This window comes from Carettochelys insculpta, chromosome 17 (assembly GCF_033958435.1).
Source record: "Carettochelys insculpta isolate YL-2023 chromosome 17, ASM3395843v1, whole genome shotgun sequence".
Lineage (NCBI taxonomy): Eukaryota > Metazoa > Chordata > Testudines > Carettochelyidae > Carettochelys > Carettochelys insculpta.
This window is the reverse complement of record NC_134153.1, coordinates 19,338,607-19,446,550: the sequence shown is the minus strand read 5'-3', so window position 1 is coordinate 19,446,550 and position 107,944 is coordinate 19,338,607. Positions and strand designations below refer to the sequence as shown.

The window sequence follows — 107,944 nt, the reverse complement described above, 5'->3', positions numbered from 1 at the left end:
GGGTGCTATTTTGACGTTGTGCTGGCTACTTCGAAGTAGCCGGCTAGTGTACATGCACCCAACATGTTGTGTGCTTAATTTGATAGTAGGAGCACAAGTAGGTGGCACTGGTAGCATAAGACTGAAGGCTGGGTAGGGACCGCCACTCAGGTATACTGCTAATTTATTTAATGTTATTGGGTCTGGAGTAAGAAACTGGAGGCAGATAACTATTTATTAAGATGCTTTAATAATTCAATTGCAAGTAAATCAGAGCTGAAATGTTCTCTTTATAGGAGGGACTGGGACAGACCCATTTTCAGGCTATTCTACCTGTCAAGCTGTTTACCAAGATCATTAATGCCCAGATGCTGACAGAATTTATACACATGCTTAAATTCAAGAATGCGAGCTAACCCACTAGAGTCAATGAGATCAGTTACATATACAAAATTAAACACGCCTGCCTTAGAAAGATTAGGACTGACATTAACAGAATAAAGATCAAGTGGGTGGGGTAATATCTTTTAGTAGGTCAATTTCTGTTGGTGGAAGAGACAAACTTTCAAGCTACACCGAACTCTTCTTCAGATCTGAAAGAAATAGGTATTGGTTACTGATGACTCTTAGGGCTCGTCTACATGTCCAGGAAAACGGACCCATTCGGGGTTGATCTTCTGGAGTTTGATTTTGCGCACTTGGTAAAAACACATGAAATCAAACTGTCTGGGGTCAGAAGTCAACCCTCCTTGATGAAGACAGTCATGTAAGTTGATTTCCGATATGTCGATTCTAGCTACTCAATTGCTGCAGCTAGAATTGTGGATCTAAAATTGACTTTCTGGCCTACTGTAGACCTGGTCTTACATCACATACTTCCCAAGCATTGTTTGAGGACGAGTCTACACTAGGAGGCAAAGTCGGACTAAGTTATGCAACTCCATTTACATGAATAGCATAGCTGGAGCTGACGTAACTTAGTCTGACAACGGGAATGCAAGCAGCGGCCAAGTTAGCATGTCCCTACTAGGTTCGCTAAGTTGACCCTGGAAGATGGATCTCTGGAGCTTCGATCTATTGGCAAACGTAGACAAGCCCTGAGAGCTGACATTTTTGCAGCTGCTATGAATGTCACATTCCCAATCAAAAGAGACAAATGTTCACCTTCAAAGTAATTTAGGAGGTGAATAATAGGTCAAGATATTAAGAGTTTGTCTCTGAGCTTTTCACAAGGTTGAGGTGCTTTCTCTGAGTATGTCTACACAGAGATAAACAAAAACTTGTGGCAGCAACTCTACAGACTCAGGCTTCAAGTAACTACTTATCTCGGGTTCACAGCCTGAGCTGAATATTTACATGTCTATTTTTGGCATCTGGAGACCCCTGTGGCGGGGGTCACTGTGACAGGGATTTCTTGCAACGAAGACATACCAATACCATCTGGCTCTGCCCCTCTCTGAATAGGGATAATTTATCTCTACCAGAAGCGATGTAGCATGGGTCTCATAAAAGGCCTCAGAGGAGCAAACTCCCTGGTCTCTGGATCACACCAGATGGCAAATACTTTCAAACATTTTCCAAGGGAAAACACTCCAGGCTCTCCAAGATAGTAGATAAAGGAAAGACAGTGGTTATCTTTTACAGGTTGAACTTCTCTCGGGTCTGGCACCCTTGGGACACTGATGCAGAACAAGAGAATTCACCAAACCACAGGAGGTCAATATTATATAGCAGCACTACCCACACTTCCACTCCTTACTGGGCTCTTAAAATTCATTTAGGGGTAAATTGCAGCTAAATAATAGCACAAAACACCAAGAGCCAGGATTGGTGACTGTAAACAAGCTTTTCAGGACCACGGGGAACTTGTTCACAGCATGATAAGTGGTTGTCCAGTTAACTAAAATCATGCCAGATTACAGATGTTGCCAGACAAGAGAGTGCCAAAATGTACTTGGATTTTCAGAAAACATTTAACAAAGTCCCTTAGAAAAAGCTGTAAAATAAAATAATTGTCATGGCATGAGAAGCAATGTACTGTCATGGATTTGAAATTGGCTAACAGGAAACAAAGAATAGGAAAAGATATAAATTTTCAATATGGCAAAAGCTTAACTGTGGAGTGCCAGATGGTTCTGTAGCAAAAGTGTTCTTTACGATATTTATTAATGATCTCGGAAAGGGAGTGAACAGTAAGGTAACTAAAAGTGACACAAAATTCATTAGGTTAGTAAAGCCTATGAAAGATTGTGAGGAACTTCAGAAGGACCTAACACAGCTATATGAATGGGCAACACAGTATTAGATGACACTGTCAATTCATGCAAACCAACACACACTGAAAGTAAAAATGTTTACCATCTTAGGTGCACCTCTAGATTTTAAATTAACAACTTAGAAAAAAGACTGGAGGTGAAATTCTGGCTTCACTGAAGTCAATGGCAAAACTTCCATTTACTTCAATAGTATCAAGATTTCAACATACAGTGTAAGTACAAGCTTAATGGAAATCTTTGCTTTTTAAGCCATGGAAGTCAAAACAAGCAAAATGTTGAAGTGTGTAAAACTGTGATTAAAAATAATCAAATCAATGTTAAAATGCTATTATAAAAATAAATTATATGACTTCACCTAAAATGTGCTCAGTTCCTGTCAACCTAGCTAAATATATATGCACAGTGCTTTTTTTTGTTAAGAAATAAAAAAAAAAGGAGGAGCTGGTAGTCACCTGGTCCTCAGCTAGCTCCCCTGTCCACCCTCAGCCAGTCCGATGGATGGGGATGACAAGGTGCCAGTACTCAGTACCAGCAAGTACTGGCACAAAAAAATCCACTACCTATATACAGCAAAAATAGAAACAGTCCAAACATAGGCAATTAAAATTATTAGAGAGATGGAAAAATTTCCATATGAAGAGAGATGAAAACATTGGAAGGGTTTGTTTAAAGAGCGGATGAATAAGAGGGGATGTGATAGAGGTAAATGATATAATGAACTAAATAGGTATGATACATCAAGCACTCTTATTTACCTTTTCATAATATAAGACCAACAAGCTATTCCAGAGGAAACTGGAGAAAAGAATATTTTAATAAAATGCATAATTAAGTTGTAGAACTCACTGCCACAAGTTATCACGGAGATGAAGAATAGAATTAGAATATTAGAATAGAATTCAAAAATATTAAAGATTTGTAAGGATAATAAGAACATTCACTGTTACATTAGATAAGATTTTTTAAAAATATTGTACAGTAAACCCTCGATTTAACGGACCCTGATATAACAGACTTCAGAAATAACAGACGCTGTCTGTCAGCCCCCTACCTCCCCACCTAAATAAATGCCAGAAACTCACCAAAGCCGCTGCCAGGGCCGAAGGAGCTGCTGGTGCAGCTGGGACCGCTGGGGCTGGAGGGGCCACCATCGCAGCTGGGGCCACACTCTACCTTTGCGCTGGTGGCTCAGAGCTGCACTGCTGAGAGCTGCAGGAGGTGGAAGGAGCCAGGCCACCATTCAGCTCCTCTCCTGGTAATTGAGAGAGGGAGATGGAGGTGTGAGGGGAAGAATGGGGCAAGAGGAGGGAAGGGAAAGTGGGGGCAGAGGACAGGAGTGAGTGATGGGCTAGGAAGGTTCGTGCATCATCATCATACAGTATAACCATTTGGATATAACGGACTTTCGGCATAAATGGACACCCCTTCCACCCACTAGTTTGTTAAACAGAGGGTTTACTGTATAAAGTCTTCATGGCATAGATTACACATGAACTTTTATAGCTGTCTTAACATCCTCCTTTGAAGCATTGGGTTTTGGCTAGTGACGCAGGCAGGCTGTTAGACTAAATGTACCACTCGTCTGAACTGATCCGGTAATTCCCGTATTTCAATAAGCCTTTCACTTCCTCCATGGAGTAAAGTATAAACTTGTCCAGCAAACAAACGATTTACGTTCGTTTCTTTCTTCCTTCACTCTAATTATAGGAAAGTGGTTTTATTTAATTAGAAAGGCAAAGAACTAGACTCTTTAAGACCCCCACATCTTGTCGCTGTGAGATCGTTCACTTCTAGAGCAAGGAATTAAACATAGGGTAGTGGGGGAAATGTTGGCATGAGTCTTCTATTCAGCTATTGGCAGCACTTCACTTCCCATATCAGAATATTCTCAAACTATGGGGGAATTGGAATCCACTCCCAAATTTCACAGCTCAGGCCTGTCTTTAGATATAACTATGTTCCACCACCCCTTGCATTGATGTGAATTCATTTTTTCATCTTTTCTCTTTAATGATGACATTATATTCTTTATTTGTGTAACTAAACTCTCCAGCTGCCACACACAAGGTATAGGGTGAAGACTAGCGGCTAGCAATAAAGATGATCTCAAACTTAGGATGTGGCCTGCAATACATGAACATTTAAGAGCTGTGTCATTTAGCTCTTCAGATGGAAAGAATTATTAAAGTTCAGCTTCCTCTTACCTTGTATGGCATGCTGCTCCCACTGATCGGAGATGGTTAACCTAGACCTGGGAGCTTTAGTTTAATTTCTAGTAACTTTCATTTTGTGGTTTTTTAGCATTTAGTGCAAGTTGACAGCGGCTGGACTGAAAAAACACAGCCAGGAAATGTCTACATTCAAATATTTGTATTTGAATTTAAAAACCAAAACATTTCTGGTAATACTAGCTTTGTTTTGTTTTGGTTTGGTTTGGTTTGTTTTTTTGTTTTTTAAATAACCCCTGAGTTCAATTTCACTGCCACAAAATGGCTCTAAAGCAGTTATTAGACAGCCTCCAGAAGATCACTGTAGCATAGATGGATCCTCCACAGGTTTACACAACAGCTTCTATTATTATTGTTATACTGTAGTAGTAGTATTGCATTGATGACTAAGAGCCCCAGCCATATACCAGGGCCCCATTGTTCTACATGTTGTACAAACCCAGAACATATCACTCTTCCTTTTGCATCCAATATTAGGGAAGTGCCAAGGGTGAAGGGAAATGGCTGGGCCTCCCTTAAATTCAACAGATCTCAATCTTTGGTTACTTGGCACAAGTTAGAAAAGTCTCCAGGTGAACAGCTGGTCCAGAACTGGAGGAGTACAAAAGCGACTTCAATCCACTATTGCACAATTCCTCCTTTGCATAGCCCAAGGTTTAGATTCCTGACATTATGACACAAACTTGCTAATTCTACCCTTCTGAGAATTTCTCCCTGCTATTCATTTCTTTATTTTTTTTCCTTTTCATGATTTATTGACATGACTGAAGTTGAGAAATAAATGATTTTTATGCAATGATAAATGCTCACAGAAGAAGTTCACTTCTGGCTTTTTGACATACAAGTCTAGTTAAAAGTAGTGCTGCACTGTTTTAGCATCTCCCTTAGCTAAGGAAACTATGGAATGTAAATGAGGAAAATAAATATATTCAGGACGCCAAGATAATGTATCCAGGTACCTTACAGAACTAGCATGATAATACCAGGATCTAGGCAGTAAAGTTCCTCAGACCATGAAGTAAGACTCAAGGCAGTAGCATCAGACTCAAAAAGTAGTAACTCTAACTTGTAACCAAGAACAAAGTTTAACTGAATAAAGTTGGTTCTAGATATAAAATAACCTATGTGTAATTCACATCTGGGATCAAGTGTAATTATAGCACTGCTTTAGTAGCTGCAGCAGAAAAGGGGAACAGAAGATGTGGGAAGATATATTCATTCTTATGTCATAATCCCTCCAAGTTCTTATTAGAATGCCTCTCAAATAATGTGCACATCAAATGGTTACTTCCAAACATTATTTGTGTGCTAATACAGTTGTGTGATGGGCACTGAGAGTTTGGGCACTGAAGTCAATTGAAGCATTGTCACTTACTTCAATAGGCACAGGATGAGAACTGGAAGGCTAAAATTTCAAAGGGTGCTCAGTTCTGTCTCTTATTCCGTGTAAACTGTGGGAGCAAATGACAGATTTCAGACTTCAGTTGTTCTCAAACAGCAGTGCCCCTGGGCATGCACAAAGAAGCCGTACAAGGGTTCAACAACTCATCTAGATGTTTGCCTAGATTTAAAATAGACTATATAAAAACCACTGGCTGAGTCAGTAGAAACTCAGATTTCACACAATTACTTCTTTATATTGCTCTGCCTGTCAGGTGTGGCCAAGTTTATTGACCTTCCATGCCCAAAGCGATGATCTTCAGAAGTTCAAGAGCTGGGTATGCTTTTTGGTGCTTGGGGCTCCAGCCCCACAGGAAGCGCCAGTCAGGGCTCATGACTTCCATCGTCTAGAGTCGGGGGTAGAGAGCTTCAGGACTCAGTGCTCCAGCCCTGTGTGAGTAGCTGGTCAGGACTTCTGCCTCATGGGAGGAAGGAGGTGGGATTCAGGGCTCCAGACCCTCAGGCAGGGGCCTGCCAGGGCTTGAGACGCTGCCCTGAGGGGAATGGGCTGCTGGGGCTCCAGTTCCATAAGGCAGGAAGTTTCAGGGATTTAGTCTCACAGGAAGGAAGGCTGAGGTCTTTAGACCCAAACGGCATCCCTGCTGGAGCTCAGAACTGCAGGCCCTGGCAAGTGCCTTCTACAGAGCAGAAGCCCCTAGCTCTACGACCTTGGTGCAGGGCTGAAGCCTTGAGCACTGGGCAGAAAATGGGAATGGTGTGGGGGAATCCACGAGCCACAAATTCACTCTAAAAGTGCTGCATGCAGCTTGCAAGATGCAATTTGGCCACCCCTGCTATCTATTACATATTTGAGAGTGTTTGTTTGTCTGTCTGTCTGTTCAAGAACTCCTCCTAAATGGTAAGAGCTCAGACCATCAGTTTTGCAGCCTCTTAGCATAAAGTAAAGCAAGGTAAGAGCTTGGTTGTGCCAGGAAAATAGGGTGTGCCTGGAATAGGACTGATTCTCAGAAAACCATGCAGAAAGAGACAGGATGACCAGGCACCCCTTAGGGAGGGCAAGGGGGCCAAACTATGCCCGCTCCCCCAATACCTTGCTCGCTCTTCCACTTCATCAGAAAGCGGGGAAAGTACACAGTTTGTTGCATTTCTCACTCTGGCTGGGGGGCATAGGGGGCACACAAACTTGGACTTGCCCCTACCAGGGGACATACAGCTCTCCCCGCCGGCTGTGCCTGCTGGAGTTGCAGCAGTCATGGAGAGGCACATCTCACCTGGCCCCAAGCTGTTGTTGTGAGAGGGTTGGGGTAGTCCTCTCTTCCCCATGGCAGACTGTGTACTGAACACCTCATCTCCTTCCCCAGCCCAAAGCAATGATGTACATTTACATTTTATTTTAAAAAATTAATTGAGTTATGGACCTGAGCAACAGTGGGTAAATCTTCTAGTATAGTATACCCTGAAATATAAGTACAATGTTTTTAGTCTAATTGATTTATTTGATAGTGATATGGCAAAATAAGAAAATAAACAATTTTTTCAGTAATACAGGTTGAATCTCTCTCATCTGCACTCTTGAGACCTGACCGGTGCTGGAGGAGAGAACTTGCCAGATGATGGGTGGTCGATATTGTCAAGCAGCATTACCAACAATTCCACTGCTGACTGGGCTCTTAGAAGACACTTAGGGGTAAATTACAGCTGAACAGCCACACAGAACACTGAGACCCAGGACTGGTGGCTGTAAAAAAACTGTATGGGACCACAGAAAACTTGGCCATGCCCATGATAAGTGCTCATTTAATGAAAATCATGACAGCTTACACATATTGTTGGAAGAAAGAGTTCTAGAACAGAGAGGTTCAACCTGTAGTGTGCTGTGACACTACTGTATTTTTTGTATTTTGTATGTCTGATTTTTAAGCAAGTTGTTTTTAAGTGAAGTGAAGCTTAAAGAGTGCACACAACAAATTAGACCCTTAAAAGGGGTACAGTAGTCTGGAAAAGTTGAGAGCCATTGTTCTGTCTCTCTGAGTTGCAGGCACAAATAGCGTCTTCGCTCACCTATCTGGTAATTATTACATTTGATCATTTACAGACAAACTTTATTGTGCCTGAAACTGACTGAGATGCAAACTTTCTGGCTTCTTGAAATGTGGGGCCCACACACCATACATTGTCCATTTATCCTCCATTGATACCAAGGGAAATTTCACAACGTAGCAAGAAAACCCAGGATCTTACCCCTACTTGTTAATTTATTATCATCCTCTTTTTCAGACATCTACTACCATCCCATCACCCTCCCCCCTGCACACATCCAGGCTCTCATCAAGTCCTATCACTCTACCCAACTTTTTACTTCAAAATCTGCTGCTTGCTATCAAGCTGTCCTGCTAAAATTTAAACTCAGTTCTTAGTCATATCTTGAATCTGCTACTCTAATACCTTCCTCAGTCTCTTCTGCTACTTTGAGTCACATTCTAAAGACACAAATGTAATGCAGACCGACCTATGCTAATTATTACTGGAGTGCTCCTAGAACTAGATAGGCCTTCACAGGACTAGGAGGACACATGCACCACTAATTAGGAGGCTAATCCAGGCATACTCGCCTCTGTGAAAGAAAGCATTGAGTTAGGTGTGGGAGGAAGGAGCAGCCAAAACAAAGAACTGGGTGGAGCTTGGAAATGGAAAAGGGTGTGGGGAAAGATACTCAGGACTTGTCTAGTGCTCCTCACCATTAAAGAGCTCTACAAATATAAGCACCTGTATCTACATTACACCCTGCAATCCAGCTATTATTATTTCATTGCATAGATGAACAGCATGAGACACAGTGATGTGCCCATAGCGAGTAACCATCAGTGCAGGGATTAGAGATCAGGTGTTTCTTGTTTCCAGTGCAGTGCTCACTCCAAGATGACAAGCTATCTGTACATACTAGCACTGCATTTGATACAAGTTGTAGTACACAATCAGAGCACAATCCTATTGGTTTCAAACAGAAAGATTAGGCCCAATAGCACACTTTCATTTATTCAGATGAGGCAAGCAGCATATGGGTCAGGCAATGGCTCACACTTCCAGACAAAATACATTTGTCCACTTCCCCCCACACCTTCTAAGATAACTCCAGGGACTCACCTGCATTACAAACTACAGGATTCCACTGTATCATCTCAAATGACGAAACTATTTTTAAAGGATAGTGGCATAAAAGAAATACTTGAACTCAGTAACTCATTACTTTGGGTTTCCTTTGTCTTGAAAACAAAGACATGGAATTTTTTCCACATGTCAAGTTTTAAATAACTTCATCATGAAGCCTCTACGGGTTCCATGTCAGTCCTAAAACTGGATGAAGGAGGAGGGTTAGTCAGATGTGTAGTGATGTGCTGACTGCAAAACAACAATATGAATGAAATCTGATGCCAGTACAAATAAATGATAAAAGATGCCGGCTTGGACATCGCCCAAATAAACAAGGTCCGTGATACCAATCAAGCGACCAGGGTTGAGTCAGTAAGTTGCCTACAGAAAGAAAATTACAATGCAGACACGTACGATCAATTGGAATGTGGAATGTCCGAACACTGTGGGCAACTGGAAAATCAGAGCTGCTTTAGAAGGAGATGGAGAGATACCAATGCAATATACTTAGACTGGCAGAGATGCATTGGACAGCACTGGGAGAGATGTACAGTTGTGAAGTCATTTGGTCAGGGAATGAAACGAAGCATGAGGCAGGGATCAGATTCCTTTTTAGCAAAAGAGCTAGAGAAGAATTGCTAAGATACAAACCCGTAAGTGCAAGAATGGTGGTAGTGAGATTCAAAGCAAAACCGTTCAACATCTCAGTCATTCAGGTGTATGCACCCACATCAGAGAGTACGTAGGAAGAGACAGAGCTATTCTACAAAGACACGACAAAGACACTGGAGGAGAGACCAAAGAGATATGTTGATCATCGAAGGAGATTGGAACATTAATGTCGGAAAAGATAATGAAGGTTGAGGGAGAGTCACGGGAAGGTTTGGATATGGAGAAAGAAACGAACAAGGCAAGAAAATATTAGAGTTTGCTATGGAGCACGAGATGGTGATCTGCAACATGAGGTTCCAACAAAAGGACTGTAGGAAGTGCACATGGTGATCGAATAATGGGAAGTCCAAGAACATGATAGATATTATTTTAATAAGAAGATAGGTAACATCAATACAGCAGTGCCAAACTTTCCAAGGAGCGGGTACAGACTCAGACCACAGTCTAGTGACCACAAACATCAAGATGAAACTCAAGAGAAAGTGTAAGACACTCTTGAAGAAAAGAAGACACACAGTGAGGCTAGGCAAGGAAGATATCGGGAATGCGTACAGAGTAGCACTCGAAGAGAAGATTAGGAATGAGGCCACAGAGAAAGACCTAGATCAGAGAGTTGAAGGGATAGCTATGGCGATAGAAGAATGTGCTACTATGAGCAGACTATTCTGGAAGAGAAGATCAATAAGAAGTGGATTATGCAGGAGACACTGAAGTTGGTCCAAGAGAAGAGAGTGTTGAAAATCAAAAGGGATGTTGCCAAGAGGGCAGAACAACAATATAGAGTGAAATGCAACAAGCAGCCAGAAAAGATGAAGAGAAATGGTTCAAGGAGCAGTGTGAACATATAGAGAGGTATTACAGTGAATGTAATATCTGGGAGGTACATAAAATGATTAGGAATATTAATAGGAAGTGACAGCCGAAGCAGATGTTGATCAAAGACGAGAACATAGGTGTTCATGAACAAGGAGAACATTGTGCAGCAATGGACGAGATATTGCACTGATATATACAAAGCACACGGTTGGACCTGAGTGTCTCAGAGAGACTGATTGAAGAATGGAAAGAGATATCTCTGCTGAGCATCGAGAGTGAGACCCATATTTCGAAGGAGAAAGAGCAGTGAAACAACTAAAGAACAACAAGAGCCCAGGAAATGATAAGATCATGGGAGAGATGATTAAATATGGAGGACAAAGTATGATTTAGGAAATACACCAACTATGTAATATAGCATGGAAAAAAGGGAAGGCACCTAAGGAGTGGACAAGATCCGTGCTAGTAACAATACACAAGAAAGGAAGTGCATTGGAGCACAAGAACTACAGACCAATTGTCCTAACGCGTCATCAAGGCAAGGTGCTGATGATGACACCGGTGGAGAGACTAAGATCAGAGATATAAGAACATCTAGTGGACAAGCAAGCAGGGTTCAGGAAATACAGAAGTACCATACAATAGATATAGGTACTAAGATTGATAGCAGAGAAAACTCAATGAAAGAACAAGAACATCTACGTTTGCTTAATTGATTTTCAGAAGGCATTTGACAGTATAGAGCAGAAAGTGACTTGGGCGGTGATGGAGTTGTATGGAGTGGATATAGCAGACTGATACGGTTGTTGAAAGATAACAAAGACAATGCAGAGGCAGTGGTGAGAATGTGTGGAGAGTTGCAAAGTTGGTTTAGAATGAGTATGAGTAGAGGTATGAGACAAGGAGGTCCAATATTGCTGAGTATCTTCATCACTCATCTAGAGAGAGTGATGGACAAGATCAAGGAAGAGACAGAAGGGATATCTGTGCATGGGATAAGAACTAACAACTTGAGATTCATGGGTGATATAGTTATCATTGAGGAAGATGAGGAGAAGCTAGCAAAAATGGTGCCGGTGCTAAACAAGGAAGCAATCAGTCCCTAATCAGTCCCTACTCATTATGAACATTGATAAAATAAAAGCAATGGTATATGGAGATAAGGAAATAGGAAGGAAGATCAGTATGGATGGGATTGAAGAAGAGAACGTAGAGAAGTTCACGTATCTGGGGCATAACATAACGTGTGATCTATACTGTAAGAAGGAAATAGCGATTAGAATAGCAAAAGCAAGAATGAGTTTAAAGGCAATGGATAACATCTGGAAAAGCAAAGTGATTAGCTTAGGAATGAAGCTGAGTGTCTTGAAAATGTGTGTATTCAGCAGCATGTTATATGGATGTGAGACATAGGTGATAATGAAAGAGTCGAAGAGAAGAATATTGGCGTTCGAAAGGACTTGTTATAGAAAAACCCTAAGAATAGGATGGATGCAGAAGGTCACCAACAAAGAATTACATAGGAAAATACAGCTGAAAGAGAACCTACTGCAGCAGGTGATACAACAGAAGTTACAGCTATTTGGGCATATCTGCAGAATGAATGACAAATGAAAAATCAGGGAAGTCCCTGATACTCGACGTAATGGATGGTTCGAATTGAGAGGTAGACCTCAGAGAAAATGGGTAGATGATACAGTAGATTGGTGCCAAGCTAGTCTACAGAACTAGGACACTCTGCCCTGGACCAGGAAATATGAAGGAAATAGTAAGAGAGGCATCAGACACGAACCGGCACTGAGCCCATGGTTGATGATGGTGATGATGATGATGATGAAGTTTTAACTCTTGAGTCTATTTTTATGGCCTAGTAACAAATACTGAAATATGACGGTTTTACCACAGAAATAGTATCAAGCTGGCACCGGTATAAAAACACAAAAAAAAAAGCTCCTGCCTGGATAAACATGAAATAGAAAAATAGAGTCCAAATCCATCCTCCTAATTAACTCCACAAGTGGGCTGAAGTATTAAAAGGATTAAATTTGTTTGTCATAAAATATCTGAACCCTTCCAAATATATGGGTGTCAGTTAAACAGCAATCACTCTGCTAGGCTTTCCACACAGGAATGTGCATGATAGATTTCAAGCACCAAGTTCAAGAAAAGAGAAGTTACTCACTTGTGTGGTAACGATGGTTCTTCGAGATGCGTCCCCGTGGGTGCTCCACATTAGGTGACGGGCTCACCCCGGCACCGCAGATTGGAAATTTCCAGCTGTGTCTTGTCGGGTCACGCATGCGCCAATGCGCATCGGTCCTTTGTGCGCTTTCGGTCACATACGCGATCCGATCCACGCCAGTTCCTCGATCAACCGCCCCGGATGCTCCTGAAAGACACAAAGCAGAACTCCAAAGCGGGGAGGAACGGGTGGGTAATGGAGCACCCACAGGGACACATCTCGAAGAACCATCGTTACCACACAAGTGAGTAACTTCTCTTTCTTCTTCAAGTGGTCCCCGTGGATGCTCCACATTAGGTGACTACCCAGCAGTGACCCCAAAAATGGAGGTGGGTACCAGATTTATGTGCAGCTTGCCCTTGAAAGGACTGCTGTCGACAGACACGTATCCTCATCCAACACCCGGTGCATCACATAGTGCTTGGCGAAGGTGTCGTAGGATGACCATGTTGCCGCTCTGCAGATGTCCTTTAATGCGACTCCTTTGAAGAAGGCTGTCGACGTCGCCATTGCTCTAGTGGAGTGAGCCCTGCGCGGAGCTAGGAGAGGGGTCTTACAGAGCTCGTAGCACAGTTTTATGCAGGATACAATGTCGTTTGAAATCCTTTGTGAGAATAGGCCTTCCCCTTTTGATCTGGGTGCAATGGACACCAGGCGTCTGTCTGTTTTTCAGAAGGGCTTAGTTCTGTCTATGTAAGAAGCCAACACCCTCCTCACATCGAGTAAATGCAGCCGCGCTTCCTTACTAGAGGTATGTGGTTTCGGATAAAATGAAGGTAAAACTATTGGTTCATTAATGTGGAACTCTGAGGCAATCTTGGGGATGAAGGCCAGATGTAATCGTAAAATCACCGCCTCTTTTGAAAAGATCGTAGAGGGTGGTGTTGCCATTATTGCTGCCAGTTCGCTCACCCTGCGGGCTGATGTAATTGCGAGAAGAAAAGTTGTTTTTATGGTAAGCAACCAGAGGCGTACCGTGGCCAATGGTTCAAAGGGGGTCTAGACAGTGTGTCTAGGACCAAGTCCAAGCTCCATGAAGGCGATAGCGGTTTCCGCGGGGGGTATAGGTTTGCCAGCCCCTTTAGGAACCGTGTGGTAATGGGATGGGCGAATATGGTTGGCCCCTCCTCTATATGTTGGAACGCTGATGTGGCCGCAAGGTGGACCTTTAATGACAATAAAGAGAGTCCGCCCTGTTTCAGCTCCAGTAAGTACTCTAGGATTGTGGGAATGGAAACGTCCAGAGGAGCCAACTGCTTGGACAAACACCAGGATATAAAATGTGTCCAGTTATGAGCATAAGTCTTCCTGGTAGAGGCCGATTGACTGCACTCTAGGACTTCTTTTACTCCTTCTGAGCATGTTGTCTCTAAGGCACTAAGCCATGGATTAGCCATGCTTGTAGGCGGAGCATTCGAGGATGGGGGTGCGCTATGGTCCCCGGACTCTGTGTGAGAAGGTCCGGCACTATCGGGAGGGGGAATGGTGGGCAGCATGACATGTGTAGGAGCAAGGGAAACCATTGCTGTCGATCCCATGTTGGGGCTGTAAGTATTATTCGCACCTTCTCCTTTTTGGCTTTCTCTAAGACTTTGTGAATGAGCTTTGTGGGAGGAAAAGCGTGCAACAGGGGACCTTCCCATGAAAGCATGAAGGCGTCCCCCAAAGAACCTCGCCCAATGCCCCCTCTGGAACAACACTGCGGGCATTTTTTGTTGGTGTAGGCAGCAAACAAGTTGATCTGGGGAAACCCCCATCTGTGAAATACTTCGCGGAGCAGGTCTGAGCGGATTTGCCACTCGCGTGTGAGAGCAAGGCGTCTGCTTAGTTGGTCCGCTTTCATGTTATGGACACCTGGCAAATATGAAGCTTTGAGCGTTATGTTGTTCGCAATGCACCAATTCCACAATTGGACCGCCTCTGTGCATAGCGCACGAGATCTGGCCCCGCCCTGACGATTGATATAGAACATTGTGGAGGTGTTGTTGGTATTGACTCCGACTACTTTGCCCCGCAGGTATTTTCGAAAGTGCCTGCATGCGTTGAACACTGCTCTGAGTTCCAACACGTTTATGTGCATTGCCGTCTCTGCGGAGGACCATTGCCCCTGTGTCACTTTGTTGTGCATGTGCGCTCCCCATCCTATGTGGGATGTGTCCATCGTGAGAAAAACCGCAATTTGTGGTTGGTGCAATGGCACCCCTAGAAGTAAGTTCTTGGGGTCTGTCCACCATGTCAGTGACTTTCGCACCTCTGTTGTGGGCGATACCACTTTGTGGACGGTATGAATCATTGGCCTGTAAACGCTTGCTAGCCAGTGCTGTAGGCCTCGCATATGTAGCCTGGCATTCTGCACCACAAACGTGGTGGCTGCCATGTGCCCCAGGAGCTGTAGGCAGGTTAGGATTGGCACTGTGGGGCTGTACGTTATCGCCTGCACCAGGGATTCGATGGTGCGAAAACGGCCATCGGGCAGATATACCCTTGATGTAGTAGAGTCTAGGCATGCCCCATGAACTCTATGTTTTGTGTGTGCTCCGTCGTCGATTTTTGGAAATTGATGACTAGGCCCAGTGATAGGAAGGTCCTTGTAGTGATGTCGATCATGCGCAGGACATCTGCCCTTGAGACCCCTTTCAGGAGGCAGTCGTCCAGATATGGAAAAATGAACACACCCTGGCGGTGTAGGTAAGCTGATACTACCACAAGCATCTTGGTAAAGACCTGGGGCACTGAAGAAAGACCGAAGGGGAGGACTCTGTATTGGAAGTGCTCCATACCCACTTTGAAGCGAAGAAAGCGCCTGTGTGCCGGGTGGATTGTTATATGGAAATATGCATCTTGTAAGTCAAGGGCTGCGAACCAATCTCCAGAGTCCAGTGCCGTGACTATGGAGGCAACTGTAGTCATCTTGAAGCGTTGTTTGCACAAGTACCGATTGAGAGCCCGTAAGTCCAGGATTAGCCTCCAGCTCCCTGTTTTTTACCTCTGTTAGACAAGTATTGGGAGTAGAAGCCTTTCCCTTGGAATTCTTCCGGGACTCTCTCCACCGCCCCTATAAATGTGAGGTGGACTACCTCTTGCTTCAACCTTGTCTCATGAGAGGGGTCCCTGGGGAGGGACTGGGTAGGGGGTTCTGGTGGCGGCAGGGATCAGAAAGGGATGGTGTATCCCTGGGCTATAATTTCCAGCACCCACTTGTCTGTCGTGATGCTTTGCCATTGAGGATAAAATGGTTTGAGTCACTGGTGGAACATATGCTGTGATTGGCAGTGAGGGATGGTCTTGGTATTGCAGTCCTCAACATGACTGTCAAACTTGCTGTCTTGGGGCTTGCCCCAGTGGTGTACTCCCTTGTTGGGGACACCGCCTGGATGCCCTATGTTGCTGTTGGTGGTGCCCTTGATCATAACCCTGCTGATACTGCGAGCGCTGGGGTCGGTATGCATAATGCCTTTGTTGAGGGTAAAATTTCTTTCTCCTGCATGGTGGGGGGTGTACATCCCCAGTGTTCTAAGTGTGGCCCTGGAATCCTTACTGGAATGTAGGACCGAATCAGTGGAGTCAGCGAACAGTTTCTCCTTATCAAATGGGAGGTCTACAATTTTCGTTTGCAGGTCCTTGGGGATGCCAGATGCCTGGAGCCATGACTCCCTACGCATCACCACTGCTGTGGCTGTGGAGCGTGCTGCTGTATCTGCTACGTCTAGGGCGATCTGTACGCCTGTTCGTGAAGCTGCATAGCCCTCCTGAACTACTGCCTTCAAGACCAGTTTCTTATCATCCGGGAGGAAGTCCATAAGGGAGGTAAGTCTAGTATAGTTGTCAAAGTTATGATTTGACAGGTGGGGAGCGTAGTTAACCATTCTCAACAATAACGTGAAGGAGGAGTAAACCTTCCTTCCAAATAAGTCCAGTTTCCTTGTGTCCTTGTTGGACCCCACAGACTTGTATTGTGGTGCCTTAGATCTGTGCTGCGAAGATTCGACTACTAGGGAATTTGGTTGGGGGTGGTTAAACAGGAATTCCATACCCTTGGATGGTACAAAGTACTCCTTATCCGCCCTTTTGTTTGTAGGTGGGATGAAAACAGGGGTCTGCCACATATTTGTGGCTGCTTCCATAATGGCTTCATCTAGTGGGACGGCTATTTTAGATGATGCTGGGGGCCTCAGCTTTTTGAGGAGTTTGTGATGTTTCTCCTGCACCTCCGCAATTTGTATGTCCTGAGTGTGCGCCACCCTCTTGAAAAGCTCTTGAAATTGTTTGAGGTCGTCAGGGGGAGAGAGATCCTCGGGGACAACCGCCTCACCTGGGGAGGACGAAGAGGCATCACTGTGATAAATCTCCTCTGGTTCCTCAGCCCCCTCGTGTGCTCATTCCCTTGAGGGTTCTCGGGGGAGGTCCAACAACTCTGGGCCCATCCCCACTGGAGAGTCCTGTGTTCTTTTTGAAGGGGGAGGAGGGATGTAGGTATGCACTGAAGGTTGAGGCGGGGATCTGCCCCTCGATCTTGAGCCTCGATGCTGATAATGTCCGCCATGATATGAGCGGCCGTAACAGCAGGGGCAGGGTCCCAGTGATGGAGATCTAGACCAAGACCGATGTCTGTATGTATAGTGCCGAGAGGAGCATGACTGCCTTGATGATGTTGAAATCAGCGGGGATGCTCTGTAGAAGTACTCATGAGGTTCCATTGTGGAGACCGGTGAAGGATGTCTGAGCCAGGGAGACGGTGGTTGAAGAAAAGGAGATGGAGGTCTGAGGAAAGCTGTTGGTGTTGCTGCCTGTTGTGGCATACCCATCTCAGAAGGAGAGCTAGGAGACAGTGGCATTCCAAGAATGTCAGAGGATGGACTATGGTGCTGGGTTTTGGATATTGCTTTGCACAGCCCATGCATTTGAAAGGTCGGTGCTGTCATCTCCGGTGCTGGGGACCTCAGTGCAGCTGTCGGTGCTGTGCCCGGTGCTGCTGCATGCGGTTCCATCAGAATAGCTTCCTCCGGCACCATTGGGTCCCGTGCTGGGAACTCCGGTTCCGGCGCTGTTGGTGCCGCAAGACTCAGTGCCGTGGCCTCCGGTGCCTGCCATGTCAGCGCCTGCAGAGTTCTCGGTGCTGACTGTTTACTGGTTGGGGACCCAGGCACTACTCCATGTTGTGCAGCCTTTCCGCTGCTTTGAGCAGCCAGCAGTTCTTGGCCTTGTGCCTCGCTCGTCCTGCTCACAGGTACCACCGGCAAGGATCGAGCTGGGGAAAGCCTCTCTTTCTTATGCATAGAGGAGGTTAAGGAGGTAGCCTTCCTCTTATGTGGCCCCAAGGGTCCTTCCTTCTGGGGCTTCTCCGACGGCTCAGGCTGGAGGGCCTTGTCAAACAGTATCACTTTTAATCTCATTTCCCTGTCCTTTCTTGCTCTGGTCGTTAGTTTAGAGCAGTGAGGACATTTCTGGGGAACATGGGCCTCTCCCAGACAGCAAATGCATTTGTTATGGCCATCAGAGGCAGGCATGGCCTTGCGGCACAACTTGCATTTCTTAAACCCTGGCGAAGACATCTCTTCCAGGGTGCTTAACTCCCTTCAATGTTAAGTAAGGTAGTTAACAGCTATTAACAGCTACAAGCGGATAACGTTTACAGTCTCTAAGATAGCAAACCACTTGAGGCGGCTGCCTCCTTTCCTCCCCTTTCTTCTCTCTTTTTTTTAAAAAAAAAAACTATACACAAGAAAACAACTTTAACAGTCTTAGAAAAGCAAGAGAAAACTAGTAACTATATTAAAACGAATTTATCTGTCTCAGGCGTTGCAGACGGAGTGGATTCCGTCTGCAGCTGCTGGCGGTTGAGAGGAACTGGGGTGGACCGGATCGTGCATGTGACCGAAAGCGCGCAAAGGACCAACGCGCACCAGCGCATGCGTGACCTGACGAGACACAGCTGGAAATTTCCGATCTGTGGCGCCGGGGCGAGCCCGTCACCTAATGTGGAGCACCCACGGAGACCACTCGAAGAAGAATAAGTGTTTGATTACCTATTAGCACTGAGAACTGTATTATACACAGAACCAGTGTTTGAGAACAATAGGCAGAAATATTTGTGCGTATGATCACTAAATCCAGGGCTCAGTTTGATCCAGCCACAACAGGGCCATTTTTGTCTGCTTTTCTATGAACACTGCACAGCATTTGCAGGTGGGCAGGCAGGGAAGTGGGGAAGGGTTTCTTCTGTTTGTGTGAACACAGGTACTTGTGAATCATCAAGGGTGCATCTACACTAGCCAGCTACTTCGAAGTAGCCAGCACAACGTCAAAATAGCATGCGTCGTGTCTACACACACTGCGTGCTACTTCGACGTTAGGTGGTGAGACATCGAAATCGCTATGCCCATCCGAAGATGTGAACAGTGCCCTACTTTGACGTTCAGTGTCGAAGTAGGGCGTGTGTAGACGATCTGTGTCCCACTACGTCGAAATAGCGGGGTCCTCCATGGCGGCCATCAGCTGAAGGGTTTAGAGATGCTCTGTCCAGCCCCTGCAGGGCTCTATGGTCACCGCGTGCAGCAGCCCTTAGCCCAGGGCTTCTGGCTGCAGCTGGGGGTCCATGCTGCGTGCACAGGGTCTGCAACTGGTTGTCGGCTCTGTGGATCTTGTGCTGTGCAGGGCAAGTGTGTCTGGGAGGGGCCCTTTAAGGGAGTGGCTTGGGGCTTTGCTGGCCCCTTATTTCGACGGGGAACACTTGTGTGTGTGGACGCTCCACATTTCCTTCCGGGGCGGCTCCTTTCGATGTTCCCTATCGCTACTTCAACATGGAACGTCAACGGCACCAGCCCTGGAGGATGTGTAGACGATACACGTCAAAGTAGCCTATTTCGATGTCCTTACTTCGAAATAGGCTACTTTGACATAGTGTGCTAATGTAGACGTAGCCCAAGAGTATCAAAATGCCAGAGGATGGAGACCAAGGGATGGATCACTCAATGGTTACCCTGGTCCATTCTTTACCTCTGAAGCATCTGGCACCAGGCAGTGTTAAAAGACAGGATGCTGGGCTAGATGATTTATTAGACAGACCCAATATGGATGTTCTTACATTAGGAGCCAGAACTCCAGGTTGTCTTACAATTTCAAAGGTTTGTCTACACAGTTATTTTTAGAGCATTAGTGTGAACCCACAAGTCAAAGTGTTTTGATCTCGGCTATGAAGGTCATTGCCATTGATCATGTAGGTCTACCCTCTGGGTCCTAAGCAATGGTTTGTAGAACTGGGGCTTTAGTGGAAACAGCACTGTCTACACAAGTATATTCTGAGTAGTGGCACAAACCTAGGTTCACTGCTGTGGACTGTGTAGACATACGCATTGACTTTAATGGCATTTAAACACAGGTTTAGAGATTAAGAATGCTGAATATGGGCTACTACAGATCCAACCTACACTAAAATCTAGGTGAAAAATCCACATCCCTGACTGACATTCAAACTGACCTAACTCCTGGTGCAGGCAGCACTAGATTAATGGGAGAATTCTGTGAACCTAGCTAGTATGTCTCAGGAAGGTATATTGCCTTTGCAGAAAGGAGAACCCCTCCCATCACTGTAGGTACTATCGACGCTGGAGCACTATCCCTGTCCCTGCAGCCTTTTAAACACAGAAAAGCACCAAGGGTCATTTTTGGTTCTCTCTCTTCTACATTTAATTTCTGCCTAATTCCCAGCAGTTAGTACCATTAGCATTTTTTACTTTTACTTTTTTTCCAGAAGGAAGGTTTTACTTGCTCTTTCTGGAATTAGGAAATCCTGCTTATTTTCCTGCTTTGCTTGGTATTGTTCATATTAGTGGGGTGAGAGGAGGGAGGGTTCTTGCTGTTCTATAAATAGCCAATCCCAAAGTCTTTGCAGGCAAAAGTATGACTGAGAGTGGAAAAGGTGATGTCAAACTAGAAAGACCTTTGCCCTGCTCTGAGCACAGCTGCTACAGCTGCATCTATTTCAGATGATTTATTCCTCATCTGGACAACAACGTTTCAGAGCCCAGAGTTATTGCCATTAATGATTTACTTGGCTACACTAAGGTTTTGGAGACGTGCTGTGTAATATTTTTTTGCAAGGAAGTGTCACTATGAAGGAAGTTAATTGCTTCTAATGTGGATGGTGATGAGAATGTTTTCAAAAAGCTATTTGCATACATTTGCTAGGACATAAAATGTGTAACTCCATCCAAAGCTGCATGCTTAGGCAGACTGAGTTCGTTTAAATGGATTAGTCACCTTCACAGTATCCATCTGAAAAATTAACAACTAGAAGTTTCCCAGCATGAAACATGACTAAAGACAGACCCATTTTACATGTAAAATAAAATAATAACTTACTTAGACTACCAAGCCATAAACGATATATACAAACCATTAGCTGCTTACAGCTTCACAGCCCTCACTCTGCTGTATAGTAATGCCATTCTGAATTTTATAACAATGGGAATAAAGCCAAAGTTCTCTTATTTCAAAAGCTTAGGCTTCACCCACTTGAGCCAGAGAAACTTTATTATCTAGTATATCAGTACAGGGCCTGTGACACACAGCTGATCAGTTCTGATTCCTTCCAGCAGAGTGAGAAAAAGGAAGTGTGAACATTCTCTCTCTCTCTCTCTGGATACATACACATAGCGCAGCAAGCCAGGGAACTGTCAGTCCCGCATATTAGGGTGTCTGTTTTCCAGGTGTCAGTGCCATGCTAACAGGAACCTTAGTGCTCCCCTGGGGAAAGAGTACCTTGAGTGTGAGCCTCATGAATAAAAACTGTGCAGTAGCCAAACGGATCAGTAAAGATGCTCACGGGAATAAGGGGACTTCAAAGTAGGCGGGGTCCTTTCGAAAAGGAGCTCCGTCTGGATGAGCCGCGCGGCGGCGAGGCGCATCAATTTCGAAGCGCCGTGGCGGCCCGCATGCTAATGAAGCGCTGAATATGCATTTCAGCGCTTCATTAGTAAACTTCGAAATGGCCATTTGCGTGGCCATTTCGAAGTTTGGGGCACGTGTAGACATGGCCTTTAAGGGGCTTATTCATAACTCTGCCACTGACTTGTTGTGTCACCCTGTATAAGTTACCTGATCTCATTTTACCCATTAGTAACAATGCTCCAGGGGCAATGTAATCCAGTGGCTGGGGCACAGGCCTGAAAGGCAGACATGGGTTCTAAAAACTAGCTGCAGGCTATTACCTGGGGCTCCTAAGTTCTACTGTAACGTCTAAATTTATTATTAATTATTGGTATTTGCACTGGAAATAGAGGACCTGAGCCTGTGAAATCCCTCAGTGGGTCAATTAGACTTGTCCTCCAACTGAAGACAGGAAAAGGCTAGGAAAGATACGGATTATGCAGCATTCCATCAGATGCCTGCCAATGAATGCTTCCCTCTACTGCCCACTTTTAATGAATGAGCCTGAATTCTGAAGAGAATCAGTGGGGATTCATGCTTCATGGCCCACTGTCCTTGGCCAGTCTGCTGGGTCTGCCAGACAGAGTGTGATATCACAGTATCCCTGAACAATGTCCCCTTTCTGCTCCCTTTGGCTTTCTGTTGGGCAGGTCTGCATCTTTATTATTTTATGAGTACGAACAGTCATAAAATATTGATTCAGCAGCTGGTACATCTTGACCAACACTACCCACAGTCCTTATGATGTGAATTATTTACACCTATAACTACCCAGTATAAACTCAGGATTTATCACTTTAAAATATAAAAACATTTAATGAAATGAATACACACAATTGTACTCCAAATTATCTACCAATTTCCAAGTAACTAATAAAAAGGCAGCAGGAGAGGCACACACAGATCTCTCTAAATATATTTTATTAAGACTATATATATTAAAAAGATATAAAAATAAATCTGTTCAATGAAGGGTTTAAAACAATTGTCAGTAGTTTCTCAGTCATCCTGTGAGACTCTTCCCCATCTGCCAGAAAGAAATAAAGCAAGTACATGACATGGCTGTCTCCTCCCTTCCTGTCTTTCAGTGGCTTGCATAGCCTTCCTCTCTATAATTAATGCTTATCCTGAGTTTGCTAGCAAAGGTCATTTGTCATCACATCACTCAATGTACAATGAGTTATCTCCTTCTCAAGCCCACACTGAGGTACCAGGGGGAAATAAAACAAGGAACTACAAGCACATGATCTTCTGATAAATAGACTAGCTCCTATCAGCTAATTGGCATCCACCCTGTCTGGCATAGGTGACAGCATTTTAAGAGCAGCTGTGGGACTGATCCTGAGGGATGCTGAAAACGTTTCAAGGGAACTGAGCTCCTCTGAGGCACAGGCATTGATCAACAGAAGGATGGATGCTGGAGCACTGCTGGCATAATCTACTATTTATATATATGAGCTTTCTATCTGTCTGTCTGTCTGCCTGTTCAAGAGCTCCTCCTAAACCGTAAGAGCTAGGACACCAACATTTGGTATGCATCTTCCTTTTATCGTAACTTAAAGCAAGGAAAGGGTTTGGCTGTGCCAGGCAAAAGGGATGCACTTGGAATGGGATTGTTTCTCATAAAACCACACAGAAAAGAGACAGAATCAGCAAGCAGGTGAAAAGGGCTGGCTGGGGGCACCCCCTCCACCCTCTGTCCAGTACTGCCCCAACTCTGAGCCTTCCACCCCACAGGGGACAGTAAGGAGAGTGGGAATGCTGCAGCACCCCATCTCCCAATTTGTATGGGGATGTTGTTGGCTGTTCCCCTTTGTCAGGAAGTGAGGGGAATGCGCACAATTTCCTGCATTCTTCACTCTGGCTGGGAAGCACAGGGGGCAGATGAATCTGGACTGGACCCAGCCATGGGACATGCACCCCACCTCTGGCTGTGAGCTGCAGTGGCCACGGAGATGTGTTTCCCACCCAGCCCCAAAGTGCTGCAGTGAGATACAGCTGGGGTAGTCCTCTCCTCTTTGGGCAGCCTGCATGCTGATCCCCTCACCCCCTGCCCCAGATCAATGATTTTAATGAACCATGTACATTTTCATTTTATTTTTCCAAAAACAAAAATTAATCAAGTGAAGGACCTGAGCAAAGCTGGGTAAATCTTCTAGTCCGTCTATGAACTCACAGACATGCAAACAAGAGACATGGACCACCTGAGGCCCCTTTAGGTTCTGATGGTCTGTTTCATCTTTAGAACACACATCTGATTTTTTCCAGCAAAGTGGGCTAGCATCCCTTTTTGTACACGCAGCTTAAATAGCCAGCATGTATAAAAGTGGGCACCTCTAATCAAAAGCTGTCTTGAGGTCAGTGAAAATTTATCCCTGTCTTATCTTCACTCAAAAAAAGTAATTCCTTCCACTAATTTTTTTCCAGATGCAGATTTCAGATAACATGGTAAAAAAAACATCTGAGAAACACCTTAGATAGAAAGGACCAACTTCAGCTATTAGTTTCAGCAATATAAGCATATCTCAGGCTCTTCTAATTGTTAGTATATTTATCTGAACAACACCATTGCTGTGGCCACACTTGGCCAAAATTTCGAAAGGGCCGTGCTAATGGCCAAATTGGAGGATACTAATGAGGTGCTGAAATGAATATTCAGCACCTTATTAGCATGCTGTTGGCCGCAGCACTTAGGAAGTGCCGAGTTTCACTCACTTGTGGCTCAGCTACATGGGGGTCCTTTTCGAAAGGACCCCGCAGACTTCAAAATCTATTTGTTCCTATCAGCTGAGAGCTGACAGCTGAGACTTGATAGCAATAAGGGGATTTTGAAGTCTGCAGGGTTGGCAGCATGAGTATTCATTTCAGTGCTTCATTAGTATCCTCCGATTTAGCAATTAGCATGGCCGTTTCGAAATTTTGGCCAAGTGTGGCCACAGCCCATGTGAGGTAGGAAAGTACTGTTATCTCCATTTTACAGATGGGGAATTGAGCCATGGAAAGGCCAAGAGACTTAGCCCAGGTCACACAGCAAACTTTTGGAATTGCAAGGAAGATTTCTTCCAGCTTCCTAAGCCCAAGGGTATTACCCTCACCACTGGACAATCCTTTCTTTCTTCCAAACTAAATCTACAATAGCTCTGTTGACTGCAGCTAGTTACCTCCACATTTACACTGATATAACTGAGAGCAGAACTTACCCTATACTTGGAAATTAGTTATTTCTCCCAAGGATGCAGTGCATAGTTATAGAGAGTCAGTTATTCATGTGTCTGCTCTTAATGTGTCATATCGTTATTTATTTAGGCTTCTCACATTATTCAAGAAATAAGACTATGATCTGTACTCCCTCATCACTGTGGATGAGTTTTAAACAATTATGAAATTTCTGGTTTCTTTTAAAAGAAACATTGCAACATACACATTGGCCAGCAGATGCTCATTTGACACACACACAAAAAAAAACCCCATAAATGAAAAGTCTGCAAAAAGTCCTCCTGCAAAAAACTATCAGTTTGCGTTTTGTCAGTTCTCTCAGAGCACGAGGATCCCATCTGTGAAATTATACCAGGCTAATATTTGATTCAGTTACTATCAATGTCAATGATAGTTTGTTTTTTGTTTCCTGTAGCGATGTCTCCAAGTCAAAATATCAAGCAATGTGTACATTCCCCTTATGAATAGGAACAGAGAGGTAGCCGTGTTAGTGTGTACTCCAACAAAACGAAGCAGCAGAAATGTAGCACCTTAAAGACTAACAAAATGATTTATTCAGTGATGAGCTTTTGTGGGACAGACCCACTTCTTCAGATCAATTTCATTTCCAATACAGACTGACATTTATAAGTACAGAGGACCAAAAAGAAAAAAAATTGCAACAAAAATTGCCAAATCAAATAGGATAGAAGGAAAGGGACATGTCTACACTAGCCCCAAACTTCAAAATGGCCACGCAAATGGCCATTTCGAAGTTTACTAATGAAGCACTGAAATGCATATTCAGCGTTTCATTAGCATGCGGGCAGCCGCGGCACTTTGAAATTGACACGGCTCGTCCCGACGGGGCTCCTTTTTGAAAGGACCCCGCCTACTTCGAAGTCCCCTTATTCCCATCAGCTGATAAGGGGACTTTGAAGTAGGTGGGGTCCTTTCAAAAAGGAGCCCTGTCGGGACGAGCCGCGCGGCGGCGAGGCGCGTCAATTTCGAAGTGCCGCGGCTGCCCGCATGCTAATGAAGCGCTGAATATGCATTTCAGTGCTTCATTAGTAAACTTCAAAATGGCCATTTGCGTGGCCATTTCGAAGTTTGGGGCTAGTGTAGACGTAGCCAAGGACTGATAGGTGGGGGGATATTAATTGTCCGGTCTGAAATAATTAGAAGCATCAAAGAAAGGGAAGCAGTCTTTGTAATGAATGAGGTAATTAATGTTTCTGTTCATACCATGTGTTAGTGTGTTGAATTTGAATATGTACTCAGAAATCTCACGCTCTAATCTGTTGTTAAATTCTCTGTGATGGAGGACACTAAGGATTCCCCTTATGACTCAAGGACAGGAAATGAGAGCTGTTTTCCTTTCATGATCATGGAGCATTCTGTAGTTTGTAATCTTATGTAGGTTGGGTCCTGGCTGTCTGAGAGATGCACCAATGAGATCACCTAACATAAGAACAGCCATACTGGGTCAGACCAAAGGTCCATCAAGCCCAGTAGCCTGTCTGCCAACAGTGGCCAGTGCCAGGTGCCCCAGAGGGGGTGGACCAAAGACAGTGATCAACTGATTTGTCTCCTGCCATCCATCTCCAGCCACTGACAATCAGAGGCCAGGGACCCCACTCCTACACTTGGCTAATAGCCTTTTATGGACCTAACCTCCATGAATTTCTCTAGCTCTTTCTTAAATTCTATTATAGTCCTAGCCTTCACAGTCTCCTCTGGCAAGGAGCTCCACAGGTTAACTATGTGCTGAGCGAAGAAGAACTTTCTTTTATTACGATAAGAAGTCTTGTGGCACCTTATAGACTAACAGATATTTTGGATCATAAGCTTTCATGGGCAAAGACCTGCTTGTTTTAAACCTGCTACCCATTAATTTCATTTGGTGTCCTCTAGTTCTTGCATTATGGGCACAAGTAAATAACTTCGCCTTATTCACCCTCTCCACACCTGTCATAATTTTATACACCTCTATCATGTCACCCCCCTCAGTCTCCTCTTTTCTAAACTGAAAAGTTCCAATCTTTTTAGCCTCTCCTCATACGGGACCTGTTCCAAGCCCCAGATCATTTTAGTTGCCCTTTTCTGAACCTTTTCCAGTGTCAGGATATCTTTTTTTTTAGGTGAGGAGAGTACATCTGATTCTTGAACAAACAGACGAACAGACAGACAGACATTCTCAAATATATAATACATACTGAAATTTAAGAAAAATATTTATATTCCAAGTGTTTTATTTTATAATTAGATGGCAAAAAAGAGAAAGTAAACAATTTTTCAATAATAATGTGCTGTGACACTGTTGTATTTTTATATCTAATATTGTACACGTTGTTTTTAAGTGAGGTGAAACTTGAGGGCATGCCAGACGAATCAGCCTCCTGAAAGGGATTCAGTAGTCTAGAAAGGTTCTGAGCCACTGGACTAGTTCAGACCAGTCAGGAAATATAATACATCCCACTCCCCACACCACCAAAAAGCACTATTAAATAGTAAACTCCAGCTACCATGGCTAGGCCCAAGAGTCTGTTCTTTTGTGGCAGGCAGCTCATGTGGCAGGGAGGGAAAAGTGGCAAAAATGGATGTAAGATACCCTTTTTTTCACAACAGTCCAAGAGCGATGACTGAAGGATGCTTTATGTGGGCCAGCTGCCTGTGATTCCCAAGGACCATTCCAGAAGCTGAGAACCATCAGGGCACACAACAGCCCTAGACATGTCCCCTTTTCTTTGGGTGTGCTTACGGCATGTGGTTCTGAGGAGCGTAACATATAAACCCTAATGGCGACTCTAAGGCTTTGTCTAAACTACAGGGCCTTTAGCAGCACGGCAGCATGAGAGCGCTCCTGCCGACAAAGTGCTATTCACACGAGCACTTGGTGTCAGCTGTCACAATATCATTTTAATGCCTCTGAACAACCAAAGTATTGTCGTTCAGTTGGCAGGGTAACATAATCTATCTATTCCACTGATGATATGCAGCAGCATTAGGGAAGTATGGTACCTCATAGCCACCCAAGTAAATTGTACAGGAAGAGTTGTGATTTATTTTGATGCATTAGAGTAACACTCACAAGCATGTGTATAGACAATGTGAATATGAAAGTGTCTAAACAACGCTAGAACATTAAGTCATAGAATCATACAATACTATGACTGGAAGGGACCTTGAGAGGTCATCAAGTCCAGCCCCTGCCCTCATGGCAGGACCAAGTACTGTCTAGACCATCCCTGATAGACATTTATTTAACCTGTTCTTAAATATCTCCAGAGATGGAGATTCCACAACCTCCCTAGGCAATTTATTCCAGTGTTTGACCACCCTGACAGTTAAGAACTTTTTCCTAATGTCCAACCTAAACCTCCCTTACTGCAGTTTAAGCCCATTGCTTCTTGTTCTATCCTCAGAGGCCAAGAAGAACAAGTTTTCTCCCTCCTCCTTATGACACCTTTTTAGATACTTGAAAACCACTATCATGTCCCCCTTAATCTTCTTTTTTCCAAACTAAACAAGCCCACTTCTTTCAGCCTTTCTTCATAGGTCATGTTCTCTAGACCTTTGATCATTCTTGTTGCTCTTTTCTGGACCCTTTCCAATTTCTCCACATCTTTCTTGAAATGTGGTGCCCAGAACGGGACACAGTACTCCAACTGAGGCCTAACCAGGGCAGAGGAGAGCAGAAGAATGACTCCTCGTGTCTTGTTCACAACACACCTGTTAATGCATCCCAGAATCATGTTTGCTTTTTTTGCAACAGCATCACACTGTTGACTCATATTTAATTTGTGGTCCACTATAACCCCCAGATCCCTTTCTGCCATACTCCTTCCTAGACAGTCGCTTCCCATTCTGTATGTGTGAAACTGATTGTTCCTTCCTAAATGGAGCACTTTGCATTTGTCTTTATTAAACTTCATCCTGTTTACCTCAGACCATTTCTCCAGTTTGTCCAGATCATTTTGAATTTTGACCCTATCCTTCAAAGCAGTTGCAACCCCTCCTAGCTTGGTGTCATCTGCAAACTTAACAAGCATACTTTTTTATGCCAATATGTAAATTGTTGATGAAGATATTGAACAGAACTGGTCCCAAAACAGACTCCTGCAGAACCCCACTTGTTATGCCTTTCCAGCAGGATTGAGAACCATTAATAGCTACTCTCTGAGTAAGGTCATCCAGTCAGTTTTGCACCCACTTTATAGTAGGCCCATCTAAGTTGTATTTGCCTGGTTTATTGATAAGAATATCACGCGAGACTCTATGAAATGCCTTACTAAGGCATTTAAGACATTACTGAGGCTGATCAAAGGCAATCAAGGGAACAAAGGTCAGGAACTCAGTCCCAACTGCCAGAGAAACTGAAACCACCCACCTGAAATGAGAATCGCAATTCAAAATTCAAACAGCCAAGTACACTCACTCACCCCAAAAGCTAATGTTCTCACCCGGTAGCCTCTTCAGCAGCAGGATCACTTGCTCTCCCTCTTAAACTCCCCTGTCTGCAGCCCCCTGTCCGCTTCGCTTCCCTGGTCGCTCTACCTCTCAATTACATTAAACATTACTCAAAAACATTACTGGATTGTGTGTGAATAGTGACTATATACATGGTCCTGTTCATCTTTACAGACATTTGGATATTGTGGATGTGAAATCACAGTTGGGTGTTGCAGCTTTTTTGATGACTGTAAACATCCATTCTGGACAAACAGATTTCACCTCACTTGAATGGACACCAATCAGATATTAGGAATCTGAATCCACATAAACTCATCAGTGAGCATTTCAATGAAGCAGGCCATAGCACTCAAGACCTGAAAACCAGCAGTCTAAAACAATGAGACTTTAACACCAGATTACAAAGGGAAACATCTGAACTGGAGTTCATTCTCAAGTTCAACATTTTACCCCTTGGGCTCAACAAAGATACCAATTACCTTACGCATTACATGGATAGTTTCCCCATCTTTCATGTTTGTAGTGATCTCAGGCAAACCACTTAACTTAATAGACACTTGCAGTAAGTAATTTTCTTACCCCGCTATCCCCCCACTCCTTCTGCCTCTAATGCTTACAGACCCAGGTCCTCAGCAGAAGGGATTGAACATGCAAGTATAGGGGCTAAAGCTCTGTGCTCTACTGCATGAGCAAAAGGCCAGTAAGGCTATAAAGCAGATACTTCAGTCTCCCTAGTATGTGGTCTCTGTGTCTCTGGGGTTACATCTCCTATGTAGCTGACTCTTCAGTTTTCATTTAATTTTCTACTATCTGTTAAATTCTCATCATGTCAGTTTACTTTTATCAGAATTTTCCAGATTTGAAGAAGTGGGTCTGTCCCACGAAAGCTCATCAGCTAATAAATTATTTTGTTAGTCTTTAAAGGGCTACAGAACTGCCTTTTTGTTTTCTAATACAGTCTGTCTTTTCCAGGTCATCCATCATACACAGGCACAAAGTCCTGACATTCCAACTTTCAAGCCTAAAATTATGGGTTGTTTTTTTCATTTTGCCTCGTACTGAATTTGTGGTCTGCTTTTGAATGTTATCCTAGTCTCACGTACCCAATGAGGCAGGCAGACCATGGCAGGTCAGAATCCTATTGAATTTTCCCGCTGACAGAAGATACACCTAGCGGTGGGCGCTACACACAACCATTTTCATGATGCACTCATACTGGAATGTGGCAGGTCCATAAATTCTCTGCAGGAGCTAAGAGACTTACAATGGAATAAAATGGAACAGCTATCAATATTTTAGTATTTCTATGGGCCCCATCACTGTAGTATCTCACCTTTTTACAATCTTCAACGTTTTAATGTTTTATCCTCACAACACCAAAGTACTCTCATCTGTTTTACAGACATAGAACTGTGGAGAGATACTGAAGCTAAAAGATACAGGTCACACAGGAAGTGTGTGGCAGAGCAGAGAATTGAAACTGCATTTCACAAGTTCTGGGCTTATTCCCTTACCCTTCAGTTGTCCTCTCTTTTTCCTTGGGCACAATTTGGTGATTTTTGATCAATTAATGAAATTTTCATCCAAGCATGTTTTGACACTGGTTTTCAGACACAGTATTCTGATTAAGGTTAGTATGACACAATGATATTTAGAGTCCTCTTGATTTAGCAACAGGATGACAGAACCAATGTGTGGCAACATGAAAATATTTCAAAATGATGGGCTTGCCCCACTTCAGCGACTAAACACGGAGACTGTATCAGTGGTACAGTACTTCTGATGCAGTCACTACCGCAGAACCTCACCACGTTTTGCAATTAAAATGACACTTGGCCTCCCTTCCAACCATGCAGAGTTTCAGTATCACTGAATCCAAACACTACACTATGCTGCTGTAGTGTCTCACACAGAAGACCAGCTTCAAAAACTGCTGGATCAGTTCTCCAAAGCGTGCAAGGACTTTGGGTTTACCATCAGCCTAAAGAAGACAAACGTACTCGATCAGGATGTTGCTGAATCCCCATCAATCAGCATTGACAGCTATACGTTAGAAGTTGTCCACGAGTTCGTTTACCTCGGGTCCACCATCACTGACACCCCGTCGTTGGACACTGAGCTAAACAGGAGGATCAGAAAAGCGGCCACAACTCTGTCCAGACTCAGCAAGAGAGTGTGGAATAATAACAAGCTGTACACTCACACCAAAATGCAAGTCTACAGAGCCTGCATCCTCAGCACCCTCCTTTATGGCAGCGAGACTTGGACCCTGTATGCCCGCCAGGAAAAGAGGCTGAACGTCTTCCACTTGCGCTGCCTCAGGCACATCCTTGGAATATCATGGAAGGACAGAGTGACCAACACCGCCGTCCTCGAGCAAGCTGGAATCCCAACCATGCACACCCTCCTCAGGCAGCGTCGACTCCACTGGCTTGGCCACGTCCACAGGATGAATGATGGAAGGATTCCAAAAGACATCCTGTATGGTGAGCTAGCCTCTGGCAAAAGACCTCCCGGACGCCCCCAGCTGCATTACAAAGATGTCTGCAAGAGAGACCTCAGAGAGGTAGACATCGAGCTGGACAACTGGGAAGAACTAGCAGACGACCGCAGCAGATGGAGGCAGGGGTTACACAAGGGCCTTCAGAAGGGCGAGATGAGAATCAGACAGCTAGCAGAAGAGAAGCGAGCGCACAGAAAGCACAATAAGGACTTGCCAGACACCCACCACATCTGCAAGAGATGCAGAAGGACTGTCACTCTCGTGTGGGTCTTCATAGTCACAATAGACGCTGTAAATGAAGTCCTCAATTGAAACGTTAAAGGGTGCGATCCATAGTCTGTGCAGACTGAAGGATGCCTACTACTACTGAATCCAAACACAGCATAATGCCCCCTGGCAAGGCTGGGGGGGTGCGGTTTATGCAGCAAAATAAGATTTGGACGTGGTGTGAGGACACAGCACGCTGGCAGGACTGCACGCAATCACCCCATCAGCTGACAGCCTTGCTTGCCAGCACTTGCCATTACATGGTGAGTCTGAAACGATTTTGTGTTTTGTTACAGCGCCAGCTCCTGCAAGCATGAGATTACACTCCATGCTTGACTGCCACTGTGAAGAGCTGCCCTTCCCCGCAGCGCCCTTTGCCTGCTGTGAAGCAAGTGCTGGACTCAGCAGTGTGTACGAGCGTGCAGGGGGGCTGCAAACAGTCTTCTACGGGTCGGGGATGAGGGTGTTGAGAACCATTGTAGCAACTGGAAACGCTGTATATATAATGGAAACCACCTATGCCGCCGTCTCACGCCCTGGATGGCAGTAACTGTCACCCCAAGGACTGGTATGAAAGCTCAGGAACCGGGGGGGGGGGGGGGGGGGGGGCTGGTGACGACAAGATAACACAGCACGATGCCATGGCAACCGCAAGGGGCTACAGCTCGAAGCCATAGCAACCACATGACGACCCCACCCACTAGCATGACCCGACAGCCGTGTCATTTCTCGAGGAGGGCGGTGGTTCTCTGACGGGACTTACTGTTTCCACGCATCATGTGACACCACCACCCCGGCTCAAGTGAGAGGTTCCCATACCTTTCCCCTGCCCGTTAAACCTAAACCGCCTCTCGGACGCAATGCTCCCGCTTCCCTCAATTTCTCTCGCCATAGAGCTGCCCAGAGCGCCGCCGCCGCCGGAAGTAGGCGGTGCGCGGCACAGAGCGCGGCGGAGACTCAGGCGGAAGGGGCGGGGAGAACGGCGCGATGGCGGAAGTGGAGTGAGTTGATTGTTTGTAGGGCGCTGCGGGGCGGAGGGAGAGTTCGCAGAGCTCGGGGAACAGTCCGTCTCCTCTCGGGGCCGCCCCCGAGACCGGGCGGGGATATGAGGCGCAAGATCGAGTCCCTCGTTTCAGGCCCCGTCGCTGGGGGGAGGGAGATTGACAGTTCCATTACCTGGGCTCATGCACCGAGTGCACAACTGAGCGCCCCCCATCAATGGGCCCAGGCCTCGCTGCGGGTCTCCTTGGCAAACGGGGCCACGCGGCCTTGTCGCCAGGCCTTCCCGTGTAATGGGTCAGCGGTGTCCTCTTAGCGCAGCCTCTGTGATCCCCCTGTGAAAGGGGACTGTCAGCTCCCACGACCCCATTAGTACAGGCATAACGAGTCCCTCCCCAGCACTCTTGCCAGGACGCGCAAAATAACCCAGAGGCGCTTGTGCGAGGCTCATATGAGCCTGTCAGGACCTGCCCTTCCCTTGAGTTGTGAGCCAGTCTGCTCCACTAGATGTGTTTGTCTTACAGTTGAGGTTTGGAAAGCCCTGTATCTGACCAGTTAAATGATGGCCGTGCAATGCTGGTACAGAGCATAGCAGAGGGATTTATCTTTAAAGGTGGGAAGGAGTGAGTGAGTACTCCTAAGGAAATCATAATATGCCATTATTGGTGTGGATTCAGGGCATTTAAGGAGCATCCTAATTTTAACATGGCGACAAGGCAAAGAATGTTCATCATATATCCTGATACAGTATTTGATGTATATGTGATGGTTCCATCAGAATGCTGCCACTTGCTTGGTACAGCAGTATGTAAATGTAACATCATGACAACTCCATGGAGGTGTCTTATTTATGTCACCATAGATTTGTTCTAATGGACAAACTAAACAAAATGAGTCCCCACCTAACTGCACATCTTCCATTCATCTTTGTGTAAAACCCTAGCTCATACAGTTAGTGAAAACAATAAATCGGTGAGCCCGAAATCCTAGTACTTGTATATGGGCCCATTTCTTTAAGACAGATGCACGTGATAATCAGTAATTCTGCTACTTACATAATTTGAAGGTGATGTGTTTTGTTATTAATCTTCATTCAGTAGTTTTGTGCTTCTTCTTGTCTTCCCTTTCCTGCAATATCCAGTTTTTGTAAAGTCTAATCCTGTTCTGTTTTGCCCAACAGGTTCTCAAATGCCACCCATGAAGTCCTCAATGTCACCCTCCACACCACATTGTCTGCTACTGCTAAACTGGTGGTTCCTACACCTGCCAAACCTATCCTTCCAGTACAGACTGGAGTCCAAGCTCAGCAAGAGGAGCAATCTAGTGGCATGACTATATTCTTTAGTCTCCTTGTATTAGGTGAATGCTGAACTACAAAATTTCTTACTGTTCACTGTTGAGTACATCTGAAACATTAGTACGATGCATAAGTTGTGGGGATACAAAACTTTTTTTTTTGTTAAGATGCTGTATTTCTCCTGCAAACCTCTGAACGCGAAAGCTTGTCATATAGAGCCAGATTTTTGGAAAAGTTAGGTGTGTATTTACATGTGTGAAAAATTAAGGTGGATCTGGGTGTTTGTGGAATAATCTCCTGAAGGAATGAGGCACCCTCACAGACCTCACCACCTTCTGCTCCAAGTGCCAGGCATGTTTGTTTGATCTTGTATTCTCTAACATAAACACATAGCAACGTGTGTGTCCAACTTTGTCCTACCAAAACAAACAAATGCTCAGTCTCTTCCTTAGAGAGAGGATAGGGGATGAGAGAACACATGATAGACATTAGAAGGCGCTCAACTGTGGTGAGAAGTACCGTGTAAGAACCTGCGTAAAATTTGCATACATAGTTACCTCACTTGTACGTGAATCAGGTAACTGTAATTGGCGCGATTACCCATTGATATTATATACTTTCCAAACTTGAACACTAATTGTGATAGTAACAGAGAGGAAGCCGTGCTAGTCTATACACTATCAAAACAAAAAGCAGTTGTCTGAAGAAGTGGGTCTGTCCCATGAAAACTCACCTAATAAACTATTTTGCTAGTCTTTAAAGTGCTACTTGACTGCTTTTTGTTTTACTAATTGTGATAATTGCACAAGTATTTTGCACATGCAGTTGCACAGTCAACTTTTCTGAAAATCTTTGCCATTAGTAAGGCTGTCTGTTTAAAACTTTTTGATAAGTATTATTAATTGATATGTGTTTAATGTAAATTATAAAGTGGTCAAACTTGTAACAACACCGTTTCAGTAGAGCATTTAAGGGGTTTATCCTACTTTTGCTATATTAAATACAAGAAACTGGGGATACTGAAGAACTGAACAAGTAATATTACGTACCTCCTCAGAGAGGATCTTTTAGGTGGTCACTGTTTGCAATGTTGATATTTGGCTGGGTAGGTTCCTATGAAAGCTCAAAATTCAGGAAGCCCAAAAGTGACACTGTTTAGTCCCTGCTCCCAGGTTTCTGCTGCCTACTTATCTATTAAGACTAACTCTGGATTAACTTCACTACGTTGTTTGTCCAAAAGGACCTATTTTGTAATGCTTCTGTGTATTTTACACAGCATCCTAGTAGATAAACATGATCCACCGGCTCCCCTCACCTGTGTTATGGACCATTAATCTGTTTTGCAATCCATAAAAATAGTTAAAGCACTTTCTCGTCAATCTCTCAAGTGCTTCATCCATGTCCAGGAAAAAGGGCGCAGCCAGAGAAGATTAAATTGGGTCAATTATTAACTGGACAGACTGTTGCCAAACTACCAAATAACTCTGGAATTAGATGGGCAGCCAACCTGCTGATTATTGTAATATCTGTACTGGAAGGAGTCCATTCTCTAAGTCTACAGTTGTATCACAGGATTTCTTTATTGCCAGGAGAAACAGAATAGAAATAATAAGGTGCTGGCATTTGGCTTTGCTAAACCTAAATATGGTGGTAGTAGTAAGACTTTACATTACAGAGCACTATATAAACATTAATTTATTGTACAGATTCTCTTGTGAGATGGATATTATTTCCATTTTATAGCTATGAAAACAGATATAGAAGCTAATCGATTTGCCCAGGGCCAACACTTTTCCACATTCTAGCTAGTATTACTGTATACATCAGGATCTTATGCTTATTTTTTTTAGCCCGTAGTGCCTGTCATTTTTTAGTGTGCTCCATTTGAAGTGCCTAGCAATAGGAGTGTAATAATGTGCACATTTCTGAGTGCAGTGGCATGGCTTCCATTTCTGAACATTATATAGGGAAAGTTCTTTTCAGTGAAACAAAGGACAAAAATGACACACTCAGCTCATGCTTTCTGTACATGAAAATCGTTATTATCAATGAGGCCATACTTCAAAGGACTAGCATATAAAATAATCTACAGGTTGAATTTCTCTAATCCAGAACTCTCTTGTCCAGCAAAATCCATAATCTGGCATAATTTTAGTTAGCCTGGAGACCACTTATGAGTGTGACCAAGTTTCCCGTGGTCCCATAAAGGTTGTTTACAGCCACCAGTCCTGGGTCTCAGGGGTCTGTGCTGTTATTTAGTTGCAGTTTGCCCCAAATGTCCTCTAAAAGCCCAGTAAGCCATGGAGGTGTTGGTAACATACTAGAAAATACTGAAACCCCCCTTCGTTCAACGAATTCTTTTGCCCAGCACCAGTCAGTTCTTAAAACAGCTGGATGAGAATCTGATTGAAAACCACGCTCAGCTCTTGGTCAGAAACACATTAGCATAAGAGACTGGCTGCTTAGACTGTTGCAGGGTAGTGAGGGTGAGCTACTAAAGCTTAACATTAGTAAGAGAAGCTTATTTGGTTGTGGAATCAGAAACCAGTTTTGTTGCAGTCTAGTTGCAGGAGCCTTCTGGAGGTTGGAAATTGAATTAGTGTAAGCCCCTCCCCCATGATTATTTGGCACAGTTAGGTAAGTGGAATGAAGAGAGCCATAGTAATTATGTTTCTGCTTTATCACTATTAGCTTTATCAAATGTCAAATCGTTTAAAGGCACACTGTCCATAATTGGATCCAACCTGTGTTAATTGTTAGTGTTTATGTGTGTATGTTCCCTTTCCCCTTTGACCAATTCAGCTTTTAATTCTTTTAACTTGTTTCTCAGAATCATTGAAATATTTGAACAGTCTATAATCTGAATACTTTCAGATGTATTTTAATCTATTAAGAAGGTTGCAGAGTTTGTATTTGTGGAATGTTATTAAGAATGTATTTTTCTGTCATACCAGTTATGTATTTTAATACTACTTTATTGCTTCTCCACAGCTATCTGCATCATATTGGTGCATTTACTGATAAAATACAGACTGCATTTCTTGCCAGAGAGTGTGGCTGTTGTTTCTTTAGGTGAGTATTTCTGTGACCATGCTTTTACTGTTTTTAATGAAAACTTGGTTCATGTTCTTCTGTTATATTTTTAGATAAAAATAGAGGTTACGAACACAGGTGCCCTCTTGACTGGTGTGACAGTGCCTAAAATACTGTGTTCACTTTTGGGCTGTTGCTGGAAAGATGTATGTATACCGGACGTAGTGTGTAAGATTATTAAACCATTAAAATTATTAAACTCTTCCTCAAACCTGACTCCTTAAGCCCAATTTAAAATCTCAGCCTTTCTGTCTCTCCACTTGTATTTATGTGTTTCCCCCACTTTAACCACTAGACACCCATGCCCTCCCAGTGCTGGGGAGAGAAAATGGGAATCCCGGCTACCAGCCCTCCCACCCTCTAACCTACTAGGCCCCACCCCTAGAGCAGCAAGAGAACATGTCATTGTATCTTCTTTTGTTGTGAAGATAATGGTCCATGTGGTCACTTCAGACAGTTCCACTGATATCTACATCAGCCACAGGTGGCACTTGGGTATCATGGGCTTCACCAGGGGAATTGATTCTTGAGCTAGAAGTAGTCTTCCCTGAATTTACTTGAAATAATGACAGTATTGAGACATTACTGTGTTCTGGGCAGATTGGCATAGCAGTAGCCAGGTCTGACAGTGTCAGTCATCAATCCTATACCCTATAGGGGTTGGGCAGAATGACCTAATAGTGCCTTGCAGTGTTGTAGCTTTGTGGGACCTAGAATATTAGAGAGAGGAGATGGGTGAGCTTGTCCTGAAGAGGATCTCTGTGTAGATCAAATCTTGTCTCTTTCACAACAGAAGTTAATCCTATCTATTCTATATTTGAAGAGTTAGCCTGCCTGCCTGCCTGTCTGTTCAAGAACTCCTCTTAAACAGTAAGAGTTAGGACCACCAAATTCAGTATACAGCTTCCTCTTATCATGACTTAAAACAATGCAAGGCTTTGGTTGTGCCTAGAAAATGGTCTGTACCTGCAATGGGATTGCGACTCATAAAACCATACAGAAACGAGACAAAATCACTGACAGGTAAAAGGAGCTGGCTGCGGGTGCATGCCGCCCCTGTCTGGGACTGCCCCAACCCTAAGCCTCCCATCCCAGTCTCCTTTGGGCGGGGGCGTGAGGCTTTGCTAGCTGTTCCCCTTGGTCAGGGAGCAAAGAGAAAGTACAGTTTGCTGCATTCATCGTGCTGGCTAGGGAGCACAGAGGGGCAGACAAACCTGGTCCTGCCCTACCGAGGGGACAAGCACCTTTTCACCAGCTGTGCCCACTGGAGCTGCAGTGGCCATGGAGAAGTCCTCCTCACCTGACGGCAAGCTGTTGCAGTGAGAGAGGGCTGGGGTAGTCTCTCTTCCTGGGGCAGCCTGTGCACTGATCCCCTCATGCCCAGCCCCACCCCAGAGCAATGATTTCAACGGAAAAAAAAAGAATTGAATTAAGGACTTGAGCAATGCCAGATGAATCTTCTAGTAAAAGATATTGACTCGCCCCTGTTGTTTCTGTAATAGTAGTTCACTATTTCTGATATCTCTGGGACAGATTTTCAAAAGAGCCTTATTCCCACTTAGGCATGTAAATGAAGTGACTAGATTTTCAAAAGTGCTTAGCACTCAGCAGCTCCCATTGCTCTTCATCAAGTGATGAGTCTGCTAAATCAGTCAGTAATCAAAAAGAAAAAAAGTGTCCTCATCCAGTGCTAGTGCTGACGTTATAGAATCTTAGGGTCAAATTTTCAAAAGTGTTGAGCTCTGCCCTGAGAGCTCAAACGGAATTGCTGGATGCTGAGCACCTCTGAAAATGTGGCCCTGGGATTCTGTAATTTTAATACTAGAGCTGGGTCCTGGTTCCATTTTCCTTTTTCAATTATTCCTGACTGACTTGTCCTGGCTGGCTGATTGGGAACATGAAGAATGCTACTCTGTCTTTCAAAAGTTAAAATCAGGAATGGAAGGAAATCTGGACTCGGAGGTCAAACAAAGTTTAAAAGGATAAACTGGCCACTAGGGCCAAATGGCAGGATGTGCTTAGTAAGCCATATTTCTGTTCAGTGTGCTTTATTTTACTGTCCAGATTTTGAGACCCTGATTCAAAGAGGCACTTAAAGATGTGCGTAAGACCACCTCTAGACAGTAAAGCACTTCAGTATGGGATTAAGTCCCACTGAGTTGGAAGGTGGACTTATGAAGTGTAATTCTCTGCAAAAACAGGATGCAGTTAGGAAGAGGAGAATAATTTTCCAATTTCCTCTCCCTCATGCAGCCTCATTAGCCTTGGGCAAGATAAAGTGGTGACTCCTGCTACCATGAATCTTATCATCTCCCTTTATGATGTTAGTTTGTGTTTGTCTATACAGCAGCCTTATTTCAAATTAAACTTTTCCAGAGTAGCTTATTTCAAAATAATGCTGCTATGCACAATAATACATTTCAGAAGAACACTTAGCTATTTCAAAATTCAGTCTGTACATAAATAGACTCTATTTGGAAACAGAGCCGTTGGACATACTATGGCTTATTTTGAAATATACTCTATTTCCTGCCTTAACAGCATCAATTTTGAAATAGCTATTTTGAAATAGATACTATTTCTCTTAGAATGAGATTTACCAATTTCAAAATAAGCATCCACTTTATTGTAATTATTTCAAATTATTTCAAAATTATTTCAAAATAAACGGTTGTGTTAGTTTTTTCAAAATAACAGTTCTTATTTCAAAATAATTGTGTTGTGTAGATCTGCCCTTGAACTGCAGAAGAGCTTTGGTATATGTGATTTAACTTTCTCTGAGAATATAAGTTTCACTGGGAGCCTGAAAGATTGCCTGGATTGCTATATGCTTAACTGTCCCTATTGTGCCACCACAAGGGTTCTTTCTGTGACTTGAGATAAGAGAATGTCACTCTAAATTCAGGTCAAGCTACTAGCCACTTTCTAGTGAGTTTGAAAGGTTCATGAGCCTGATTCTGCTCTTAAAATGTTGTAGATTGTATGACTACTGATTTCAGTGCAGTTATTCTGGATTCTCAAATCTGTAAATGCGAAGAGTATCCTGACTCTAGTAGACGCTAGAGGTCCCTGTCACTGAAATATAGCATTTTATGGCATAGGTAACCTGAGGCTGCAGCTTTCCAGCTGTCTCTGTAACTGCTTACCATAGTCTTTGTGCAGTGGTGATATTTTTGCTTCAGTCACTTGTGGCAATCACACTGTCAGTCTAAAAATACACTCTAAAGGAAAAGATCCTTAGTTATAATACTAAACTGTAAGTGTATTGGTTTCACACCTAGTGACAGAGAGAGAGCCCTGTAAGTCTGTATTCTATCAAAACCGAAAAGGAGCCATGTAGCACTTTAAAGACTAACAAAATCATTTATTAGGTGATGAACTTTTGTGGGACAGAAGTGGGTCTGTCCCATGAAAGCTCATCACCTAATAAATGATTTTGTTAGTCTTTAAAGTGCTACATGACTGTTTTTAGTTTTAGGTTCATACCTAGTGCACAAGTAGTTCTCATCTTTATCCTGGACTTCTGCTTGCAGCGTTTTCTGTTAGGGTTTCTTCATATGTAGGTTAACGTTGTTTTCATACATATTCTTGAAGCTCTCCCAATCAGATTACCGTGTGCAAGGAAACAAAGCCCTCCAGTGCTTGCAAAACCTTGGGGCTTTCATGGGAGTATGAATGTTGCAACCGTCTGGGTATCGTGTCAAAAGGATCCCAAATTCAAAGCTGTTTTTAAGGGAAAAGGAAATCAGATTTTCTCCTCCCCAAGCATGAGACTTCCTGCAGTTGCTTTTTAGTTCACACAGTACTTGATTCATGGCACATTGCATTGCCCACAGCAAGATCCATATCAGGAAGCCCTTTAGCTTAAAGGGACATTCACCTGAAAAATCATATTTGGGCACAGTCTCGAACTGAGAACAGTTCATAGATTGATGGAAAGTACTTCTTTGATCATCACCTCTGATATATAGATAGATTTTTAGATCAGCAATTCTCAACCAGAAGTCTGGAGCTCCCTGGGAGTCTGCTTTCAGGGGCCCACCAAAATAAACCCAGGGCTGGCATTAGACTTGTAAGAACACAGGGTAGAAAGCCTGAGCCCTGCTGCCCAGGGCTAAAAGCGGAAGCCCAAGCAATTTAGCTTTGCAGGGCCACCTGTGGCGTTGAGCCCTGGGGAATTGCCCTGCTTGATACTTTTTAATGCTGACTCTGGTTTTAATTGACTGGATAAGCAGAAAATAGCAGTTGTGGTACAGATGGACTGTGGAATTTTTATAGTGCTTGGGGAAGGTGGGGAGCTCAGAAAGAAAAAGGCTGAGAATCCCTGCCGTAGGTCAGTGGTTCTCAAAGCCTGGTCAGTGGACTTGTAGTGCCAGTCCCTGACATCTCCTTCACAGAGTTTAGGAAGGCAGCAAGCCGGTTCTTGGTATCAAAAAGGTTGAGGACCACTATTCTAGAAGACCAAGCTTTCCGCTGTGCCTTGCTTTACTTCAGCAAGAGGCATGTTATGTGTTTGTCTAATTTGGACTATAAGGTCTTTGGGTAGGCAAGTATCTTTTCATTTTCTGTAAAATGCTGTACCTATTTACAAAAATCTGTTTGTTTTTCCATTACTTGCTGAAAAGATTTAGGGAAATAATGCACACACTTGAGCGTGAACTTGTTGTTTTGCTTCAACTGCAGTAAAACCAAAGGAAAATATGGTACATGATGGCGTTAGAAAAGCAGCTGACAGGAAACAGGGAAACATCAAATGTTAACCATGATCCCTTAGGGCAATTTTCTTTTTACAGCAAGCATCATCATGAGACTTAATAGTGCTTCGTTGTGACATTATGAAATGACATTAGAATGATGGCATTTAGTGCATTTAAGCAAGTAAATTTGCCTAATCTCTATTTCCTGAATGTGTTGCATTTTCTGTGCTGCTTGAAGAGGCATGTGTGGGCCAAATTCTGCCTTTAATTACTTTACTGAAGTCTGTTGACGTATTGGAGGTTTTTACAGTAGAATTTGGCCCAGCATGTGCTGTGTTCCTTCAGAAAAGGGGTTACTTTGTTATCAAGGCAAATATGTGAATAAAAGTCATTGTTAGAGAGGGACACTGCCAGAATATTTCCTTTTTGTTTTCCGTATCAGGGCTTCAGTTTAGTGTTTAGTCTGTTGGAAGGACAGAAGAGGTTATCACCATCCCTCTTTCCTGTACCACTTACACAAGCTCAGATGAAAGGATATCCGTTCCTTTTGGCTCCCAATCCAGTTAAATGTCACTGTGATTTAGATGAAGTCAGATATAATCTCTACCCTGAAACGTAGCAATTCACTGATTGCACCTTCTGGTTTGGTTTTGGACACGGTGTCTTTTGGCTCATTCCATAGATTCTGCCCCAAGGGCTTCCCAAGCACCAGAGTTACAGTGATGTGAGAAACTAAGTCAGTGTTGTTTTGCTATTTCTTTGTGGGAACATGGCGCAGGAGTAGCAGAGGTGCTTGCTCTCGCTCTCACTCTTGTTCTCTCTCTTTCTCCTCCACTTCTCCAGAGCATTCCCAGCTGCAGTGAAGAATTGTGACTAGGTCACTGTGGTCATTACTGCTGCTCTTAGCATAAGCCTAGTAGAAGCTACAATGAAACTTTCTAAGATCTCTAACTAGGCATCTACCTACAGCAGGCTGCCAATCTAAGGTATGCAACTTCAGCTATGTCAGGGGGTTTGCAACCTGTGGCTCCGGAGCCACATGTGGCTCTTTAAGGACTTCTATGTGGCTCCTGATTCTGTAATTGCAAAGTAAAAACAAAAAAACCCCTCATTATTATTTTTATAAATGATGAACATGTAAAAGCCCAACAATGAATAACTCATACCCCCCCAGTGTTCTCCAGAGAGAGAGAAGATTGGGAGTGAAAGTCAGGAAGACAGTGGTACAAACACACACGTAAAGTGCGAGGAAACAGAATATGTAAAAATTTGTGAATGTCCTGCAGTGAACATGTGTTGCATTACAAATCATTGTGTGCACACTGTGCTTGAAATAGGGGTTACAAAAAGGATGGTTTGATGTTATTTATTAAGTACTGTACTGTATTTGTATGCATTGGGCTCTTGAATTACTAAGTTTTTTACTGAACTGGAAAAAATGGCTCTTTTTGCTGTTTTGGTTGCTGAACCCAGACCTATGTGAATAACACAGCTGAAGTCAATATACTTTGATCTACTTAGCACAGTGTCTTCACCAGAACAAGAAGCAGAATGGAGAGTTTCAGTTGTCGATGTAATACAATGAAGTACCAGAGTTGACTGGAGAGCAGTTGGCAGCCAGTTTATCCCATCTATACTAGATGTGATATATTGACCCATGCTGGATTGAATTCTGCCCCTTGATTTGGTGGCTAGTTTAGGCTTGCCCTGAGGCTGTTCCTGCCACTGAGGATTGGTAATAGCGGGTGGTGGTGGCGGCGGCGGCAAAGGCATCTAAAGATGTTTCTGAATTGGATGGCATATAAGATTACCACGCAGTGCTCTCTTGTCTCTGCATGGTCCCTGGGAGGAGCCCCCTTGAGTGTGACAACTTTTCTCGGTGTTCACACCCATTCTCAGGCATTAAGCCCTGGGCTCCACTACATCCTGGAAATGCACATCTCTGAGCTGCCAGCACACCTGTCTTTCACCGGGAGCCTTCTCAGGGAGTCCACTTGCTCGCTGGACTCCCAGACCACCCACACCCAGAGGGAACAATGCAATACCGATCTCTAGACTGCCGTGGCTTTCAGCGTTTGTGCATCTGATGAAGCGGGTCTTTGGCCACGAAAGTTTATGCTCCAAAATATCCATTAGTCTGTAAGGTGCCACAGGACTTCTCGTTGTTTTTGAAGATACAGACTAACATGGCTACCTCTCTGATACTTGAAACGAGCACAGGAAGTTTTCAGGGTCCTTGAGCCTTGCAGTTAGCAGCACAATCCAGCTAGCTCTGTCCTAGTTCCAAGGGACTCAGGCTGCTCTATATCCCCAACCTGAAGCCTCCTCCTTCCAGTCAATCATCTTAGAGGGAAGATAAGTCCCTTTCTCCATCCAGGGTCTGTGGTCCCAGGCAAACAAGTCACCTAGGCTGTTTTCTTCCATCCCTTGTTTCTCCCACTGGCTGATTGATACCCGATGATCAGCTTGGTTCCTCTTTCCTCAGTCCTTTGTCCTCCTATGGGCCAGAATTGTCTAACTTCCAACTGGAAGGTGGAGCGGGCCTCTCAGTCATCAGTAGCTAGGGTATCCAATCTCCAGGTTTTTGTCCAGGATTCCAACTGCTTGGTGAGGCCACATCTGGTTCTCTGCAGCAACACACACCCTCTCCCACCACCTTGTTAAGCTTGCAGCACACAGGGAAACAGACACGCACAGGATTCATGCAAAGCACTCAGAAAATTCCCCACTTTGTCAAGAAGACAATACATTCAATGCTGTTTTTGAATGTAAACAACTACCTGGCTGCGGTCTGCCCGTATCTAGACCTGGACTAAGCATGTTTAGTTGCACTGAAGTAAATAGGGTTTGAGCCCCTTACTTCAGGGCTGAATTTGGCCTTAATCTTTATAGAGTCATCTGTGTTTAGTTTACTGTCGGAATCACATTTTTGCTCTTGTCAGCTCTGCAGAGGGGTTACAGCTTCTGCTCCATCAACAAAATTGCTGTAGTAAAGAGTCCTTATTACTGGTGATGATATATACAGCTGGAAGAGCACAGCTACATTTTCAAGTATGCCTGTAGCACCAGAAGTTAGATATAAGCAAACATGCTGTGGCAGTCACTGAGAGAGAATTAATAGCACAGTAGAACAGTTGTTTTTTGATCACTTTTCTGCTTGTTCATCTTCTTATGTGTTAGTTCCTTTTGCTTTTAGCAATTTCTAGCCATGCTTTTCTTATGGAGGGGCAGGAGATGAGTGTATTCTCTGGACCAGATTCTAACCTTCCTCACAGAGATGAACATCCCAAGTAACTCCATTGAAGTGAATGGAGTTACTCTGGTGCAACAGCAATGGGAGGAGTCGGGCTGTTTGCTTACCATTGAACAGTAACTCATTTCTTAAGACAATAAAGATTATTTTCAACAAGGAGCTGGATATAAAGTGAACAGAGGAATGGCTTTTGGCTCTTCTGATTATTAACTTTCCAGTTTGCACTTTGACAGAGTTGTTGAGTAATAACATAGTAAGAAGTCTGCTCTATAAAACGGCAGCCATTAAACTAACCTCTAAGGAAGAGCAGTTTTAGTGTCCACTAAAAAACAAGGTGGCTTACCTGCATTATCCAAACCAGCATGGGTGAGGTGTTTTTAATTCTGCAACCCTGCAAGCTAGTATACCATGAATTCCATGTGGACAGCTGTCCTTTCTTTCTATGGTAATCATAGAGGTGTCTTGCATGTTATGTAGCTAGAACTAACTTGTATCTATTAAAGAGTCAGAAGCCTTGTATAGTTTGTGTTTCTTCCATTTTGGGAAGCTAGCCCTATGCACCGCCTCTTTCTCCCAAGGCCTGGCCCCAACTCCACTCTTTTCTGCCCCCTTCTGCTCTCCCCAGCTGGCACACCAATGCTGCCCTGAACCCTGGCCAGCCTGCTAGTGTCCAGAACAGTTGGACTGCCCAGAAAAGCTCTGAGTGCTGCCTCAGCCTTGGGGTTTGTGGAGGCTTAACCTTCACTAGCCTTCATTTCTCTCCACCCTTGCTTCCTCCCTTTACTCCTCCTCTTTAATGCTCCCACTCTGCTGTGGCCATATGAACTTTTTACCATTCAACAGGCTTCTGACATCAGAGGAAACTCATCTACCTCGAGGGGTGATTGGGACATTAAAGGTTATTCTTCCTGCCTCCGTCAGTGCCTTCTATTAACTTTCGTGTGGCTAAGTGGGCTGTAAGTGCCATGTAAGCCCGGTGCTGGTCCTCTGCTTGGAACAACTTACACAGAGACACTGCACATGTTGTGTGCCTCCTGTAACAGCTGAAAAAAAAGTGGTGGTTCTGTCCCATTGAGTGACTATGTCACAGTTCAGGGCAGCTCAAGGGCTCCCACTCTAGGCTTCCCAGCTATCACTTCCCTATGGCACAGATGTACATCTCTGTCTCCTCCCCTTGACTCAGTTTTTTCAGGCTGCACAATTCCCTGTCTATTTGCAGCAAGTCAGATTGCCTCTCTGGACCAGCAGCTACACTTTGCCTTTTCCTCAGAGGTTATGAATAGGTGTAATTGCCCACAATTCTAAGTTACCACACAGCTGTTTATAAGCAAGCACATCTGTTCTTAAGGTAAAAACAATACACAGAAAACATGTAAGAACTAATAAAGATTCTTATAGACATGCTAATAGCTTACTGGAGATCACCCATCAGTCTTATGTCACAATGACCTCCCACAGTTGAAAGGATTGGGGCCCTCCTTGGACAGATTGTCCCGTAAGTTTGCTCGATCAGAAGGTAGGCCCTGAGTCCATTTAAACTTAGGTCATTTATCCAAAAGTCTTTTTTCTGCCTGTTTAATCTCTGGAGAATCGAGTTTGAGCTATTATGTATGAGTCTCTCCAGGTGATGGTACATCTCTGGAGATATTACAGCCTGGGGTTGTGGGGGGAGCAGCAGGAAAGAGGCACACTTTTGCGGGGGGAGGTGGGGTGACAGTGGAGCAGCAGCAGGAAGTGGTGGTGCGGGGACTTAAGAGAAGAGCTGAAATGGGGGCAGGGCCTTGAGCAGAGGGGTGGGGAAGGTCAGGCACCACCAACCCCCTGTAAGATGAGAAGTCAGAGTCTATGTGCCTGACCACGTTGCACTGTTCTTAAATCTTGGGGGAGGTGTGGTCATGCTTCCCTGTGGAATTATATACATTGATACATATGTTTAATACAGTAAAATTGTGCAGTGGCATTGTAGGAAATTGCCATATCTGTTACACCTGGAAATTCTTATGTCTGTTGTAATGCAAATTCATTTGATCATATCTTTTATCTGCAATGCCTATTTAAAAGAAAAAAAATGGAAAGATTATACCCCTCCAAACAGGGACTGTCTGTTGCTGTGTTTGTGCAATTCATGGTCCATTGCAACCTCAGTAACTTCATCTTTAGCATTACAATAATAAATTGTAGCTAAATTGGTAAACTTTTGTCAGTTTTGCAAAACTGATTTAGAAGCACACAGTTCTGATCAATATATTGATAGTGCATTCTCCGTTCATTGGACATTTCTACGTCTGTTTTTATCACATTGTCTTAACTACTTAATGGATTCCTAAAAGCAGTTTGTGATAGTCATGTAGTAAATTGACTTTGCAACACTGCAGAAGACTAAAGATCATAGTTTATATTTATTGTGTTGATAAAGAATCAACTATTTTAATGTAGTTGAATATAAAACAAAGGAAGTTTTTCTTTATCCAACACACAGTCAACCTGTGTATCTCTTTGTGAAGGCCAAGATTATAACAGTTAAAAAAGAGCTAGATAGGTCCATCAATGGCTATTAGCCAGGATGGGCAAAGATGGTGTCCCTAGTCTTTGTTTGCCAGAAGCTGGGAATGGGCAACAGGGATGGATCACTTGACGATCACCTGTTCTGTTCATCTCTTCTGGGGAAGAAACAGGATATTGGACTAGACAGACCTTTGGTTTGTCCCACTATGGCTATTCTTATGTTCTAAAGCTAGAGATGATATATCTAATCTTTGAGAATAATCCACCAAAGAAATCTATTTAAGCATTTTAAAAAGTTGATTTGCGAACATACCCAGTCTGACTAAGCTTTGAGAGTTAATTGAAGTGTTAGATTAGAATATAACAGAGTGTATTCTTTGAGAAATCAACCCAAAGGTGTGAGGAGTAAGAAATGAACAAGGAATGAAGGCAGTAATTAAAATAGATGCAGGAGATCTATTGTCTGCAGAGGTTTCAAGTTATAAGCTAAGTGGCTACCATTTCCCAGAACCGAACAAAGCTAAAGTAGAAAGTTCTCTGAAAAAATTTCGGGCACTGGTACAACAGACTTTTTGGGAGCACTTTTTTTTTTTCCAAGAGGGAACAGAAGGCCTGGTGAAAGGCCTTTCCACATCCATGCAACTACTGTGGGGTGCAGCCTCTGATTTAATTCTTCCATCTTCCCAGAAAAAGAGGTTTTCCCAGATGGGTCAAACCTACTCATGCACCCTGACTACAGAACTAGATACTTGTAGATGAAGACATCTAAAATCAACAGATGGCCTCACTTCCTATGAGGTTCAGAACCTCATTTACTGGCTGCTGAGCACCCTCTGCCCCACTTGACATCAATAAGAGTAAAAGGTTTCCAGCAAGTACCTTGAAAGCTTGGACACGTGCCAGGTTGCCTGCGCCCATTCTGCAGTGTTCCTTTGCTCCATTACTCTTGTATACTTAACTATGAATTGCTGGTAGGGTGGGAAACAGAAAGAATTTACCAAACTGTGAGTCACACCTCATTTAATGATAAATCACTATGTAAACTCAGGCTATAGCGCAACTCTCTTGTCTGGAATAAATTGAAACGTTATATCATCATATATTTGCCCTCAGTGTTTGTTGATAAATGTTATATAACATCTTTCATACCCATCTGTCACATACTTCCCAGTGTTAATAATGTTACTACAAAATTGTATGTTCCGATGTCTAACACTGACAAAATAGCAGAGGGAGAAGTAATCTTTCCCCAGGCCGTATTGTTACAATTATTTCCTCTTCCAGTTTCCAACACTTCTCCTTCCTGAATGATCTATTTGTATCCAGCTTCCACTCATCTCCTCAGGCCTTTGTGATTACTTGTGTTCCATACCTGTAATTCCCTTTCAATAATTGTTTACTGTGTCACTTCCTTCTTTTCATTGAATTCTCTCCTCCACCCCCCAAAAAAGCCACACTCAGGCTATGTCTACACTACATGATAAAGTCGATTTTAAGGCAGTTAGCTCAATTTTTGTAATGTCATTGTCTTCGCTGTAAATACCATTAGGTCGACTTTAGGGAACATGAAGGTCGATATTATAACACCATGGAAAGAGTCAACATGGGGTCAAGTGTGAATTCAAATTAAGGTTAGTGTGGAAACACCATGTCTTTAAACCAACTTTATTAGCCTCCAGAGGTCTCCTGTATGTCTCCTACAGTGCCCCAGGGTTGCCCACTGTGGCTGCTTCCATGTCCAGTACTCTCTGGGTGTGCAGGAATTAGGTAACAGGAAGCCTGCAAATTTGAATTCGGCACCAGGAAGCCCGTGGTGCCTAGGCTGTGGGGGTCATGCTTGTATGAGAGGCCAGGAAACCTTCTTTATTAACAGTGCGGCGATTGTGCTGAAAAAATAGCCCCAACATGGAGTGGTGGCTTCCTCCCTGCACAGGATATAGCAGGAGAGGCTGAAATTTTCTTTTGAGCGCTGGCACCAGCCTGTGCCCCACTGCACCACAAGATGGTTAGGCTGTAGGGGTTGTGCTTGTATGAGAGGCCAAGAAACTTCTTTTCTATGGTTTACATTTGTACAAGGTCAGCTGCCTCCCTCCCCTGCCAGTGCCATGCAGTCGGGGTCTATCCTGTGCCCAACCACATCACATGGCTAGCACCCAACTGACCCAGTAAAAGCACGTGCCTGCCACACAGTGCAGACCATGCTGCAAGGCAGCGTTATATCCTGGCTGACGTGCAGTGAGGGCTCCAAAGGCGGCAAAGATTTTTGGGGCTTGCTATTGCCAGTGTGGGGGAAGAGTCTCCTCATGCAGCAAAAATTTTGGGGGCTGGCTGTTGCTTGAGGGGAAGTCTCCTGCCCCTGTGGCAAAGTTTTCAGGGGCAGGTGTTGACGGGTAACAGAGTACAGCTGGCAATATCCTGCACCTGCGTGATACCCCTTATAGAATGGGGAGGGGCCAGCCTGAACAGTCACAAACAGTTGGGGCTGGCCCCCCTGCCAGAGGAACACACTGAAAGGACCATTTCGACTGGCCCTTCAGCCAATCCCCCCTGCATCCCATGATACCCCTTATAGAAAGGGGGGAGGGCTGGATATCCCAATATTTTCAGGAGCAGGGGTGCTTTCAACGTAGGGAAAAGTGCTGGAGGGCTAGTTGAGATGAGACAGTCACCTGTGTGATCCCCCAGGACGGTATGGTAGTCCTGTGCCTGGAGTGCTAGTTGGCTTATCAGGTAGAAGCCATATGATTCTGCCCAGGAAGGGATGCTTTCGGGCAGGGGAGGGAGTGGCTGGAGGGCCAGTGGAAATGACTCAGGCACCTGGGTGATCCCAGGGCAGAGTGTCATTCTGGTATGTGGAAATCTGGCAAGCTCCATGCCGTGTGTTGGACATGTCTGTGCAGTGAAGTGAGAAGCCAAAAATCACGCCCCACAAATTGTCTTCCTTCCCCTGCCTGAGGCAGTTTGCTTTAGTTGTTATGGTTTGCACTTTCCCCAGCTTTACTACCCTCCTCTTTCCTCAAGCAATCTGTTTTTGTATATTTCTGTGTATAGCAAGAGGATGTTTCTGGTTTCAAGGGGGTGGGGGAGTGGCTGGAGTGCTGGGTGAGATGGCACAGTGCCCTAGGTGAACCCAGGGCAGCATGACAGTCCCCTGCCTGGAGCACTACACCTTCTGAAGCCAGCCTATTTGGTTTTCCTTCACCTGGAATTCCCTTCTTTCATTCTGAAAACATGGCTTCTTGCTTTCCATGAGAGGGGAATGAGGGCAATGCAATGTGGGAAGATATTACACATGCAGAACCACTTGCGGGGCCTTTTTTTCCCATAGTGCACCAGCAAAAAAACCCCAGAATTCTACAGGGCTGTGGGAACTGTGGGATAGGTTTCCCACAATGCACTGCTGCAACAATCAGTGTTTGGTGATTGTGTGGCAGCAATAAGTCGACTGTCTTCACCTCCCCACAAAGTCAAATATGAATTTATAAAACCTAGTGTTATAAAATTAATTTTAATAAAATTGAATTTTCATCGTAGTGTAGATATAGCTTTATTCTGAGAGGCTTCTCAGTGAAAATCTATCAAACACAAAAAGTGAAAGTGAAAAATACACTTCTTGAAGTCTCAGCCTCCAATTTTTGTCTCATATATGTAGACTATACTGTCTTTTTCATTTTGCCTGTAAGTTCCCTAGGGTATAGTTTTTCATCAGTACTGTTTCTAACAGAGTTAAGACTACTGTTGGTACTCAGCAAATAATAATCAATGTTGCAGTCACTGGCTTCCAACGTAGCTCCCGTCCCAGAGTGGATAGGTTACATATTGGTAATAGGACCTGTGCTGTATCACTTACGAACTACTCTGATTCCATCATCCATCAGTAAACAGCAGATCTTTGACTTTCCTGCATTACCATTTTGTTCTTTGTCTACTCAGAAAGCATCTCACTGAGCAATTATTTGTATCCATTTGGACACGCCTCTTGAAATATTTTGTATGAAAGAAGGCTTAGTCTTTGTGGAACATCGTGTATGACAGACACACTCATCAGGAGTGCTGCATGTGATGCTGTTTGTGAAATTATTTTGATAACTATCATGGGACAGAGTAAATATTACATATGTTTGCTGAAAAACACTCTTTAAAATTTCTTAGTTACTTAGTCACCTGGCACTTTTCATGCAGTATACTTCCTCTTCCTGTAGTGCAGTCATGTGATTATTACACCCACACTGTGAAAACAGAGAAACCCAAAAATGGAGTCTGAGTAATAAGCAGCAGCTTTGTCTCTTTCTCTAGTCCATTTTGGCAGGCTGCGAACTGTCCCCTGATTCACACTAAAAGCTGTCATCATAGTCTGATGTTCATTCAGATTTCTCTGGGGATGCATTAGTTGGGAGAGCATCCTGAGCTTTTGCAATTCAGCCCTTAACATATGTGATTAGGTTAGTAATTATTTAATAAAATGACCTCATGCTGAAATGGGCAATCTGTTTAACACCTGTGGGTTACTTACATGGTTTGTCTACCCATTTGAGGCGTGGTTTTGTCAGTTTCCCCACACAGATCAGAAGGGGATTCCTTGTTTGCTGCTTATAGCTTCTTGCTCACACGTGGGTGAAATTCACCTCAGTGGGTTACATCTGTGCATTCTCAATTTCCACTCATGCCCTCTTCTAATGATTTCAAGACCTTAAGTGCTGTGTAGAGCTAATGCTCACACAAGGTCAGATTTCACCCCTTAGTCCGTATTTGGATCATTGACTCAGTGGGAAGAGAAGTAGTTACTCATTTGCATACAGGTGAGTAAGGTATTCGCATGTAATGATGAAAGAAATGAAAAACAAACCCAAATTTGTCAGGTTACAAGTGTGTTCTCCAAAATCTACTTTCCTTATTAGGTGTGCACAAATCCTCAAAAACGGTGGCCATCGTTTAAATGGCCTATCTGGTAATACTTGTTGCAGTATGGAGCATGTTTTATTTTGAAATACAGAAACTTTATTAAGAGAGAGCTAGGCCTGTTAATATGCTGTTATAGGAATGGGAAAATGTGTTGCTTTATGTCTTGCTTTGTTTTGCTTTTAATAATGTATGCAGAAAATAGGTCAGTTGAGTTCAGATAATATTTAAGATCCTTTCAAAAGAGTGGTTAGTGACAGTAACCTGAAGAGTTGTTTGTTTCATGATTAGTGCATTAAGAACATTCTCTCTCTTTCTCCCCCACTTCAGGTATCCTCATGGGAGCATTTATAAAAATTATAGAGTCTCAAAAACTGGCCAACTGGAAGGTATATTTGCAGCAATTCATTTTTAATTATAGTTTTGATCTCTAGGATTTTTAAATGTTGATTATTGTGTGCATTATTAATTATTTTAGGTTTAGTTCCAAATTGTGGAGGTTTGGGAGGATTTTTGGTGGTTGGTTGGTTGGTTGTTGCTGTATGCCATGTTTGTTTTCAGTTAACTTCAGCCGTACACTTTGGCTACATCTACATGTGCCGCTTCTTTGGGAAGCGGCATGGTAATGAGCCATCCGGAAGCTGCTAATTAGACACTGCTGTAAATTTCTCATGCCTCATTAGCATATGGACACGTTATTTGCAGTCCGGAAGAAGCTCTTCTAGACTCCAAAATACACGTGTGGATGCGCGGCCCATGGGGATCTTCCAGAGGGAAACCCTCCTTCCAGAATCCCCTTCGTCCTCAACATTTTCTTTCCGGAAGATCCCCAAGGGCCACATGTCCTCACGTGTATTTTGGAGTCCAGAGGAGCTTCTTCCGGACTCCAAATCACGTACCCATAGGCTAATGAGGCATAGTAAATTTACATCCGCGCCTCATTAGCATCTTCCAGGCGGCTCATTACCATGCTGCTTCCGGAAGAAGTAGCACATGTAGACATAGCCTTTGGTAGAGAAGAGTGGAAGCTGTTGTATGAACAACTGTTTTGCTAAAAATAAATAAAAAAGCTGAAAACAGCCCTTGTTTTGAAAGTTTAGCAATTGATTATGTTTGGCACCAATGAGTAACAAATCAAACCTTTTGTTAAAGCACTCACATTTGGTGAGGTTTGTGATGATTGAGAGAACATAGTGAATTGCCTGTCAAGAGTAAAGGCTTCAGACAGTGTTCCTGCTAATCCTTTCCATACACGTGCAGATTTTTTTCTAGCCATGTGCAGAATAAAACTGAGTGTGCACTGAGGCATTTGTGAATGTGCCCCACGAGTAGAAATAAACTAGCCGTGGGTGCTCTGCTATTCAGCTGGGTGGCATTTGACTCTCTCCTAAGTAGCTGCACAAGTGTACAGCTTACAGGGAACACGGGGTGCAGATCTCTTAAGACAAGTAGACAGACTTACGTGCAGTTCAAGAAGGAGCTGGTGGTCATGGTACATGTAGGAATAACATTGGAAACGTTAGGAGAGAGTTCCTGGAGGCCAAATTTAAGCTGCTAAGTAAGAGATTAAAGTCCAGGAGCTCCATAATAGCATTCTATGGAATACTGTTTCCACATGCAGTGCTAGTTGTATAGGCTGACCTGCAGGGACTCAATGTATGGATGGTGTAGGAAGGAAGGGCTTAGATTTGTTAGGAAATGGGGAAACTTAGGAGAAGAGAAACCCACGTAGAAAGGATGGGCTTCAGCTAAACAAAACAGAACCAGATTGTTGGCGTGTAAAATTAAAAGGTCACGGAGGAGTTTTAAAGTAAGGGCGTGGGAAAGCTGACGGGTCGCATGACTCAGACAGAGCTGGCCCTTAGGGTTAGTGGGATTCCCTATATCCTGGCAAAGAGGAAGGGATAGCTGTTGATAAAGTACAGATCAGAACTGAAGAGAAACAGACAAATGAACAAGAATCCTATTCAATTACATCATATAAAGGCAGACGGGCAAATATTGACCAGTCTTCTAAGTGCTTGTATACAGATGCTTGAAGCCTAAAAAAGAAGATAGGTGAACTTGAGTACCTTATATTAAATAAGGACATTGATATAATAGGAATCAGAGAAACTTGGTGGAATGATAATCAATGGGACATAATAGTGTTAGGGTACTAGAGTGACAGTTGATTGTGCTGTTGGGGAAGCGGCATTATATGTTGAAAGCAAGCATAGATGAAAATATAGTCAAAATCTAAAGGAATCAAATTGTACCCTAGAATCTCAATGGATAGAAATTCCTGGATTGAATTACAAGAGTATAGCCAAGGAAAAATGCTACTGACCACTTGACCAGGGTGGGGGCGGTGAATGTGAAATGCTCAGGATATTAGAAAAGTTATAAAAATAGCAAACTCGATAATAATGGGGGATCCTTTTAAAATAGCCCTGTAACAACTAGGGTACATGTCACCTCAGGACAGCATACTGAGATAAAATTCCTAGAGTGGCAATTCTTGATTAATCCTAAGTAGACCACAAGATCTAGTCCAAGAGATGACTGTAGCTGAACCATTACCTTGATGCAATTAATTTTCACATCCTTGTAAGGGTGGAAAGACCAAAGACGCTCACCACAGTAGCATTTAACATAAAAAATGGGAATTACACACAAGGAAGCTAGATAAAGGGAAATTGAAAGGAATAATCACAAGAGTGAAAAGCCTGCTGACTGCATGGAAACTTTTTAAAAACACCATAATAAAGTCTCAAATTAAGTACATAACCCAATTTTTTTAAAAAAGTCAAAAAATGCCCCATGGTAAAACAGAATAAAAGAAGCAAAAAGGAATCCTTTAAAATGGGAAGTCACATCCCGCTGAAGAAAATACTGTAGAGCAGAAACACTGCGAAGTCAGGTGGAAGAATGTAATTATGCATCCCGAAAATGAATTTGAAACACAAAATTAAGACACTGACAGCAAAATGTTTTAAGTGCATCAGAAGCAGGAAGCCTGAGAAACAGAGGGGCCATGAAATAATTATGTATTGAAGGAACTTTCAAGGAAGACATATCGATTGTGGAGATGCTAAAGACATATTTTGAATCATTCTTCACTGCAGAGGATATGAGGGAGGTTCCTACACCAGATTCCTTTTTAGGTGATAAGTTTGAGTAATCGTCCTATACTGAAATGTCAATAGAGGAGAGCTGGAAAAAGATGATAAATTAATAAGTAGTAAGTCACCAGGATCAGAGGATATTCACCCAACAGTTCTGAAGGAATTCAGATGTGAAATTGTAGAACTACGGACTCTGGTATACAGCCTATCACTTAAATCAATATCTATACAAGACTACTGGAGGATAGCTATTGTGACACCATTTTTTCAGAAAGGCTCCAGAAGTGATCTGGGCAATTACAGTTTGATAAGCTTTACCTCAGTTCCAGACCAAATGGTTGAAACTGTAGTGGAAGACAGGCATATTACCAGGCACAGAGATGAACACAATTCTTTGGGGAAGAGACAATGCTCACTTTATAAATGGAAAGCATGCCTCACCACTCTGTTGGAATTCAACAAATGTGGACAAGGGTGAGCTGGTGGATACGGTGTATGTGGCCTTTCTGAAAGCCTTTCACAAGGTCTATGTCTACACCACAGTGGTCCTTTGAAAGAAGTTCTTCTGGAACACCATAAGCAGATCAAAAGATCAATCGCTCTTTTGAAAGAGAGCAGCTACACAGCCCCAGCCTCTTCTTTGAAAGAACAGGCCAGGAAACACTGCAGACAGGGTGCATGGCCAGCCAGCCCTTCCGGGAGCTCTGGCTACACGCTCCCTTAAAGGGCCTCTCCCCAGCACGCACTCCTTGCACATGCTGAGGCCTGCCTAGCAGACCCAAGCGCAGCAGAGCCTGTGCATGGTCCTGAAGCTCAGACCTGAAAGCCAGGCCAACAACACGGAGGTCTTCTTCAGCTCCAGCCTCTGCGAGAGGGTGGAGGTGGGGACCTACATACCCCAGTGGGAACTCGCAGTTGGGGGTGTCATCATGCCCCTGTGTGTGGTAGGTGACATGACCTACCTCCTGCAGCCCTAGCTCATGCGGCCATGCACAGGTCACACCAACCCCACCCAGGAGATGTTCAACAGCCACCTTGGCCAGGCTACCCCATTGATTGTGCCTCTCACCATCTGAAGGTGTGGTTCAGGTGCCTCCTCCTGTGTCTGGAGGTCAGCATAACCTCATGGAGGCCAAGGAGGAGACCTTCCTCATGGGGTGGACAGCCGAGGCTGTCCCCAGGTACGACCAGCCTGTCCCAGCCCCTGACCACCAAGCCCACTGTGACAGGCTCTGGATCTGGGAGACCCTTGGGGACAGTTTTGCCCACAGGGCCCCAGTGACCCTCCCTCAGGCACCCCCCGTCAGAGTCTGGAGTTGTGGAAGACCCACGCTTTGTGGGCCTGGCCAGACCAGCCCGCCCAACCATGCTGCTGTGAGTCAGTGACTGCTTTCACCTCCACTGCTTTCCAGGTGTGCAGGGAGTACGTAACAGGAAGCCCAGGAATTGAATTCATTTTCTTTCTGGTCAGCGCAGCTAGCACACCTCAGAAGTGATCACATCTAGCCATGAGTTCTCAGGGTTGCAAAAGAGCTCCAGCGTGGAACCATCAAGAGGTCCAGGATCTCACTTCTGTGTAGGGGGATGAATCTGTGCTGAGTAAACTGCAAACCAGACAAAGAAATGCAGACATTTAAGGAAAGATTTCCCAGGGCATGCTGGAGAAAGGTTACACCAGGGACACTCAGCAGTGCCGGGTGAAAATCAAGCCCCTTCACACACACACACCCCCCATTACGTGGCTTCCAGGCTGCACATATCTGACTTCCTGACACTGGCATGTCCTGACCCACATGTGGTTTCAGTGCCTGAGAAGGCTTTTTCCCCTGTACAGAATTTAGCAGGCGCAACTGAGAAACTTGTTTTGTGCGCTGTACATTTTACAGGGTTGCTCCCACCCCAATCCACCATGCAGCTCTTAAATTCTAAAGCGGTCCCTGCTGGTATTGCAGATTGCCCCCTCCACGGAATGCACAATCATACAGCCTCCTCCCCATGCACCCTGGTCTCCCCTTGTCGGGGGCCCAGAATGCGGGGGGATAAAGGGAAGCAAGGACAGCCTCATTCCCTGTATTAAAAAAATGCCATTGTGAAAACCACAGTGTCGTTTATTGGTTAACAAGGGGTGGGGTGCAGAAGGAGGTGCTTTCATAAAGGTCAGGCACACACCAATGGTGGTGGTGGGAGAGAGACAGTAGTTAAATGCAGCAGATTCATGTGGCTGGCTGCTCATTCATAAAGCTGCTTTTAAAGATCCCTCATTTTCATTGCATCTGTCTGTGCTTTGTTGATTGCCTTTGGGTCTGGCTGTTCATAAACACTGCCCAGGGCATCTGCCTCTGCCCTTTTCTACATTTGGTATTTTCTAAAGAGAGTTGTCTTTTGTACCTTTTCACAAAGTAACCCCAACAGGTTCTTTGGTTAGAGAAAGTTTCCTATGCTCTCCCTGCAGGGCCACCCTTCCTTCCCAAAATGTGTGGTTCAGGGGGGATGATTTCCCATAAAATGATGGAGCTTGTGGGCCTCTCACTTCCTTCCCTCTCCCACCCACATTGAGCTAGTGCGTTTTTACCAGAAAAGGCAAGGGAATCCCTGCTTTGCCAGTCTACTTCTGACAGGCTCCATGCCTCATGTTGGACGTGTCAGTGTAAAGAACCGGGAAGCCAGAACTCTCAAGGTTTCAACTTTCTCAACTTTACTTCCTCTACTACTTCCTCAACTTTTCCAGTCTACTGTGCTCTGGGCAGATTGGCACATATATAGCCAGCTCTGACAGTGGCAGTAATCACAGGGTTGGACTTTAGGAAGTGTCCCAAGTAAAAGGGAAGCCAAATTTGTCAAGCTTCCCACTTTCCCCAACTTTACTATCTTCTACTACTTCCTTAGCTTTGCCAGTCTTCTGTGCTCCAGGCGGAGTGGCACATACATAGCCAGCTCTGACAGTGGCTATAATCACAGGGTTGGACTCTAGGAAACATCCCAAGTAAAAGGGAAGCCAAACTTGTCATGATTTCTACTTTCCTCAACTTTACTATCTTCTACTACTTCCTCAGCTTTGCAAGTCTACTGTGCTTCAGGAAGACTGGCACATATATAGCCAGCTCTGATGGCAGCAATATTTGTTAGTCTATAAGGTGCCACAGGACTTCTAGTTGTTCTCAAAGAGACAGACTAACCTGGCTACTCTCTCATAGCAATCATCAAAGCATCCTGATTCGGGGCAAGTTTTGGGAATCTGGCCATTTGATTTCAGCAGCAGGGGGAAGTAAGGGCAATTCACTCTGGGATGATAACATCACATGCTCACAGCCACTTGTGGCGAGGTTTTTTCAATAACACACTGGCCAAAAAACCCGGAATGCAATAGGGCAGCAAGAACTGTGTGATAGGTGCCCACAATGCACTGCTGCAACAGAGGAACTTAGGCAATTTACTGGGGACACACTAGGTTGACTTTGAGAGGTCTGGATACTATTCCTTGACTTTATAAAAGCTACTGTTAAAAAGTTGACTTTAACAAATTTGACTTTATTCCCAAGTGTAGACAAAGCCATAGGGGTGTCTACACTATGAAATAAAGTCAAATTTATCGTCATTGAATGTGTAACACTGGATTTTATGAAGCTGAAGTTGCAGCCACATCTGCCCACAAAGTCAACTTAGTGCGTCGCCGCTAATTGCCAAAGATCGGCTGTTGCAGCAGTGCATTGTATGGACCTATCCCATGGTTCCCTGAGTTCCATTGCATTCTGGGCTTTTTCAGTTCTGCATTATGGGAAAAAAATTCCCTGGAAATGGTAGTGGGAGTGTGATGTCATCTTCCTACACTGCATTCTCCTCAAAACAAACAGCCATTTTTTCGGAAGTCTCTTTGCCCAATGAGGTATTGCTTGAGTTATCTGTATCATGCATCCTTTAACCAAATGTGCCCTGACAGCACCGACTGTCATCTTCCCAGAGTGTATTGCCCTCCTGCCACTCCTTTTGAAGCCAAATGGCCCATTTTCAGAGGGAAATTAGGAAAAGTTGTGAATCCCAGAAGCCACTGGTGTCCATTGGTTGGCATCACTCAGAAAAGGAAGAGAAGCAAAGAGAGTACCTCACTTTCTAGTGGTTAGCCTCCCTTTCCCCACTGAAAATCACTGGTCCCCTTTGGCAAAGGGGATTGGCACAGGTGCTCATTCTAACAGGAATCTCACTGTTCTCCTGGGAAAAGAACACCTGTAAATTTTCTGCCTTCAGTATGGCTGTGCAGCTGTGTTCCCCCCTTGAGGAATATTTTTCCTGAGAATAGCAATGGTGCCTTTCCCTGTTCTGACTCTGTCATGCTAACAGGAACCTTATTGGTTCCCTGGGGAAAGAACACCAATGCATTCAGATGTGCTGTGTTGAATAACTGCCTGGAATTCAGGTCAGCAGCCAAGCAGATTGAAAAAGGTGCTCAGGTTACAGTTATCTCTGAGCAGTTGTGCAGCAAACATGACACTGCAGAGACTGTGCATCTGCCCTGAGCCACAACCCACAATTCCACATTGGCCAGGGCGGACTCCCCAATCATATGGGGCCATGGGAAGCAAGGGGTTGTAAAGGAGGCTCCCATTAGCATGTCGCAGGCACCAGGGTCTCATGGGGGGGCAGCCCACAATTCCATATTGGCTACGGCTGCCCCCCAAATGTATGGAGTCACTGGGGGCAAGGCGGGTTCCCAATAGCATGGTGTAGGAATAAGGGTCAAGGGCCCCCCTGGCAACATCCATCCAGCCCTCAAAATTCTTTGCTGCAGGGGGAAACTTCCCCTGGGGACAGCCAGGCCCCAGATCTTTCCCGCCTTTGAAGCCTTCGCCGCACACAAGCCAGGACATGCTGCTGTCTGGAAGCATGGATGGCACTGCACAGCAGGCATGTGTTTTTATTGGGTGGGGGCTAGCCATGTGATGTGGTTGGGCTGGGGATAGAACCATGACTGCATGGAGCCTGTGGAGAGTGTGGGGAGGTGCCCCTGTACAAACGTGACCTGTAGAAAAGAAGTTTCTAGGTCTTTCATACAAGCATGACCCCTCACAGCCAAGCTGCCATGTGCTGTATTGGGGCTGGGACTAGCCCACAAGATTAAATGAGTCCCTGGCTCTCCTGATGGCTCCAGGCTGGAGCTCTGTAAAGTAGCTACAGGTGATCACCACACTGATCATAAACAAATGAATTCTAAATGCAGGGCTTCCCATTTCCTACTTTCTGCTCACCTGGAACGATGATGTGAAAGGACACCTCAAGGGGCATTGTGGGACAGTTTCTGGGGCTAATAAAATCAATTTTAACCCTGGGTAATTGACACTGTTTTAACTTGACATTGCAAATTTGATTTTTTGAGTAACTTTGTTGTGAAGTCAGTGGTACAGAAGTTGGCGTTACAGCTGCTTAGAATCAACTTATGGACTGCTGGGGTGTAGATAGAGAGTTTATAAAATCAACCTTAGAGCCTTACATTCGACTTCATCTCCTAGTGTAGATCAGGCCTCAATATTAGACCTTTTGAGACCCTGACCTCTTTCTTCATTGGTTTCTCTGTCCCTTGAGAAAGGGATAGTAAACCTTCTGTAAAGCACTGTGAGTTCTTCACTTTAGAAACACGAAGTATTATTGAGTGCACATCTACCCAGCAGGAACTATACTGAGATAATGAACTGATTGCACATGGTCATATGATCAGCTATCTCATGGCAATAATGTTTGATAATTACTGTCCTGGACTAGACTCAGATCAGTGACCTAAAGGTGAAAGGGGTATCCTTTCAGCATTTTCCACCTATTACTTTTCAGGATTTAGAAGCTGTCAATAAAAATTATAATGCTTCTGTAATACAGAATTTTTTTTTTGCATGCAATCTGTTTTCCATACAGTACATTTGGGAACGGTGGTTCATGGTAAATAACACATCAGGTGCATCTACACTAGGCACTAACTTCGAAGTTGGGCACTACATCCAAGTAGCCAGCAGAGAGTCTACACATATTTTCCCTTACTTCAAAGTAGGGAGCCCAATTTTGAAGTTCTTCTCCATTCCTGGGAATGTGGTAGTGCCCTACTTCAAAGTTTAACTTCGAAGTAGGGTGTGTATAGATGCTCAGCTTCGAAGTTATACTTTGAAGTAATCAACTTCAAAGTTATTTTCATAGTGTAGACACAACCAAACCATTCTGTTTCAATCATCAGATACAAAAAGGTAATTAAAAGGCAATCCTCAAGTTGTTTACCATCTTGCAATCCTCTTTTATTTAGTGGCAGGAAATGTGACAGGTTAAATACCATTTGTATTTCCAAGCATTCATGTTTTTAAAAATGCTTCAATTTAGTTAGACACTTGAAGGAATTAGATTTGCTTTTTATATATGATATTATTTCACTTATTGTGCACTCCTTGAAATTCCTTTGCATTTTTTGTTTGGCAGGAGGAAGAAATGTTCCGTCCAAATATGTTTTTTCTTCTCTTGCTTCCTCCTATTATATTTGAATCTGGGTATTCATTACACAAGGTGAGATGATGACAGTCATTTTAAAACTTGATCTCTTCTCTGGACCAAGTTCTTCCTCAGGACTGGTCTATACTGGACCTTAAAGTCAATCACAGATACGCAGTTCCAGCTATGGCAATTATGTAGCTGGAATCGACATATGATCGACTTATCCAGCCATCCTCACTGAGCCAGGTCAATGGGAGAACCTCATACTCCTTCTCCAAAACATTTCTAAGCTGATGCAGGCAAATCAATAAAGAAGGATCTAAGATGAAATGTAGAAAGTTTTCTCTTCCTTTTTAGAATTTGACTGTAGAGTCTGCTGTTTAAGCCTTCATTTTGAGCTTGGTGGAACTCAAGAAAGGCCAGTTGTATTTTAAGGTCAAGCTGGAAGATACATTCTTTGTCCCAGAGAGTTTAAAGTCAAAGTTGTTGGCCCTAAATAGGAAGTAGGCATTGTATTAAATATATTCTTTGTTACAAAAAATTTTGTTTTTTTGTTTTTTTGGTTGCAGCATATTGGGTGGTACTTTTAGTTGCTCAGCTCTTTAATAACAGCTTAGATCTGAGTGAACTTTTAATTCCATGATTAATATCAGCCAGTGCTTCTAGTATCACTGTGTGGATAAGCTTAACCTTACTGAGCTAGATGAGAATTAGGGCCTGCATGAAGAAGACCAGGAAAGAGATTAGTATAATCTCTTTTAATTATTAGGAGTAAAGTAAACTATTTGCAATGAAACAAAATTTCACTGTAATCATACTTGTAAAGTACAACCATTGAAATGTATTAGATTAAAAAAGTACTGCACATAAAGGATTTCCTGATTTGTGGTAGGAGAATATGCATTTAATTGGAAGGATGCAAAACGAAATAGCGAAACACGCAAAGAGATTGTGAGTTAAGGGTGAAACACTGTTCTTAAAGGTCAAGGCTGATGGAAGTAAACTCAGGCCTCCCAGCTGTTCTTTGGTACATGTGTATGCACACTGTCAAAACAAGCCTTGTAAATGTGTTTACCCTGCCTGCTTAGTATAGAAACGGGTACATAGAGCCCAGTCCAACCAAATGCTGAGCACAGATAACCAAATAATCGGAAGATAAATATACAAGAATAGGTTATTTTGGTTTTTTTTTAGTTTGGCAGTTCATTTTCACTACCTCACTGTGTCTTTTGTATTTTCAGGGTAACTTCTTTCAGAACATTGGTTCGATCACTCTGTTTTCCGTGTTTGGCACAGCAATTTCAGCTTTCATTGTAGGGGGAGGGATTTATTTTCTGGGTCAGGTAAGAGAAATTTACTTTGAAACTCCTGCATGTAAGATGGGTCAATAGTCAACAGAGAAAAAATACATACAGTAAACTTTTTCCTAACTGGCTTTCTACCATCCAGAACTCTCAAATAACTGGCATTTTAACCATAAGTAAATTTTAGTTATGCTTTCCAAAAGTACAGTATAGTTAGTAGTAGTAGTTAAAGTAAATACAAATACATAGACAGCAAATACAGTATAAGTTTACCATGTACAATACTACTGTTGATAGTAAATAAAGTACTCTGCATACATTTTTGTTTGTTTCTTCATATGTAATCTTGTTTTTCTTTAGTGTTATGCATTGCTAGTTATACCTCTCTATTATCCAGAATATTTGAATATCTGGCAAACTCATTGTCATGGGGCTGCTGGATATGAAATAATTTACTGTATAAAAAAGGAACTTGGGATAAGCTTTGTATTACCATGTATCCCACATATTACATTGTAAAAAAACAGGGAAGCGCTATCATCTTATGCAGTTTCCTAGTTAGCTCATTAAATCAGGGAACTGAGGTGTGCAAAAAGGTGGATCCAGGTGAAAAAGTGTGTTAAACAGGAAATTCAGAATTAATTGCTTTTTGAAAAAATATAACGTAGGCTAAACTGAAGAACTGATCATATGACTGGGAGTCAGGCACCTCTGTGCGTTATGACCTTAGCTCTGGCACTGACTTAGGCTATGTCTACACCAGATGCATCTTTCGACAGAAGTTACTGTTGACAGGGAAATCTCGACAGAACCTTTGTCAACAGATTGCATCTACACACAACTTGCTCTGTTGACAGGGAACTGCCGGACTGCACAGCCCTCTAGTTCCAGGAAGCAGAATGTCTGCTCTGCAAAGAGGGCTGCATGGCAGCGGGAAGCCCTCTCTGTCAACAGAAGTGTCTACGCCGCACTTCTGTCAGCAAAACTCTCTAGTGTAGACACAGCTTAAGGCCATTTCTACACATGCTACTTTTTCCCAAAGTGGCATGCTAATAAATGGCCTGGAAAATGCTAATGGGGTGCAGATGTAAATTTCCAGCACTTCGTTAGCATACGGTCACATGGTTTGGAGTCCGGAAGGAGCTCTACCGGACTCCAAAGCAGCGTGTGGAGGCGCAGCCCCCATAGGATCTCCCGGAAGGAAATCATCCTTCCTGAAGCCCCTTCTTCCTGAACATTTTCAGGATTTCAGGATACAGTGGCATGTGTAGAAACAGCCTTACTGTTTAGCTTGGGCAGATTCATTTAATCTTTCTCCTATCTCTTCTCTTCTCATCTGTGCAAAGGGGCTAACAGTAGTTTCCTACCTCATTTGTGTCTTGTGAGCACTAGGTAGAACTTAGTCTGTAAAACACTTCTGAGGTACAAATTTATTATGGCAATTTTCATAATAATTTTGGTGTATGATGCACAACTGTACATCAGTATTAAAGCCAGGTTTGAAACAAAACTGCTTATGAAACTATCCAAAATGTTTACCCTGTAAAAATAATAAAATGAAATCTTGACACAGCTGATTGTAACTTTTTTTTGTTGGCCTATCCTTTTAGGCTGAGGTAATTTATAAACTGAACATGACAGACAGGTAAGTTCTTGGTGAAATTGCCGAGTATCTTGCTAGAGGCATTTTCTATAATACTGAAATAGATGTGACAAGCAGTATTGCACAGATTTTCTGATTGTATTCTGAATCACTCAGATTTAATATCACTTAGAAAATCATCGATTAAGAATTAAACATTATAAGAATTAAAAATGTTGTTTCCTAATGAAGCATATTAAGACTTACTAATCGGTAGCATTCTCTGAGCAAAGTGGCTGGAGCAGCGGGAATACAACAATGAACAGTGTGGCACAAAAATATTTGCAGATTTTTTTTAAATTCTTTTTTTCAGACTTCATAATTAATTAATTCATTGTGAGCTCCAGTTGATTACCTGGCATGATTAATACATGTTATGGAGGCATAGTTTTCTTGCCCAGAACTACTTCTTAAGGAGTGAAATTGCGAGAATCAATACCACAGACTTTTCAGAGCACTTGACTGGCTTAGTTTTCTCGAAACTCCTCCAAACTACGAAAGAAATCAGATTTCTGTTTTTGGTTGCACTAGTGTAAGTACAGTGTAACTTGGTGGACAACCTGTATCTACTTTTTTAGCTTTTGTTTTAGTTTGTCTTTTACTGTGTACGTAAGCACAGTTTGTATTATAGTCCACAAATCTGTTGGCTTAGTCAGAACCAATAAATGTGATAAAAAAAGGATGTGTGACCAGCAAACACCTGTCTTAACTGGCTCCAACCTCTGGCTTTGCACAGTTGAGAGCTCCTGATTTTGTGGTCTCCACCTTTTAATTTAAGATCTAAAGAAGCTTCAGTATATGTTCTTAAATGTTGCCTCTTTTGCTACATAGTGTGAGCATTGTGTGCAGCAACTGATAGCATGGCTAAACAACCTCCTTGTTTTGGTGTGACTCAGTATATTTTATTAGCCGCCTAGTCTGTGAATAGGTATTTCAGAGACAGTTTTTATATTCTTTGTCAAAATTATAAAGTTCCCTGCTATATATGTGCAACTAAAACCCACACTAGTGATGTCAGGAGACCTAGAGTTAAGGGAAAAAAAGTTTGACAGTCTGACAGTATATGTAAAGTTTGAAATGTAAAATCTTGTAGCTGTGATAGACCAGGAGTAGGCGTCACCTCAGTGATAAAGCCTCTTTCAATTTCAGTAACTTTAATGGCATGACAATAGATATAATTGTCACCAGAGTTAATTTTTCAAGGACAGTAACTGTCTAGTGCGGGTACATTGTTAATGGGACTCTATACAGTCTTTTCACTCTGTCATCATAAGTTTCTGCTTTGGTGGTTTGGATTGATACATAGTGAAAACCCATTTGTAGACAGATATACAGTTTCCCTCTCTTGCTTTTAGTGGAACATTTTTACTAATTTCTGAAAGTTTGGGGAGGCATATTGTTCCTACTTCTTTGTAACTTGGACATCTGTGAGTCAGCCTGAGTTTTCATGGTTGGTGGGAAATTCAGAATACACAAGATTCCCATGAATGCATGGTGTGTAAACAGGTTTTGTTACATTTAACAGGTGATCCTATCTTCCAAAAAGGGACAAAAATGTTCTCTTAATTTTTATTTTAAATATTGCTACTCAAGTAATTCTTATTGCGGGGATACAGCTTTCTGCAATGTGTATCTATAAGGTGCATCTACACTTGCATTCCTCTTTTGAAAGAGGCATGGAAATGAGGTAAATCAAAAATTCAAATGAGGTATAAATTTGCATATTCGACACCTCATTTGCATATTCTAATTTCAAAAGAGCTTCTTTCGAAAGAAGAAAGCCAGTGTAGATGCTGCTCTTTCGAAAGAATCCTTCTTCCTTTTATTTAATGGGAAGAAAGATTCTTTTGAAGGTGAGGTTTACTTTTGAGAGCAGTGTCTTCACTGGCTTTCTTCTTTTGAAAAACACTCTTTTGAAATTAGAATATGCAAATGAGGTACCAATGTACAAATTTATATCTAATTTGCGTTTTTAATTTACTTCATTTGCATGCCTCTTCGAAAGAGGCGTGCAAGTATAGATGCACCCATAGTGTTCTCTAGGAAATCCACTGGGATGTTTCATGCTTTTTCATTGGTCAGTGTTATCAAATATGCTTATGTTGAAACTGGCTGGTTTTTTTTTTTTCAATTTTATTTATATTCGCAGTTTTGCCTTTGGCTCATTAATATCTGCTGTGGATCCGGTGGCTACTATTGCCATCTTCAATGCTCTTAATGTGGATCCTGTGCTTAACATGTTGGTTTTTGGAGAGAGTATTCTCAATGATGCAGTCTCTATTGTCCTGACAAAGTAAGTGCATTTGAATTTGTGCTATACTGTAGCACGGTCTTGTACATGCCCATAAAGTTTTAATAAATTTTCTTTTTTTAGACTTACAAATTCCCTGATTCTTAAGAAACCTAGTAGGAAATACATGATTTTATCTCTTTGTATTGCTTGCCTGTGCTTTCACAAGTTTTAACAAGGGAATCAGTGTTGCTATTCTGCTTTTCTTCTAGTGTTAGAATAGTGATCACATTAGCTTGACTATCTCTTACCCTTAAAATGCAGTACTACTCTGAAAAATGACCTTTCTAAATGACATTAAGTTCCATTTCAGTTGCATTTCATTGATCAGATTTGCTCTGTTTACATATTAAAGGATATTCTCCCCCCACCAAAAAAAAAAAAGTCCTGTGATCTGAAAACCAAGCCATGTACTTTCTGGCTTATGTAGAAAGATTTTACCAGCCAAATATTTCTGTCACTGCTCCTGTTTGACTCCCTAGTCGCTGGTTTATGGAATCCTGACTGCAAGCCAGTGGGTTTGCACTCGTGGCTCCCCCCCACCCGCCCGAACCCGGGCAATTAAGTTAAGAATTTTACATGAGCCAGAAAAGAATCCAATTCACTCTCTCTCAGCTGTGTTGGTTCTGCTGGGCTGACAGGAGTACATAGTTTCCCAATTCAGTAGATGTCACTAAGGCTACATCTACATTTGCGAATAAAGTCAAAATTTATTAAAGACAACTTTTTAACACTAGATTTTATAAAGTCAAAATTGAGTGTCCAGACCTACTCTCAAAGTCAATTTAGTGTGTCCCCAGTAAATTGCCTAACTTCAGCTGTTGCAGCAGTGCATTGTGGGCACCTATCTCACAGTTCCTGCACTTCCCTTGCATTTTGGGATTTTTGGCTGGTGTGTTATGGGTAAAAAATGAGCCGCAAGTGGTTGTGGGTGTGCAATGTCATCATCCCAGAGTGCATTGCCCTCAATCCCCCCTGCCATTGAAAACAAACGGCCACTTTTCTGAAGGCTCCCCCGAATCAGGATGCTTTGATGATAGCTGCCATCAGAGCTTGCTATATATGTGCCAATCTGCCTGGAGCACAGTAGACTGGCAAAGTTGAGGAAGAAGTAGAGAATAATAAAGTTGAGGAAAGTGGAAATCTTGACAAGGTGGCTTCCCTTTTACTCGGGACGCTTCCTAGAGTCCAACCCTGTGATTATTGCTGCTATCAGAGCTGGCTACATATGTGCCAATCTGTGTGGAGCACAGTAGACTAGTAAAATTGAAGACGTAGTATAGAATAGTAAAGTTGAGGAAAGTGGAAACCTTGAAATTTTGGCTTCCTGGTCCATCACATGGAGGTATCCAGCATCAGGTGTGGAGCCCGTCAGAAGTAGACTGCCAAAGCTGAGGAAGTAGTAGAGGATATTAAAGTTGAGGAGAGATTGTGAAGCATTCCGGTCATTTGGCATCTGTTCGCCCCACTCAAGAGTTATTTTCCTGCGAATAGCAGGGATTCCCTTGCCTATTCTGGTAAAGATGCACTAGCTCAACTGTCTGTGTGGGAGAGGGAAGGAAGCGAGAGGCCCATAAGCTCCATTACATCATAGGAAATCATCCCCCAAGCCACATGCTTTGGAAAGGAAGCATGGTGCTACAGGGAGCGCATAGGAACCTTTTTTTTTAACCAAAGACCCTGTTGGGGTTACTGTGTAAAAAAGGACAGAAGACAACTCTCTTTACAAGATACAGAATGCAGAAGAGGGCAGAGGCAGATGCCTTGGGCAGTGTTTATGAACAGCCAGACACAAAAGCAACCAACAAAGCACAGACAGATGAAATGCAAATGAAAGATCTTTTAAAAATAGCTTCATAAATGAACAGACAGCCATGTGAATCTGCTGCTTTTAACTGTTGTGCTCCCCCCCCACCACTGGTGTGTACCTGACCTTTATGAAAGCACCTCCATCTGCACCCCACCCCTTGTTAACCAATAAACGACATTGTGGTTTTCACAACGGCTTTCTTTATAGAGGGAATGAGGCTGTCCTTGCTCCCTTTATGCCCCCCCGACATTCTGGGCCCCTGACAAGGGGAGACCAGGGTGCATGGGGAGGAGGCTGTATGATTGTGCGTTCTGTGGAGGGCGCAATCTGCAGTTCCAGAAGTGACCGCTTTAAAATGTAAAAGCCACATGGGAGGTTGTGGGTTCTGTAAAATGGACAGCACACAAAACAAGTTTCTCGGCCTCTCCTGCTAAATCCTGTGCAGGGAGAAAGCCTTTTAAAACACTGAAACTCAGCACAAGTTAGGACATGCCAGTGTCGGGAAGCCAGGTCCATGCAGCGTGGCATCCATGTGGGAGGGAGGAGGGGCTTGATTTTCACCCTGTAGTGCTGAGTGTCCCTGGTGTAACCTTTCTCCAGCATGCCCTAGAAATCTTCCCATAAATGTCCACATTTCTTTTGCTGGTTTGTAGTTTACTCGGCACAGATTCATCCCCCCCACAGAAATGAGATCCTGGATCTCTTGATGGCTCCATGCTGGCGCTCTTTTGCAACCCAGAGAATTCATGGCTAGAAGCAATTGCTCCTGAGATGTGCTAGCTGCAATGGCCAGAAAGAAAATGATTTCAAATTCCTGGGCTTCCTGTTACCTAATTCCTGCATACCTGGAGAGCAGCATAGGTGAAAGCAGCCAGAACCTGTGGCGCATTATGGGATACCTCTCGAAGCTAACAAAATCATTTTAAAATAATGATGTTTCCATACTAACATTAATTAAATCTTTAAAATTTGAACTTGGCATTATTTCAAGAAAGTTGACTTTAGTGCCCCTTAAAATCAACCTAACAGTATTTGCAGTGAAGACAGTCACAGTATAAAATTGAGCTAAGTTCCTTAAAATCAACTTTATGCTCTAGTGTAGACATGGCCTTAGACTACATGAGAGCAGCTGATCTCCTAAATAAAAAAGTGCTGTATTTTTCATAGTCATTTTCAGGGAAGAACAGCACTTTAAGCACTACCTATCATATGTAGGTACTTTTAAGTAAGGCTATCATGTTGAAGTATTCTCTGTGCACTCTAACACATTTGAGCTCCTTTTTATTGATGTTACCTCATTCTTTGGCAGCTTCATATTTTTAACATTAAAAATGCATTTTCTTTTCCCTGTTAAAAGTATGGAACCTGGTTTGCTGCATCACTGTAGCCTATTTATGCCATTGTGAGACAATTTCACAAGAACAGTGCTAGATTTCCAGATTTTTAGTGAAATTAGGTTTCCCTTTGGGGACTATACCAACAGTTGATTTAATATTTTCTGACATTGTCGTTGTTCGATTGCAGTAAAAGCCTTTTAAGAGCAGCAGCAATAGAGAGAAATGTAGATTGCTTGAATTTTTTAAAGACATTTGTCTTTTTCAGACTTATAACTGTTTCTATTTTCCTTTCCTTTCTTAAAATCATTTCCAGCACAGCAGAAGGTTTGACAAGAGAAAATATGTCAGATGTAAGTGGATGGCAAACCTTTTTACAGGCACTGGGTTACTTTCTTAAGATGTTCTTTGGCTCTGCAGCACTAGGCACTCTTACCGGCCTTATATCTGCATTAATATCCTTTCATTTGGTAAAGTGATGCACGTATATGTTGGTGAATTCTACCATTCTAGCAATGATTTTCATCTGGTCATTCAGTAATGTTTTTTAGGGGAATGATTTTTACATAAGCTCTTTTTGTGGGCCTATTTTCTCTTGCTCATTTGTTTTTAATATTAGTGCTAATGGGCCTATTTTAAAAACTTAAATACAGTGAACTTTGTTTTAACCAGTATTCAGATAACTGGCCTTCTAAATTAACCTTCATTCCATTCCATGTGTGAGCAGCCGGTGGTTGTTCAGGTCTCCTGCCCACTGCCCGCCTCCCAGAGCAGCTCACCACACAGCACAGCGCCCCACCCAGAGAGGCGTGTCTGGAGCAGCCATGCACAAACCACCCAAAGCAGCTCCCTATGCAGTGCCCCACCCAGAGCAGCTCATAGTCACTCACAAGCGGCACAGTGCCCCGCCCACAGCACTCGGCACACTGTCTCCCCAAGGGCAGCTGGTGGTGTGGCCATGTGTGAGCTGCCCAGAGCGGATCCCTACGCAGCGTGGTGCCCTGCCCAGAGCATATTGGAATATCTGGCAAGCTCCCAGTCCTGGGGCTGTCAATATGCAAGTTTATTATAAAAGCTTTGTATACTTACATGAATATAATTAAGGTCTAAATTACCGTATGCTATTTTAGATTATATGCAAATAGAGTATTTGAAAATATGCTAGTTGTTTTCTCAATTCCAGTATTCTGTTTTTCAATTTCATTATCAATGAAAAATGTGTTTTCTTTTCCCTCTTAAAAGTGTGGAACCTGTTTTGCTGTACTGGGCAATTTTATTTGACTAGCTTATGTCCCAGCTTTCGCATGTAAAAACGGTAAATCCATTGTTAAAAACTAAGGGAATTTTAAAGTCAGACCATGAAATTTTCCAGCCTTACATGTCATATTCAGCCGATTGAATATGGGTACAGCCAGTGGGGCTGACAGCCACCACAGGCACTGGGACAAGGTGGGAGAGGGGCCTGGCTCTGCACCCCTGAAGGGGTGGGGTCAAGGGCGGAAGAGGCAGTGCTTGTGGCTGTCAGTGGAGCAGCGTTGCCAGCACTTCAAAGAGGTCCAGAGCTCCAGTCACTCCTGCTGCCACAGTAACATCAGCAGTGGCTGGAGCTCTGGGTCCCTTTGAAATGATGGGCCCCGGGGCAGGGGCCCTTCGCTCGCCCCCCTCCCCCCCAACACACATCGACAGGCCTGGCTATAGCTCAGTTTGGGTTTGGATGTTGAATTATATCTGTGTCTTTCTGCCTCTGCTCGACTTGGTTGCTAAACAACCCAAAAGCTTCTCCCTTATGATAAGAAAAGATGTTTGTTTAAACCAGATGCTTTTGTTGCTTTTGAAAGCTTGCTTCAGCATTTAAAATAGAAACCTGTATAATTTTTTTTTGCGCTAGCTTCATGCTACAGTTATTCCTTTAACCTGCCTATATGGTCAAGCATTTTGTTTTGTAAATGAGGGGACCTGAGTGTTTGCTTAAACATGAGCACATTTGCTGTCTTTGTTCATTAGAATTATTCCATGCTCCTTTGATTCATTTACAGTCTCTCAGCCAAAGAGAGAGACTGACATCTTCCTGATTCAGTTAGATAGTCAATGAAAAATAGCTGTAAGAGGCCAAACACAAGAGCAGTTTAACTGCGCTGATATTTTATTGTTGTTTGAGCCTCAAAATATTAGCCAGAAGCAAAATATTTCTGTGAAGCAAAGGAAATTTTGCCAGCAGACCAATAGGATTGAAATGTTCCTGACCGTTAGCCTGGAGGAATGTGAACTTCCATGTCACAGTGATCTGAATTTTAACAAAGATAGACAGAATATTTTGAAAGTGGGACAAGAGCATGATGCTTCAAGTGCATGGACATGTTGATGTAGAATTTATCGCTGATCAGTCCTGTCCATCAGGAACTAACTCAAAGGCTAGCTGCGTATGCAACTGATGATACACACAGCATGTTTGCTCTACTAAGCTGAAGGTGAAATATTACATCACTCCTCTGCAACCATGTTGCATTTCCGCTGCATCAAGTGGACAGGGGAAGAACTTGAGACTGTGTATACATGGTTCCATACTCAGACAGGTGGCAGAGGTCTGCTACAGTGAACCTAAACTGGTAGATTACACTGATTCACAGGTAATTCATGATGAGCCACTGGTTTAATCCCCTCCTGAGTAGGGAATGCACTTAATTTGAGTGCTGCTGCAGCCAAGAGGCTGTAACACCAGTAATGGAACAGCCCTGATTCTGCGCTGCTCCATTTTTTCTGAGAGAAGCCCAACTTGGAGCGTGGCCAGCTGGGATGTCTGGGCAGGGTGCAGGTTTGGCTCTAATTTAATTAAACTCTTTGCAATCTTTTTGCTTTTAATTTATTCCACAGATTTTTTTCCCAGTCTTTGATGCTAAGTGGAAAATTACTGTATTTCACTTGCTTCAAAGGAGATCTAGGCCAGGGCAAAATCCCAGCTTCATTAAAGTCAGTTGAATCTAAGTCATTGAGTTGAATGGATCCAGGATTTGAGCCCAGTCACTCTTTCTAGCACATATACAGATGCAATATAAGGTTAGCTCATGTTCTTGTCCTAAGCAAGGACAAAAGAGGATTCTCGTTTCTGTCAAAAGTAGAAATGAGAGGCACTGTGCGGGCCAGTTCACTTCTGGGTCCTGGCTTCTAGCCCTTCCCGTATCCATAAGAATTATTGTTTGAAAACTGTTCCATGACTTCTCTGCAATAAATTTGGTAGTTTCTTTTCTGGTTCTGAGGGAACAGGAATCCATATCATGATTGGAAATGACTGGTAGTCTGTGTGGAGGGGTCAACAAGTAAAGTGCATAGAAACGTGCTTCCTTCAGATCCAGATTTAAGCATGTTGTCACGCTGCTCTCCATATTTTAGGTACTTGTGTAAATAAACAATGGCCTTCAATTTCTAGGGCTGGCATTCTGACAGTTTCCACCCACTTTAATTTCACTTAAACTCCCCCATCCCAGAAATGATCAATCAATTTACAGGGTGCTTTGCAGTCTTAATATTAGCTATTTGCTAGACAAATATATGAAATATGGTGAGTGGTGTTTGATATAGATTTGAATTTTTCTGAGGATTTCTCTTCTTACTTTTTCCTTAATGGTTTGAGATGTACATACTAAAACACATTGATTTAAGGAAAACACCCTCCCTGGAATTTGGGATGATGATTATTTTTGCTTATCTTCCTTATGGACTTGCAGAAGGTATCTCCCTCTCAGGTAGGTAGAAAAATGAATATGTGCAAAATTAGTTATCGAATTTTAAAAAGTTACCAATATGGAATGATAGGATTTTCAGCTTCTGGTACTCTGCAGCCATGCTCCTTTGACGCCTATTGATACTAATATTAGTACTGTCATTTCAGATGACGGATGCTGCATATTTGCATGCACAATTACTGTATGCGTAGTGTCATTGTACTTGGGCATACAAATGAAAATGTCAACTATTTGAACCCTGACCTTGTGGTTTAATGTGTTACAGTATTTGGGTGTTGCTATGAAAATAGACTGCCCTGAAAACAAGTTATGCTAAAATATTGGTATGCATAAACATTTCAGAACATGAATCCTTTTTATTCCTTGTATGTATTGAATAGTAAATATAAAAATCATAGTAAAGTACTGTAAATTAGTCATTAATTATTGTATGACTTAAATGCTGACATTATAAAATATAGTACTTTTTGAATTACATAACAGATTGTATGACAAGCCCCCTAATTGGTTTAAACTACTTTAAAAAATGATTTATCGGAAGTGTATAAACCCTGAATGACCTTGGTCGAGTTCTGTACCTGTAGAGTTCAACTCTACATTCCAAACAAAGGGCTCTTTTGAGCACACCTCAGGTACATGTTCTTGTTCTTCCATTCCAGTGCTTCAGGGCCACTCTTGTTTGGGCATGTCACTGTTAGCTTTTCAAACTTCCTTGGTTTTTGACTAAAGAAGGCATTGTGTTGTAACGCTCAGTGATGTTTAACCCTCAGTGAAGTTTATCATTATTCCCAAATGTTATTTTATCCTGTCCATAATCTTCACTGCAGTTCATTTGCTCTTATGGGTCATGCTGTGCCTTGTGATTATTTATCCCACGTGTTCCTTGTAGGTGACACCTTAGTAACTTCACAAACGGATAACGTAATGTGCTTCCACAAAACTGCAAAGATCACAGTAAGGTCGTCCTCCCTGAACTTGAAGTAGGGGAGCAGGATTACAGCATTCTACCTGACTTTGTAAGGCTGCTGCTCAAACTCATGGAGTGGAATACCTACTGGTTCACCCTGCCACTTGTATTTGGTGTTAGGGCCACTAGAGCTATATAACAGCTGCCTTGTCCTGCTTCCATTATGGGTCTTATGTATTGTGCCGTCTCTCCCTACCAATGGAAAATTTTCCTCCAGTCTCAGATTCATAGTGAGCTATAGAGTATATTTGTTTTTGCTGTTCCCTCCCCTGTGTGCATCATATTGTTGGGATTAGTAAGAGGGTAGATTGCAAACTCAGACCTTCGATTCCTTCCCTTTTTCATATACCAATGCTGCCAGGCTGAGCAGCATGTAGAGTGGGCAGACCTCCTTTGCTGTGGGAATGTAAATGATGCAGTTTCCTAGCCCTGTAGATTAGAGGTTTTTTCCTTTTTGTCTTATCTGTCTTTGCTGCATGTCAGGCAAATTAAAAGCAGGAAATCATGGTTCAGGTTCAGCATATTGTACGCTACACAGGCATCCTGTTAGGAAAACATGAAGGAACAAGGATTTATTTTTTAAAACTAGACAGAGTTCCAATCCTGCCCTTGAATACACCTGTGCAATCTTGATTTGGTAGATTGCATTCCAGCAGCAGCCAGCAATCCATCTAGACTATAGCTCCCAATCTCTTTTTGATGATCATGGAGTTTAACCTGTATTAGCAATGATAGGACAATTATAGCTAGAGCAGGCACCACCTTAATCTCTTCCTCAGTTTCCCCAGCTATAAAACAGGACAGTCTTAGCTCCTGATGGTGTTATGAGGATTGTTTGTAAATTTCTATGTAAATGCTAAGTAATATTCTGCTGTTTGATACTATATTCGCAGGTATCATGGCAATCCTGTTCTCTGGCATTGTGATGTCTCACTACACACACCATAACCTTTCCCCAGTTACACAGGTCCTAATGCAACAGACATTGAGAACTGTTGCTTTCATGTGCGGTAGGTGCTGCCTGTAGCTTGAGCCTAATGTTCTTTAAACTAACATTTCTTGTGTATGAAAGAAAGATGTCATTCAGGTCAAGAGAGAAAGCTGATTCATATGTCATATGTCAGTGCTGCATGTCTCTACTAACACACTTAGTAATATGAAGGCTGCAAGATAGTCTAAAGTCACCTTTGCTGACAAATTGGGTGAATCTCTTTCCCACATCCTCTAGTCCATGGGTGTCCAACCTTTTGGCTTGCCTGGGCCGCATTGAGTGAAGAGGAATTGTCTTGGTCTGCGTATAAAATATATAATATAGTTAATGTATGTAAATCACATAATAATCTTAAAAGTTTACAATCTTGTGGGACCACATTACTAGCTGTCCAGGGCCGCCGCAGGTTGGACACGCCTGCTCTAGTCCAAACTCTAGCTAACACTTGCCACATAATTGAGAACCAAATAGACCTTCCTGCCACCTTTCCCCCTCTAGGCTAGTTTCAGTGGAAGGAGACTTAACATGTCCCTATTTTTAAAATCATTTTGAACAGAAAGAAGCTATTTAAAAAAAAAAAAGGTGTTTCAGACATTGGCAAAGATTGATAGGTATCTCCATTCAAACTGCCAGAGCACTACAGTTGGTAGCCTTTCCTTTCATTCCTCTGGTCTAATGGAGGGAGGAAGATTCTGCATTACGAATACAACTGTATGTTTAAGGGCACCTGCACGTTAGTATTCCATACCTTGTTCGTGGAATAGCACTTTGTGTCTGCCTCTCTTCCTAACAAAAAGCCTACTTTGCTAGGATTAAATCAACTGCAAATGCAGTAATCACATACAGGCAGAGTGTAATCGTTTTTAAACACACTGAATGTGCTAAGTAGCATCTTGACTTTGTGCTTCTGAAATAAAGTGGCATTATGAATATGCCTCAGTAATTGTTAATAGCACTATCAGAGACATATGTTAAAAATAACTTCCAGGTGTTGTTAGAACAATATGTTTGCCTCTTCAAGGTAGTATTATAATTTATCATGTAAAGTGCTATGAAGTGCAGTTATTTAGTAAGATTTCAATATTTATGCATGTAACTTTGTAGTAAAATGCTTAACTCAGAATATATGAAGTTAAGAGAGAGATTCATTTGTATATAGGGTCTGATATACAAAAGTCCATTTGAGTCAATTGGAGTCTTCACTGTCAGTGGGCTTTGAAACATGTCCAAAATCTTCAAGCAAGCAAGCAAGCATACCAGTGAAGACATTTTTCAGTAATCTAGGACAACGTGCTGCTAGCATTCTTCATGATGGTTAATAGTTACTCTTGAAATCAGACCACTCTGGAGTAAAGTGTTTCTTAGTAAGAGTAAGGGTGGTGCATTGTGATAGATACATCTATTTTGAATCTGGCCTGACTGAAGGAATCAGGGAGCGTGTGCACACATGTATGTAATGTATGTAATAGCCTATTTCAGGAGTAGGAAAAATCTTAGGGATCAGCTTTTATTGACTAGGATCATTTTATTTGAATAACTAAGTTTGAGATCTCTTTTTCAGAAACCTGTGTTTTTGCATTCCTTGGTCTGTCGATTTTTAGTTTTCCTCACAAGTTTGAAATGTCCTTTGTCATCTGGTGCATAGTAAGTATTTACTTCCTCCTGAGAGTTTTCAAAACCTTTTAGTAGTATTTGTAAAAAAAATACACAACAGTATTTTTCATGGTCTGTTGGGCTCAAGTAATGTCTTTGCAAAACCTCTGTTTATATTTTCATAAAATGCTCCCATGTTCTTTATATATGATTCATCTGAAATCCCCAGCAGTGAGCTGGAATTAACTATTTCTTCTGAGTATTCCCCATGGCTTTGGTAAAGACCTCTAAGAGCATATATAAAGGAATTCTAGTGTACCGTCTCCTTTGCAGCTTGCGCATATGAGACTATTTGAAAAGAGCTGAAGAATCCCTGCACGAGACTGTCTTTCAGTCAGGTTTATTAAAATAGCATCTTTTCAGAAGTTGCAGAGAATGTAAAGGTGATAAGGGGAGTGTTGCTTCTCCATGTAACGTTTTCAGTTCTTGGGTTTTTTTTACAGATTTTAATTACAAAGAAAAAGAAGCGTTTGGTATAAATGATACTTTGTGCCTCACACAAGGATAACCTACCTGTTAGCATTATCATAATACCAGTCTGCAAATGCATAATGTGTTCCCCTTTCACAGAAGGAAAAGAATAACCTATTAATTCCTGCTGGGCCTGACCTTGAGGACAGCACTGTATGCTGTCGTATTTGAGTCTATACTTCAGAAGCACCCTTGTTCTGCAGTCAGAGATGTTGAAGTGTTAGTCTCAGCTCCCAGGCTGCTCTCAGTGTATTACATTTAACTGCCTCTCCTCCCAAGCAGAGTGTCTTTTGTTCTCGTTGGTGACAGCCGTCACAGCCCAAAGGCAGTAATGATGACTGTTTGCCGTGTGGCAAAAGGACACAGCCATAGGAACTCCCACATATTCTAGCTCCAGGATATTTATCTTGTCAAGGTGGTGTTCTTTCAAAAGCAACAGTACCAGGAACTCCACCTGATTCTTCTGAATTTTCCTTTATATTTGTTGACATTGAGTGCACGGAAGAAAATGATCCTCAGGTCTCATAATGCTATTTGCATGTGTTGAGTATTTTTTTTTACAGTGCTACGTGAGGAAGTGCTGAGGGACTGAATTATAACCAGCCCTTTAGCTTTCTGCCCTTTTTTATGAGGCATTGGCCTACGGGGAAGCAGCAGAAATTTCTGCTTGCCTTTCAGCTGCTCCGCACATAATTAAAGGAGCTGGACTGCTTTTGGAAAGCTATCAAAGATGCTCAACCTACACGCAGATGAATCCCTGGGATTTTTGGAATGCCCTTGCAGCTTCCAATTCACTTGCTATTTGTAAAACCAGCATCTGGTAACATTCTCAGTTATGTCTATGGTGTTTGGCTATGTCTCCACGGCAGCGTTATTTTGGAATAAGCTATTCTGGAATATTTTATTTTGAAATAGTCCCTATTCCTTGTCTATACAACCCCTATTCTGAAATATCTATTTCAGAATAGGCTGTATTCCTTGTAGAATGAGGTTTACAGAATTCAGAATAAGCCATCTACTATTTAGAAATTATTTCAAAACAGCAGTTTTGCTGTGTAAATGCTTGCAAAGTTATTTCAGAATAGCGGACGTTATTCCAAACACACCCTCTGTGTAATGAGTTTTAGTTCCAATGACTCCATGTTTGAAAATGTAAGCTGTACATTGACCTATGCTGAGCAGTTGCTGTTAGTTGGATTACCATTATAGCTACTTACGATGCATGTGTGGCGAGAGTAATACATTCCCCCTGTTATTCACAAACCAGTTACAATTTATACTGATCTGTTGGGGACAGAAATAATACATTAAATAGCCTCTAATTCTAATTCTCTAACTCGTTGCTTGTAACAGGTGCTTGTTCTGTTTGGCAGAGCTGTGAATATTTTTCCCCTTTCTTACCTGCTCAACTTCTTTCGTGATCATAAAATCACGCCCAAAATGATGTTCATCATGTGGTTTAGTGGTAAGTGTAAGCTTGCGGTTTACAGAGTAGTGTATCATACTAGATGCTGCTCTGCACGATACTGTGCCTCTGTGTATGGAGCAAACACTAAATGAGCATTTGTGTGTTCCTCAAATCCCCATGTAGCGGCAAAGCTATGTTTTCCTTATGTAAGTGAACCACACAGTAAAGAGCCTAGTCTGGGAAAGTATACAAAGACGACCTTTAAAATAGCCTAATTTTAGGTACCTAATAGCTTGAACGATTTGCATTCAAAGGCTATAGAGATCTGATTCATTTAGCAATTCCGATAGGCAATCAAATGCAAGGGCAATGGGCACAGCATAAGAACCCAGATAGTCTTAAAACATGAATAGGTTAAGAAGAAGAAGAAGCGACTTCCAACATGTTGAACACTACATTGATTTATAAGGATGTGGAAGGCAAATCTTGCTGTTGATGTAGTCACTTATTCTTGGTTTATAATCCTCTCTGTCCAGGTTTACGTGGGGCAATTCCATATGCTCTGAGCCTCCATTTGGGCTTGGAGCCAATAGAAAAGCGGCAGCTCATTGGGACCACAACTATCATTATTGTGTTGTTCACAATTTTGTTGTTGGGTGGAGGAACCATGCCCCTTATCAGACTGATTGATATCGAGGATTCTAAAGCACGAAGAAGGAACAAGAAGGATATTAACCTCAGCAAGACCGAAAAGATGGTTTGTTCCTTCTAGTCTTTTTTTTTTTTAAATGAATGGCCATTGATATTTTTCTTTAATTTTCCATTCAATCAATTCATAGTAAATATACTGTGGTCCTTCCTGTTGGAAAATGAGATGAAAGCAGTGAAAAGAGTTTTTAAATTAATGGCTAAGATGGCACAGAGGAACACACAGTGTAGACAGAGCCATTGTCTCCACTACACAGCCTTTAGCAGCACAGCTGTGTCTCCACAGTCTGGTCACTAAATGTTGTGCAGTGTAGCTGCTATTTCTCAGCTTTTTTGCCAACAAGAAACTTCATCCGCATTAGCTTTGTTGGCTAGAGAGCACTCCTGCCAACAAATCACTGTACAGTCCAGTGCCCGTTGTCAGCAAGACTTTAATCTCTTGGGGTTTGTATGTTTCACTTTTCCTCCTCTGAAAGACAATTTTTTTGTCATTCCCCTCGGGCGTATTTATTTAGGAGATACTCTGTATCGCTGATTTTCACCCTTTATTCAAGCTAGTTTGTCCAGAACTGATTGCATATAGTTATAAAGGATTCTTACAAAACTGTGGACTGGACAGCTGATCATATGCGGTGTAGTTCTAGCTATGTAAGTCCCAGGATGAGACCAGCTAAAGCAAAAGGTGCAGTGGTCCCATTTATGAGATTATGCCAGTATGTCTGATCTTTTCAGGGTAATGCCATAGAATCTGAACATTTGTCAGAACTCACAGAGGAAGAGTATGAAGCCCACTACATAAAGCGCCAAGATCTCAAAGGCTTTATGTGGCTTGATGCCAAGTATTTGAATCCGTTGTTCACAAGGCGGCTCACACAGGAGGTGGGTTCCTCTTGTTTTGTTGAAAAAGAAATATTGCAGTAAGTGTTGGTGTAGCGTTTTTTGGAATTCTCTTCAAAGGCAGTTGGGGGTCTGTGATGTAACCTTGCAGCTTTTGAGCTGGACACAGTGAGGTGACCAGTTTTACTCATTTATAAAGAGTTGCTGAACACTAAGTTGATCTAAGATACGCAATTCCAACTGTGACAATTTCGTAGCTGGACCCGACGTAACAAATATCAATTATTTCTTTTCTGGCCACCCACACAGAGGGAGGTGGACAGAAGAAACTCTCCTGTCCACCTCCCTTATTCCTCACAACTGTGACGAGTACCATGACTGAATGTAGAGCCCTGATGGTTGGATTTAGCGCATCCTGACTGGGCGCACTAAATCACACCCCAGAAGATGAACCTTGAAGGAGTCAATCTTCCGGTAAGTGTAGACATACCCGGAGACTGCCTTGTAAAATGTCAGTTTGATTTAAGTTAATACTTTGATGACTTCCAAAGTTTACTAAATTTACAGAAGTGTGACGTTTTATTAAACTCTTCTTTAATCTTACAGATTTAAGACCCCTATAGCAATAGTTTGGTTACTAACCCTATGCTTAGTTGACAGTTGTGCCTAAACATTGTCCACACATTCATGCCTTTTGAAAACCCTATGGCACAAGCAGTGGAAGGACTGGTTATACCCAGGACCCCGTGCATAGTACAGCTGTGGAATTCTCTGTAAAATTCTCCCCTTCTCACACTGTTGTGCATTAGAACTGCTGCTCTCACTTTAACGTTCTACACCTTCTCCTTGTAAAGAAAACTTTGAAACTGTCATTCAGAAGTAATCTGATGCCTCTGCTTTGGGCTCTCCACAAATAGTGACTTAGAGGTGTGAACTGTTCTAATCTTCTTGCTCAGAGAATGCCCTGTAGACTCTGGGATCCTGCAGCCATGGATTGGGCATTTTCCTCCTATTAAGCATTTTTATTTCTGAATTCACCATTTTGCTGAAGCAGGCCTGGTTTGTTTGGTCCCTGGGTCCTGGTAAAGGCTGCTTTCAGCTACCTCTTGGTCTGTGCCTTTCCCTGCCAGAGAGAATAATTTGATTCCTGTATGCATTCTGTACTGTTCCATAGAACCAGGCAGCCGGGGGGTTGGGAAACCAGAGCTACAGTCCACCTTGTGTTGGGGAGACAGAATATAGTCTGTCTGAAGAACAGAGCAGCATCCAAGGCCTAGGAAGATAGGAGGAGCCACTGAAGCTGACTATAAGCTTCCTGCTTCAATCTGATGCACATATAAAGAAAAGAGATTCTGAGCTAGGCCACCCAGAAAACATTGCTGGTGACAGCTCAGCTCTGTGGGCCTTTGGAGAACACAGCGAGGGAACATCTCTTATCAGAAATAATTGTTGCTTAAAATAACCACTGATGGAGGGTACATTGATGTGTGTTTTCCACTGTGAGCCTCACTGTGTCTACGGTTAGGGAGAGAAGTGATGAGAATGAAGGGTCTCACACAATGCTGAATCTGAACAGCAATTTTGATTTCCTTTTGCCTTAGGACCTACATCATGGCCGCATACAGATGAAAAGCCTCACCAACAAATGGTATGAAGAGGTGCGACAAGGACCCTCAGGGTCTGAAGATGAGGAACAAGAACTGCTATAGCAGGCTAGAGGAGGAGAACTAAAATGAGTTTATCATTAGCGCTTTCATAACTAAATTTAAATAACAGAAGATTCTGACTGTACAAAAGATCAGGGTGTTAAGATTGAAGACGTTCCCACTTCAGGTCCAGTCATATGCTGCTGTACATCGGTTTCACTGAACTAGATAGATTGTATGTTGTAAGACCAGTCCATGCTGGACACCCTTTACAGTAATACAAAAGGAGCATGTGCATTGAGAACAGATGCCTGCCTTTTAGTTGTGAATGTCACAGCACTTGCAAGTTTCACTCAGCCCTGCTTTGAAATAACTTCAAAGAAGGGAGCGTTCCCTTCTCATGTCAGCTGTGAACGCATGTTACAGTACAGGTTCCATAATATGGCCACACAAAACAGAATGAGTTGCACTTTATTATATACTTTAATACTTATTCACATCTTAGGGAGTCATGATGGTTTATACCGTGAATTTGTTGTGCCAATAATAATTGAATCTTTGTCTGGAACAAAACTGCAATATGCATATTACAGATCCAGAATGCACAGAGAGCCACTAGACAGGAATCAGATGTTGTACATGGACAGAAGCACCAGAAATTTTTTAAAGACTCAGTTTGTTTGCCATTTAAAATCATTGTTTTTAATGTTGAAATGGCTTAATCCACATTAATTGCCATTTCCTAAAGTGTGCTTTTACATGAGAAAGCATAGAACTGGACTCAAAATGCATATACCTTTTTATGTCTTTCCATGCACACACTCAGCCCATACAAAACTCAAAGCACCTGCGTTGAAATAACATGAAAGAATGTAACTTAAAAAATGGTTACACTTTAAAAAGTGACCATAAAAAAGTTGCTGCTAGCTGGCACGACAGGCTTTGATTCTCGGAAAGTGTTAGTTTTGCTTTGCCTAAGTTGCTGAATGTCTCTTACACAACTGAGGGTTCATAAGTGATGTTGGGAGGTTTTTTAATTCACCACTAGACCCCAGTAGCAGGCTTTTCCATAGAGGATTTTTTTTAAACAGAAGTTTCCCCCACCCCAAAACAAAACAAAACCTTAGACATAGACATCTTTAATATTGCTGCTTTTGGCTGCAGCATCTTCTGTGGAAAAGTTCCAGACACCTAGCATTCTACTAAGGTGTCCCATTACTTTAGCTTTTTTGTGGTCCTAGTAACACACAGAAATGATCTGCGCTGTTTTGCTTTTCCCACATGCCATGGACCATTTGTTCAGAATTGCATATGCCCAAATGTGCACATTTTCATGCAGCACACTCACTGGCTTTCAGCTGCAGCAGTAACAAAATTTTAATGACCTAGTTGGTCATTTGCATGTTTTTAACTTTCCTGAGCATTTTCAATCATGGTTCTAGTAGATTTTTTCTGGACAGACAGAAGACACTTCAGGAATGTATTCAAAAAGCATAAATGTTCAAAATCCTAAATGTGGATTGACTAATTTTGAATGTGTGTTTAGGAGTTAGTTCTGGTGTTTTAAAAGAAGAAAGAGCAGCAGCCTCTGGCTAATGTCTATGGTCAGTAATCTGTATTAGCCACTGTTAATGACATATGCAGCCCTTACATTAATACAGATTAAGGCAAACAGGGTAGTGGATTAGAGTTTTGTTTAATTTTCTACATATTCACTTTGAAACAAGTCCAATAGTAGCATTCAATGCTGGCAGCTTTCCAACAGCTATTAAACCTGTCTTTAGTCAGGCATTGATATCTGATTAAGTTACCTTTGAAGCAGAACATTGCTAAACATGTAGGCCCCCTCAAACTCTGTCCCATACAGAAGAGGAACTGTAAGAGAATTGGTGACAGCACAATGTGTGATTTGCATGATGCTGTGGTTTAAAGGTTGATTGTGTAGTCCACCCCCCACGCCTTTAATTTCACCCTCACTTCTGCATTTTCACTTGCAAACTAATTTCACTAGGGAAGAACACTTGGGGGGTAACAAATCAAACCTGTCTCTGCTAATCAGCCATGAAATACACTTTCTGTCTTAGATGTACATGAATAGAATTTGGCTTTGTGCTTTATAGAACTGAAACGTGCTGTGTAATGTGAACATGAAGGGAAATGAATTCAGATTGTTTCCACTGCTGAGTACTGAAGATCAACATCTTGCTCATTGTTTATGAGGAGAACAGACCTGTAGAAATTCATACATTAGATGTTTGTTACTAGTCAAGATTTAGGAGTATATTCTTGAAAACATTTTTAGGATGTAAAAATCCTAGCAACAGTACCATCACTTTTTCAGATGCAGAAGCTCTTTGCTTACAGGAAAATAGTAGAAATTGGGGGTTTTTTTTTTGTTTTTTTAAAAGGACAGATCAGGTGAGACCCATCTTTCCCCAAACCATATGATAAAACCATTGCAGAGAGACTAAATGATTTCTTTGCTTCAGTCTTCACGGCTGAGAATGTTAGGGAGATTCCCAAACCTGCACCGTCCTTTGTGGGCGATGAGTCTGAGGAAATGTCTTGGATTGAAGTGTCATTAGAAGAGATTTTGGAAGAAATAGAAAAATTTAACAGTAACAAATCACTGGGACCAGATGGCATTCACCCAAGGGTTCTGAAAGAACTCAAATATGAAATTGCGAAATTATTAACTGTGATTTGTAAACTATCCTTTAAATCAGCTTCTGTACCCAAGTACTGGAAGACAGCTAACATCATGTCAGTATTTAAAAAGAGCTCTAGAGGTGACCCTGGCAATTACAGACCGGTAAGTCTAATGTCAATACCGGGCAAATTAGTTGAAACAATAGTAAAGATAAAATTGTCAGACACATAGAAGAACATAATTGGTTGGGCAAAAGTCAACATGATTTCTGTAAATGGAAATCATATCTTACTAACCTATTTGAATTCTTTGAAGGGGTTAACAAACTTGCAGACAAGGGGGATCCAGTAGATATAGTATACTTAGATTTACAGAAAGCCTTTGACAAATTCCCTCACTAAAGGCTCTTGTGTAAATTAGGTTGTCATGGGATAAGAGGGAGGATCCTTTCATAGACTGAGAACTGGTTAAAAGACAGGAAACAAAGGGTAGGAATAAATGGTAAATTTTCTGAATGGAGAAGGGTAACAAGTGGTGTTCCCCAAGGGTCACTCCTAGGACTAATCCTATCCAAATTATTCATAAATGATCTAGAGAAAGGGGTAAGTAGTGCGGTGGTAAAGTTTGCAGACAATACTAAACTCAAAATAGTCAAGACAAAAGCAGACTGTGAAGAACTTCAAAAAGATCTCGCCAAATTGAGTGAGTGGGCAACAAAATGGCAAATTAAATTTAATGTGGATAAATGTAAAGTAATGCACATTGGAAAAAATAATCCCAAGTATACATTCAATATGATGAGGGCTACAGCTAATCAGGAAAGAGATCTTGGGGTTATTGTGAATAGTTCTCTGAAAACATCCATGCAGTATGCAGCAGCAGTCAAAAAAGCAAATAGGATGTTAGGAATTATTTAAAAAGGGATAGAAAATAAGACAAAGAATATTTTACTGCCCCTTTATAAAACTATGGTACGCCCACATCTTGAATACTGCATACAGGTGTGGTCTCCTCACCTCAAAGAAGATATTTTGACATTAGAAAAAGTTCAGAAAAGCACAACTAAAATGATTAGGGGTTTGGAATGGGTCCCATATGAGGAGAGGTTAAAGAGACAGGGACTTTTCAGTTTAGAAAAGAGGAGACTGAGGGGGTATGATAGCGGTATATAAAATCATGAGCGGTGTGGAGAGGGCTAATAAAAGTTATTTACTTGTTCCCATAATATAAGAACTAGAGGACACGAAATGAAATTAATGGGTAACAGGTTTAAAACTAATGAAGTTCTTTTTCACAGAGCGCACAAACTGTGTAACTCATTGCCAGAGAAGGCTGTGAAGGCTAGGACAATGAGAGAGTTCAGAGAAGAGCTAGATAAATTCATGGAGGTTAGGTCCATAAAGGCTATTAGACAGGGATTAGGAATGGTGTCCCTGGCTTCTGTCTGTCAGAGGCTGGAGATGGATGGCAGGAGACAAGTCGCTTGATCATTATCTTTGGTCCGCCCCCTCTGGAACACCTGGCACTGGTCACTGTCGGCAGACGGGATGCTGGGCTAGATGGACCTTTGGTCTGACCCAGTAATAGCCATTCTTATGTTCTTATCACATAGGTCCACACTATGCTGGGTCACCAGAAGAAAGAGTCCTGTCAACTTCCCTCACTTATCTTATTTGGTCAAGTAACTGACTCAACAGGAGACTGATCAGCAGATGATTTAGTGAGTCTTCACTAGACCCATTAAATCACCCCCGCTGGATTGATCATCACTGCTTGGCCCACCCCTGTAGTCAAGAGATACCCTGAGTTGTAAATTTTTTTCGCCTTCTGGTAATAAATAGCAGCTATTGTTCTGATATACCTGTTCCTAAAAGCACAATGGCACCAGTCCTTGGCTACACCAGAATAAGTGCACAGCGCACCTCCAGATGGGGGCAGGAGAGCTGCAAAGACTGTTCTCATGCTGCTACTTGTGTGTCAGACATAACTTGGACAACCCTGACGGTTTCCCTAAGACACTCTGGCTGCTTGGCTGTACCTCTTGTTCCCTAGCCACTATGCGTTATGAATGTTGAGAGAAAGGGTGGCTTATGAGTAGCTATGTTGTCTCTTGCCCCACTGGAGGGTTTCCTGACACCGGGTTGATTGCACTGTGGCTGTTAGGGTGGGTTTAAAGCCGCTTTGTAATGGTGAAGGAGTGTAAAAATGGCCAAAAACCAGATCCAGTGTTCTCAATTAGCTGTTTCACTGAAAGAGCCGGCAATCTCTAAAATGCATGATGGTCTATGCTAATATATCAGTCTTCTGTAGAAGTTAGATTGCGTCATGATAAATTGATGATTTCCTGCCCTCTGCTGGTAATTTGTAAAAATAGTTAGATGTAATTGTAACCAAGAGGTAGCCGTGTGAGTCTGTATTCTAACAAAATAAAACAGCAGAAATGTAGCACTTTAAAGACTGACAAAATGATTTATTTGGTGATGAGCTTTCATGGGACAGACCCACATCTTCAGGAAGCTTATGATCCAAAATATCTTCGTCTGTAAAGTGCCACAGGACTTCATGTTGGTTTTGAAGCTACGGACTAACTCGGCTACCTCTCTGATAGCTCACACCCTTTTCACAGAGGCCAACTAGAACACAGAGGACTTGTCTACACTTGTCCCCAACTTCGAAGGGGGCATTTTAATCAGGGCGACGGGAGATTACTAATAAAGTCCTGCAGCGAATACACAGCACTTCATTAGGCTAATTTTCCCCCGCAGCAACTTCAAAGCATCAAACTTTGAAGTGCCAGCATGAGTGTAGCCAAGGGCACTTTGAAGCACCTGTGGTACTTTGAGGACTTGAGAATCTTGAGGAGTGAGGGGACTTTGAAGTGGCACAGGGTGCCCACAGCTACACGCAAGCCGGCACTTTGAAGTTTGAAGCTTCAGAGCTGCCACAGGGGAGAATTAGCCCAATAAAGTGCTGCATATTCACTGCAGCACTTCATTAGTAATCTCCCATTGCCCTGATTACATGGCCCTCTTTGGAGCTGAGGACAAGTGTAAAAACAGCCGGAGAAGTCTGTGACTTGCATGGGGTGCCGCCTAGTGGCTGTGGCTGAGGAGTGATTTGAAGTGAAGTCCATGTGTGATACCACAGCTGCAACTCTATCCTTCTGCTGGCATTTCAACTTTGAGCGTCTTTCCTTTACGAAAGGCGTAACATCTTGTTTAAATGGAGACTGGCGAGGTACAGCGAGGAAGAGAACATCCTCTTGCCTTTTGAGGGCACTGTTAAGATTTCCCTCGACTTCAGAATTTGCTCGTTTTTTCCAAGCAGCCACGTGTCAGCTTGTCTAGCTAGTTCTTGTGTCAGTTGCGGACCTTGCTCCTGACTCCTAGTACTCCATCCACTTGAGGGCGCGTCATCCTGTTGTAAAGAGGAGCAACAGGACTTGGAATAACGTCAGGGTTATAAACGTGTTTGTTAAAAGGGTGGTACGTGAGGGCAGGATTCTGAAATTGATACTAACACAAGCTCTCAGATAACAGCTCTTCCTTTTTACATGTGGGTGCATGATTCTGAAGAGCCTGTTTCATGGTCCAGAGCTAGAGGATTCTGCAGCACCAGCAGAAAAGTTTGATATGCTGCAAAAACTAGGATGTGCTATTCTGCCATGTATCACCACCAGAACTTACTATGTTCTAGCACCACAAAGACGGTGAGGCTGCCACTGGTAAAAAAGCCCCCACACTATGGTATCATAGACCCCAAACTTACAGCTTTTAATAAAAACCCTAAGCTGTTACCAGGAAGCGATACACCTCTCTGTCCCTGTGCACTTCCCTTATGCAGAACTGCAAGAGAACTTGTGGCCAGAGTTTCCTGACATTGGTAGTGGCACACTTCAATTGAATTTGACTATTGCTGAAAACAGAGTCTAGACAAAGTCCTCTGAATTGTGCAGCATGGCGCTCTGGCAACCATTTAAAGGGCCCAGGGCTCCAGCCACCATGACTGCTACAGTAGCAATGGTGGCATCCGGGAGCCCAGATCCCTTTGAATTGCTGAGGCCCCTGTCCCCTTTACCCTCCCCGCACCATCGGTGGACTTGGGCATGGACTTTGTGCACTGTGGCAGGTTCCACCTGTAGGCATTGCCCATGCAGCTCCAGTGGGCTCTGGTTCCCAGCCAATGGGAGCTGTGGAGCCAGAGCTCAGGATGGGGTGGGAGCAGTGCAAGGAGCCCCTATGGCCATCCCTCCACTGGGAGCAGCTGGGACACGTTGATGCTTTAGGGGAGCCATGCACGAAGCAGGGCTTGCAATGAAAACTCAGCAATGGCCTTGCAATGAAACTCAGCAATTGCAGTTTGTAGAGCTTTCTGGTTGGTGCAGGGCCAGATGACACAGCTTTTAACTGTACATTGACAGCCAAATGGAATCTGGGCTGTTCAGAGACATTTCTCCAGCACTTTTAAACACTGCTTTAACTAAGTGGTGTTTCTGCCAAACAAACCAAAAAGCTATATTGATGGTCGTTTTCTCCAAATCCTGAATTTCAATTAATAGTGTCACAGGGAACACACACCCTAGCTACGAAAGAGTTTAAAGTCCAGCTGTGCCAGTTGTATTCTGCAATGACTCAAATGACATGCATGGAAACGTACATTTCCGTTTTTGTTCATGTCGATAGTGGAGAAATGCAGGAACAGTGAGAGAGGCCAGTAGGCACTTGTTAACTCTGTATAGATATGTTTGTACCAAAGCGATTTTTAAATTACCTTATTTGCATGCATAATCATGGAATTTTTATGTGTAAATTAAAGCCACAATTCTGAGAATCTGGGCACAGCTATCTTTTGAAAATTGCCTTATGATTGTAACTGTGATGTTTGTTTCAGTCTTTTGCAGATTCCTGCCTTTGAAAAATGGTTCTTAGTGCAATGGATTTTTTAGTAAATGTGTATTTCTAATGGGTGTACAGAATCCAGACCGACCTATTTGTCTGAGCAATGTACACCACAAGGAGTGGGAAACTGAATGGGGCATTTTATTTATTTTGAAATAAAAGTTATAATCAGAAAACTACTGTAATCTTTCTTATTCCAGTATTACAAGGTGTTGAATGTGATGTAATTCTGCTTCATAATATTCATGATTTATTTCTGCGGTGTTCACTTTCCTAGCATCCAAGTGCCAAACACAACTGAGGTAGTATGGTGTAGCTGCCGTTTGTGCCGTGCTGGCAGAAATCAAAGACAGACCAAGTACTCCACCTCTCTGCCAGTCTGGATTGTTCCATCAGTACTTTCTAGATGTGCATGGTGGCCCTCACTCCACACCCAGCCAACCTCCCTCCCACAGACTTGAACTATGTGATGTGTTAGATTGGGGCTGCTGGGGCATATGTCCCCACTAGCTCTGACCTGAGCTCAAAAGTTTGGTCTAGTTTTTGCAGGGATCGAGGGGTGTCAGTATCATGTATTCAACATTTCTCCCTTCTTTGTTTCAGACAACTGTAAAATGTCTTGAAATGTCACGTTGTATTAAGTCCTGGAACCATACGTAAAGTTTAGAATAAGTGTTGTTGGAGAAAATAATATTGAAAAATGGGGAGTACAGGATGGGGGCTTAGAAATGGTCTTTTGTCTTGAATTGGCAGGGTCAAATCCTTTTAGGCTCCTCATCCTACAGGGCTTTGATACTTAATGTGACATGAGCTGGTGACCTCTAGACAATTCTCAGTGAGCTGGTACATACCCATTCCTGCAGGAGACCATAACCGAACTAGAACTGTGATTGCCGTGCTCTAGATGGTAGTCTGTCTTTTTTGTCCCAGTACAAATTTCTTGGTCAAGGCCTAGACGCTAGAGAAAATAATTTAACTAAGTAAATAAAAATCTTTTGGGCTCCATTCAAACACATAGGACAGTCCAGGTTTGTCCTGTGGTCTGCTGTTGACCCCTGCTCTAGAGCCTAGAGCTCACAGGGCGAGAAAACTTGCATTACTGCTCAGCTCCAAAGCTAAACAGGACTTATTATGCCAGATATGGCATTGGCCCGCATAGCCAGTCCCTGAGGCCTTATTGGCTCACAAGTTACATCAATTAAAATAAAATGGGTTTACTTTAAAAACCAAACAAAAAAACGCGGCCTCATTGTGTGGGCATAAACTGATTTAAGAGTACCTTATAACCTTACATTGGTAAGGCACTGGCTTAAGTACCATTGATCTAAAGCACACTGACCAAGTCTGTTCTGGTACGGCTATGGTCTGAAGAAGTGGGTCTGTGCCACCAAAGCTCGTCACCTAATAAATTATTTTGTTAGTCTTTAAAGTGCTACTGGACTGCTTTTTTGTTTTGACCAATCTAAACTTTGACAAAGGACCAAGTCATTTTTGAAAGCAACTTAAGCATCCAGGAGAAAAGTCACCTGCAGCTTTTCCTCTATCAAAGAGGCAGCTTTCCCTGTTTTCTGTACTTGTTGATGGTCATTTCTTTATATTTAACCCCTTACATGGGGGGCGGTACCTGGTGACATGTCTTTTAAGCCTGCTAGCACATAGTGCGATTATTTTTCTGCAATGGCACCTAGAAGCCTGAGTCAAGGCCCTGGACTCCATTGCACCAGGTACTGTATAAACAAAAGAAAAAAAGACAGTCGCTTTCCCAGAGAACAACCTGGGTTGCACCGAAATCAAACCATTCTGCTGCTTTGAGGCAATAACCAGTCATAGCACCCATTGCAAAGCATGCTGAATTAGTGAGCGCACAGCCTGTTGACCTGCTGTTCCCCTGAAATGTTGTTAGTGTGGAAAAAGCTATCATCTGTTTTATACCACCTCTTAAAAAAACTGGCCAGTGTTTGAAATGCAGTCCCTAGGCCAAGGTAGTAAGTTCATAGCCCCATTAACCTTGTTTGGTATTGTCTTGCCCTAAAGTCAGCCATCTAGGGGTTTTGCCTCCCTATCTACCAACCCTTGTTGAAAAGCAGGGCTGCACCAGTAATAGGCCCTTGTATAGTTTAAACATGGGTTTAAAAGAAACCATCACCACTAGAGGGCAGAAGTTATTCATAGTTATATTCTATTTGTGGCCTCTAGGTCCAGGCGTTTGCTAGGAAAGGCATCAGGCAGTTACACAATGGGCCTGCAAGCCTCAAGGCAATAATTTCTTTAATCAAGCCATTAAGCCCAAGGCAGCCAGGAGTGAGCACAGCGCACTGGATATACTTGTTAGCAGTTTAGTCAGAGAGTGCTGACAAACAGGGAGATGATGCCAGCATATGCATCTTTAGGTGTGCATGAGGGGAGGGAATCAAACATTCAGTGAGCAGAATGCCAGGGTGATTGATGTACAAAGCAGGAGGCAAAAGGCCTAGTTACCTGCAGGAGAAGGGCACCAACATTGTTAGGAGAGGAAATACTGTACAAGATATGGAAAAGCACGGTACTCTTCCACGGAATAGCATTAGGTATCATGAGAGACAGCATAACACCAGAGCAGCTGTAGCCCAGCCTGCGTTCCTTGGGAGATGCCAGGATGGTACTATCCTGATGATGCTGGTGAGGTTGATCAGAATAATAACCAACACTTCTGTTTTATTCCTGCCTGTGGCAGGTGAGCGTAGGGCTGCTCAGAGGCTGGGTGTTTTAACCCGTCTGTATTCTCTACTACGTTGTTTGCTTTTGTTAATTGTGCTAACAAAAATATCTCCAGGGCAGACCCCTTTCCTAGGCGTAATTGTCTCCCAGGTCTGCTAGGCTCCTTGTAATAACTCTAAAAATGGGTGGGGCTGGTCACAAGGCAGACCCCAGCAAAGCTCAAGTTAAAGTGACACTTCTAAACAATCAATTGAGAAACAAGGTGAGCAAGACAATATTTTATTGGACCAACTTCTGCAGGTCAGAGATGAGCCTTTGAGCTGCCACAGACCTGTTCTTCAGGTCTGGGAAAGGTGCTCAGTATCACAGCTAGACAGACAGTGAAACAGATTATAGTAAAATGGTAGATTTATGGCTTATTACAACAATCTGTTCTGCCTTGTATTTAATTGTAGACAAGAGCACCTTTCCCAGAGCTGAAGAACAGGTCTGTGGAAACTTGTCTCCGACCAGCAGAAGTTTAGTCTAATAAAAAGATATTACCTCACCCATCTTGTTTCAATGTCATACACAGCCTGTAGACCAGGCAACACGTTGTGTGTGAATAAATCTCTATTAGCCAGTTTCCAGATGCTCCAGCTCTGCTCCTCCCCTCGCTAGAATGTAGATGCTTAACGATGTAGTAAGAGCCTCGTTCTAATAACGGCAATGTCAAGAAAAGAGGCCAGGGGCCCAATCCCCAGCTACTGCAAGTTGTCATCACAGCTCACTCAATGGTTTCCTCAGTCGTGATCGGAGCCAGCCCAGTGGAGCCCAAGGCAGCACGCCGACAGTGGGGCCCGGCTGGTGGGCCATGGATGCTATAGCCAATTGGAATGGGAGGCTTGTTTATGATGGTACTCTAACAAATTTAGTATCAGAGGAGTAGCTGTGATAGTCTGTAGCTGCAAAAACAATGAGAAGTCCTGTGGCACCTTATAGACTAACGGATAGTTTGGGCATAAGCTTTCGTGGGCAAAGTCCCATTTCGCAAGATGCAACATCCGTTAGTCTATGAGGTGCCACAGGACCTCTCGGTGTTTTAACAAATTTTAGACCAGGTGAGGGACCTGTCCCCAGGTCTCTGTCCATTTGGCCATAACTGCCTGTAATGGTATCTGAGTGTTTTCAAGAAAAAAAGGCCACCAACTGCCTTAGTATTAGATGCTACAATGGAGATCCCGTGACACTTCGTGTTAATTTTTCCCTTGACTTGTTAGCAAACTGAAAGCTGCGAAAGGTAGATGATAGAACGGTGCGAAGGCTTTCGCATTTCTCCAGCCCAGATTGTCACGAGCAGTCTGAACTCTTTAAAGGAGAAGGGGAGCCAGTTCCATTTGTTCCCAAAGCTTCCACTGCTTCGCAGCCTGATGGGGTAAGATGAATGGGGTCAGCTGTGTCCACATAGACACAGGAGCCTCATTAAAGGCCAGAGAGAGCTCATGTGGAAGACAGGAAGTACAGGATCAGGTTCGGCTTCTGTAGGAGGCCATGTGAAGTAGGGCCTGTCAGGGGCTGTTGGGTCCTTTGGAAGAGGAGGCAGTGGGGAACCTGCTAGGAAAGAGATTCAGGGCAGAAAGCTCTGGGTTACAGTCCTTACAGTCCTCAGTGAAGAACAAAGAAGAGCTCTGTAGCAGTGTTCCCTGTAAGCTGAGCGCGTGGGGGAGGCCATGTAGGAGAGCTTCAGGTGCCACCTGGTTGATTAGCAGAGTGCTTGTAGAACCAAGAAGCTGTGTTCCCTTTAAGCTGGATGCTTGTTTGGCCACTCAAGAGAAATTCAAAAGTCACCCACCTGATTGGCCGAGCACCTCAGCTAGGTTTTATGTTTCTGTAGGTGGTGCATGTTTGCACAAGCTTTGGGGCACATAAAAAGTATTCTACACATGGATGGAAAAAATCTGCAAAAGAGAAGGCGAAACATTGCCCAGGAGTAAGGGCAAAGAGCAGGGGGCCTCCCAGGAAGGAAGCCTGGGATTTAGTACTCTGTAACAGAAGGGGCCGAGAGCTGAGTACAGCAGATGCGGCTTGTCTTCACTACAGATACTATAGAGCATACCTACACCACTGCAGTTGCACCACCCTAGTGTGGGAGACACTTGCTATAGCTGTAGTTAATCCACCCCTGTGCGTGGCCGGAACTTGGCCAATGGAATAATTCTTCTGGTCACTTCTTAGTTGTGCCGCCCACCTTAGACTTTGTGACCCCGTGCAGATTTTGTCCCCTTTCTGGGCAGTGGAGATCATACTTCCTTTTGTCCATTTTATGTCACATGTCAGCAAATCAGGCAGGAGCCATGTCTTATGGTGTTTGTACAGGTGCACGGTGTGTACAGTTTTTACAACCCTATCCTCTCCCCCACAAGCCCAGGAGCCACTACAATAATAGCATAGTTGCTGAATACCCAGCTAGAAAAAAGAAAAAAAAATCAGGATTTGTAAAGCCTCTTAGCCGTAGCAAAGGTCTGCAGGTTTTCTGGGCAGTTGTGAACTGTGCCACAGAACGTGTGGCTTAGGTCAATGACTACACAGCCGGGGAATCCTGCACGCAAAACGTGCCCCCAGTGGCAAAGCCCATTTGCAGAAATTAATCTTGGGTTTGCAGCAGGATCTCGCGAACCCACCCACCCAAAGGAAGCAAGCACTTCAGTGGAGATAAGAAACCACCCGGCAACACCTTTCTGGGCATCCCTGTTCTTGGCATTGTTTCCCTTTGCTTTGACATACTGTTCCCCTTCTGGCATTGTTTCCCTTGCTACTACGGCAGAGAAAAGGGCACCAGATTTACAGCATGTGAAAATGTTGTGTCACCCTGCACAGCAGTTGTCTTTAGACTTTCTCCATCGTTCCAATGCTCTCAGGTTGTACTGGCACATGGAAAGGGAACAGATGTTAGAGCAGGGCAATGGCCCAGAACCATTTGCAGAGCTGTAATGGTTCCACCCAGGCAGCACGTGCAGACTGATTGTGGGAAAAAGCAGTGCAATGCTCCAGGAAATGACTCTTCCATGGGAAGAGAGCTTACTTTCTGAACACTGATGAGCTGTGCTGGAAGCCAGAGGACCTAATGTCATTGACTCAGTAGGTCTTCAAGCTCTCTTAAAGACTTGATACCTTTCTGGGTGACTGTTGCTTGGCACTCAGCATGAGCCAGACAAGAGCTGACACATTCCCTTATCGGAAGGCTTCTGTACCGGGGTGATGGGTGCAGCACCAGAACCTGAAACAGCATAGAAATGAGAAGGGAAGTTAACAAATATTGGAAGTTGAATCTCAGCAGGGATGGACGGTCTCCAGAAATTCACAAAGAAATTAACATCCCAGCAGCTCTGCTGCAGCGGCACATTTTCCAGAGTGACTTTTCAAGTCTGTTTAAACAAATTCAAAGCAATTCAGCTGTGGATGGTGTATGTACCATGCAATGCTAACATTTTAAAGCAGAGTGTTGCTTGTGCCAGCGATAAACACCACGTGATGGAAACACTGGCCCTGGCTTGTGCTCACAGGATGCACTCCAGCAGCACAGCAGAGTGTTTGCAGAATTCAGGAGGAATGAAACTAACATCCTAAGCTGGGACTTTCATTATGAGCCGCTTGCTGCAAAAGAAGCTGGGAAATGTAGCTAGTTTCTCCTTTTGGAATACCTGGTTCACCGTCTGCACAACTTAATAGCCTAAGCCATTGGTCCGGCATTGTACCCCGCATGAACTCAGCCACTGCCACTTTTCCTCAGGTAAAAGACAAGTTGAGGCTGCTTTATTCAGAGAAAGCACAAAGCTCCCTCAGCTTCCCCCCACCCTTTCTATTTCCTGAAAAACCAGGCATTATCTGCCTAGGACAGAAAAGCCTCTAAAGCAGGGGTCAGCAACCCCCCAGCATGGGTGCCAAGAGCGGCATGCGAGCCAGTTTTCATCAGCACACAAGACAGGAGCTCAGCCCTGCCCCTCCTACCCCATGCAGCCTGTGGACTAACAAAAGACCAGCTAATGCTACCAACCAGCACATAATGGCAAAGCTCTGCATCTTCATTTATCTATGAATGACGCTGTTGTAATTAGGACTCTTAGTAACGTTAAAAAGTATCACCAGCACTAAGACCAGACATAGAGGTCACAGGGTCAAATGTCATCTCTCTGCCTTGGAAAGGTTGCTGACCCCTGCTCTAAAGCATGAGCAATTTTGTCTTCATCTGCATCTCTGCAAGCGGTCTTCAAAGGCAGCGTGTGAAAGCTAGAACGTGGAACAGGATCTGGTGACAGTTACCCAGTTCTTTTAGCTAATAAACCCAGCAGCTCATCTAGTCTTCAGCTTGTAAGTGAACTGAGCTGATTAACCTTTGAACTCGAGGAAGAAGTAGACAGAGCACAGTGATCTGAAGGTGGAGAGCACAGTGTACATGCTCAGGCCTGAGCTGTCAGAAGTACTGCGCTTAGGACAGCAATGAAGGGTCCTGTGGCACCTTATAGACTAACAGAAAAGTTTTGAGCATCAGCTTTCGTGAGCACTGTGCTCACTGTGCATCTGATGAAGTGAGTCTGTGCTCACGAAAGCTCATGCTCAAAACTTTTCTGTTAGTCTATAAGGTGCCACAGGACCTTTCGTTGCTGTTACAGATCCAGACTAACATGGCTACCCCTCCAATACTTTGCACTTAGGACGTGATTCACAGGCACTCTGCTAAAGCAACTAGCAAGCAAGGGTAGGACGAGATTCCCAGTTGCCTTCTTCCCTGGCCAGCAGAGCACACCAAGGCTGGGGAGCATGTGCTGCCACCACGGGAAATGCTTAAAGTAGCAATGGGCAACCGAGGCTGGTGAGTGGAGTTGTCATAACTAAGACGATCTTCTGGGCTAGGGTAATTTTGCTAACTGCGCTTGTGTACCTGGAATTTGTGGGGTGTGCCGAATGAACCATAGCAGTGCTTTGATTGGATGCAGAGGGAGCACATGGGTCTCACAGTCAATGCTGTGTGCAATCAGCACATACCTCACTTCCCCTGCCCTTGCTTTATGGGCGTGTGATTTTAATAATACTGATGAGAAAAAAAATACATGGATGGAAACCAGCGGAAGCTGGTAACCCAGTGCAACATGGGCAACGGTAAACAAAATGTCTTGAGGGCCACATCTAGGACCCCAATGGGCTGCAGTGCCCACCCCTGCTGTAAAGTCTGCCTTGTTCGTGTCTATTGCAGTACAGTTCAGAAGCTATGCTGCTGGAAACGGCTTTGGGCCCTGGCCAGTGCCCTCCCTCAGGTGCGTGAAGACCTGCTGGGTGGCTTGGCATGCTCAGTGCACGCTTCAGCAGAGGGAAGTGAAAATTAATAGCAATCGCCTTGCTGCACAGCATAAGATTCAGGTTTAAATTAAGATTCAGCGTGGATCAAAGAATTGTGATGAGAAAATAATTAAACTAACCATAAGATAGTAACTGACAGGGCCCTAATTGCTCCTGCTAGAAAAGCGGAGGAAAAGACAGTGAAGGGGGACTGAAAAGATCCTGTTGTTTCTCCTCTTTCAGTCCAGGAGGGGCATGAGGCTGTCCTAGCCTGGGCCTTGTTGGCTTGACTTGGGGCAGGGCACAGGCAGTGCGAGCAACTCTCAGATTCAAAGAGTGCCCTACTGGCCAACTTTCAGTAGCAGCACTGAGACAGAGGGGCAGTGGGACTCTCTACCGTGAGACAGCAGTGGCCTGCTCACCGGAAGAGCCATTTCTCTGGTACTGCAGCCAGCACCTTTCCTCCCAAAGGAGTACTAACAGCCTATTCTATAGCTGGATCAGGACAACGGATGCCTGCTCCTACTCCTCCTGCTGTCAAGTAGGAGGTAAGGCTGGCTGTTGGTTTTCACAGGGGTGGTTTGCTCCCATTTTTCCTGATGGGTGTTTCCTGTGAGAAGTAGAAGACACAGTTCACCCTCCCTTGAGATCAATGTTTCCAAGTCCCAAGGGATGGAAGCTGTTTCAGCACTAGCTATTCTCCCAAAAGGAAGTGCTACAGCTGGGGGAGCTCTCAGGTAGGGTGCTGCCTTTCAAATGGACCGTGGTCTACAGCTATGGTAAGGGCCATCGTAAACTACAGTGGGATTAATGATTAGCTAAGGGTCTGTGGGGACAGAAGAGTGATGGGCTTCCTGCACCAGGGGAGGAAGGTTGTTGACAAGTGTTGATAATGGGACATGCCACCAAGGGCACTGGTGGAACACCCAACCCTGGAGAGAGTCAAGGAGAGACAGGGCACCCATCTCCGCAGGCCCATCTCCCCTTTATTTCCTCATGACTTGTGCAAGGCACCATGGGAAACGGGGTGGGGGACTGTCTCAGAGAAGAGCCAATACCCAGGTGTGTCCATTTCTGTTGCTCTAGGAAGTGATGTGTTGAGTGAAAAAGGCAAAGCAAAGAGTGTTGGCTTGGAAGCCAACATCAAAGGGAGCCCAATAGGTTGTGATGTTCACCTGACAGCCATTTTCTTGTCCCCTTGGGGTCCAGTGTATAGCTGAGGATAGGCCTTGATGTGGAGCTGCAACATCTTCCAGTTGGCCAGATCGCCTCATTTTCCCTTATTTGTGCCACAGGATTAAACAGTCTCAGGGTCCCACTCCCCGCTGTTCCTTCCAGATATGTCCCCCTTGACTTTCACTGCTGTTTGTTTAAGGCTAGCTCTTTGAAATGGATTAATGTGGGAATTGTGGGGGCGGGTCAGATTCCCCTCAGCAGCAGTCCAGTGAAGTAAGTGGATGAGGCTCCATTGCCTGCAGCCCCACAGCTTACCCTGCCTGCCACAGGGTCCCATGCATTAGCGCTGTTCCTAGAATCCCAGTCAGGAGATACCCCCAGCATGTGATCCACACCCAGACCTGACTGCAGGAGGTTTTTCTGCCTGAAGCATCTCCCATAGCTGTGTGTCAGTCTCCTCTCAGCTCCCTGAGGACACCCTAAACACTTTTCAGATCAGAGCAGGAATTTAGCTGCAGCATTCACCCGCCTCCCCCATCTGTGCAAGGTGTGAGCTGAACCCAGGTTCGCAGTCTGCAGGGCAGATGGCAGCGCTATTTAAGTATTGGCTGCAGCTTACTTGCAGAGCAGGCTGGTTTACCCCCGTCTACTCACCCAAAAGGGATTTCTGTTCTCGGCAGACATTCTATAAGCAGGTAGAAGCTGTAAAATGGGGAACCTGTGAGCTGAGGCACCATCAGACTTTTCCACCTCCATCTAGGTTTTTATGAAGATGTGCAGAAGTTTGTGTTATGCAGTACCACACAGAGCACTACGGAGGTTGCACGTGGGCAGTTATTTGTTAAGCTACAGTAGTACTTAAACAGTCCAGGCAGGATAGAGGCCCCCCAGGGCTCGGTGCTAAACAGACACAGTCGATGATAAAACGTTCCAAGACAAAGGGCTGGAGAAAGAAGATATTTATTTTCTGTTGATGGGAAAGAAGGGCCAGAGCAAGAGACTAGCCTAAGGTTACACAGGTTGTCAGTGATTGAACTGGGAATTTAGCTCAGATCTCTTGAGCCCCTGTTCAGTACCTTACGCACAAGGGCCTCCTTCTTCGTCTCTGGAGATTTGCTAAGTAGGTGAATATTTGAAATTAGCATGATTGTACTTGAAGCCATCTGAGCTGCATTATGCTACCTCTGTATAGCTCAAAAGCCTGTCTCTCACCAGCAAATTTGGTCCAATAAAGTGTTCTCTCATCATAGTAACCTGCAATGCGAGAGCACCTGTCACCCCAAGGACTAGTACAGGCTGTGTCACTGTACCTCAGTTTCCCCTCTGGTCTGGCACTCATCAGTCTTCGTAAAACTTTAGACGTCCTTTTGGGGTAATGCTACGTGTGTGCAACTCCTGGAAACACCAAGGAAGAGGCATTACATGCAGCAGAAGAAGTAGCAAAAACTGGGGCTAAGAGGATGAAAATAAGCAAATCTTCCTGAAAGCAACATCTGCCACCTAAATGAACAGGCGCTTCTGCTGGAAGAGACATCACATGGGATGTGTAAAACACATAGGACAGACCCTGCAAGATGTGCTCTAGGAAACAGAGCTACACTGACAGTATCCAGTTTCTGTGACTCATCCTCTCACGCGCCTGATGCCATGGCTTGATCAGATGCTGACAGAGCTAACATATGCCAGTAAATGCAACATACTGAGTCTGCTCAACAAGACAAGGGAACATAAATGTCACCTTATAATTGAATCGCTTGACACTGATCTTGAATCTAATCCCTCACCTCAAGACGTGAGCCAGGGGAAATCCCAAATCTGAAAATGCTCCAAGGGTGGATGTGAGGGACCAAAGCGGAAGAATATTGTACATGCAGGCGTAAGGGTGGGAGAAGAGTCCCTTTACAATGTTGTGACCCAGGGAGAGCAGCCTAGCTGCCCCATACATGTGAACAATGCCTGATAGGAAACTTAAGCAGCACCTGAACAGATCAGGGGAAATCCAATGTCCTAACTGAGTGAACAGTTATATAATCAGGTCTCAGCAAGATAGGGAGCGTATAAAAACCACACTGCTGGGCAGCAAATTGGACTTCTCCGTTGGACCAGGCACCGGTGCCATGTGACTTCCTTGGGGCCATCTGCAGCATTCCGGGGTCCCCGACTGCTGACGGGACAAAAGAGCAATGCTGGGAAATTTACTTTTGGGGGCTGAGTGATGATTGCCTCAAATAAATGTTTTTCAACTAGCCTTGGTGTCGTGTGCTTTCTTTTCACTCGTGATCCTTGATCCGGTTTCCTGTCCTACTTGCACATTAAAGTGGATCTGTGGCCTTCCAGGTTACAATGCAAATGAAAAATTAGCATCATCAGAAACAGCAGAAAGTCTGCGGATCCCCCAGTAACAGGGTTCAGTCATCATTGGGATGCTTCCTTGTGGCTACGTCTGAGGAGAAACTGTTAGGTCTGACGCCCTCCTTCCAGCTGCTGCTCACGCTACATCCCTTCTCACTCCCCAGGGCTCTCAGTGCTCCCTCTTCATGTCCTAGCCCTCCAGCCAAGTCACTGTATTCTTCGTCTTCCTGGGTATCAAAGTCCTGCTGGATCAGCTGTCCAGATGCCATTATAACCACAGTCTTCTGCTTCAAGGCTAGGTCTAGGGCCTAACGCCCAGCAGCTCTGAGGGGAACCTAGACCCACCTACTACTCTAGATCCCAGACATCTTCATCTTCCATTAGGCTGAGTGCTGGCCTTTTCCAGGTGCAGCATATAAAGTTAATTTACCTACATCAGCTTGCTCAGTTTTGTGTGGGAGTGAACACCCTGTGACACCATCATCACACACACCTGGCCATGTGACACCAGCCTCTCCCATTTCAGTGTTCTTCTGTAATTGTGTCCATTTGTCCAGTGACTGTTCTTAGGACCCAAAGGTCACTCTTGTGCCTTTATGTGAATGTTGATATGAGACAGTAAAGACAAATATGGGCCACTGTTGAAGGGATAGTTTCGTTTCAAGAGCAGACTTCTCTTCTGCCGCACAATGAGATTCTGACCTTCTGAAGTAGCAGTCTGTTTTTAGCTCTGAGTGGCAGAAGATAAACGATACCAAGTCCCTTGAGATGGCAGCAGATGGATTAAGATTGTCAATATTGTTGAAAAGTTGAACATAGCTGCGTGCGCTAACCATTGTGCCTATGATGGGCTTGAACAGCAGCTGGGTTAAATCCATGAAGCAAATAACCAAGAGATAATTTCACCTAGAGGAGGAAATGAGGCTCGGATTGCGTCTGGCAAATTGCTTGTCACTACGTATGCTTTAGGATCCTTCAGCATGGCAGGCGCTACAGGACAAGTGTGTTTGGGCCTGAGTCCTGATAGAAAATCCAGACCTTGTACTGCAACAATACTTTGCCTTGTTTTTTTGCAACAGGTAGTGAGAATTGTGCCAAGGTATGAAAACAACCAGCTGCAGTGGGCCTTAACAAGAAATGAGGTGGCAGCTGTAATTCAGAAAGATACCTTCCTGTGCCTCTAATTCTAGGCTGAGCTGGTTACCTGAGGAGTTTCACTGGGCTTGAAAGGAAAAGTTTAATGTTTATTGAGGAAAAACACATGCTGCTTGCTCTACGGCTGCATCTAGATTGCCAAGAACGGTCGGCAAAAGATGCACAAACAGCACAATACATTTGCATATCTTTTCCCAGCAGTTCTGTTGGGAGTGACTTTTTCAACATTTGGCCCATTGACATGGGGCCAAATGTCAGAAAAAATTCCTCTGCCAACACATGCCTTCTTCCTTGTAGAATGAGCTGCACAGGGATGTTGACAGAATGCCCCTGACCCACAGATCTCTTCCAAGAGATCCTCAGTCTGGACACACACTCCGTTGACAAAACGTCTGTCGACAGAAGTTTTGTTGACAGAAGCCGTGGTCTAGACACAGTCTTAGTCTCCAGGTTTGGGAGGGTTGCAGCCTGCTTGATCCGACCACAAGTGTCTCTGCAAATCTGTCAGTCCAACAGCTTTATTCTTTGGGGTTCTTAAAAAAAAACAAAAAAAAAACCAAAAAAACCCCTGTTGTTCTGTTCTGAAATACAACCCAGTGATGGGCAACAAAGATCTATTAAAAAAAACAAACCAGCAGTCATGTAGCACTTTAAAGATTGATTAGGTGATGAGCTTCCATGGGACAGACCCACTTCTTCAGATCTATAGAATGTCCAGTCCAGACTCGGTTATACAATACAGAGGTCCAAAACAATTGCAGTAAAAACTGACAAATCAAATACATAGAACTGAAGGAGGCAGGTGAGAGGTCGGGGATGTTACTTGTCGTGCCTGAGATAATTACGAACATCAAAGGAAGGGAAGCAGTCCTCATAATGCATGAGATAGATCTTCTATAGATCTGAAGAAGTGGGCCTGTCCCACGAAAGCTCATCAGCTGATAAACCATTTTATTTTTCTTACAAGGGCTGCGTGGCTGCTGTTTTGTTCTGTTAAGCTGCGTCTACACGTGCACGCTACTTCGAAGTAGCGGCACCAACTTCGAAATAGCGCCCGTCGCGTCTACACGCGTCAGGCGCTATTTCGAAGTTAACTTCGACGTTAGGCGGCGAGACGTCGAAGTCGCTAACCTCATGAGGAGATAGGAATAGCGCCCTACTTCGACGTTCAACGTTGAAGTAGGGACCGTGTAGACGATCCGCGTCCCGCAACGTCGAAATTGCTGGGTCCTCCATGGCGGCCATCAGCTGGGGGGTTGAGAGATGCTCTCTCTCCAGCCCCTGCGGGGCTCTATGGTCACCGTGGGCAGCAGCCCTTAGCCCAGGGCTTCTGGCTGCTGCTGCGGCAGCTGGGGATCTATGCTGCAGGCACAGGGTCTGCAACCAGTTGTCAGCTCTGTGGATCTTGTGTTGTTTAGTGCAACTGTGTCTGGGAGGGGCCCTTTAAGGGAGCGGCTGGCTGTTGAGTCCGCCCTGTGACCCTGTCTGCAGCTGTGCCTGGCATCCCTATTTCGATGTGTGCTACTTTGACGTGTAGACGTTCCCTCGCTGCGCCTATTTCGATGTTGGGCTGAGCAACGTCGAAGTTGAACATCGACGTTGCCGGCCCTGGAGGACGTGTAGACGTTATTCATCGAAATAGACTATTTCGATGTCGCAACATCGAAATAAGCTATTTCGATGTTGGCTGCACGTGTAGACGTAGCCTTAGAATCCAGACGAATACGGCCACCTATCTGTTACTAAGAGCTAAGAGTCACTAAGAGCCAGACCAAATCCTATTCATACAACCAGGACTGGCAGGTTTTCTGAAGTAACTCAGGGCTATGTGTCTCTTCAAAGGAGAGCTAAACCCAGAGCTGTAAACCTGAGATGAGATGGTAATGCCTGCTGGTGTGCTGCTGAGCTACGAGGGTAAGGCCCTGCAGCCCTGCTCAGGAGTTCTGACTGAATGCTTTGTCTGCTCCCAGATGAGTCTCTTGAGCGTGTTGAGGCTGTTTATTGCCTTTCTTTCCCCAGGCTGGAAAACAGGACTTCCCATCTTCTTGTCTGCTTTGGTCTGGGACCGCTTGCAGCGCACAGCTTGCAGCGCACAGCTTGCAGCGCACAGCTTGCAGCGTGGATGAATGCCATCCAACCGGAATGGGCAGCTGCAGGACAGTGCACTGCCTGGCCAGGGGAGATCGTGCAGGGTGGGAATGAGGCAGCAGGAGAGAAGGAACACCCTGGACCTGTACAGCATTCTAAGAGCAGTCAGATGAGTTCTACACTGGTGAGCTGGGAGCAGACTCTGACCACGCAGACCCCATCATGTGGGGTCACGCAGCTTATGTCGGCACAGGCTGTCAACTCCTTGGAGCAGGGACTGTGTCACAGAGAGTCGAATAGTCTTCATCCCGACGTGCTAATAATGAGAAAGGGGAGGGCTATGCAGTGAGCTCCCAGCAAGGAGCAGGGGCTGTGATCACGTGCTACCCCCTTCAGAGCTGCAGACAGCTTTCACACCCTGAGCTGGGGTGCTGCAGAAATGCGTAATTCCTGGAACAGCATCGCCGATGGCTCCAGACACTTGGCTGGAGAAGACGGGTGGAACGCGTTTGTGAGCAGTGCTGGGGGCGATAAAGAGGTAGGTTGCAAGGTCTGTCCCTCAGAGCCCCAGAACCTGCCTATGGCAAATCAAAGCTGTTCAAACGCATGCAGGCTCAGAAATCCAGCTCTCCCCTCCCTCCTCAGTGTTGTTTGCCAGAGTCTTTTCTGACTGGCACCTGGTGCGATCCGCCCAATGGGGCTGCTCTCGGGAGCGTCTGGCTTTTAGGGAGGCCCCTGAGCCCGGGTAACTCATGGTAGCCCTCGAGAGGTGAACCGCTCCCCTTGCCCTTACCAAAATTTCAATAGCTAAATGTGGTGACCTCCTATGTCCCCACCCTGTCTCAGTGGAAGGCCCTCCCTGAACCCGCTTACCCTACAGTTGCCACTGCCCTGCGTGACCTGAGAGCGGTCAGGGTAAATAAGTTCAGCAGAGGCTTGAGTGGGTGTTGGAACTGCATTGCATCAAGGGGGCTGCTTTTGTGAGTCGGGCTGACAGGCCTGGGCCCAAAGCTCCGAGCTGCAGGAGCAGGAGCTAATTCCTGCTCCTCACCCAAATGTTTGAGAAGCAGAACGTTCCCTGATTCAGGGCAGCCCATGGGAGTATTCCCAAACCCCAGCTGAGCCCGCACTGCAGTGGCCTCAGGGCTGACAGAAGCAGCTGATCCCCAGCTGTGGTCTGTCAGGCCAGCTGGCCTGTTCTGCTCTTTGCTCCTGGAGACAGCAGGCAATGCTCATGCCTTGGCCAAAAGCAAAAACAAGTCGTCAGCTCAGGAGTTTGTTCCCCTGCCTGGAATCCAGGTGGGTGTCCTTAGCTGGCCACACATCGCCGATCAAGGGCAATTGCACTGACAGCTGCAGAAGATCCTGCAGAGGCAGCCTTGTGGCTGCTAGAAGAGCAGAATCAAACAAAGACAGCGCCAAGAAAGGAGCTCTGCACCTGGCAGTAACATGGAACCATGCTCACGCACTGTGGCACAGGGCTGGCACAGAGAACGCCGGGCGGGGAGCTGGGAGGGCAGAATTTTGTATTAACTGGCCATGTAATCTTGGACCACACCACTTTGTGCCTCAGTTTTCCCCCTACCTCTTGTGTGTCTTGCCATTCAGATTGTGTACCGTAAACCCCCAACAAGTGCGATTTCTATATATGCTCAACTTGCGGTAACGCGCGTTAAGTGCAAATTAAAAGGAGCGCAGCTCCCTGCTCCAGCCACCGGCTCCCCCAGCTGGGGGAAGCCAGGGAGAAGCTGCAGCGTGGCAGCTGTCTGCTCATCTGGCTCCCCCAGCTCAGGGACCTGGGCAGGCAGACAGCTGCTGCAGCACAGCTTGTCCCCTGCTTTCCCTGGCACCTGCAAGCCCAGGGGAGCCAGGAGCCAGGTTGCTGCCTGGTTTCCCACCCCCCAAAACTTGCATGAAATCTGAGTTATGTGAGGGTGCGAAGGAGCACAACCCACGCATGACTCAGAGGTCTACTGTGTTCTGGAGACCGGGAGTACCTCTCGCTTGTACAGCACCTAACACCAGGGGGCCGTGAGTGAGCTCATACATTAGAAATAATATTGGCTGCCTTCTCCAGAGATTTCAAAGGCCTCCTCTTGCTGTTAGCTTTGCAGCCTAAGTGAGGGCATTGTGCTGTCAAGCTAGCTCCTCCCAACCAGTCAGAGGAGGGCCTAGGCTTGCGCTTTGTGTTCACAATTAAGCCTGGATCTGAGGAAATATTTTCCTTAGGGAGGGATCAGTAGGCAGAGGAGTAGTCTCCCAAGGGAAGCAGTGGCCACCCAGCTTTCTTGAGAAATTACATATACTGCATGCGACAAAGCTGAGAAGAATAAATGGTGAGGAGCAATCACAATGTGATCTCCTCAGTGGCTTGG

The 107,944-nt window shown here is 43.8% G+C and overlaps 1 protein-coding gene and 1 long non-coding RNA gene across 3 annotated transcripts; one reads left to right on the top strand and one right to left on the bottom strand.

The window, feature by feature from the left end:
* Positions 1-216: 216 nt before the first annotated feature.
* LOC142022362 (uncharacterized) lies at positions 217-33,057 on the bottom strand. Its single transcript, XR_012647944.1, has 3 exons — positions 32,950-33,057; positions 3,338-3,507; positions 217-572 (listed from the first exon to the last, which is right to left on the bottom strand). It is a non-coding gene; the product is annotated as an uncharacterized LOC142022362 (long non-coding RNA).
* SLC9A8 (solute carrier family 9 member A8) lies at positions 32,367-84,279 on the top strand. Of its 2 annotated transcripts, none has more exons than XM_075012120.1 (16): positions 32,367-32,393; positions 34,310-34,488; positions 37,418-37,498; positions 53,204-53,262; positions 62,428-62,511; positions 63,681-63,782; positions 65,354-65,388; positions 67,535-67,678; positions 71,136-71,277; positions 74,457-74,559; positions 76,420-76,536; positions 78,079-78,161; positions 79,995-80,106; positions 80,586-80,806; positions 81,490-81,636; positions 83,196-84,279. In XM_075012120.1, the coding sequence occupies exons 2-16, from the start codon at positions 34,458-34,460 to the stop codon at positions 83,301-83,303; spliced, it is 1,569 nt and encodes a 522-aa protein (XP_074868221.1). In that variant the 5' UTR covers positions 32,367-32,393; positions 34,310-34,457; the 3' UTR covers positions 83,304-84,279. The 2 variants fall into 2 exon arrangements, with proteins under 2 accessions (XP_074868221.1, XP_074868220.1); XM_075012119.1 differs by lacking the exon at positions 32,367-32,393 and adding an exon at positions 32,983-33,131.
* The last annotated feature ends 23,665 nt before the right edge of the window (positions 84,280-107,944 follow it).

Excerpts from the sequence above, each read along its gene's own strand:
- SLC9A8 (XM_075012119.1), top strand. Across the intron at positions 37,499-53,203 it reads TGTGGCTGTTGTTTCTTTAG|GTATCCTCATGGGAGCATTT; the intron begins GTGAGTATTTCT and ends CCCCCACTTCAG. Across the intron at positions 78,162-79,994 it reads CCTTTGTCATCTGGTGCATA|GTGCTTGTTCTGTTTGGCAG; the intron begins GTAAGTATTTAC and ends TGCTTGTAACAG.